The sequence below is a fragment of the Sebastes umbrosus genome, chromosome 6 (assembly GCF_015220745.1).
Source record: "Sebastes umbrosus isolate fSebUmb1 chromosome 6, fSebUmb1.pri, whole genome shotgun sequence".
Classification (NCBI taxonomy): Eukaryota; Metazoa; Chordata; class Actinopteri; order Perciformes; family Sebastidae; genus Sebastes; species Sebastes umbrosus.
In genome coordinates, this window is record NC_051274.1 from 6,390,299 (window position 1) to 6,525,311 (window position 135,013).

The following is a 135,013-nucleotide window of genomic DNA, read 5'->3' on the forward strand; positions in this document are numbered from 1 at the left end:
ATTTCAGAATAATCATATAACGTTATTGGTTTCCAATACAGATGCATTAATGTTAGAGCTGTCAATCGATTCAAATATTTAATCGCAATTAATTGCATGATTGTCTATAGTTAATCACAATTAATCGCAAATGAATCACACATTTCTTCATCTGTTCAAAGTGTACCTTAAAGGGAAATTTGTCAAGTATTTAATATACTCTTATCAACGTGGGAGTGTGAAAATATGCAAATCTTGCAGCCGGTAAAGGTGGGACTAATTTAAACCATAAAACAGTAATATGGTGCCTTCAAATGGGGTCGTGTTTACCGTGTTCACGAGAAGAGTCCATATGAATGCCCCCCCCTCTTGTGGTATTCACGACCTTGTAAGTGGAATGTGTTTTTGTTTGTAATTTAATATGTCTGAGGAAAATGTTGATATTTCCAACTGCCCCATCTTTTTCCTTTGTCATTATGCCTTTGCATTTCCTGCATTATGTTACCCACTTGCTATCTTGCTAAATTGTTAGCCTCTGTGGCTTCTAGACGCCAACAGTAATGTTAATACTGTTGCTCAGCAGCGGTGTTCTCACAACGTTACCACAACCACAGACGTCTCTTTCCCAATGTATCTATGGGAAAAAGTATTTTTGGGCCCAATGGCATCACGTGGCGGACACGGAAGTTGTAGTACCGCCGTTTGGCCACTACGGAAATTAGGATTAACGACCGGTGCTCTTCTTGGGGGCTTGGTTTTCAGGCTTTAGAAAATTTAGCCCGTGAATGGGTGACTTTGGCCAATCACAGGTCATTTGGAACGTTCCTATTGAGCATGGGCGGTGCTTGGTATCTCCTCAACTGATCTCAACATGGCTGCTGCGTCACAAACTTTCTCATTTTACAGCTAACAGACACTACAAGATGTTTCTGAAAACATTTTATGCGAGAAATAGGCATTACAGTAACATAATATTGATTCATATTTGATCAGCGCTGCCTGGTTTGACCGTTTTATCGGAGTTCGCGAGCTATTGACAGCCGGCTCTCATAGACGGCAGCTGGACGGCAGACTCCAGATCAGTTCTGATTGGTTGTTTTCCTCTGGTCTGTGAAATTTTTTTCAGATCACCTTTCTCATGCACTACTGTCAGGATATAGTGGGCTCATTTTTATAAAAATAACTTTTTTTAATCATATTTCTACCCACTGCTGCTTTAAAGACAACACTTATTTACATGTTTACATACTTATTTACAACACTTATTTATTGACACATTTTTTCCTTCTCGGGTGCGACTGGTTTTGGGGACTTTATTTTGAAGGCGACACCATGACATTTCCTGTCCCACCCTGTCTGACTCCGTGCATCTTGTCTCAGCTGTCCGCGCTGCGCTGCTCTCCTGTCTGTCTGTCCTGAGCTGAGCGCTGGCTGCGGTCAAACAACAGAGAGAGAGAGACAGCCTCCGGTTCTTCTGATGGGAACACACACAGATACAGCCTCCTACAGACACTTTACAGAGTTTGTTTCTCCTCTCAGAGCTGGTTACCTCCTCAGAGTTTCTCCAGGTTTTTGAGGGAAAACCAGCAGTATCGTGAAGTAACAAGCTGGACCACATCAGATACTTTGTGCTCGTTAGCGCGGATGCGAGGCTCTGTTTCAATCACCACCATGGACGGCTGATTCACACACTCCACTGACCTCACAGGTGAGTTCAAGAGCATTTATTAAAATGGGAAAAAATAAAATAAAAATAAGATTTTCGGTCACAGCATCAGTTTTGCTTGTTAAAGACAAGACCCTAATATTGACTGGCTCAGCTTGACACTTGCTAGTGTGATGCTTGGTGTTACATTCAAAAGGCACGTTGCAATTAATATCAAAGTATTGTATTAGTCTGACATGGAGGGTGAGCTCTGCTTTTAGGTGGGTGCAGAAAATCTGAAAAAGCTTTTTATTGAAGCTTTATTACACCCCAAAACAAAGCACACACCCGACTAGACTGCTCACTACAATAGATAATACAGTAGCTTGGACTGTGAGCACAGGGCTTCAGGTCAGACACACACTATGCTCACACTCTTTTGTCAGCTGATGTAGGAATGTGTGTGAGCCAAATGTCAAATGCCTTATTCACCTGCTAGCATTCTGCTGGACAAACACAGCTGTTTATTGCTTCATTTATAAAAAAAAACAACAAAAAAAAAACCAGAAATGATATGCTTTGACAATGTTCATTGAACTTGATAAGAGTTCAGTTGCTTTTAGATGAGTGATTACTTGCTGGAATTCCTGTCATTGATTGGTGATGGACAATGATGAAGTTGAACATCGTAGCCAGTATAGCGATGCACTGATACTGGATCGGATATCGGGCCGATACGGACTCAAATAAGCTGGATCGGATGTCGGTGACAATGGGGCCGATCCAGCCAACTCAATTTTAAAGTTTTTTTTACCAAGTTGCTGGTGTAAAATGCATCATTTTAAAGGGACTGTTTGTAACTTCTTCCACGTATAAATCAATCCGGGTCGGTGTCCATTGCGCGCTCGCGTGTGGCTACGCTGTTCAGACTCAAACTCCAACACAAACTACACAGAAGCACCAAAACAACAAAGTTATATGTAGTGAAGCCCGTCTTGCAAAACAGTGTTGGCCGCGGCCGGAGGACGCGGGGGAGACCGTAGCTTTGGTCTCCAGGGCCGGAGTCTCTACTGTACTCTGCTCCTCTGCTCCTCTGCCTGCCTGCTTGCATTCACTCACACAGCGCTTGTTCTCGCTCGCTCAGCTCACCCTCCGGTCGCGGTCTGGAGGCTGAGGCAGGAAAAGCCAACACTGGGATCAGCACTGATTCATGGAGAGACCTTCGTCTGGTCAGCTAACATTACTGCCAAGCAGCTGAAATATAGAGTGATATTGTGGTTTTAGCTGACGTGTGTCGCCTCACTGTTTTGACGGATGCTCGCTCACATTCAGGTAGCGCATGCACACGGGCGAGGGCGAGCAACAGGACGCTGACTTTTGTTGACTTAACGGACACAGGTGTCGCTGTTACAACCAATTTCTGATTCTTACAAACAGTCCCTTTAATAATAAAAAACAATTATATAAATGCATATCTATTTATTTATTGATCACGTTTTGTTTTACAAGGATGGGAAAGCAATGTTTAAGTCAAGCCTGATGTTGCCTTACACATAACAGAATGATTCCAGTCACCTCCACACAGTGAGGCGTACAGCTTGTTCATTTATCACTGATATCGAATCGGCACTCGGTATCGGCCGATACCCAAAGCCCACGTATCTCTATCGGTATCGGGACTGAAAAAGTTGCATCCCTAGTAGCCAGGCCAGCCTCACCCATAGACCTAGCAGAGAACAGTTGAAATGCTTCTGTCACAGAGGGAGTATGCGTTCAGAGACGGGCATGTGCTACGATTTCAGCTGTTCAGAGACTAGGTGAGGTTTTGACTTTCAGAGGTTCCCCCTCAAGTCTATGTGTTGCACCTCATCAGACTGCTGAATCTGAAGTCACAAAGCTCTTCAGTGTGGGAGGTGTTCATGATTTTGCTGAAATGGCTAAAATAGGAAGATTGAGTTTATATCGGCAGCTGGTCGTGCCCCCTCTTCTATAACAGCTGCTGGATTTTATTTTGGAAAAGAGAAGCAGCTTAGAAATCGATCAAAATCAAAGCCTCTCCAAAAAAATGTGCTGTGGACATATTTTAAGAGGGCCAAATGTTTAATTTCATATACAACCTTATCTTTGTAAAGATTCTTGTGGTTGTATAGTCATTAGCCAAGCCTTCCACCTCAATCTCCTCTCTGGTTTTGCTCGGGGTCCCAGCATCCAGACATTTTTGAATGGCTGGCCATCTGCTTTCTGAGGGGTCTGTTCCAGAAGCACGATATCACATTACCCACACTTGACTGTGGGGGGATGAATGAAAGTGTGCGTGGTTATGGCATTATCAGAGACTGTGGTGTGTAGAGAAGTTTGATTGTCCACAGACTTCAGTCCTATTTGTCATTAAAAAAACACAACTGAATACATAAATAAATAATATTTTTGGTTAAACAATTAAAATGGAATGTAAAAAAAACAAAACAAACATAAAGCTTTATAGTTTTTTAATCATCCATATAGAGTGCTCCAGGTATGACATATTTGTGTAGGCTAACCAGGAAGTTAGCATCGCCCTGGGTTCCCTCGACAAAAAGCCAATGGGATTTTTCCATTGGGTTTTGGATTATTGCAGAAAATAAGCTCTGTGGAAAACATACGTTTATGATACTTACACGTTTTATTCAGCAAGATAATCTTCACAAATGAACAATGCTTCTATGATTTTTGAAGCGTAAATGCAATTGCCAGAAGTAAAAAGCTAACGTTAGGCTATAAACAAACTACACCACGTTCGCATGAGCGCGAGTATACGCGAGAATGTAACGACGGATGAGTCGGCACGATGACGTTTAGTATTCTCATTTAGCCACTTGTTAGCAACCGCCTTTTTAAGACTCATAAAGGCTTCAAAATTCACAAGTATTTAGTGACGTATTTAATGTAGTAGAACAAAACATTAACATCTCATCAGTTAGCTAAAGTATTTTAGCTAGGAAGCTAAGGTCAACCAAGTTAGCTAGCTAACGGCGCTTGGAAGTTTACAGACACAGCTTCTAGCTTCATGACATTATCTCGTCTCTGGTCTTTATCAAGGGCCACAATGGAAAATACGTCTTGGACTTAATTGTGTTATCCTTGACATTTTTTTTATGTGTGTGATATTTTTTTTTGTCTCCTTTTTCATAATGTCAAAGAAACTGAACGAAAACGTTCTAAGTAAGGTTAGCCAGCTAACTTTGTTAGCATTACTTGCCGGCTAAAATGCTTTTGCTCCTGTTACAAGAGTTTATACAGTGATGCTACCGTGACAGACTGTGTCAAATATGGACGTAGTCTCCGTGACGTCACCTATTGTTTTCGGAAGAGCTGTTGTGAAGCTCAAACTGGGTGGCTCTGGCTTTCTCCATCTTGGCAGTGACGTCGAAGCCCAACTCCTGGCTAATCCAAAAATGGGCAAAAAGGTGGATTGTTGGTGGAGCTGAGGCGGGCTCACGTAACGCACCTGGTACTGCACCCACCTGTGACTCAAAACCGCCACACCCTCAATTATGCCTAACTTTAAGCCTTATTATAATTTATACGGGTGAGTTATATACAAACTCACCCCCCGTACAGTACGGGGAAATTAGTTATAGAGACCAAAACCGTTTTTTTGTACCAGACTGTAAACATGTTTATTTTTGCTGTGACGTTGGGCATGTTAACATGGGGGTCTATGGGGATTAACTCGCATTTGGAGCCAGCCTCAAGTGGCCATTCAAAGAACTGCAGTTTTTGGCACTTCCGCGTTGGCTTCATTTCTCAGCACCGGAGGTTCTGAGACACACTCACACACACACACCTCTCGGACCAATCACTGCTCTGGACATACATCGGCACACTCATCTCATTATCACAAGCATTCAGAAAATGTAATAATGTGGTTAGGAAAATAAAATGAGCTGATGAAAGACTATGATGAATGAATTCAATTTGAATTCATTTTAAAAATACATTTTGATTTATTTTACCAAATGATTGAAGGTTAAAGGAAAAGTATAAAGCTTTATTTTTTTTTACACTCTCCATATAATCATGTAACTAACAGTATTATCTGTTGATGTCATTACTATATCTGACTTGTCTTTTACTACATCAGTCGGTTTCGGGGCTCCATATAACCAGAGATTGTCTGCCTCAAAATCCAACACAAATATTTCAGGACTGTTGCCATTTCTGCATGCAGCGCTTTTGAAAATCAAACTGTGTGGGTGATTATTCTCATTAGGTGGCATGCAGGAAGTGGTTAGGTTTACTATCCGGACCTCAAACCTCTCAGACACACACACACACACACACACACACACACACGCACACACACACACACACACACACACAGAGGGTGAATGGGTCGAAGGCCACTTCAGCTGCAGCTGGTCATTGAAAAGCGACGCTCTGCAGCTGAAACGACTATTTCCCAGCCCTGTCTACGAATCATAAAAGTAAGACTGCTGGGCACGTATGCGCACAAGGACAGGGTGTTATGATTCATAGGTGTCAAGTGTCGGGCACGCTGCAGGTTAAGTAGTTTGCCTTTCAACAGCGTGAGAATGGGAAACGAGTGGGAACGTTGGGATAATGGGAGAAGAGTGTTAAATGCTTTTTGAAAAATCTGACGCAAGTGAACCCCTCCTCAGCTTTCTCATCTCTTCATCTCAGGTGTCACATACTGCAGTAGGATGCTAGATGTATTTTTGGCACTTTTGTCGTACAGGCATGTCGTCAGCTGGCTGGTGCATTGTCAGAATGATGGGATACGATGACCTGCTGAGTTTCCGATGAGCTCTTGTCTTGTCAATGAATGACTATGTTGGTGACTTGTCGGATGAGTCCGGTATGATTTCATTGTAATTATTAGCTTAACCCCCTACAACCAGCAGGAAGGCATCTTGAAAGAAATCATGGAGTGCAGAGACTAAAGAGCCATGTTGATCTTAGGTGTGTAAATGTTCAAGAGAGAGAATGTGCATGCCAGATTTTGATGATAGAAGTATTTTGGGCGTTCCCCATATCGGTCACTGCAACAGCTGGTGGTCCCTCATGGTGCATTCTTTTGTGTGTGTGTGTGTGTGTGTGTGTGTGTGGGCTGAGTTTATGCTGTAATGGGGTGTGGGACTGGAGATTCTGCAGAGAACACTTGCTGGGGCACCACTAAAGCCACAGGCATCCCTGAGAAGATAAGGATAATGAACGGCATTGTGCGAATCCGAAATGCTTCACAAATGGCTAACCCTGGTTCAGACATGCCTGCTATCTGCTGAGTAGATTGGATCCCAGCTTAATAAATATTTCTTTTCATTAGCAGCATGCTTCTATCCACTGTAATTAAATAGAAACCCCCTCCATCCTCTCATCCTACTGTACAGACACAGAGGTACAGGATGAGTGGACCTTTGACATGAGAATCATACACACATGTATCATGACACATCTCACTCATGAGACCAGATGCATATCTTTGGATCCACAAAGTAGTTCCTGATAGTTAACAGTTGCTTGATGTGTTTAAAGGTACTAAGGTCACTTGGGGGTATGTAGTTCAAGTTTATTTAAGATAAGCTTCGTTGACCAGCGACTCACGTGACTCACAGAGCTGACGATACTAAACGAATCGCGTGGCTACTGAGTCACATGACTCACGGGACTCATGATACCAACGAGTCATGTGACTAAAGACTGACGTGACAAAATGAGTCAATGTTGCTTTTAGTTTCACACGGGACGTTAAACACCGGTCTCCTAGTTGAAAGTCTTGTGTTTGTTTGACCCATCCAACAGCCCATCAACGGACTCTCGCGCTATCAATGCTACGTCACTTTAATAACGCCGTGGGTGTGTTTTACATTCTCTCACATACTGTTGCTAAAGGGTGCCTCCGTGCGTCAGTTTCCAATGCGGAGGGGCGCTTACGTGGTGTTTGACGAGTTGGGAGCGAGAACGGGTTTGCTGCCCAGCCTATAGACAAAACCTTACACCCCCAGCTGCCTCAGGCCCTGTCCACTATAGAATCAGAATGTATACAGTAGCTGTTCCTTTTGTGTAATCAGGGTAAGTCATTGCAACACCTAAGATAACTGGAATGGAATCTTGGTCTTGTTAATGTGGAAGCTGCAATATTTCATGTTCAATGTTATGTTTCATAATGACTGACAAGTTCCAAGCAGATTTTACACTGAAAGTTCAGTGAAGTGATGCCGCTGCTTTGGGAACTGAAACACTTGAGTGCACTACACTGAACTGGTTATTAACATATCAACTAGTCATTCAGGTTTTTTTTGGGACAGATTCAGACTGCGGATTTTTGCTTGATGACAGTCATAACTTCGACTACAAAGGGAGTAAACAAAATGATCACTGATGACCTTGCATTGGCTGACTGATTGGTGAACCTGTACGTGCTAACCAAATGACCAACCATTTGTTAATTTGAATAGGAGTTCCCATCCTGTCTACATTTGAGCCCTTACTGCCTAGGCCGCATACATATTACATATGTGGGCCCAGTTGCCTATAGCCAGAAACATAAACCCTCTTTCCCCCCCTGACACCCAGCCACAGGCCCCCTGGACAGTTGCCTTTTGACCCAGTAGAGCTATGCTAGTGATCCGACTGACTCACAGGTGGAGCATTCCCTTTCTTGAAGAAATGCCTCCGCATTTGTCTGTTGGGGTTTCTGGTGTGGGCTGCGGCTTTGGTGGTACAGGCAACTGTCACGAATGCCCCGAAAGTAACACCCCCCACTGACGTGTGATTTGTTTCATTGTTAGTTTTCAAGACCAGCCTTGAAATAATTACTCCTGCTAACAAGGACCGAGAATCTCCAGTGGATGTCAATGGATGATCAATAATCATTTGCACACTTGTCAAGATAACATTCTAGGAATCGATTGATCAAAACAAACCCAACTCAACTGCTTTACTTCGCTGTCGATCGAGTTAATGGATTTGGGATTTACTTGTTTATACACACAGAAAGCAGGTCCAGAGGCTACTGCTAAGTCAGCTTTTTCTTCTCTTATTGTCTGCAGGGGCTCATCCTGAGGTTTATCAGCAGGGAAGGGGATTTTGATGGTGTCAGATTAGATCCTGATAGACAGGATGGGTTAAATCCCCTTAGGCTACTCAAGAGAGAGGGTTCTATCTGTCCGGAACTCTTGATTAGCCCATTAATTATCTGCAAAACCATGTTGTCTGCATTTACTTTGTCAGTGTTAAACAGTCACTGATATTAATGTTGTTTCGTGACCCATGACTATTGGAAGGATTCTACAGTAAAAAAAAATGTTTTTTCTATTTTTACTATTTGACATTGTCGCTGTGAATTACACTATCCACTTTCATTTCTTCTTGTGCTGCATATTTGCTGATGATGTAACCTCGAAGATATTAGTTGTAGCTCTACTACTTCCAGTGTAGGACATTACTTTCATTCTATCAGCCTACTATATTGAATTGATCTACTCGGCTTCTTTCTCACTTCTTTAAAGTTACTTATATATTAAAAGGACTCTTGTATTGTTTACACTGTGGAATCAGCTGCACTCAGTACTTCAGATTTTTATGTTGTGATGTTAGTTGAAGTAAAATCCTCTTAAGTCTCCCCCTGATTAATGAAAAGCTAAGGGGAAAGTAATAAGGTTGAAGATTAAACCATAATACCTCCAGGGCGAGTCTGCCGGCCACCCAGTATGAAGTCCACTCACTGTCTAGGGCGGATAACGCTGGCTACTGGTTAATTTAAAAGCATTACATGCAAACCAATGTCTAGGTACTTTTTGTTATGCCAAAATCAATTTATTTATTATATATATATATATATATATATATAATTTTTATTTGAATTTATTTAAGATAATACTGTTATCTGCATTTGTCCACCATCAAACCGTAGGATGCAAGAACCGACATAAAAAAAACACATCTCAATGAACAAACATGCAAGGTTTTACGAGGCGGCAACCTTCAGTTCTGAAAAGTAACGCCAATGCAAAGTACTTCTCACTTGATTTATTACATCAGTAAACATTGTAAACAGGAGTTTATGGTTTCAATCGCTAGTTTCAAGTCTTCTTAAATGCTGCATGATGTTTCATTTAGTAAATTATGGTCCCTTGTAGAGTCAAATAGACCTTAAAGCAGGGGAAGCTTTAGGGCGTGGCTACCTTGTGATTGACAGGTTGCCACCACGGTGTTGTCCGGTCTGGGTGTTGTTCGTCTTTTCGTTTTAGTACTTTAAACCGTTTCACAATGTGGTTTCAGTTCATGAATGTTAATTGTAACATTTTGGTTGCCAAAGAAATGTCATATTTAGCCCTCGGTTGTACTTAGCTTCACCCTCTCGTGTCACTTCTGGTTCCAAAAAAACAAGATCATGATGGCCAAAAACCAAGATGGCGATAGCCAAAGTGATGAACTCGAGGCTTCAAAACTGTAGTCCACAAATCAATGGGTGATGTAACGGTGACTTCGTCCACTTCTTACAGTCCATGCCATCAACAGAGTACCAATGATACTCCTCTGATGCACTGATATCTATTTAAAGTGCATGACTTTAGTTCTCAACTTATAGTCACTGTGGACTCTCCGGCTCCCCGTTCCCTCAAAGGACAGTATTGTGAAGACTGCTTGCTATTGTTCAACGGCCTAAATTCACAGATCAAAGATCACCATAGTTTAACTTGACACAAAGCCTTTAGTGCAGATTTACGTTGCCTCTGCAAACGAATCCACTAATCGTGACAATTTTGATGCAAAATGTTGCCGTCTAATGCTGATGTGATCACCAGGCCGTTGACATAGTTCAGGATGAGCTTATGACCCAGAGTGGTTTTGTTAGAGTATGTAAGTTACAGATTTGTCACTACATGACTGGCTGGCAGTGATAATTGACTACTTGTCAGCACACACCTATTGACTGTCATACTCACCACTTGGGTTTCAAGTTTCTAATGATTACTGCAGAAAACCTGCAGTGTAGGACTTAAACCATGAAGCCATACTTGTTATCCTTTCAGTGCCCCCTTTTCTCAATAGAGTCTATTGAAAGTAATTGGCTCTATTTCTGCTTTTTCTTATGAATAGAAACATCTGTGTACTAGGGCTGTCCTCCACCAAAGGAATTCTTTGTCGACTGAAGCTGGGCATGCACTGTACGATTTTAGAAATGTTGTTGTGTAATTCCTACTGTACGAGTAGATTGTTTTTCGATGTAAAGCCAAAGCTCACGATTTATGTGCTCACACTGTATGGTTGACTAATTGACTAAGGCTATGTTTATAAAGCCATCTACCGAGGCCTGCGCCACGAGCATGCACAGAGGCGTTTATGCTCAGCGCGTTGTTCGTTGCAGAATGCTCCGAAACGCCAGGGGGCATAGAAACAAAATAGTCTGTGGATAAGCAAGAAGTCAACGAAAATTTCTGGAAGAACGTTCCGTAAATAAAACTATGTACAAAAGAGTAGCTTTCTCTGCTTTATTCTTTGGGAAGTCTGGCGCCTGAAGCCTGATGTGTATAAACTATAACCATTTTACATAGGGTCAGTGTGGGTGCGTAATTACAAAAATTCAGAGGTGCACGTCCAAGCGCCGCAACAACTTGCGGAGCCTTCGCGCACGTCTCGAAAGCCGTGATGACGTAATTTTATGGCCCGCGCACCTCGCACCGGCTTCTCTACGGCGACCATAAACCCACCTTAAAGCTGAATATTTTTATAAACGGTCACTATATCGTGACAGTAGTACATGAAACAGGTAACCTAAAAAAAATCATGTGCCTCTGTGTCCTCCAGTGCTCCTAACAGCATCTGCAAGATTTCACAGACCGGAGGAAAACAAGCAGTCAGAGCTAATCTGAGGTCTGCTGTCTATCTGCTGTCTATGAGAGCCGGCTGTCAATCACTCGCGAACTCCAACCAAACGGTCAAACTAGGCAGCGCTGATCAAATATGAATCAATATTATGTTACGTTAATGCCTATTTCTCGCCTCAAATGTTTTCAGAATTATCTTGTAGTGTACTGTTTAGCTGTAAAATGAGAAAGTTTGTGACCCGGCAGCCATTGTAAAATCTGTTGAAGGAAGGCCAAGTACCCGGTCACATGACCGGAGCAAAGCCAATAGGAACGCTCTCTCTCTGAAATGACCTTTGATTGGTCAAAGTCTCCCGTCGTAGATTTTTTAAAGCCTGTAAACAGAGCCATGAGGAGGTGCAGAAGTCTAGTTTTCTCTCAGAACACTTGAATTACAATATGCTGAAAGGTTATTATGGAATTTTTGCCCGATGATGCCAAAAATCTACTGCCTACTGACACTTTAAGAGGGGTCAGCCATATACTGTGTACCATACATGCATATGGTTGCCAATGCTTTTTTTTATATGCAGTAGAAGTTAGTGTGAGCTGCAATGATTTTGAGAATGAGAGCTATAGAATCAATCACAGCTAATCAATAAACAGTCACCCTTTCTTAACCATATAAAATTATGTAATTGGAAAAGTCCTCACTGTCTTCCTAATACACTGTGTTGAGTTGCACTATACATGTTGGCATTCCACTTACTGCTAAACAGTCGATCAACGGGAAATGCTGAACTCATTCTATGTGAGATTTATCCGGAAGGTTGGTATTGAACCTGAAAAGTGGCTTTAAATTACCCTGCTCTCCGGCTCACGGAAATTGACGTATAGATGCTTTTCTGCCAAACTATTCCAAGCCTTTTTTGAGTGGCTGCTCACTCGCTGTTTTTATTAGATGAGAGGAGAGGGATACTGTTCTGTGCTGAACGGTATAATTTAGTAAAGGACCTTGGCCCGTAGGCAGAGTGCAGCAGATAAAACCATGATTCTGTGTGTGTTTGCCCCAGCTGCAGCTAGAAAGAGGAGGAAATCATTTAGATGGTTTGTTTTGACCGGTTTGACCACGGCAGTCGAAAAGTCTGCCTCATTTCTGTGATCCAGTTGGCAGCGAGCCACAATAAAAAACATGCGTGCTTGTTAAAGCCAAGATTATTGACATGAGTAACCTAGAACCCCTGTGGAAATTGTTTTCTATGCTGGATTTGACTGAACTGTTCCTGGAATTGATTAGTGACAACATTTTTGCGTCTAATGCTGGTTCACCAATCCTTTTTTTGAAACACTAAACAACAGCAATGGGCTGGCTCACTCTACAAGTACAAAGACTTATTAATTTGCACAGGAAACCAATACAGTTAACTTTACCCTCTTTTTTAAGATGAAAACAACTGTAACTGAACTATCCGAGAAACTGCCACGCAAAGGTATCCGAGCGAACCAGCCCGCTTTTCCACCAGTTTGTAGCGGAAACATTGTAATCAGGGATGCGTCATCAACGGATGGCGTTGCACAATGCGCAAAGGAAGTAAACGGCAGTAGCAAGATGGTGGAGAGCAGTGATTACCTGCGAGCTTTTGTTCTGTCATTACAGATATTTGTTTGTACCAGCTATTAGTTAGAACACTGCACGCGCTTTTTCCCGACAATTTCTCACTTGGCTTCTCCATTGTTACCTTCCTCCATCGTCTCTTTCTAACCTGTAGAATATGCTATGCCCACTGATGTCGTTACGGTTCATACTTCATGTCAAGGAAAACCTGCTATTTCTTGGTTCCAGCTGGGAGACAACCTATCGGGTTCCGAATTTAATTTTGGTCGAAATAGAGTGCTCCAGGGATGACGTATTTTTTTAGGCGAACAAGGAAGTTAGCATCGCTCTGGGTTCCCTCGACAAAAAGCCAAAGAGATTTTTCCATCGGGTTTTGGATTATTGCAGTAAATAAGCTCAGTGGCAAACACATGTTTATGATACTTACATGTTCTGTTCAGCAAGATGATCTCCACAAATGAACACCACTTTTATGATTTTTAAAGCGTGAATGCAATCGCCAGAAGTAAAAAAATAAAAAAAGTCTCATTCCTGTAGTAATATATGCTCCGAACGGTTCAAAATTAGTTGCACAAATCGAAACAGAACCCATTCCATGTTGGTGGAAAAGGGGTATCAGTGGGTGATTTAGACTAGGGCTGTCCTCGATCAAAGAAATTCTTAGTCGACTAACACTAATATGATTTTGACGACTAACCGATTCGTTGATTGAATCGACAGATCTCTAAAATTACGTCTCTCCTCAAGTAATCACACAAAGCACCACTTTAAATCTTGTGTTTACCAGAGATGTGCTCATACATTTCTTGGAAATAAGTCATTCAGCATGAAAAAAGCATTAGAAAATGACTAATCGACTGAAGAAATCTTAAGTCGACTAAAACCAGAATGGTCGACTAATCAACTAAGAGGGGGTAGCTTTAGTTTGGATGTTAATGCATTGGTACTGATCAACAGCTCCGTCACCTTCTAATGAAATATAAATTAGGTTCAGCAGAAATATTATTTCCTGTTTAAAGAAAAGTAGGACATTAATGTTCAGTGCTTTGTTTAGATTTTCCGGATGTAACAGAAGGAGAGGTCCAGCAGTCTGGGGGGGGAGGCTAACCAAACAGAGTACAGTGTGTCTGGGTGTAGAAGGGGAGTATAGATTTTCACAGTGGTTACAGCACAGCTGACCACACAGTGAGGGAACAGGAGGAAATGACACAAACACAGTAACCAGATCTTTATAGTCCTCCTGAATGTGCGACAGTTTGACATTTCTGTGTTCTGACGTCGGTCGAAACGACTCATTCCGTCTGTATGATTTTGACGATATACTTTGTCCCATTCCATCTTCACGTGTTTCAGCATTACTTCAACCGCTGCAGCAGAATAACACAGATTAGACAATGTATGAAAGGAAATGCAACCGATTTCAGGAACCTTCTGGAACGATAACGTTACGTTAACTAAGAGGAGTCAAAACTCTGCAACAGCTCAAATCATGTTACTGATGTTAACCTTAACTATACTTACTCCTCTTTATCTCCTACGGGTATTAAGGCCGCAGTGAGATCTCTCCATCACATTTTGTCCGTGGCAACATGCTGCGTTTCTCCCCGTGACAGGAGCATCTTGTCCAGCAGCTCCTCCAACTTTAAGACGCACCAGCTAGCAGGGCCGGTTCTAGCTTTTTTGGGGGCCCATATACAAAATCTTATTTGTTTGACCAAATGTTACTTTTCACCATACATTTTTTTTTATTATTAATTTAGCTGCATTGTTAACATCAAAATAAAATCAGGGGCTTTAAAGACGGCTGCTAGTGAGAGAAATTTACTAGAAACTACAGTACTGAACTCTGACCTCATAAGTTGCCATGCCAATATATATACATAAAATCATAAAATCTTAAAAAAGATATTGTCGAACCACGATGATGACACGGTGAAAAGTTAAGTTAAGATATTCTACTTATTGATTTTTTTTTTATTTCTGTTGATTTTAGGATATTAATATATACAAAATTCCAAATGCATCCAGATTACATTGAGAATATTACATCAAAGTGTTTTTTCCCCCAGTGGAGAAAAATGAAAAGTTCCACATTTTGGGAAATACTCTCACTTTCTGGCTGAGAGTTAGATACCACGCTCATACAGTATCTGTATGCTAAATACAAAGCCACAACCTGCAACCCTTTAGCTTAGCTTAGCTTAGCTTAGTTTAGCATGGCGTACAGACTGGAAAACATGGGAAACAGCTTGCCTGGCTCTGTCCAAAGGTAACAAATCCCCTCACGAGCACCTCTGAAGCTCACTAATTGGTTGGGATGCTAATTTAGAATTTTTTTTCTAACCGATAACCGACCCTTATTAACTGATTATTAATCGTTAACCGACAAGATTAGCGCGTCGCATGCAGCGGTGCTATTTTTAGTGCCTAACAAGTCGCCAAGCTGCAACGAAAAGCCAGGTAAAGTCCATCATTTATCACCAGCTGCAGTGTATGAGCACAACAGACAACTGAGTCCCCAGTTCACCCGTCAGGGAGAGTTACTGTAACAGCCATGACGCTTCATGATTGTCCCAGTAAGTCTCCACCGCATTATTTAGTTTAGCTGCAAGGTTGCCAGAGATTGTCTGTCAGCGTGGCGTAACGTTAGCGAGTGTACAACAGACCGTGTGTGTGTGGCGGCGGTGAGTGTGGGGAGTCGGTGGCATTATAGCTGTGACCGTAGCAGTGCAGTGTGTGTACAGTTTATTTGTCAGTGAATAAATGCTACAACTCCTCCAAGCCAACTCCCTGTATCTCGCAACACCGGCTCAGACTCTCTTAAGATCTGCTGTTAAGGTGGACCAGCTATTCTCCTTTAAGTGTCTTTTAACCATTTAACTGATAGCATTAATCGGTTAAAATTCGTAATGTCGGTTAACGGTCAAACGGTTAATTATTAACATCCCTACCAATTACACTAACGTGATATTGCTCTTTGTTGGTATGGAGATTTTGTTCCCTTTGGACGGAGCCATGCAGTTTCTCCCAGGTTCGTTGCCGTAGAGACATTTATTTTTACTGAACTTGACTACACAGTGGCATTGGTTTCATTGGACAGATGGCAGCTGCTCACTGTGCGTCCATCTCCAGGTGGCAACCCCTTCCCCACCCCCACCCACCCCCCCAACCGGCCGTTGTTCTGTGTTTAAACAAAATGATACCTCCCACCAGGTCCAGCCCACAAGCTATAGCATCGTGCTTATTATTGTAACATCATGCTCTCACATGAAAGTGGGTGAATGCAATATGAGAAACAGACCAGAAGTTGTTGTTATTGTGTGTGTGTGTGTGTGTGTGTGTGTGTGTGTGTGTGTGTGTGTGCTCCAGGCCGTCAGTGGTGTCCATTAGTTGAACAGTAGTCGGATCAAGTCTGCTTGTCCAGCTGCTGATTCACCCCCTACCAGGCTCACACACACACACACACACTTTTGCACCGGCTTTCATTCCTGATCCTAAACAAACATTAACTTTAACCCTTGACTAACCTAAAAAAAATCTTTTGAGAATCACTTTACAAAAATGTCATTACTTTGAATGTCTGGTTTTCGCATAGCAGTTTATCCTATACCTCATAGGGTCTGAAATTAGCAGCCGCCACCCGCCAAATGCGGGTAAATTGTTGGCGGTGACAGGTGAAATCGTCAGGCCATCGGCCACTTTGGCAGCAGTGGGGATGGGAAAAGAGAATTGTTTTCCTGTTAAAAACGGGTTCTTACATGTCCAGTTCCTTGGAATCTCACACCTCTGTGACTATCGATTCTTCCGTATTGATGCTTTCCAACAGTCACACATGCACAATGACGCAAAGGCAAGCTGTATCATGTACTGCTACTGAACCTGAAGGACGCACCTTATTTTGTCCCTGATAATGCTACACTGAGAACAACAAAACCTGTGTTGAAATCAGCAGGAGGAGAGTTAGTAACGTTACCTTTAAGCAGCCGGTGGGCAGCACAGTCCTGCTTGGATAAATAACGGAGATTACGAACGTTAACGGAGGTATTTTTTTACGAGGCGTTTGAGGGCGAAGGTAAGTTACAACGTTGTCACGATGTGTTCAAATGTAATCTCGTAAAAATTAAGTTTTTGGCGAGAAACTCAAATAGATCCAGTTGTTTGAAGGTTTTCACAGCAATATAAAATAGATATTAGAGAGAGAATTATGACCTGTTTAACTTCCTAACACTAGCTCTGAGCAACTTGCTTTTAATCAAAGCAAATATTTAAATAATCATAATCATTTGAATTGTGTGTTTTTATGCAAACAACCACGATAGATGACAGTAGCAAAGTACAGTACCGTGTACAGTACCATCCCACCCCCGAAAAATAGGGCTCTCCCGGAAGCCACGGTGTAATTCCATCACTGTAATTCACCATGTATGTAATGTTTTTTATGTAAAATATATCGAACATTGAATGACAACAGATATAAAATGTAATTCCTTCATTTAGCACAGAGATTTGTGTGAGCGGCAGACAAAAAAAAAATGTGGCAGGCAGTGAGGAAAGTTCATTTCAGACCCTGCCCTCCACACACACACCCAACGTGGCCTTCAGTCTTTGTGTCCCATCTAAATGGGATCTTCCTCTCCCCCCTCGTCTTACAGAGGCATGTCTGGATACTTTAGGCCATGTCCGTCTGCCTCTCTCTCTCTCCTCCCTCTGTCCCTCCCTCCTGTCATTCTTCACGTCTTTTCTCTTTCCGGGGTCCACAGTTTGACCCCAGTTGCCCTTGACACATACATTTCTATAGCTTCGGCCAATCAATAAAGACTCGTGTGGCCCGGTGTCAGATGTTGCGGTCCACTAATTGAAACCAACAACAACCCACGGTGAGCGACAATGACCATTTTTTTTTTTTTTGCGTGCATGTGTGCGTCGGATTGATGAATGAGGAGGATGGAGGATCTGCCACATTCACATGGTGATCACCCGCTCATTCAGCTATTGTTGAGACCTCGGTTTTTGCAAGATTAGCGAGAAAAATTGTGCCGCAATCATGTCAGCAAGATGAATGTGGGTTGAGAATTATGGATCGAAAAAAAAAAAAGTAATGGCATCTTACTTAAAGGACATCCATTACTACTGAAGATATAAATATTTAAAAACAGGTCATAAATATATCGTCATTTAAAAAAAAAAAAAAAAAGGTTAAATAATTTCTTAAAACACTAGGGCTCTGTAGATTTTACATATGTGCTTTAGATGTATTGAGGAATGGTTTGCGGTTGTCAGATAACCCTGTTTATGAATTTTCTTTCTTCCTTTTTTAAGATTTAGCTGAGAACCATATAGGGCTTATAGCAGCATATAAAAGTATAATGTAATTTAATTCAAATAACCATAAAGCTGCTCAAAGTCCATAATAATAAACGCAAATAAATTTTAACGCCTCTAATTTCTTTAACACATTAATGCAAACGATCTTACGGAGGTTGTAGTGTAGCTCAATTTTAAAGCTAGAGTGAAGATCCTGCTAAGATATTAAACTACAAAAACCTAAGGAATCCATCGGTACCAACCTCGTCATACTAGCTCGTCGCGAAGGAGGTTAAATAACGGTCCAAACTTGGGCTACATTTTGGCGAGGAAAAACTGTCATGGCCATTTTCAAAGGGGTCTCTTGACCTCTGACCTCAAGATATGTGAATGAAAATGGGTTCTATGGGTACCCACGAGTCTCCCCTTTACAGACATGCCCACTTTATGATAATCACATGCAGTTTTATTCAAGTCATAGTCAAGTCAGCACACTGACACACTGACAGCTGTTGTTGCCTGTTGGGCTGCAGTTTGCCATGAAATGCAGTACCTGTGAGGGATTCTGGACAATATTTGTCATTGTTTGGTGTTGTTAATTGATTTCCAATGATAAATATATACATACATTTGCATAAAGCAAGCATATTTACCCACTCCCATGTTGATAAGAGTATTAAATACTTGGCAAATTTCCATTTAAGGTACATTTTGAACAGACAAAAATTGCGCGATTAATTTGCGATTAATCGCAATTAACTATGGACAATCATGCGATTAATTGCAACTAAATATTTTAATCGATTGACAGCTCTAATCTACGTAGGGAGCGGGTCCTCCCTCCGCGGTGCCGGCTGCCATGTTCCTACTGAAGCCCAGAACGGACAAACCTCTGGCCGAAGTCGATAACGTTACTCGCTCTGGAGTTAACCCCCTGTCAACCTCACTGCTAGATGCCTTCCAGATGTTACACACTGGTCCTTTAAATGACGCGATGTGCTTTAATCATTCATGAATGCACGAAGCACTCGAATAAGTGATATAAGAGAAGTCTTTCATTAAAAGGACCAACACGTGTTGGTTGCGCTGCATTAGCCAGCTGCACTTGTAAACGAGTCTATTGACAAAAGAGGATTCAAATTTGGGGCGATAAAGAAGAAGCTCTTAGCCTTTTAGCTTTTTCTCTGTGTGACCAAGCAGGTGACAACAGCACGGTGCATCTGTTGCTGGAGTGTGGAGTAGAAACGATTTACCCGGACAGTAACGTCTGTTAGGGTGTCTTCAGCATCAAGACTTTAAAGTGTGCAAACCTCATACACACTTTAATTTTGATGTTGAATGAGAATATTGTCGGCTTGGTTGTGTTGAGCAAATAAAAAAAAAAAGGGGTGGAGGTGGGGGGCGGGGGGCGGCTGCTTTCAAAGCTACTGTAATTAATCCCAAGCATCAGTCAGACTATTCTCATTAATAATGCATTTCAAGCAGCAGGCCTGACATGGGGAGTGGATTCAAGTCTTTATTCAAAGATTCAGCAACAATGCCAGGCAACCCCTCAAAGCCAATCTGCTTTTTTCCCAAAAGCCAGCAATCAAAAAACCCAAAACATGTTTCACCATGTTGAGGGTTTGAAACAATAAGAACAGAGGTAAATCTATTACAGTGCATAATCTGTCTTCATTACAACGTATAAACAAATCAAATTAAAAGGAAATGCCGTGATGAAGAATTCTTGAAAGGTAAAGCTATTCCCTGATCCTGTTATTACCCATTCCAGTACCCAATTGTGCAATGCACTGAAGAACCACTTCCTGGTCCAATTTGCAGGCCTGACTTGCTGTCTTTTCTGTATTGGTACTCTCACACATAGGTTTACTCAGGTTCTTTTTAAGGTCTTTTTTTGTAGATCAGATTCAAATACATGCCACTGAAAATAGGCAGAGCTCTAAACTAACTTTTTTCAGCGTCCTTCCAGAACCGTCTCGAAATGAATGTGGACTGTCCCAAACTTAAAATCTTTTTTTTTCTACATTATCAATAGTTAATCATCAAGTGGTTTATTTTTTTTCATGAATTTATTATTTATCCAAGACTTATTTTAAAAAGTAATTTTATTGTTTGTTTGTTTTTTATCTATAATTTGCATGTTTGTTTTGATTTTGTAAATTTTGTATAAAATAATTTATAAAGTAATAACGGTGTGCTGCACAAAACATGCAGTCATTTTCATCGCCGTTCATTCTAATGTAAGGGGTATTTTTCTTTCAACTCTCGTCCCAAAATTAATTTTCATCCTCCCCGATTGTATTTTTTTTCAGCCCCCGAGATGTCCTTAAGCTCAAGCACTGAACGCGAGATTATGTTTTGTGATACTGTATCAATTCTCAAATACACATTTGATTTATAATTAAAGGTTTACATGCAAAGACTAACTCAATCAACACTATTTCATTTGCGTCCTCTCAGTGTATGTGCCCTTTTAAAGTAGTGCCATGATGTTGGATGTTACAGGGACTGTGATAAATGTAAAAGCAGATCCCACTGTACTGATTGCATAAAGAATAATAATAATAATAATAATATATTGGATTTATATAGCGCTTTATATTAATCTCAAAGAAGTACATTTTATTTTACTCTGATTTTATGCATGTGGCGGTGTGTTCTTTATACTATGACAGTTTTCCTAAAATTAGATTTAAAATATTGCAATATATTGAATCGTAACCCCTGTATCATGATACGTATCGTATCGCCAGATTCTTGACAATACACGGCCCTAACTGAAAGTGGTATGAACATCCTTGTACACTGATGAATAGTCAGCTTTACAGCAGGTTAAAGTTACAGTGGGTAGAAATGGAGCAAATATGATTGAAAAAAGTTATTTTTTATAAAACAGTCACTATTTCCTGACAGTAGTGCATGGGACAGGTAATGTGAAAAATATCATGTGACTCTGTGCTACGGGGTCCTAATGTCCTAATGTCCTAATGTCCTAATGTCCTAATGGCATATGCAAGATTTCACAGATATCAAAATTAAAAGTAGTGGTTCTACAGAAAATCGCCCCCTGTGACTGAAATATTATAATATATTACATTAAATTGTTAATACAAATGCATCAGTGTGTGAGCAGAATTTAACGCAAGTTTGTTTAACGGCACTAATTTCGCAAGTTCTACAGCTAGAGTGAAGATACTATCATATCATATGAAACTAGAAAAACATGTTATACTAGCTTGTTGCGAAGGAGGTTAAATAACGCTCTAAACTTATGCTAAATTTCGGCGAGGCATGTCCATTTTCAAAGGGGTCCCTTGACCTCTGACCTCAAGATATGTGAAATGTAAATGGGTTCTACGGGTACCCACGAGTCTCCCCTTTACAGACATGCCCACTTTATGATAATCACATGCAGTTTTGGGGCAAGTCATAGTCAAGTCAGCACACTGACACACTGACAGCTGTTGTTGTCTGTTGGGCTGCAGTTTGCCATGTTATGATTTGAGCATATTTTTTTTATGATAAATGCAGTACCTGTGAGGGTTTCTGGACAATACATGTCATTGTTTTGTGTTAATTGTTATAAATACATTTGCATAAAGCAGCATATTTATTACATGTTGATAAGAGTATTGAATACTTGATGAATCTCCCTTTAAGGTACATTTTGAACAGATGAAACATGTGCGACAGCCCCAGTAGTAATATTTTTTTTAGTGAAATATTGGAGATATTACAATTTACCAAAGTAGACACTTTTTTAGCAGTAGACACCAGTGTGTCTTGATTCACTGTCTACAGTCTCTACAAAGAAGCTATAACAAACGAGCATGATATAAAAAAAACATCTAAAATCGGTGGTTTAAATAATGACATTTCCCTTTAAAGATGTCAGCATGTCACTGTGAGAGCACTGGTGTGTGTGTACCTAAGAATTATGTTCCAGTCCGTGTGGATCGGTTTTGAGATTCTGTTTGTCTTTCGCTGGTCTGAGCACAGCCAAAACCATGTGGGCAGGCAGCAGGGTCTCTGCAGAGCTTTGATCGGGATGTTTGCTTCCACAGCGGCCCTCTCTCAGCTTCAGATACAGTCAACTGAATCGGGCCTTTTATACACTCGTCTGTTTTCGGGGTGGTTCGTTGTTTCTCTTTGGTCAATTTGATGTTTTTTTTCTGTCCATTTCTTGTTTTTTCTCTTGTTCGACTTTGCTTCCCCTCTCGCTTTTTCTTTCTCATTATCACACACACACACACACACAGACAAACACGCACACACACACACACACACACACACACACACACACACACACACACACACACACACACTCCTTTGTATTTCTTGCCCCCTCAGTCTCTTGTTTTTTTTACCCACCTCTCCCTTGGTTAAACCCTCGAGTTTGATCAATCATTGATGATCCCAGGTGTCCTGAGACCTCTGGGGAAATCCTGATTGGCTACCTCCCAACACCCACCCCACCCCACACACACACACACACACATACCTTCTGCATCCCCCTCACAGCCCCTCCTTGCCTTTCAAGATCAGAGTTAAACCTTACTCGTTGCCCTCTCCCCAATCTCTCTCTCTCTCTCTCTCTCTCTCTCTCTCTCTTTCGTTGTTTCTTATCTCGCCCTTGCCTCTCTCTCCCCACTGGACATAGGAGAGCCGGCTTCAATTAAAGAAGCAGTTGGGGTTCCCTAAGCCATTAGCCATATTAGTGTTGGGTCCGTGCCCGTGCCCCTTCTCGAACAAAGACCTCTCAATGCTTTGTGGAGCCGTTTGGTTGGCGTTTGTCTAGATTTACTCATTTATAGCCACACACCCTCTTGAAGACGCAGTCGGCGGTGGCAGCGTGGCCGTCTCGTAACGTAGCACGTCGTATGCGATTGATTTAGGGTGTTTCACATCTAGAACTTTTTAAACGGACCAAACTCAGCCCTCTTAAAGTGGACCAAAAAGGAGGACTCAGTTCTGTTTCTGGTCCACTTCAGCTCTGATGGACCCTCAGTCTTCTCTCTGTGTTCACTATAGTTCCTTCCTTCATCACTGCTGGTCAATGCTTTCCCCCTTCAATGACATTTTCAATGCCGGCACAGGCGCTTCCACACAGAATACTGTCCAGTGCGTCGTAAAAGGGGCATGTGTCTCTTATGTCAGCGGATTCCCCGCCTTTTCTCATTTTATCGCGGGGGGTACTTTTGACGTAGTTTTTTTCTTTGGCACTGCAGTGTGGTCCTAATGAAGCCCCTCGCTTTCATATGAACTGTAAACTGGAGGATAACCTCAGCGTTTCTGTGCGTTGTAGACAGGTCCCGTTTGATGTGTTCTTCGTTCCTAGTTTGACCGTTTGGTCGGAGATCGCGAGTGTTTGACAGCCGGCTTTCATAGATGGCAGATGAACAGCAGACCTCAGATCAGCTCTGACTGCTTGTTTTCCTCCGGTCTGTGAAATCTTGCAGATGCCGTTAGGAGCACCGGAGGACACAGAAGCACATGATTGTTTTCAGATTACCTGTCTCATGCACTACCGTCAGAATATAGCGACCGTTTTATAAAAATAACCTTTTTTTAATCATATTTGCTCCAATCTCTCCTACTTCAGCTTTAATGTAACTTGACCCCCAGGTGGATTTTACCACAGTGAATATTACTACAGCTGATGCCCACATCACACCGACATGACATTGTTGCTTTATTGATTGAAAGAAAAAAGATGACAACTGAATGAAAAGAGCAAGTCCATGTGATTAATGACATCTAGAATCCTCCCTGCCTCCCTGAGGGTTTTATCGCATGCTTAACCTTTGGCAATGATTCCTTTGTCCCCAGATCACAATCGCACACCTCAGACCTTCAACACAGCCAGGCTCCACTCATCAGTCATCTTTGATTTTCTGCCAGAGATTCAGATACTGGGGTAATGTCTGCGACTAGGGATACTAGGTGTGTGTGTGTGTGTGTGTGTGTGTGTGTGTGTGTGTGTGTGTGTGTGTGTGTGTTCATTGCGCGTATGTCCGACTCTCACATGCGTGTTTCCTGAGCAAGATGGAGAGAGCACAGTCTATTAAGCATTTGACAATTGAAGACCTCCCACTCTAAAAGACCTGCTCAGATTGTCCTCTCTCCAAATCCCAGGAAGCTAAGGGGTGGTGGTTGTGGTGGTGGCAGGGGGGGGGACAAAGGCGTGTCTCCGGGGGGCGTCCATTTTCTTTCTAATGAAGCTGTCCGTCACACGGCTTGTTGACAGAAGGCCAGGATATATCACTCCCACCTGCCACTCCAAAACCACCGGTTTGGGAGCTAAACGAGCCGAGGTCATTTTGAATCTCAAAAAACAGAAAGCGGAAATAGGAATTGATCAAAATATTATCATTGGAGCATTTTGTCGTCTTCATTCAGCCTCCGCGGTACTTGTACTGTTTCACTGGTCACTCACCAGTGGGGTATTTTCCACAGGAGTGCAACTCCATCCCGCGACAAGCTTCATACTGAGCAGTCATACTTTGAATTGTTGCACTTCAATAGATTTCCAGTAATGTTTTACAAAATCTGTGGTTACCTTAGAGTGTATTTTATTTAGGGCTGTCAATCGATTAATATATTTAAACACGATTAATCGCATGATTGTCCACAGCGATTAATCGCAAATTTATTTAATTAATTTTTTTTCCATTCAAAATGTACCTTAAAGGAAGATTTGTCAAGTAATTAATACTCTTATCAACATGGGAGTGGGTAAATATGCTGCTTTATGCAAATGTATTTATGACAATTAACACAAAACAATGACATTTATTGTCCAGAAACCCTCACAGGTACTGCATTTAGCATAAAAAGAATATGCTCAAATCATAACATGGCAAACTGCAGCCCAACAGGCAACAACAGCTGTCAGTGTGTCAGTGTGCTGACTTGACTATGTCTTGCCCCAAACTGCATTTGCTTATCATAAAGTGGGCATGTCTGTAAAGGGGAGACTCGTGGGTACCCATAGAACCCATTTTCATTCACATATCTTGAGGTCAGAGGTCAAGGGACCCCTTTTGAAAATGGCCATGCCAGTTTTTCCTCACCAAAACTTTAGCGAAAGTTGGGAGCATTATTTAGCCTCTTTCCCGACAAGCTAGTATGACGTGGTTGGTACCAATGGATTCCTCAGGTTTTTTAAATTTGATATGATGTCATGATCTTCACTCTACTTTTAAAATTGAACCCGCTACGACCTAAAGTTGTGTTAATGCATTAAACAAATTAGTGGCGCTCAATCTAATTTGCGTTAAAGCGTTATTATCGCATTAAATTTGACAGCCCTCATTTTATTTAATTCAATTTGTAAAAAGTCTGACTGAGTCATGTTTTGTCAAGTGTGTCGGCAAGACGACCAGCAAACAACTTTTAACATGCTTATTTTCTGAATGGAGTTTGGATCGATCAGGGCTACGCCATGCTAACATTGTGGCTGCTCCATCAACACTCAAAAAAATAATGTCATCTAAATTAGGCATAAATATGGCAGTATTTATTTAATATTTATTTTAATCATTCATTCTCTACAATCTCCTTTTGCAGTCAGGTCGCTGTACAGATATGAGATACTGCCACAGAGCTCTCGGTGCCCAGAGATTGCAATTTTTCCTCCATTTCTGATTCAACAACGTCGTGACGTCAGTGACATCCGTGACGTCGGGAGAATCTCAATGCTGATTTTCTAAATGCGGTATTCCACTCCACTTGTGAGCAAATGCACCTTATAATTCCTTCATCAACGGTTTCTCTCTACCTATATAGCTGTTCCCAGCTGGCCCGTGTTAACGTCCATGAAAGCATTATCATTTTTAAAGCTGTTTAAACCAGCCCTTTCTACCTTATGTAAGGACCACACTGGGACCAGGAAGTACCCGCCAGTAGCTACCCAATGAGCCCGTAGGACTGTAGAGTGCGATCCGGAATGAAATGTGAATTAGGAACGCCTGTCACTGGTCCCTTTTAAGGGATTCAGTGGGATTATGTCTGCATGGGTGCCCTGGCTGCAGATGAAACACGTCTGGGATGAAAGTAGGCAGTCTTTGCATGCATGCACACCGAGTTGACCGGCCACGCCAATGAGGTATTTAGGCCAAGCGTTGTTGTATTGTTTTTCTTGGGGGTTTAACAGTCAGGTAGCCCCCAACAACCAAGGATTAGATAACAAATGCTGCGAGGTGCTTTTAGAACATGTCTCGGGCAACAGAGAGATACTAAATCAATAGCACGGTCTTGATTTTGAAAGAGTCACCATCATGTTTTATATTAATCCTGAGAGAAATGTTATTAGAGCGTTTATTCAAGGCTGGCCCACATACACAAAAGACCTTAAAGGTTGCAGACGCCCACACTGATATTTGATTTTTCACCAGACAGACAGAGAACAGTCAGTGTGTTAGTAGAACTGACCCTACAACAACTCTTTCATCAGGCTGCCAATAGGGTAGCAAGTTCAGGTCAGCACTCCCAACTGACTGCAGACACCGATGGACACTACTTCAATATGCTTGAAGCTAATAAGTAGGGACGGGTACCAAAGCCCCGGGGGAACACATTTTTTCAAGACCGTAGTATTGATAAGCCCTGACGTTAACAGTTCTGCTGTCGGTATTAGAGAAATTAAGAAAATTATTTTTTTATTTACAGTATTTAGGCGAGATAAATGTTATCTTGCACCTTTGATCTCACAAACTCTGTTTCTAATTTGTGATAAGATTAAAACATTCGTCAGTGATGCATTTTCATTTTCCAATCCAGAGGAGAGATCTCTCTCTCAGCTGGTCGTCTGTGTGCGTCTCTCTCCCACTCACACACACACACACAGACACCGAGCACCTCCAGTGTATTTTGGCTTTTCTATGATATTTCATATTTATTTGAGTCATTTCCTGTCTAAGTTGATTAGCCACACCGTTTGCCAACTTTTTTTTTGGATAGATAACTTAATTTTGTGCTCAAAGTTTAAAATCGAAGGTTGTTGCTAAACTGGGAGTATGATGTATAACTATAGTAGCAGGTCAGACGTCATCCCCTAAACTTGCGCAGGTGCACTCATGCTCGTTTGTGTCTGAGCAGCAAACTGATAAACCTGTTTATCTGTCAGTTTGTCTTTCTAGTTAGTTAGCTAGTTAGCTGTAGTTAGCTGGCCCAACTTGTTGCATTAGCTAACTGAAGGTTTTCATTTTATCTACATTTTCCTCCACCTTAGTGTAGTGTGTTTATTTTCACTGTGGCATTTGTGTGTGTGGTGAACGGGTGAAATCAGTGCAGTAGATTACACAAAATCCCCAAAACAGAATCAACAAAACATACTGACTGTCTCTCTCACTCGCTCTCTTCTTTATTGTCTCCTCCTGCTGGAGATACATTAATGGAAAGCAGCTGATACCGGAGGTTTGCGGGCCTCGAACAGGTCCGAACGACGGGGAGCACAACTTTCAGCCCGAAAGAAAACAAGAGAAAAGTCCCGTTAGAGAAATAAACGAATCACAGTGCAGCCCGGTGCGGTGTCGATGCTGGGAGCTGAGGCGAGAGCGGCCGGTGCTGGTGGACGGTGCACCTCCAAAACATCCCAAAACTGTATTTCAAACGGCGGATCACGGCAACATGTCTATCCATCCTCCGGTGCGCTGTGGCCGGCTTGCGGCGGTGCGGCTCCTGGGTGCAGCAGTAGCCAGAGGACAGCCAGAGACGGTGAAGAAGAGAGCGAGTGAGAGAGAGTCGGTGTGTTGCGCTAATTCTTGTCTCATCTGTGGTCTGATGAACAGTAAATTCATCTAAACATGGGGTGAAAAACGATGCAATATGGTTGTCATGGTAATGAATTACATCTGACTATTATGGTGCCTTCAAATGGGGTCGTGTTTACCGTGTTCACGAGTTGAGCCCATAAGAACCATATTGTGATATTCACAACCTCGTAAGTGGAAAGTTTCTGAAAGCTCCGAGGTCACGACTTGTGACGTGTTTGTTGACGTTGTCAGAAAGGGCGGAGGCCATGGAAGTTAAGTTTTCAGTGCATAATAAGTTAATATATTGTAATTTTTCGTAATTTTATAATATGTCTAAGGAAAATGTTGATATTCCCAACGGCCTCATCTTTTTCCTCTGTCATTATACCTTTGCATTTCCTGCAGGATGTTACCCGCTTGCTAGCTTGCTCAATTGTTAGTCTCTGTGGCTTCTAGACACCAACAGTAACGTTAAGATTGGCGTTGCTTAGCAGGGTGTTCTCATGACTTAACCACTTGAAAGGCAAGCATATCGTGTACACGACTTCCCGTGTTGTAAACACAAGCTCACAAGTTTCATTTGAAGGCACCACATATCACACTCCCGTTCTCTGTTTGAGAAAGAACCAAATAACAAGAAGTAAAGCTGGCTGGAGGGAAGGCTTTAAAGAGTTACACGGTCAGGTCTAACCCTCTAGAGTGTATTTTCCTAGTTAAGGAATGATGTAATGATATAATTCTGCAGCGCTTATCACTACCAGGCGTGCAGGGACAACAGCCGCAAAGAATCCCTGACTAAACATTTAGAAAATGCATGGCATCCAGATAGGCGCCTGAGATACCAGGCACAGTGGACAGAGGGAGAGGGGAGGGGGAGGAGGAAGGAGAGACGGGCGAGAGGATTTGTTGAGAAGGGTGAGACAGAAGGGGGACGCAGAACGGGCCTCCACTTAGCGTGTTATGAGTCAAAGGTTCGCCAGGGGTCATGAGCTGCGAGCTCATTCATGAATAAAACAAATCATGTTCTCAGATTCTTGTTCCAAACTCAAACACCCAGCAATAAGTTCTCCTGGGAATACACAGGGTTTATCTTTGAGGCTTATTCTGGGCTTTTGAGAAAGCATACTGCATGTTTCATAACCATGAAAGTTATTAAACTGGAGGTTGGGCAGAGAGCAGACCAGATTTTCTACCCCTCAGCCCAGGAATATTAGCAACGATACTCTGGCTGGAGTCTGTCAGTGTCTACTGTCTAACTCAATAATAGAGCAGAAAATCAGGCTTGATGTTTCGCACAGCTCTCAGAATCATAAAATATGCTCACTCCCGAGAAAAAAAAAAAAAAAAAGAAGCATTTGTGACAAGTAACAAGGGACAGAGGAGCGCACAAGTGTTGTTAGACCACAGACAGTGTGACAAGCTGATTAAAATGCCCACAGACCGGGAGAGCTAGACCTCCACTCTCTATTCACTCGACCCAGGCACGTCGTCACGACAACGAAGGACGACAAAGGGCTTTCTTCGGCTATTGAGTGCTGTGAAAGAAGAGGCGGCCGTGTGTGTGTGTGTGTGTGTCTATGTGTGTGTGTGTGTGACTTGGAGGGGAGATGTGGCTGTACAAGCCGTAGGTGGTAATGTATGCTGACCATCCACAAACACATGAATACGCATGCACGTCCCACTGCCACCTCCTTAGCATTCTGCCACACAATGACCATACCAGCGTCCTCGATGACGTGATGCTTCAGCCCGAGCATATGGCCAGGCCCCTCCGAACTAGCCACAGACAAGCTATTTAAGCTGGCTTTGTCTTTTTTTTGTAGACAGAATGCACAGGCCTTTGTCTGTTCAGTTTGCCCGCTTGAGATTATTTTCTCCTTACTATGGTAATAGCTCTGGAAACAAACAGGATACATTCAGTGTATTTGATAGTGGCTTTAAACTTCAATCACTGATGAGTATAATCAAAATTTGTTTCTTTTACATTAGAAGTAAACAGCTCAGATCAGTAGAAGTCCTGGTATATTTGACATTTTATGTGGAATATGTTTATTCGCCTTCCTGCCCAGAGTTAGGCTGGATGGGAAGATCAAAACCCCTCTCATATCTTTCCATTAAATATGAAGCTATAGCCAGCAGCCACTTGGATTAGCGTGGCTCAGTAAGCAAACATAAGCAACTGTACTTCCAGATGTTTTGTACAAGTTCAAGTTTAAGTTTATGATTTTTATTATGTTTTTTGCTTCGTCATCCACTCTTCGTCTTTTTCTGACGTTGTCATTCAGTGTGGCCGTCTGGCTGACTCTCCTACGGGTGTCCAGAGAGCTGAGGTCTGTAATTGTGGCAGGATTTGTTGGCTGCTGCCTGCGCTGCTGCTGCAGCTCCAACCCTGTCAACAGGGGCTCTTTCTAAGGATCTGACCACCGGCCACTTAACACGCTCCGTCTTACACACACACACACAAAAGATAATGAAAGCACACAACCAGCACTATATTCAAATATGCATTTTTAGATTTATAACAGACATGCTTATTAAGTGGCCATATTTTATTGCACTCCAGGGCCGCTTGGGTCCCACAGACGTTTGCCTGTCCCCGGTTAAAAAGTTAAATCAGGCCTCAGCTGCTATTGTCAATCATTCTCATTCTCTCTCTCTTCCTCGCTCTCCCTCTCATGGAGTCGGTCTACCGCCTGCCTCTTCCTGACTGCTCTTTCATCCTCGGGCCTGTTGAATGTTGAACTGAAGAATTACGGCAAGCATCAGTTCCAGTTTCGTCATATATTTCCATGACATCAGTAGTCTCCTCTCTCTCTCTCCCTCTTAGTCAAGGTCAGAAGGTCAAAGGCCTTGTTGTCAGATGCTCAGAGCTACTCTCGTCCTATTTTTTAACTCCATATAAAGTTAAGAATGTAAATATTAATTTCCACATTGCATTATAATACAGAGGGATTATCAATCTATAGTCAAGTCAGGTCTATTTATATATATTCCAGTATCACAAATTAATTATAATAAAGATTTCAAAATTAGCAGGATGTGAATATATGAAGTCCCAAAGTGTTCAATATTAAAAACCAGGGCTGTCAATCGATTAAAATAGTTAATCGTGGTTAATCGCAAATTAATCTCACATGTTTTTATCTTAAAGTGAGATTTGTCAAGTATTTAATACTCTTATCAACATGGGAGTGGACAAATATGCTTGCTTTATGCAAATACATGTATATATGTATTATTGGAAATCAATTAACAACACAAAACAATGACAAATATTGTCCAGAAACCCTCACAGGTACTGCATTTAGCATAAAAAATATGATCAAATCAGAACATGGTAAACTCAAGCCCAATAGTGTGTCAGTGTGCTGACTTGACTATGTCTTGCCCTAAACTGCATGTGATTATCATAAAGTGGGCATGTCTGTAAAGGGGAGACTCGTGGGTACCCATAGAACCCATTTACATTCACACATCTTGTAGGCGTAAGTTCGGAGCGTTATTTATCCTCCTTGCCTACATGCTAGTGTGAAGTGGTTGGTACCAATGGATTCTTTAGGTTTTTTAGTTTCATAAGATGCCAGTATCTTCACTCCAGCTTTAAAATCTAGCCCGCTACAACCTAAAAATCGCAATTTGCGTTAATGCATTATTATCGAGTTAACTTTGACAGCCCTACTAAAAACAATAAATTACATTATGAAATGAATATGATAAATGTATAAAATAAAATACTTAAAAGAACCAATAAATTGCTAAATAATTTTATAAAATAAAACTCAACTGATCGTTATGAAATGTTATTGCATCATTCTGGTTCATGTTTCTTGAGGTCATGTTATTTCGAAGGTTCCATTTCATCACGGCATTTTGCCTTATGGCACTTCTGACCCGTTTAATTATTTAATGCTGGGGCAGCATAAAACTTCAAGTTAAAAGTACATTATTTACTTTTTCCACATTGGCATATTGATGAAGTTGTCATGATATCCTGAATAGGGCTGTAAGAAAATATCAATACACATGAGTATTGCTATATTATGTTGTGCGACACTATCGATTCTCCAAAACACAGTCTTAAAAATCCGACGGACACACCAGCTCATTTTTTTAAAAATGAGCTGGTGTGTATTGAATGATGATCGTGTGTAAAGAATAGACATCTTGAAAGTCCATTGGTCTTACAGTTGATCTCAGGTCGTGTGTCATGCTGTACCAAGCAGCTCGGCTTAACACCTGCTTTTCCCAGGGAGAGCTTTACTGTCTCCAGGGTGAAAAGATCCTGTCATAAAACGGGCTGAGCGCGTGTGCGTGCGTGTGTGTGTGCACACATGAAAAAGTGTGTTGTGTTATGCTGATGTGTGTGTAGACTCTCTTTCCAAGGGAAGTGGCTTTTATCCTGTGTCCGTTCAGTGCAGCCTCTTGCTCGAGGAGCTGTGAAAGGGACACTATTCCCTCCAGCGGCAGACAGAGAGCCCCTTCAGCACACCGGAGGGACGGAGAGAGAGACACCCTCTGTGTCTGCATGTGAACTGAGGGGAGAGAGACGGCCATTGACCCCAGAGAAGGCGACGGAAGTGGAAAGGGGCCAAGCATGTGTACATCTGCCTCTCATAATATTAGCGCTTTCACCGATCTAACTATCTAAATATATAGAGGGACAGGGTTTTTCCCTGGCTCCAAATGAGGTGGAGGTGATACCATCATCCTGACCTCGGACCCTCTAGGGGGGTCCAGGGGCTTTCCCCCCACCAGAAGAACATTTTGTACATTTTAAAGTTAATGCATCAATCTGGTGTACTTTAAAAGCAAAATTAAGAGAATCGATCGATGTGCAGATTCAGATTCTTAATACTAAATAATAATCAACTAATAAACTGTGGTGTATTATTAAGTAATATATCATTATTAAACATATAAAGTAATTAAAATGAGCATGTTTCCCAGCTGCAACATTAAAGTGATGAACACATTAATGCATCAATAATTATAATACAATAATACACCATAATATATATTCTTGTGAAATGGGCCATTCTGCGTAATGACTAGAGGCTATTTTTTAATTTTGGTACTTTAAGTATATATTTGATGCTAATACTTTTGTACTTCAGTAACATTTTGAATGTAGGACATTTACTTGTAGCAGAGTATTTTGACACTGTGGTATTACTTTTACTTAAGTAACAGATCTGAGAACATCTTCCATCACTGTGCTCTAGTAAACAATTTAATCATGAACTCGTTGGTTGTCACAGCCACAAAGCATCATGGTAGACGAGACGGGGCCTGTGTTTCAAGACGGGCTGGTTGCCAACATCGCCACAGACCCCTGACACACCGAGGACTGTTCCTCCCTGCAGGGAGAGAGGGGACAGCGAGCCGTCACTCAACGGCGAGCCACTTTCATCCCCCGGGCCTTTCCGAGCTAAACTAGATGTGCAGACTGTTACGGTGATTTTGAATTCACCTACAATGAAACTGTAGTGAAATTGAAATTGATTCACCTTTTTTTTTTTTTACAATTTTGAAATGTATTTTTTAATGCCAGAATCAATATATTTGCTTCATTTGAGTCTATGCGGAGGAAGAAGGTAGTTGCCCCTTTTATTTGTATTTGTAGTCTGAGTAACGTGACGTCATATCTGTTCCGTATCTTTCAACCAAAACAAACCGGCCGGCCGCCACTAGCCAAAATGAAAAAGTAAAAAACGGTGGAGGGTCTGCGTGGATATGACCTGCACCCTCACATTTTAAATCCAAAGTCGTAATCAATACACATCGGGTTGAGTATGGAAACACTTTGGGTTTCACACATTGCCAGGAAAAGCAGAGCTAGACATCACGGCTAAAGCTGCATGCTAACTCTGTCATGGACAGGAAACGTTATCGTATTGCGGAAACGTGCGGTCAAGCCGGCCGTCACTCTCATCTCCGTGGTCAAATCAGCCAATGCCACAACTATAGAGCACCCATATACTGAACCCCGATGGAGCTGACACGTGCAGTATACATGTGTGACTACGTTCGGCATTCAAAATAAGGTGTTAACAAAGGGAACTGTATATACAAAATACATATATTGAAATAAGATTTGTTGATTATATTCACCAGAAGTATAAAACATTACATGTCCATTATAAATTAAAAATAAAATACCACTATTTCGTGAGGGAAATGTCTTTATTCTTTGATTTTTGGGTTGCTGGGAAAAAATGTAATAAATAATTCCTGACAATGACTGATATATTTGACTTCAGGACATCTCTGACTACATACATGCTGAAAATCAAACAATCTTACTGTATCAATTTGGATCTTTTCCAAAATAAAAGTCCCTAAAAGTGTATGATTCAACTTTATCCCATGGTCAAGTGTTAAAAAAGGTTAACACAACTCGCAATATTGAATCTCAATACTTGTAGAATCGCAATACACATCTAATCGCCACCCAAGTATCGAGATAGTATCGAATCGGGAGATAGGTGTATCGTCCCAGCCCTACTATCAACAGTCTCCTCTAGCATTGGAAACTTGTAGGAAAAAACAAAGCAAACGCCTCAATTTGTTTTGTAGAGGCACCAAGAATGGCATTTTCAGTCTTTTCAAAAACATTGTTGTCAACTTAACAGTCTCATAAAAGTCGCCCGAACACATATAGCACACCGACTCTTTCCTCTCCCTACTTTTAAATCAATCGCAATCGTTTACTGGCAAACGTTTGTGCCTGTTCTGTATCATCCTGCCTGCGTGTGGTCATTGCTGATCTCAAACAGACACTCTGCTACTCTCTCTACTGTCCTCTCTGTTTGGGATCCACAGATGCCAGCGTTGCAGAGTCGGGGGCCCGGGGCGAGACCCGGCCGACCCACCAGAACATAACAATGCAAAGCAGTGCTCCATGGCTCCGGGCCCAATGTCCCCCTCACTGTCCCTGTGCTGCTGACCCCACATATTGTATGGGTCTTAGGCGTTCAGTGGGCTGTCACGGCTCATTAGGAGCTTTAGAAATGAAGTTGCACAGCAGACTCTCTCTGTGATTAATAAACATGGACAGAGAGGGAAAGCGAGACAGATAGGAATGGTTAGGGCAAAAGTTCATTGAAGAGACCACATTCTGAGAAGTTTATAGAGTCTATAAATATACACGCACACACACATATCAACTTTTCTACTACTGTTGATTGGGATGGGTATGTCACCTTAGAGCGGTCGCGGTGAAGGAATTTCCCCAGCGGTAACAATGATTGGCTTAACGACATCGCTCAGCGGTATTATTATTTTTTGAAAATTGATTTATCCTGATTTAAGTGCTATATAAATAAGATTTATTGTTAGGCTATTATTAGGTATATTGTTGCTTTTTAAATGACAAAGATGACAGTTTTAAAACTAATTAAATACTTTGTTTTTTTCTGTTATATGCAGAAAACAGAGAGACATTGAGGAGCAGCGTTTTTTTCAGCTGAGACGCTTTGGTTGCGTCCGGCTGCTATGATACGGAATATCTGCTGAAGTAAAAAAATGTCGGCACAAGTTAAGAGTACTTGCTCTAGATGAAGGGAAGGCTGAAGCAGGTAGCGGAGAGTGAATGTGTATTAATTTCTCCTCCGTTGTCTCCTCCACGGGGTCACAGCCGTCAGGACCTAATGATTTAATAAGGGCTGTTCAAGTGTTCGTACTGGGAAGTTGATTGACCTCAAAAAAATGATCCGCTGAGTTACTGACGTCTCTTTCCCAATGTAAGTCTATGGGAAAAAGTATTTTTGGGCCCAATGGCATCACGTGACAGACACGGAAGTTCTAGTACCCCCCCGTTTGGCCACCACGGAAATTGACATCAACGACCGGCGCTCTTCCGGCGCTTGGATGTGACGGTTGGTCTTTGAGGTATTTGCCCCGTCCCAGAGTTGAACATTTTTCAACTCCCTGCGACCAAAAAAAGAAAACACCATATGTGCAGCGCTCAGCGCAGAATAGATGCTCAGTGCCTCGTCACGCTGCTGGCGTTTGTAATCCGCAAAGAATGGAAAACAAAACGGGGTCCGTGTTTCAAAGACGGGTCGGATGGGTTGCCTACATCACCGCAGACACCTGATGCATTAAGGACAGCCTGCTCAGTTGAGAGTGGCGAACAGGGGGGCCCTTCCCTCCTCGCAGGGAGAGAGGGCACAGCGAGCACTTATAGATCCATGACACCGGGAAGCGGTGAGGTCCGGGTGAGGGGTGCTGTAAAGCTCACGACCCCCAAGGGGATCGGAGTTTAAAGGAGTAAAAATATTTTTGGCTCATTGTGGCGGGTCGCATTTGACCACATTTGACTATGTTAATGTGGCCAAAATCATTAGTGAAACTTATGCAAATGGATTTTCTGATTGCCAGATAGTCTATAAGAAAAGAAAATGAAAGAAAAAAGGAAAAAATAGCCGAAACTTCGTATTGAAAATCCAATTTGAATGAAAAAATCCAGATTTGGGTCCAACCCTAGAAATCACACATATGTTTATATGTTTTCTTGCATGTGAATATTTGCTCCATAGTTGCTTTGTGACCACCAGTGCCCCTCCCCAGTTCAGTTGACAGTCTAATGGTCTACTAGAGGTTGTTTATAGGTTGGTGGACTGTGCCCCCTGGCCCAACATGCTGCATACCAGACACAACTGATGAACTCTGGAGATTGTTGGTGAACAGCATGAGAGAAACCGCCCCTCTGCTTCTCTAAAGGGTGGCGCTGGTATTTTATTATACTACCAAACACTTCCAAAGTGGGAGTAAATGTGGATGTTTCACAACATCAGGAGACTGACTGTGGCAAAGGCCAGATGTAGCGAGTGAAGATGAACCTCTTGGATCCACACTCTTATAAGAAGAAACAACTTGTTATTAGCTTAAAAGCCTTAAAAGTATGTTTGTTGATTTATGCCACTAAAAAATCCCCAAACTGTTTTCAAGAGTCACTAAATGGATGATTATAGAAAGAGCTATCTAAGTAGAAGAGTGGTCATTTAGTTGATAAATTAAGTGAAAATGTTGCAAAGCCTTAATAGGTCTCGGATATCGAAAAATAAATAACTTCCCCTCTTGGCTTTTATACATTAACCACAGCTGTATTTCCTCTGTTCTTCCCCTCCATCTCCACTTTTTCCCGTACTACAGTCATCAAGTCTGATCTCATGGTAGTTCATAGGAAGCCATCATAGCTGTTTGGTAAGAGGAAGTTCCCATGGCGATGGGGTCGCCGCATGCTATAAATATGTCGGTCGCGGCATGTTGGTAGGTCAAAGAGTAGGCGAGGACGCCTGCTCAGAGTAGCAGTGAGAATATGTCTAGAATTGTTCCCAGGCTCTCTGTTACAGAGGCTGGAAGAGGAAGAAAATATCCAGAGAAAAAAGTTATAAGTCTAGGTACAGCTCACGACAAGTCCTGAATTAAGGGTGATGTGCTTTAAAGAGTGTACAATATAATATATCTCATTCCATCCAGCTGTAAAACAGAAATAAGCAACATATTTGTAGTTGTTGTCAGTGGCTTGATGGGCCTATTTTGTGTCAAAAAATAACTAATTCTAATCTAGCACACTGACTTCAGACATTTTAAGGCAAGACTTTTCAAAAAAGGAATAATCCATTCTTCCTCTTACAAATGATATTTTTAATTCCTAAGTAATATCCCTCCTCATTGTAATACACTCAGGAGATTTCCTACAACAGCCTAACTTGGTCTGGTATGACCAAGTAGCTTATGGAAACTAATGCTAAACTAATGCTTTCTTTCCCCGAAAAGGGAGCGCAGCCTCAGCGATGACGTGATGCTGGTCTGGTCTATAGCTTGGAGCCATAAAGCCACTCTATTAGATCTTTTTTAGGGGAACGAATCGAGCTCAGCGTTTTTGGATTTATTGTTGGTGCAACCAACTACACAGCAACTCTTCGGCATAGCGTTATTACTATTACCGGTTTGTTTAAAGTAGAAGTTTGGAGACGACTTTGGAGACATCTTCTCTTTACTCCGTTACCGTCTTTAGGGGACACAGGATTGTTTTCCCCAAAAAAGAGGGCTGGATGACGTATTGCCGGTCCGATGTATGCTATTTAGTGGTAACAACACCACATTAACCGTCTTAGTTTAGCATGTTAACAGTTTGCAAATAAGCACTAAACACAAAGTACAGCTGAGGCTGATGGGGAATGTCATTAGACTGTAGTACTGTACTGTTAGTACTGTATTGGACAAATGAAAACGTGAAGTTGATGACTGTGCTAAAGATTATAAGGAATCACCCAAGTTGTAACAATTCACCCTGAGGAGTGTTAGACCGACCGTTGAAGAGCCACACCGGTAACGTGGCTAAAGAGAACTTATATCTGACAGCTCTGGAGATTTGGGCTCAATAAAACATGAGGCACACTGAGTTGGTTTGTTTTATATATATATTTCATAAGGACTATTCCTCCCCTGCGTCAAACGAGGATGTGTTTTCAAGCCCTGTTTAACAGACTGTAACGGCCACTCCTCTTGACACTCACTCACTCACTCACGCACAAGCACACGCACGACTCAAATCCTCTGACAGTGGGCGTGGAGGTTATTACTTATTATACTTCTTATTCTGCTCATGAATAAGTAAAGAGGAGGACTGAGACACACTCACCCACTTACCAGACACATACTAAGACACATGCACCTGCTCCTGGATGGCCCCCGGTCATGTACACACGCCCAAATACACACCCTTCCACACTCACACACACACACACACAGCGATTCCCTGGTCTCCTCCCTTTCAACACCCCTCGTCTTTGTCCTGATTGCAGCCCCAGGGGGTCGACAGTTAGGTGAGATGGCACCGCGTGTCTAATGTCTTAGCAATCTAGTCACACTGCAAGGTAATGGTGCACAATATTGCATTTTTTTCTTAATATCACAGTCTTATATATACACATAGCTTTCTCTCTTTCTCTGTCATTATGAGTGTTGTTTGGGCATAAATAATACCTACTTGCCAGGGCTCAATTTTAATTAATATCCTGCGTATCTCATTGTGTATAGAGCTTCAGTTTAAAGCTTGCTTCATACACTATGGTGTACACAAGTTATTTATTTTTCCAAGTGACCTTTCTCAGTGAGGTCAGTGAAAGGTCTGAGGAAACTGTTCAATAATTGAAGGCTTTTTTTTTTCTCTTAATGCGAAGGCTCTCAGTGTCCGCAAACCACTCTTCTCAGAGGCGTCCAGTGATGGATGTGGAAATGGTGAAATGAGTTGTTTTCAATGCTCCGGCTGTAAGGGAGTAAGGGATACTGTTGCTGTTGTTTTGATTGCGACACTCCACATGTTGATAATGTTCTAAACGCTAATCGTACACTAGGTGTTGTGAAATTGTGATGAATAATGTGACATTCATTTTGAATATTGCCTCTGTCTATCTCTGAGTCACGTCTCTCTCTCTCTCTCTCTCTCTCTCTCTCTCTCTCTCTCTCTGCTTTGTATGCAGATTAGTAATCATCAGTGTTGCTAACATTCCCAGACAGAGGAGGAAAGGAATGGGATATGAAAGTCTTCAGCTTAACAAAGAACATAAATGGTGAGATGTTATTTCCAAAAGATTTTTTGAACCTTGAAAACTGTATTTAAAGAATATGGCTGGCAATGTTCGACTAAAATATTTAATCGCGATTAATCGCATGATTGTCCGTAGTTAATCACAATTAATCACAAATTAATCACACATTTTTATGTGTTCAAAATGTACCTTAAAGGGAGATTTGTCAAATATGTAATACTCTTATCAACATGGGAGTGAGCAAATAACCCCGTTTTTTTTTTATTATTTGAAATCAATTAACAACACAAAACAATGACAAATATTCCTATACCTTAATATAAATTAAGATTAAACATAATAATTAACTTTGGTCTTTGTTATTTGATAATGGCTAATAAATGAAACAAATTGTAAGTTTAAAAAGGAGAGAGAGAGAGAGAGAGAGAGAGAGAGAGAGAGGATTTCCTTCTAAGGACAAAAAAAAATCTTGAATATATGTTTCCATTTTTTTTTTTCCTCGTTAAACGACTAGTTCATTTCCTAAAATAGCAGGGCACTGTTGTTTTAAGCAGACACTACTCAAACAGGAGTAAATAGTGCGTTTATACCACAGTGTGTGTTCATGGTAATGATGGAACATGTCAGCCAGAGCAACAGTGAAAAAAAAGAACATTTTCTCACAAGCTTAAATTCTTAAGAGGTTCTCCCCACATCTTAACATTTCTCTCAGCCTAAACCTAAGCTCTCTAAAACTCTTAAACTTGCACTTACTCAGCAATATGGAAGCAGCTTTTAGCCTTCTCGAATGTTGATGTTTAACCTCAAACATCTGCTAGTGCCGGCCTCTCTAACCCTGCTCTGTTTCTTTCCCTCAGAATATTTGCCATGCTACATGGGGCTCTGAACTCCACCCTGCTCTTACTCCTCGTCCCCGTCATCTTCGCCGCAGCCCATGGTCGCTCCTACGCTCGTTTTTCCCGCAATGACACTGAATTCCAGCACCTGGTGCTCCACCCAGACCCCTCTGTGGGGACGGTGTACGTGGGGGCCAGGGACCACCTCTTCCAGTTGAACGGATCAGATGGACTCCGGCTGGAGCAAGAGGAGAAGACCGGCCCCGTGAGCGACAGCAAAGACTGCCTTCCTCCGGTCACTGAGCTCAACTGTCCCCAGGCCAGGAGAACCAGCAACCACAACAAACTGCTTCTGGTGGATCCGACGGCGTTGGAGTTGATCACCTGCGGCAGCATCCACCAGGGCACCTGCCAGAAACGCAACCTCACGTCGATCAAGGAGGTTCTCTTCTCCACCGAGAGGCCCGTGGATACGCAGTATGTCGCGGCCAACGACCCGTCGGTGTCAACCGTGGGGCTGGTGGTGGGGCTCCGTGGCGGGGAAAGGACGGTGATGTATGTGGGAAGGGGCTATACCGCCAGCCACCCGCCCATCTCCACCCGCCACCTTTCATCACCGCCCGTCTTTTCCTACGAGGAGACGGCCAAGCTGGCTGTGGCCGGGCGCCTGTCGGAATACGACCACCACTTTGTGATGGCGTTCACGCGGCGCACGTATGTGTACTTCTTGTTTTACCGCCGTGACATCAAGTCTGCATCGAGGGAGTACCGGACCTACGCTGCCAGAGTGTGCTTGGACGACACCTCCTACTATTCCTACGTGGAAGTTCCTCTTGTCTGCCGATCCCCTTCCTCTTCCTCCAGGACTTACAACCTGCTCCAGGCTGCCCAGGTACTTTCTCCCTAAATATTACAAACAGGAGACCTTCCAAATACTTGTAGGGAGCAAAAATTAAAAAAAATATAGTTTAATTTTTTGCTCTAAGAAATGGACTCACATCAAGATTACACTGATGCTGGCTGGGTTTAACTTTCCCGAGTTTTTTTTCCCCCCGCGCCTTTGTTGCAACAGGTGGGACAAGGTGCAGGCCGGGAAGGCGAGGATCTGCTGGGAGTCTTCTCAACCCGCGTCGGCTCCACAAACAACACTCCCTTGGATGCCTCGGCTCTGTGCGTTTACCCGCTGGACGAGCTCGACGGACACATCGACTCCACCCGTGACCTCTGCTACACCCAGGACGGCCGGGTGGAGGGAAGAGGAGATGTGGCATACATAGAGTACGAGGTCAAGTCCAGCTGTGCCAACCTGCCCAAGGTAAGGATGCAGCAGATGAAGGAAGGGGGGTTAAATGTTTAACCTGGTGTTGAAGCTGACCTTTTTCTCTGACAGAAGAAGATACAATATTTTTGGAGCAATGGGCCTTTTAAAGCAATGATTTTGTCAATAACATGCTCATATGAGACTCTTATGCCCTGGCCACACAGGGAACGTCAGAACCTGATGTTTTTTATTTCGGTGTCCACGATAACAGGTTCAAGCAGCCACACAGAAATGTGTGAAAATTATCGTTTGACAGTATATTGACATCATACCAGCAACATTACTACAGTTTAGATGTCTACAAATCTGTAGAATATGTCACAGACATGAAAAAAGGAAAGATTCATTTTAAAATCAACACTTCCTGCTTTCATTTCAAAATAAAAGCCATAAAGCTTTTTTTTTTCTGTGGACAGAATTCCTTCATTTGTTAACATGAGGCTTTTATTCTGAAATATTTGCAGGACAGTGTTGTAGAACATGCAGTGACTTGCACGGCTCCATGAATGAATATAGTACAGGGTTTTAATTGTGGATTATTACTATTATTTACAAATTACCACATGCTTCTTAACCTTTTATCGTGTAAAAGTAGATATAATTGCCATTTATAATGAATTGAAATGGCCATTATGAAAGGCAAACTATGTCGAAAGAAAGGGCTGGCAGCAGCAGCAGCAGCAGCAGAAACGCTGCCAGTGTGGACAACCCCGCATGGGACACACATCAGTTCAGCCGCCACGTGCTGCTGACGTTCCCTGTGTGGCCCGGGCCTTACACTACAGTTTATTTTTGGTCCCGTTTGCAGAATTGCTTTTTAGCATAATTTTTTTGTGCTTGTTACTACACGGATAATGGCCATAAAGTAGGGCATCCTCATGGATTATTTTCTGCTGTCTTCACGTACCTTCAGTATATCATCTCAATTGGTTTCAGTGGTCGCAGAAAGACTAAACAGAAGGTACAACACGGTAACGAGGGATGACTGGATTGCCGAGATTAAGCTCAGTAACGGGAAGAAGGAAGGCATTGTAATGAGGCCCTCGCTGAAAAGCCCAAAGCTCCCAGATGCCCCAGGAGTAGCTTTGCCCAGCTGCAGCCCTCCAGTGACCCCCTCTGCTGCCCTTCAGCCGCTCAGGTCCTGCCAGCCCTCAGAACCATTTAATAGGAACGCTAGGGATCAATAAACCAAGCTAACCCTGAATCAGCTGTGCTGCTGCTTAATGAGCTCTGACAAGGAAGGAGTTTTTTTGAAATCCACTGACATAGAAGACAGAGAGTAAGAGAGAGAGAGAGAGAGAAGGGGGGCGGGGGGTGGTAGAAACATGGGAATAGAAAGACTAGCATACAGAGCGACAGGCAGAAGGAATAAAAGAATCTAGAGGAAGAAAAGGGATGATTGAATGAAGAGAGGATGTATTAGATCACAGTTCCCCTCGCAACAACGATAACCCATCTTGTTTTTTTTAATAAACAAACTCAGAGTAGACTAAAAAAAGATTCTACTTCCTCTTTCAGGGCCAATTACGTGAAGCCAGAGCTCGGAGACTTACCAGAAAGCAGGATTTAGAGTGGTTACTTTGCGAAACCAAAAGAGCGAGTTGGCTGTGTGTCCGTACGAGTCTGCTTTAATCTGTGGTGCAATCCTCTTACGGTGAATTAAGAGGATTCAAAGGCTCTGAGGCAAGAGTAGGAAAGAATGGAAGACTAATTGAAAAGACGTGAACACGAACTTGTTCGCCTGAAGCTTTAAATATTAACAACAAAAGCAATCCGGATGCGTTCGGTTCAGATAGATGCATAAAAATCAATAAATAACTCTTGATGAAACTTTCTGTCATGTGTTTGTGTAGAATACCCTCAAGGCATATCCCTGCGGCTCCGACCACACCCCGAGTCCGATGGCGAGCCGGGCACCGCTGGAAGCTAAAGCGGCGTGGCACACCTCGGCCGCCCGTCTCACTGCTGTGGCTGTCAGTGTCAGAGAGGGACACAGCATCGCCTTCCTCGGAGACTCCAAAGGGACTCTGCACAAGGTAGCTCATCCCGTGTCATACTTGGATTTTTGTGCCAGTTTCTTTGGGCTCTTAAAGCCTGCCCCAGCATGCACTAGGTGGGAGGCAGGGAGACGCCCTGGACACATCAGAGGGATAACAAAGATCTGTGTGTCATCAAAATATTTAGCTAATTTCTTATTAACCCCTTAACCTAAGAGTGAAGATACAGGTATCAACTAGAAAAACTTATGGAATTCATTGTTACTGTACCAACCACGTCACGCTAGCTTATCAGGAAGAACGCTAAATAACGCTATGAAATTAGGCTAACTTTTGGCGAGGAAAAACTGGCATTGCGATTTTCAAAGGGGTTCCTTGACCTCTTACCTCAAGATATGTGAATGAAAATGGGTTCTCTGGGTACCCAGGAGTCCCTTCTCTACAGACACGCCCACTTTATGATAATCCCATGCAATTTTGGGCAAAACTCGTGCAGTTGTTGACAGTACATGTCTTACAAATGTGTTATTTTCTCTTATTCTAAAATGCTGTATTTGAACATTTCTGCATACTGGGGTCCCTAAACAGTCTTGGAATTGCATAAATTTGATATCTCTGAAAAGCTGTGACTCTTGTGGATCAAATGACCCCAATTGCATTCATGTGTGATGATGTTAATGCCCATAGTAGCCAATTTATTTTAGTGAGACTGTATAAAATGACCTGTGGTGACCTCTAGGATAATCACAGCCTTATGAAACTTTACAGCCACAAACTAGAGACCTAGAGCATTCAGAGGATGGATGGCTATCCTAGGTAGATTGAAAATAAGGGGGTTTCTGAGCAGTTTCCAGAACAGAAGTGCTCGCCATCCAATCGCCGGAAAATGCAATTCTTGCAGAAATCTTACAAATGTCAAAACATTTTGATACCAAATCACAGCATGGCTTTTTCTATGGTGTTCCTCAAGGTCTTGGTGACTTAAAGTGGTATTTTGGAGGGATTATTGATATTTTTTTTTTATCAATTCTTGAGTGGTAAAAATTGGTTAAATTTAGCACCAAATCTGTGTATCAAATGGTATCAACCCAAAAAATGCTGCAACAACTTATGAGACATAATAAAGCACGGGAATGACCATCACACACTTATATTATAATGTTCTAAGCCCTTATACACTTGCACAATTTATTTGAATTAATTGAGAATGAATGTTAAGGGGTTAACGCAGTTTCCACTTTTTTTCCATTCAAGACAATCACACCAGTAGAGTTTACTTAATACTGTGAACCGTACAGCTCTGCCCACTGCCTAACCCTTCTAAGGGATGTCTATGGATTCAATTTCGAGCAAAGCAAACACACCTCCCTCTACATAAAACATTTGCAACCAATTTCATGGGAAGTCTGTGCCAGTTCCCATACACTTCTACATCGCTACGCAACTAGCAGCCTGGAAGATTCCACTCATTCCAGCACTCACAGTTTTCATACACAGACTAGCATACCACCGTGATCCCATCCCTAATGCATTTGCTTTTTGTTCTGTGGAGTGCAGAATGTGGTTATTGGAGACATTTATTTGAGCAAATGTTTTAAGGCAGTTTTTGGAAGACAAAATATTTTTTTATTCGCTTTGTTTATCAAGGTGTGGCTTTCTACAGTATTGTCCAAAAGCTGCTGTGTGTCACCACAGCAACATCTGCACAAATCTGATAGTCACATGTAGGATGACTGTAGAGACAACTCTGCTGCGAGGTATTCGAGGAGCTAGTTATCGTGTAGTAGGTCTGTTTTGCTGTGTGAGTGTGTGTTTGATGTGTGTGTGAAAGAAAGGGAGGGAGACATAGAGTCAGACATGGTGCTTTTAGGTAGCAGATCAAAGCGGCACTCCATGTAGCCATCTGAAGTAAGCTATTGTAACAGGATTATCGTATCACAGCAGGACAAATTCCACAGCATCCAGATACAGGACTCTGTGTGTGTGTGTGTGTTTGTGTGGGTGTGTGGGTGTGTGTGATGGCCCATTTTAAACTTCATATCAGTGTATTTGGTTTAACTTGGGACAAAATTTGTGTCTCCAACTTGATTTCAGTGCAGTTGGTGCTGAATTTAACAATTTCTTACCACTCGAGAATTGATAAAAATTATCAATAATCCCTCCAAAATACCACATTAAGACACCAAGACCTTGAGGAACACCATAGAAAAAGCCATGCTGTGATTTGGTATCAAAATGTTTTGACATTTGTAAGATTTCTGCAAGAATTGCATTTTCCGGCGATTGGATGACGAGTGCTTCTGTTCTGGAAACTGCTCAGAAACTCCCTTATTGTCAATATACCTAGGAAAGCCATCCATCCTCTGAATGCTCTAGGTCTCTAGTTTGTGGCTGTAAAGTTTCATGAGGCTGTGATTATCCTAGAGGTCACCACAGGTCATTTTTTACAGTGAGGTCAAGTTTAAAAAAAAAATGGTCTCAATACAATGAAATGTCTACTATGGGGACTAACATCATCACACATGATTACAGTTGGGCTCATTAGATCCACAAGAGTCTCGGCTTTACAGTGATACCCAATTTATGCAATTCCAAGACTGTTTAGGGACCCCAGTATGCAGAAATATTCAGATATACCATTTTTAAATAGGGGAAAATAAAACATTTGTACTGCTACCAAAAACTGCATAGGATTGCTATAAAGTGGGCATGTCTGTAAATGGGAGACTCATAGGTACCCATAGAACCAGAGTCTGAAATTAGCACCTGTCACCCACCAAATGCGGGTAAATTCTTGGCAGTTGCGGGTAAAATCGTCAGGCTGTACGCAACTTTGGCAGACAGGGAAAATGCTAGTGATGGGAATAGAGAACCGGTTCCCATTAAGAACGGGTTCTTACTTGTCCAATTCCTTGGCATCCCATGCTTCTGTGACTATTGATTGCTCTGTATAGTTGCTTTCCAACAGTTACGCATGCACAATGACGCATATGCATGCTGTATTATGTTTCAGCTTGTTTGACCGGAGACTGGGCGGAGAGAAAAAAGGCATGCCACTACTAAACATGAGGGGACACACCCTGTTTGTTTACCTGATAATGCGACACTGTGAGCAACAAATCTGTGTTGAAATCTGCAGGTGGAGAGTTAGTAACGTTAACTGTTAGCAGCCGGTGGGCAGCACAGTCCTGCTTGGTCAAATAATGGAGTTACCAACATTAATGGAGGTGCCATTCGGTTATTATTATGAGGCGTTCACACGCTGCTCGGGGAAAAAAACTATTGGGCGAAGGTAAATTACAACGTTATCATGATGTGTTCAAATGTAATATTGTAAAATAAAGATTATGGCGGGAAACCTCAGTAAATCCAGTTTTTTAAAAGAGATGTTTTCACGGCAGTATAAAATAGATATTAGAGGGAATTATGACGTGTTTAACTTCTTTTAAATCAAAGCAAATATTTAAATAATCATAATCATTTGAATGTTTTTATGCAAACAATCACTATAAATGACAATAACAAAGTACAGTACAGTACTGTTTAGAGTACCCTCACTGCCCCGAAAAATAGGGCTTCCCCGGAAGCTACAGTGTAATTCGAATTTAATGTAATTCACCATGTATATAATGTTTTTAATGTAAAATATATCGAACATTGAATGACATCAGATCTAAAATGTTTTTCCTTCATTTAGTGCAGAGATTTCAAAAGTGGCAGATAAAATTTCTGAGCGGCAGACATAAAAGAAATACTTGTCTGCCACAGTGGCAGGCAGTGATAAAAGTTCATTTCAGACCCTGCATAGAACCCATTTTCATTCACATATCTTGGGGTTAGAGGTCAGAGGTCAAGGGACCCATTTGAAAATCGCCAGTTTTCAAATGCCAGTTTTTCCTTTCCAAAATCTTGCGTAAATTCGTAGTGTTATTTAGCCTTCTTCCCGACAAACTAGCATGACATAGTTGGTACCAGTGGATTCTTTAGGTTTTCTAGTTTCATATGATGCCAGTATCTTCACCTGAAAACTTGAAAACTGAGCCCGCTGTGTTCTCTGAAAGACAGAATAGTGGCCGCGCCCAAGTTTTAAGGCGTTAATCTCAGATACACTTCTTGCACAGACATTGCATCTTCAATACGGCGTCGCATACTCTACAAAATCTGACATGCAAAACGACAAACTGCATTAATTTTTTTCAAGTCACCAAGCATTACAGAGCTACTTCCCCATGCCATTATGTGTTGAGTGCATCCTCTTAATGGGACAACTGATTCTCCGTCCTGTTCGCAGTGATCAAGTGAGAGCCTTTTGGAAAGAGGCATGAAAACCTCTGCTAATCCCATTAGCATGAGGTAACATGAGAGTCTGAAGGCCTGGGAATCACTTAAGCCAGAGGTGTCTTCCTGTGCTTCATATTAGATTTGACTGTGCCGTAATCACATTCATGGCCACTTCTGCTGCGATCCTGCACAAGTGTGATTTGATTTGCGTTGGAGTTGTAAGCTGAAGAAGATATTCCTTTCGCGTTATTTCCTTTTTTGTCAGCTCCTCATTTTAGTCCTGCAGTGTGAGGAATTTACCAATTTCCTTCCTAGTGAAATGTGTTATATATTCATATATATTCATATACATATATTAGGGCTGTCAATCGATTAAATATTTAATCGCATGATTGTCCATAGTTAATTTGCGATTAATCGCAAATTAATCATATGTTTTTTATCTGTTCAAAATGTACCTTAAAGGGAGATCCGTCAAGTATTTAATACACTTTTCAACATGGCAGTAGGCAAATATGCTTGATTTATGCAAATGTATGTATATATTTATTAAATATTGTCTAGAAACTCTCACAGGTACTGCATTTAGCATTAAAAAATATGCTCAAATCATAACATGGCAAACTGCAGCCCAACAGGCAACAACAACAGCTGTCAGTGTGTCAGTGTGCTGACTTGACTATGACTTGCCCCAAACTGCATGTGATTATCATAAAGTGGGCATGTCTGTAAAGGGGAGACTCGTGGGTACCCATAGAACCCATTTACATTCACATATCTTGAGGTCAGAGGTCAAGGGACCCCTTTGAAAATGGCCATGCCAGTTTTTCCTTGCCAAAATTTTGCATAAGTTTGGAGCGTTATTTAACTTCCTTTGCGCCAAGCTAGTATGACGTGGTTGGTACCGAGGGCTTCCTTAGGTTTTCTAGTTTCATATGATGCCAGTATCAGTAAAACTGAGCCTGCTACGTTAAATAAATTAGTGGTGTTAAAACGAATTTGCGTTAACACGTTATTATCACGTTAACTTTGACAGCCATATATATACATACAGTATATATATACATATGTACACCACATTTTCTCAAGTGTCTGTTGTTTTTCTTGTGCACTTCTTCAGGTATATCTGGGCCAAGATGGCCAGGTGGAGGTATATGCGAACATGACGATCCAACCCAACTCACCCATCAACAGTGACCTTTTATTGGACCAGAAAGGAGCACACATCTACATCATGACCAAAACTACTGTAAGTATGAAGACATAGTAACACTGTTTTGGACAGTTAGAGGTGGTAAATGTAACTTTCTGTCTGGTTTATGGAGTCCAGCAGATTATGTTAGCAAGTAAGCATTCATAGGTTTCCACAAATCTTTGAACTAGTCAACAGATGTACAAGAACCGTACCCCTTCTTGGCGCGTCTGTCCACTGAACCCACTCACCCAGATGTCTCCATACACGAGACTGAACATGGCTCGTCATTCATCGGCGGACAATTTATCGTTTGTCAGAGTGTTTTTCAGGCTTTGATACTTCCTCAAGCTGTGTCCCTCTCACAGAAAAATAGGATAAAAGAATAAGAGGCAAAGAACATAAGAGAAAACAGAGAGGCCAGCTGGCTGGCGAGGTCAAAGGTCACTAACCCCGCTGTGATGGGTACAACAGTCGGCAGGAGGTGTAAGGTCAGACATAACAATGGTATTGATCAGAGAAAGTGGCCTCCATTGTGTTGGCACACTCCCTACAGAGTGTCTGTGTGGGTAGCCATAGATGCTGATGGATATGGGAAACTGTTTGTCTATACATTGAATGGCTTGTCTCACTTCTGGACCGCTGAATGCCTCAATCTGAATGTAGAGCTTTAGGGCTCAAGTTATATTTAAAATGCATTCATCTAAAACAAACTAATTATGATTACAAGCACTGCAATTGCCATTAAGGTAGTGTGTCATAAGCAGATTGAACTTTAGTTTGTTGAAGTCAGAAATATTGTAATCAGAAAATAAAATAAAGAGTCAAAAGGCAAGATGGTGTGAAACCAACTGTCCTATTGCACTCATTACTAAATCAAAGAGAGAAAAACATATACACAGTATAATCGCAACTTAATTGCACATTCTTTATCTGTTCAAAATGTAGTACTTAATACTCTTATCAACATGGGAGTGGGTAAATAAGCTTGCTTTATGCAAATGTATGTATATATTTAGTATTGTAAGTCAAAACAAACAAAAATACTAATTATTTTTATTTAAAAATATTATTTTATTTTTTATTATTTTTAGATTACAAATACTGCAATTGTCATAAAGCTTGTGTGTCATAAGCAGATTGAAGTTTAGTTTCTCAGACTCCGAAATATTTTAATCAATTCTACAAGTGTGGGAAAAGCCAATGAACCAATGTTTCAGCGTTTCAGACAGAGGGTAAATACAGGTATATTTAAACAGACCTTACGAGGAAAATAAAGGTTTTTTTTAACATTATAGCATGTAAACATGTTCTAGTAGAAACACAAAATACAAGTATGGATCTGAAAATTAGCATGATATGGGACCTTTAAAAAAGTCATAATGTTAGCATTATATTACTTGCCTGTAGCTATCCAGGTAAGCTAGTTAGCCCATTAGCTACCTTGAAAGCAACTGTCATAAACAAATGATTCAGTCATTTATATTGTTATGTCATCAATTATGTTTTTGCAAAAAATAAAAACAAAAACATAAAACATGGAGGATAGTCTTGAAACAATTAAGTGCTCTTTAGGATTTGGCAAGCGGTCATAATAGAGCAATGATTATTCTGCTTACTCGGTCGGTATGTAGGTCTATAACATTGCAGCTGGCAATAAAATGAAATCCAAGGCACTCTGGTGTAGTTAAACATCCTTTATAAGGTCTCTCGTGCCTTAATGAAGGACTCACATTTCTTTGAATTGCTTACCACAGTTATTGACCTGTAGACACACTGATTGTGTGTGCTGAGCAATAACAGCTTTATTCTTATTCATGCTGGGAAATTTGGCCAGAGAGTTTCTGAAATTAAAACAGCAGCTCTTTTGTGATTTATTATTTTTCATTTATTTCATTAGTCTATTATACAGAGGAGACCATGAAGGTGAAACAGAAGATCGCGACTAGTACCTCACATGTGAATTTGTCTTTGAGCACTCCCTTATCTGTGTGTGTTTTCAGGTAGAGAAGCGTCCGGTGGCAGAATGTGGAGACCACCTGGACTGTCAGTCCTGTCTGTCTGCCAAAGACCCCTATTGTGGCTGGTGTGTCCTGGAGGGACGGTGAGTCAGTGTACATATAATATAGTGGGGCTACTGCGAATGCTCTGTTGCATCCCTCCTTGTCAGTGTTGCCAGATCTCGTGAAAGAAACAAGCAACCAGGTCCATCGAAACAAGCCCAAAAGAAGCAACTCTCCACCCCAAAAAAAGCCTAAAACAAGCAACCTTACCCACCTACCACAGTATGACAGAGAGAGGCGGACACTTGATCACTTCATATATATGCAAGAATTTATTTGGGATTGGACGCATTTAATTTCATTCCTGCATTGCATTGCATTTTTGCATCCATTTTTAGCTTGTAACTTTTCATTTTTCTTGTTAACTAAACTTAAAGTTGAACTTTTAATTTTTGCATTTCGTTTCATTTTTGTATTTTTGCAAAGACTGTGAATCCAATGACAGCAAGCCTCATTGAAGAGAAAGATGCTGCGTTTCTGTTTTTCCAGTGCTAGCATGTTGAACCAGATTGGCATGATGTGCTCGTATGTCACACTTACAAAAATGGCAAAATGCCCCTCGAATCATCCCCAACTTGAGGGTGAATCCAATCTCTATGTCCACTCTCTTTTTCACAGTCTTTGTTGTACTTTTTGCCATATTGTGCCAACTTAGTACCTAGCATTGTTAGCTCAATCAACCCCGCGAAGATTTGTCTCACAACAACAACAACACTCTGAGTGATGGTGGCAGTTACGGGGGGTTGTGTGCGGATCTTGCAACAGGACAAACTAGACTAACTTTAGAAGCCCCAAAAATGTAATTAGCAGACTTGGCAACTCTGCTTCCTGTCTGCTTCCTCTTTCCTTGTCTCTCTCATCCCTCTGTGTTATTTCAGGTGTGGTCAGCGCTGGGAGTGCCAGCGAGGGTCTGTGCAAGGCCAGTGGCTATGGAGTTTCAACCAGATGCAGCAGTGCCTCAGTATCCAGCGCCTGAGCCTCTACAACATCAGCCGTGGGGAGAGGACTGATGTAATGCAGGGGGGAAGAGTGGGGAACAGATACACAATAATAGTCTACTGTGTGCCAGTTGTAGTCTTTCTTAACTCTCTCTGTCTCACACATTATCAGTTTCTGCTCACAACATTTCCTTTTCCATCCTTTTTTATTGATGTCCCTTTCCCTTTCTGTCTCCCTCCCTCAGATCACAGTGTCAGTAGAGGGCCTCCCAAGCCTAGGAAAAGGAGAGGCCTACTCTTGCTTCTTCCAGGACACAGAAGCTCCTGCCTCACTCACTAACACCGGTGTGATATGCTCCACTCCTGATGCCAGCAGTCTGCCCCCCATTGGCCATGGAGATGGTGAGTAGTTTTTGTATTAGGTCAACAATTGTACCCAATGAGTCAACTTTTTATACAAAACCTATGATGTCACGATTCTCCAAATGAGTGGATGATTCGATTTGAAAAAATGTTTCCCAGCACTGACGGCTATGCCATTGTTAGACTATGGAGTGTTGATTTGTAAAGATCAACAGATCATTGGTTTTAATGCCTTGACAACTGTCATTTTACATTTTCAAATTCTTCTTTAAAAAGATTTTCCATGGTATCAAGTGTGATATTACTACCATATATTTTTCGGAATGTACCACACTAAGGCCATATGGTGAGTCACCATTGGCAGAAGGGTACTTTACGATAACAGCTTAAGTTCCTGCTCCTGCAAAAAGCCACCTGAGGCCTGTACTACGAGGCGAGTTCAACATACCCAGGGTATCTTCTTGTTATCTGGCTGAACTAACCCTAACAAGTGGGATCCCGCTAAGTGGTCCTACGAAGGCGGTTATCAACTGGGTAAATCAAACCCAGGGTTTCTCAATATGGCTATGAGCCAGTCACATGAAAGGGCCGGTGTTTGCAGCATGTGACCAATCACAAACATGGACAAGTCTACTGTCAGCAGAGCGGCATATTTTGCAAACAACAAGAAAATATTAGACAAATGCGAAGAAATTTAACACATAATCCAGACTAAAAATAACACAGTTGAAGCTGCCAAATGCAGGAAGGGCAGCTGGCAAAAGAAAGAATTGCCGATGTGTGAAATGCGTAAATTAACAGACTTATTCATTTAACTGAACACTCAAAAGTCAGATAGATACGTCTAGATGGGACTTTGATATATAAATAGCTTTCAAAATAAAATGGATAAACAGATTACAGTAGTTTATATTATGATATTGATAATGCCCAACCTCGGGCACCGCACTCTGTGGCGATCGCAGCTCAAATTGCGCTGTGTCGCGAGCATAGACTGCTCTCTTCCACCGGGAAACAACAGTTGGTGTAACTATATCATCGTCCGGGTGGAAACAGTAGGGATTATACACACTGTTCAGTTCCAGAAACAGGCTAAGATAACGAAAAGGAACATTTTTTTTTACAAATTTGCCAGAAATTGGGAGAAATATGGGAGAAATGTGACCCCGGGAGGAAATCGGGAGGGTTGGCAAGTATGTACCAGTAAGCTACGCTGTGTCACCTTTGAAGTGTTGTTGGTTTTTTTCTTCATCAGCGCGCAAATAGGCGGGGGTTGGAGAGAAAAAACTAAATACAGGGTCGAAATCAAGAGCTCATTTCGATTGATTTTGGAATAAAAATCATGACACTCTTGGGTGCAGCGAGGACTATCATTTTTTCAAATCTTTATTGCAAGTCAGAAATGTGAAATTTACAAAACTACCAAAGCAGCACTATGATGCTTATGAGAATGACATTTGAAGTTGACATATACTGGCAACTGGTTGTTGTTTTGATGCAGAGTTTGTGATGGTGACCCTCTCACTGCGTTTCACAAACGTGACGGTAGCAGAGACAGAATTCACCTTCTACAACTGCAGTTTGGTCCAGCAGCTCTCTGGACGCAGGCCGTGAGTACACACACACACACACGCACACACACGGGACGCGCCAATACTGACTCAAATAGCATCGGATATCGGTGGCCGATCTATTCAATTCAATTTTATGTTTATATACTTTATATATTATAAATGTAAGGTATAAAGTTTATATACTTTATACATTATACACTGGAATTTGAATTCTTGTTTAAGTTTTGACCAATTCGTTGCTGCATTAAAAAGGTTTACATAGAAATGTAATTTCTGTTAATTTTGGAGATTTTTTACCAAGTTGCTGTAACAATTAAATAAATTCATATCTGTATATTTATTGGTTTTACAAAGTTAGGAGAGCAATGATTAAGTCGAGCTTGATGTTGTCTTACATATGAAAGAATGATCCCGGTCACTTCCACATAGTGAGGCGTACAGCTTATTAATTAAAGACTGGCATCGGATCAGTACTCGGTATCGGCCGATACTCAAAGCCCAGGTATCGCTATCGGTATCGAGACTGAAAAAGTCGGATCGGTGCACTTCTAGTAGTTCAGCATGTTTTAATACCAAGTGGAACTACTGAGCAAGATGCCGTGCAACAGCAAAGTATAGTTAATACAGTCTACAGTCAGGATGTGTGAGAATGAGTTTGTAGGAGTTGCCATAAGGGCATTTTTATTGCCACTAATTTTAATCATGTTTTTCTTTTGTTGTTCTGCTTGTACCCCTGCTGCGTGCTCTACTAGATGCCAAGGGTGTGTTAGCAGTCGCTGGGGGTGTAACTGGTGTATCCACCAGCATGTCTGTACACACAAACACACCTGCAGCCAAGGAGTCACCATCTACAACCAAAATGTGAGTCATCATTTAGTCTGGAAAAGGAAGGCTTTTGATTGTACTGAGAGATGTTCCAGAGAGGCGTTGATTCAACTCTGTGGTCACTTTGGAGGTTTGTGGTGCCGTTGATTATTATATTGAGAGATATTTTTTATATTTTGTCCACCTCATTTACATCAATGAGTACTTATTGTTAGAATTAGGGCTGTCAAAGTTAACGCGATAGTAACACGTTAACGCAAATTCGTTTTAATGCCACTAATTTCTTTAACGCATTAACGCATTTCGATCTTTCGATGGTTGTGGCAGGCTCAGTTTTCAGTTTCTGGACAGTATGTGTCATTGTTTTGTGTTTTTAATTTATTTCCAATAATAAATATGTACATACATTTGCATAAAGCAGCATATTTACCCACTCCCATGTTGAACTTAGTGTTACATACTTGACAAAACTCCCTTTAAGGTACTTTTTGAACAGATAAAAAATGTGCGATTAACTTGCGATTAATCGCGATTAACTATTTTAATCGATTGACAGCCCTAATTAGAATATAGCCTAATAGAGTATAACCCTATACAAATCAACAGCACCACAAACTCCAAAATAACCACAAAGTTGAGTCAACACCTCTCTGAAACTGTTTCAACAAAAATGAATCCTCCTTCATGAAGGTAGGATTTGTTGCAGGACAGTTGTATTAGACTGTATTAGTTTTAGTTAGGTGTACCCAATAATCTTACAACTGAGTGCATACTGTAAATATCTGAAAAACACTGTGTGGAATGTAATTTAAAGGCACTAGGTTTGTTTTGCTGGTCATATATCATACTGCATTGTGTAACATGCTGCACGTTAGTCTGTTGTGCATGTCTGTTTGATTTGTTTGGTGTAGTTTTCTGTTTGCATTTTTTATTGCCGTTTTACCATGAATCTTTATTATTTTTCTCATAAGTTGCTTCTTAGGCCCCGTCTACACGTACACAGATATTTTAATTAAAAACGATTACTTTCCCCTCTGTTAAAAAATAAATAAATCTGTCCACATGGCCTTCGTTTAACAAAATATCTCCATCAACATTAGAACGGAAAAACAACTCCAAACGCTCACCCTTACTTGTCACCATAAGTGAGATCACAAGTTAAGGGTCCAGGAATTTTTTTAGCACCCTTCTCACTCCCTTTTTTTCAGCTTCATTACAGTCAATTGGATAACAGTTACTGTTAGTGGGGGAGGGCTGGGATTCCTGGTCGAACTACATGACTCATCACTCTGCTGTCCTCAACTGTCTCTTTACATGCATAAATGACCAAAAGGAGCTCATTCAGGTTTATGTCCACAGCCCTTCTGAGTGCTCCAAACCTCCCCTTTAATCGCCCAAAAGCACATTCCATCACCATTCGGCCTCGACATGTTTAATGTGTTCCCTGCTTTGGCCTCCTGTGACTGGAACATTTTTCAAATGTAAAGTAGTAATTAGTTCGACCAGTGCTAACAAAACGTAATAAAGCTGTTAGTCTGCCATCTTTGTTATTTTTTCTGGGCATGCTCATTACACAAAGCAACAATGTGGGCATGCACAAAATGAGGAGAGGACGTCATCGTTTCCAAAACGCTCCGTTTTACACGTCCACACAGATACAAAGTCACCAGAGTTTTTCAAATTTTGCACTAGGAATGTGAGGGTGACGAAAATTCCCCACCGGTTGATAAACTTGTGACAACAACGGTATAACTGATTACACCGGACATTTTACAAGAAAATATGATGGTCAATATGTGTAGCACGGTTACTTTGATCTGACCTGTGTGTCTGGCCTCTCCGATAGAGCTTTTGTAGCGGTGCCGCAGGGGTCTACCTGGCTTTGCTGCGCCGCGTACACCGGCAGTGATCGCTCCGTCCTCCCCGTGGCGATTACCTCATTAACGTTACGGTTCTCTTATAGCATTGGTTTTAAATCTGAAATATTGCCAAATAGGCACGTTTGCTTTTTCGCTTCGACTCCAAATCCTTCGCCATCTCTCGGTCTGTCAACTCCCTTTCGTCCCGTGTGTGAAATGAGTGTAAATATGACACCTGCTACTCTGAGCTGAGACTTGGTATGGAGCAGATGCATTCACTGTCAGTTTGAAGCGTCCGTCGTCCAACTATCTATTGATAACATGCCGCTGATACGCCAAAATAAACTAAATTGGTTTTATTTCTGTAAAAAAAAAGCGAAACAAAGGTGGGGACGGTGGGGACGTAATGTAACCTATTTGTGCCCGACCACCGTGTGACACCGGTAACAACGACTACCGCAACAAGCCTAGAAGGCGTTTTTAAAACATATCCGTATTTGTGACCCAAAACTCCGTTTGCTCGGGACGAGAGGCCAAAACGTAGAGGAAAATATCCGTTTTACAAATATCTGTACACGTGTAGACAGGGCCTAAATGTATTTGCATACCCTTCTGTTTTATCCTAATTTTGTCTTCCCCCTGCTTTTTTCTCGTCCTCCCCTTCCCTCGCTTGTTCACTTGTGCTACTCCATCGTCAAGTTCAAACCGCCAACACCCACCATCCCACCACCCACCAGAAATTTGACCCCTTTACTTCCCACTGTCCGGGCTGCTACAACAACAGCAACAACAACAACAACAACCACAACAACAACAACAACAACACAGCCACCACCCACAGAGACACCTACCCCCACCACAGCAGCTGTCCCTTCAACTCCCACCACAGTGACACCACCCACCACCCCTAATGCTGAACCCATATCTCCCCTTACCCTGGCCACAACTTCCCCCTTTGTCAGACTCTTCAGCCAGGCCACTACCATACACAGCGACGTCACCACCACAAGCGGGTCCCTCCCTGATGTGGAGGGGACGACGGAGGGAAACGGTGGCCCTGTAAGAGGTTTCTCAGAGGATGAAGAGACTGAAACCTTGAATATCACTGTCGAAACTCCCCACACTACATTACCCAGCAGCACTAGTGGCAAAGTAGACCCCGAACTGATATTTTTAGAGCCATCTGGTGAAGTGGTGGGCTCTTCCTCTGATGTAAGCTCAACCACCTCCAGCGAAGTGTCCCTTTTAATAGACATCCCTATCGGTGACAATACAGAGTCCATTCCTCTGGCCGGCTCTGCAGAGAATGACTCACATCCATTGTTCAGTGAGTGGGAGACGCCAGGGGGAGAGACCGACGTGGACTCTGGCGCCAGCGAAAAGCCGTTCCTCTACACACAATCACCCGAAACAGTTATTGACCCCAACTCTGTATCTGCAGCAAACTACCAATCAGATTCTTCGACTGACTCTTATTTTCCGGTGAGTGCAGAAGCCACGTGTGCAGCTATAGTCTATAAATCGTACTGTTGCTCCAGTCGCCACGAGAAACCGCTTAAAGGAAAAGTTGTGGGAAATACTATTTTTTGCTTTCTTGCCGAAAGTTAGATGAGAAGAATGATACCACTCTCATATAGACGGGTTTCTTATATACACACATTACTGGGTGTGTGCGCATTCAGAGTCCGACCACCAAATACCGTTAGCATAATATGTATTAGTATGAAATTTGTTTATTATTATCGACTGTTATAAAATGGGTAGCATTAGATCAGACATTAAAGTGTGATTTGACTCAGGGGACCAGGGTCTGTTTGGTTGATACTCCCATCGCAGTTCAAGTTACGTGAGCCCCTCCCGATGGCCGCCGCAAGACACTTTTTCCTTAGCCATTCCTCAACAGGTATAACGTTAATATAAAACTGGAGACTTGGATTTTGGTCTTGTTATCCGTACAACCAGTCACACAGCAGCTCTTTGTATGTCGGGCAGGTGAACATTAACATCAGACCCCTGACGGCTCTCTTATAAATAGAGTGTTGCTGGCTGCTAGCTAACGTTATCGGTTAGCCCTCTGTCAGAAACGTAAGGCCAAAAGTCAATACAGTATTGCTGATATGTCCAATTACAATTTAAACGAACGTTAGCTAACATTAGCTTTCACGACCGCTTGTTGTTGTGACCGCTGAGGATGAGTGGACTACTCCGGTAGACTACCAGACGTCTTTCCTTCAAAATGTAACGTTACAGCATACCAGAGTGAGCTTTCCCCCGCCGTTACAGCAATTTAGAGCCGTAACTAAGTCTTGCGTCACTAGTTTTAAGGCATAGCCGCTAAATATATATAAATATTTCCTTATACTGTGGGTCGATCATCCTGTTGACTGAAAGCAGGGGGGGAAAACAGCTAGCCTGACAGATATAAGTGTGGTTTATTTTATTTTCCTTTAAAAAATACTGCTTAATTAACCCAGGGACATCTAAGCTTTAATCTGCAGTGAACATAAAACTACTTGGTCCACATTCTACAGCAATGCAAACCATGGGAAATACTGAATACTACACTCTCCTGTCAACAAGAAAGACAAATGACTGACGCAAAATCAGTCTTCTCAGATGTAAGGACGGAACTGAGAAATTCAAGGCACTTAACCTGACAGGTCTTATTGACTTGTCGACCCTCCCCATACCATTTCTGTTCATCTCACCCAATGATAGATGCATTTTCACAGGTTGCTACCCCTGATCATGACATTTTCAAGTCAACTCCCTCCTTGTAATTCATTGCTGTGATGTGTTTTCGTGTTGGTGGTCACTTAGTTATTGTTTTTATTTAAGTTTCATGTATATTTGCAGTTCCTTTGTTTTCATAATCTCCCATTTCTCACTTTATGCTAGACTAGGTATATGATCGGATAGCTACTCCCACGTTGGATATATTCATTTTTTTATAGGATTCTTCGGACTTTTCTTTAAAATAAACCAAAGATGACTTTAGTTGGATCGTTTTTGTGGACAGTCTTCCAGGTAAATCTAGGTTTGGTGGACAACCCCATCCATACTTTTTGCGTCCCATCCGCTAACATGGAAGGGATGGGAATTAGGATCTATACTGCAGCCAGCCACCAGGGGGCGATCAGAATGTTTTGGCTTCACTTTTGGGGAGCTGTCATGTCGTCCATCTTTATATACAGTCTATGGTTCACGCTAAGTCCCTGTCAAAGCAAATAGCAACAGTTCAGTGAAACTCTTTTGATGTTGTTGCATGACAACACCCGCATGTCCAAAAAAATATTTGTTAAGATCGAGGCAGAAGAAGTTGCGTGACCTGCATGGAGCCATGATCTGAACGTCTTGGGTATGAACTGGAACATGAGCCAGGCATAACCCTAATGCCACTTATTCAAACATCTAATGGAAGTCTGTCTCCGACAAGATAACTTGTCAACTAATGCCCATGATTATACTGGATAATGGACACCTGTTCTGAGATCCTTTTGAGTAGGATATATATATATATATATATATATAGGTTTATAAAGCATAGCTGCATTTTCTTTTCCCTTTATGTATAGATATGTCTCATTATAATGGTTCATAATGTGTCATCAGGAATGTCCGTGTGTGGAGAAAGTTCAGGATTCCTCTCTTCTCCCTGTCAATGTGGAGAGGAAAGTCACTCTGGTGGGACAACACCTAAACCTGTTTCAGGTAACGTAACCATCCATAGGTCCAACAGCCCTTTGTCTTAGTAGGGCAAGACTACATTCTAGCTGTATTCATGCAGGTTATTCATATGATCTTGAAAAAAATATCCTTTGTATAGCTTCAGCTAAAAGGTTTATTTGTTGTTATCAATAAGTAAGTCTTAAAGTCTCTTCACCAGCAGTGAGTACGAGAGCAGCTTTGCAAACCCCCGCGTTGACGTACGCTCCAGGAGTCAATGCGGCGTCTATGTATATATGTCTATGACTGTGAAAGTAGGATGAAAATCAGTTTGTACCACTTACTGTGCCCCAAAACTTTGAAATGTGTGTGTCTGTGCACATAAACGTATGTGTTGTGTTCATTTAGGATGACAATTTGGACTACGAGTGTGTGTTGGACATTGAGAATCAGTCAGTGGTGGTGGATGCCTCCGTGGAGCCAGATGCCACACAACAATCAATCTTCTTTATCACCTGTCAACCTCACCAGGTCAGAACATCTCTCAGTACAGTGATTCATCTCAGTATGTTGTCGTGTTTAGTCGACACTCTTCAAGTCTGGAAATAATGGTGTCTGGAAACTTCCAGATTGTTGAAAGTATTTCTCGACAACATTAGATACATGACAAAATAATCAACAATTACAGTAGGGCTGTCACAATATCAGATTTTCACTGCACGATTATCATGGCCAAAAAGGATTCACGATAACGATATTAACGCGTTATCCATAGAAAATTAAAAAATTATAATAATTTTATTTTGCGTTTTGTCTCTTTTTTGACAAATAAATTACGCTAAAAATACAAGTGTAGAAGGTGGAGAGAGAGTCGGTAACCATAATATACAGTATATAGAATATATATATAGAATGTGCCTTGTGCATTGCACATTCTACTTCAATATATGTAAAGGATAATGTACAGCGAGCCGGTCATTGTTGTGAAATAAACCCCGACAGGGGTCTTGCATCATCCTGAAGGCGTTTATTTTACAAAGTGACCCACAAGTTGTACATTATCCCGCTTAATACACGGCTACTTACTTAAGAAATCAATAATTTGACACAAAAACAGTCCGCTAGAGTCCGACATCAGAACTGCGCCCATAGCAACGGTCTGTTATACATAGCAACGGTCTGCTATAAAGAAATAACAGACCATAGAATGCCGTTATGGACCAATCAGAATCGAGTATTCAACAGAGCCGTGTAATAAATAAAGTTATTTACACAATATCATATGTGTATTATTAACATGATGTCAATATTTATCTATTTTTTTTTTTAAATATCACGGTTATCGTTAATACCGGTATAGTGCGACACCCCTAAATCACAGTGAGAAAAACAAGGACAAAAATGTAATGTGAAACAACTAGGGCTGTCAAAATGAATGCGATAATAACACGTTAACGCAAATTGTTTTTAACGCCACTGATTTCTTTAAGGCATTAACGCAACTTCCGAATTTTCAGGTCGTAACGGGCTCAGTTATAAAGCTAGAGTGAAGATACTGGCATCATATGAAACTACAAAAACCTAAGGAATCCATTGGTACCAACCAGCTTGTTGCGAAGGAGGCTAAATAACACTCCAAACTTATGCTACATTTTGGCGAGGAAAAACCAGCATGGCCATTTTCAAAGGGGTCCCTTGACCTCTGACCTCCAGATATGTGAATCATTGTAATAAGTTGATTGAGAAAACAGGTTTTCAGGCCTCAGAAAAACAGGCTTCTATCACAAATTGGTCCAATGCTAATCACCTAGATCTTCTTCCATTTATTTCAAACAGTGTGATCACATCCATCACTCCCAGTGTGACACCATCTTTCATGAGCTGCCTAGTTTGAGTCACCATTGTGAAGCGGCAATACAAGAATTTGCTTTTACAAACTGCCGATTGACAACTTATTTGTCTGTCTCAATCTGACGGCGTAAACCCCACCCATCGTAATGACAGTAAATCACCATAAATCAACAAAAAGAAAGGTCATAACCAACACCAATAAAGCAGCGGCATGCTGCATTAAAAAAGATCAATAAACTGCCGTCTCTTGATCGTGTACGCCTGTGTTTCCATGAGTGTGTTTCATTAGCTCTCACAGTCAGATAATTTGACACATGCTGTAACTGCTCTGCACATGGATGTGCATAACATCAACTCATATACCATATCACAAATAGTGCTGGATTGACTCTTAATTGCCGTTCTTGTTTCAGTATGCCTATTCTGCCTTGATGGAGGAATACCCGGCCATGATCAACGTGAGAAGAAAAAACAACTTCCTCATCGACAGCGCTGAGGATCTGTATGGTGGGTGTTTTTGCTAGTGTGTCTCTCTATGTGAGACCGTGTGTGCGTGAAAGAGAGAAGTTAGAGAAGTATTTTTGTGTGAGAGATGTGAGGCTGATCTGATTACATACTGTAGTAGGGCTGGGACGAGTCACCTATCTCCCGATTTGATACTATCACTATACTTTGGTGCCGATTTGATGTGTATTGCGATTTTTGATCAACTTTTTTAACACTAGACCATGGGCAAAAGTTGAATCAAACACTTTTACTTTGAAAAATATCTAAATATATACAGTAAGAATGTTTGATTTTCAGCATGTATGTAGTCAGAGATGTCCTGAAGTCAAATATATCAGTCATTGTCAGGAAATATTTATTAAATTTTTTTTCCAGCAACTCAAAAATCAAAGAAAAAAGACATTTCCCTCACAAATTAGTGGTATTTTATTTTTTAATTTATAAGGGACATGTAATGTTTTATACTTCTCGTTTATATAATCCAATCAATCTTATTTCCATATTTTGTATATACAGTTCCTTTAGTTAACACCTTATTTTGAAAACCGGACGTAGTCAACACATCCTTCCTCTAACTTGTCCAAGTCCGTCTGTAGCTCTCCCGTCTGCTCCGTTCTCTTTATACGTCCATGGTCAGCTCCATCGGGGCCGTTTGAATGCATTTAACATAAATGTCAGTATATTGGTGCTCTACAGTTGTAGCGTCGACCCATTTGACCACGGAGATGCGAGTGACTGCCGGCTTGACCGCACGTTACCGCGATATGATAACGTTTCCTGTCCATGACAGAGTTAGCAAGCAGCTTTTGCCGTGATGTCTAGCCCTGATTTTCCTGTCAGTGTGTGAAACCCAAAGTGTTTCCATCCTTTACTGGATGTGTAGTGTTGGATTTAAAATGTGATGTGTCATATCCGCCGTTTTCTACTTTTTCATTTCGGCTCGCGGCGGCCGCCTGGTTTGTTTTGGTTGAAGGATACGGAACGGATACGGAACGGATACAAAGTCACGTTACTCAGACTACACCAAAAAAAAGTGGTAACTTCCTTTTAACTCCACATATACTCAAATTAAGCAAATATATCGGTTCTGGAATTAAAAAATCTATTTCAAAATAAATAAAAAAATTGCGATACATTGGTGATTTTTTTTTTCCCACCCCTATAGATACTGGTACATATTGTATTGTTGTTTGACATATAATGATGTAATTTCCTCACAGACTCTTCCCCTTCTTTCCCTTGTTTCAGTGACCCTGTTCAATTGTTCAGTGGGGCGGTCCGACTGCAGCCGGTGTCGTACTGCCGAGCCCAAGTACGGCTGTGTTTGGTGTGGTGGTGCTGCTAGCTCTCGCTGTGTGTACCAGGACTCCTGCACCGAGGAGATCAAACACACCTGTCCCGCACCCGTCATTCACTTCGTAAGAATTATTTACCTTCCTTCTGAACACAAGCAGCAATAAGACACTCAGGATATTTTTTGCTTTGAGAGGGAGATCAGCCTCTTAAAGACGGTAATATCGGCCGGGATCGCCGGCGATCCCACGAGTCTCAGAGGGTTAAACACTTTTTTAATTTTATTTATAAATTATCAAAGGGCCGGATCCAGCCCATCCATCTGTCCATTGTCTGTAACCGATTTAAACAATTGAACAGGCCTGCCCCAGGCCAATCATACCATAAATCCATCATACATTGTATTCAACCATGAGCTGACTGAATCATTACATCCCTACTGGACACCCATTTTTATGTCACGCTGTCATGGTATCTGAGGCATTATGTCAGAACAATATTTCATACTTGTGCTCCTCCTGTGTTTCAGCTGGACCCAGTGTCCGGTCCCGTAGAGGGAGGGACAGTCGTGACTATTTCAGGCTCTAACCTCGGCCAGAGAGCTGAAGACATTCAGAACTCGGTCACAGTAGCCGGGGTCCCCTGCAGCGTCATCCACAGTAGATATGAAGTCTCCTCAAGGCAAGTTGTCGGTCCACCTGAACATAAACTGATGGTAAAGTTTCTCCACCTTTTTTTTTTTTTTTTTTAACTCTGACAGTCTTTACTTTGTAGGATTGTGTGTGAGACGACAAGCAGTGGAGAAGAGAAGAGCGGCCAGGCCTCGGTCAAAGTGAGGGGAGGAGGACTCGGACTGTCTGCTCAGATCTTCAGCTTCCAGGTAAACGCCTCAACCAGTCGGTATGTTTACGTGCACAGAAAAAAACAACAGGTTACTCCTTCATTTCTTAATGCAAATTTGCAAAACTGCTGCAGATCTGTAGTCACCGTTTTCCCCTAACCCTCAACCTTGATTTGGAAGCTTTTCTTAGTGAGAGCATAGCTTGTCCTCACAGCGTGAATATTTAACTTTTCTTTTTTTCTTCATTTTTAAACTTAGTAGAAACTAAGTAGTCTTCAAACCCCAACCGACGCTGACTCAAGGGATCACTTGAGGACATTTGTCAAACTTCATGCAGCTCCCTCTGCCACAGAAGGCTTGCTTATTTAACTCTCATGCTACCAACTGGGGTACCCGCAGACTCCAGAGGTATACTTTCTGTCATATCTCAGAGGTGCTTTAATCTATCATTCCAATTTTTCATGACTCATTGTTTTCTCTTTCTGTTTTGATTAGTGCTTTTTGAATAATCATTTTAAATACCGATGTACTGGCGTCCTAGGGGATTCTAGTTTATTCTTGGGGACCCCAGTCGGTGGTCCTTGCACGTTAAACATGTTGGTAGAATGCGTGCTTGTAAATCCAGCGAACATCCACAGAAACTCCTGCTACACTCTTTTTCAGCAAGCCTGCCTCGTTCTTGGCAGGATTGTATAATTATGCTGAAGCAAGCTAACAAGCATTTTAAAAAAACAAAGAACATCTCTGGGGCATTTTCACACCCAGTTCACAAGCAAGCGGTTACTTTGAATCCTTGCATGTCCCCCCCCCCCTGAGTTTGGCTCAGTTACACATATGAGAACACAGTAATCGTTCTTGGGTGTGGACCAAAACAGATGCACCGAGAACCTCGCTGAGGGGGGGTAGGGGGGGGTCCCTTGGTATTTTTTCTAAACTAATCCTGAAATGCCTCATTCGGTAAATGTGATACGACCGCGATCGAAGACAGGAAGCATCAAGAATGATTGGTTGTTACAGTCCACAAATGTATAGCTGTTTAATGTCCGTGTTTGTTTATCCAAGAAAAACACTTCTGACCAGTCCAGGAAACGACAGCTCCCGCAGGGCTTACGTTAATTAGACTTCACTTGAAATTGTGCCGTGTGAAATGTAAGTGAACCACAGCATCGCAATAAAGAAACAGCATGTCTCCTTATTTATATTACAGCGTAAGGTTTGACAACAGCCTTAATTAATTAACCCAAGTGACATCCAAATTAATTGTTATACTAGCTGGCTGCGAAGCATCCTTCTAGTGTTTCCCAGAATGCCCCGGTGTCTCTTTTATCTTCCCAATAAATCACCCGCTCACTATCGGATTATTGATTACACTTTTTTTTTTCTCTCTCTCTCTCTCTCTCTCGTGCATCTTTACATCTCATCCTATCTTCTTTCTTCTTCTCCTCCTTATCTCTCTGTCACCAGGATCCCGTACTTAGCAGCATCTTCCCCCAAAGAGGGCCCAAAGCAGGGGGCTCCTCTCTCACCATCAGAGGCCGGAGACTGAGGACAGGACACTTGAGTGAAGTCAGCGTCGTAATCGGAGGAGAGCCGTGTGTGGTAATGTAAGTGTCTCTAATCGATCGTGAATTAAGATTATGTGAGTTTTAACATTAAAGGCTCTATTCCAATCTGGCTCCTACACCCTCCCACTCCGTGGTGGAGTGAACTCCGTTTGTAGTCACACTCGCAGCTCAATGAAGAGCGCCCTTCTTTAAGGTGGAGGGTATAAATATAGCGGCGAGCTTCAGGGACGAACTTCCCCCCTCTCCGACAAGGAAATAAATATCAGAAACAGAAATACTTTATTGATCCCCGGGGGGAAATTGAGTTCTAGAAGAGAAATAAACATAGAGAAATTATAAGAAAATATAAATAAGAAATATGGATGACAACAGTGCAAATGATAATGTTGAAAAATAGGATCTATCATTAAGTGTGTAAAAATATAAATTTATAAAATATAAAAAATAGTATAAACTAGAATGGCACTCGGAGAGCGCAGACCTCCGCCAACGCATGACTTTAAAAACAGATCACAGTTCACAGCTGGCGGTACCGTGAGGTGGTCGGCTTATTATTAACACGGTGTGTTTCCGTGTAATGTATCGGCGGATGCCTCTGTCACTCAGCAGCCTTGTTATGTCTGTATAACGTTACACTACGTTGTCTGTCATCCCGTCATCTACCGCTTAGTTCTTTCTCACTGCGGACGGCCAGCAGCTCCCGCACACACATCCACACCATGGATGTATTAAGATCCACACACATATCTCTCTGCTCGAAGAAGGCGGGGCCAAGCGTCATCAACGCGTCATCAGTCACACTGGGCATGTGTTATACCCTGTGGTCTTAATGCACAGGCTGATCGGAATTCTTAAAGAAATTCCTGAATCCGGATCATGATCCGGATCGCCACCAAAATCGAATGGATTGTTCATTGTGCCACACCCCACCCCTCCAAAAGAATTCATTCAAATCCATCACAGACTTTGGAGTAATCCTGCTAACGGACAAACAAACAAACAAACAAACAAACAAACAAACCAACGCCGGTGAAAACATAATTTCCTTCCAGGCCTTTGGCCTTGGTGGAGGTCATAAATAAGAATATTAGTGAAAATGTACAGTATAAATTAAAGCAGTGTTAGTGCCAGATTGCACTGTTGAATTATGCACTACATTATTGTACTGTTAAGTTAGTATTGCACAGCTGAAGATATAATAAACTATTGTTATTATTATTATTATATATATATGTTGTATATGTATTAACATTCTTTACAATCAAATGAGCACATCAACTGTTTTCTAGACTAGACAAGACTATATTTCATCCTAAATACAATGTATTTACTTTAACTTGTTAACATCTGTATGACAATAAAGTACAATAAATTAAATGTCTGCCTTTTTTGAGCAGTTTACGAGTAAATGTTTGTACCGGTAGTCGCACGGCACAAAACGGCGTTGCACGTCGTCAGTAAGGGGAGGTGGTTGACGGCATTGATGCTGGCTCACCGGTGGAGGGTTTCATAACCAACTTCCACTCCCTGATAATTGGTTTGGGATGGCATTTAATATGTTGGACCCTCCACGCGAACGCACAAACGGAGTGGAAGTGGGTAGGGAGAGGGTGTAGGGGCCGGATTGGATTTGGGAGTTAATCTGCGTTACCTCAGAGTTATAAAAGCAAACTCTCTCTTTGTGTATAAACAGACTGATTTATATTTTGAATAAAATAAGTACAAAGTGGGAGGAAATGTAAAAATAAAAAAAATGTGTCCCTCTGTTCAGGCCAAACATCCAGGAGGATGAGATCAGCTGTCTGACCAGAGGCAGTAACAGAACAGGAGAACATGGCATCACTGTGCGGTTTGGTGGCACGGAGCGCCACCTTCAGGGTCTGGTCTATCATTACACCCCCAACCCCAACATCTCAATGGCTGCTCCGTCCAAAAGCTTTCTCAGGTGATTATCAGCCTCAATACAGCTCTCTTGAGACATTCAAATATTTCTATTTTATAATTTATCCATGCACATAATATACATTATATAGACATGTGGACAAAATTGTTGGTACCCTTCCGTTAAAGAAAGAAAAACCCACAATGGTCACTGAAATAACTTGAAACTGACAAAAGTAATAATAAATAAAAATTTACTGAAAATTAACTAATGAAAATCAGATATTGCTTTTGAAATGTGCTGCCCAGTGTCAGAAAGCTTGGTCTCAGTCGCAGGTCATGGGTCCTCCAACAGGATAATGACCCAAAACACATCTAAAAACACCCAAGAATGGCTAAGAACAAAACATTGGACTATTCTGAAGTGGCCTTCTATGAGCCCTGATCTAAATCCTATTGAACATCTGTGGAAGGAGCTGAAACATGCAGTCTGGAGAAGGCACCCTTCAAACCTGAGATAGCTGGAGCAGTTTGCTCAAGAGGAGTGGGCCAAAATACCTGTCAACAGGTGCAGAAGTCTCATTGAGAGTTACAGAAATCGCTCGATTGAAGTGATTGCCTCGAAAGGTTGTGCAACAAAATATTAAGTTAAGGGTACCATCATTTTTGTCCAGGCCAGTTTCATTAGTTTGTTTTTTAAAATGATTCTGTTGAACCACAATTCAAAAACAATATCTGATTTTCATTAGATCATTTTCAGTAAATGTTTATTTATTATTACTTTTGTCAGTTTCAAGTTATTTCAGTGACCATTGTGGGTTTTTCTTTCTTTAACGGAAGGGTACCAACAATTTTGTCCACGTCTGTAACTGCTATGGTGATGATATTCTTTGAGAGCAATACAATTCCAGCTCTCTCTTAAGCTTGTGACCTGGATACAGTTAAAAGTTAAGTTTAAACCGAGACATTAGGCTGAAATCTATCTTATAATGTCTATCCTGATCATTCCTTCATCTAGAGCAGGGGGTCGGCAACTTATTTGAAATTAAGTGCCATTTTTACATTTTCCTGTTAATCAGATCAGTGTGCCATATCAACAATAAGGTTGATATTAAAGCTGCAGTAGGCAGATTGGAGCAACTATGATTTAAAAAAAAGTTATTTTTATAAAACGGGTCACTATATCCTGTCAGTAGTGCATGAGACAGGTAATCTGAAAAAAAAAAATGATGTGCCTCTGTGTCCTCCGTTGCTCCTAACGACATCTGAAAGATTTCACAGACCGGAGGAAAACAACCAATCAGAGCCGAGCTGGAGCCTTGCCGTCTCTGAGCAGCTGTCAATCACTCACAGAGTCCGATCAAATGCTCAAACTAGGCAGCGCTGATCAAATATGAATTAATATTGTTTTACTGGGATGCCTATTTCTCATATAAAATGTTTTTAGAAACATCTTGTAGTGTACTGTTTAGCTGTAAAATGAGAGAATTTGTGACCCGGCAGCCATGTTGAGATCAGTCGATGGAATATCAAGCACAGCCCACCACACGGAGCAAACGTTCTCATTTTTCAGCTAAACAGTACACTAACATATGTTTCTAAAAACATTTTAAATGAGAAACGGGTATTACAGTAACAGAATATTGATTCATATTTCATCAGCGCTGCCTAGTTTGAGCGTTTGATAAGAGTTTGCGAGTGATTGACAGCTGCCTCCGCTGCTCGAACAGCCAATAGGAACGCTCTCTCTCTCTGAAATGACCTGTGATTGGCCAAAGTCTCCCGTCACGGGATAGATTTTCTAAAGCCTGTAAACAGAGCCATGAGGAGGTGCAGAAGTCTAGTTATCTCTCAGAACACTTGAATTACAATATGCTGAAAGGTTATTATGGGAATTTTGCCCAATGATGCCAAAAATATTCTGCCTACTGCTGATTTAAAGTTTTAGAAAACATCTAATGGGGACAAAACATTTGCTATTGATCCTGGATCTGCTGATATTTTTGTCGCAAATGGCCACACACCGGAACGGTATGGGCAATGTCGACCACGAATGTTTCAATAAGTGTCTCCTCTTCAACCAGTTCAGCAGCAGAAAATACTTTTTACTCTTTTGTGCTCCATTACTTTCCAGTCAGAACTCAAGACAGCCTGGCATCAGACCATCTCCATCAGATGAAATGCTGCTGTGCACAATTACATCTGCAATTATATCTGTAGTCTTAGTAAATACCCCTGATGGTCATTTGTGACAGGCTTAGTAAATATGCCCTTTAATCTTAACATAAAATATAATTAATAAATAAATCTACTTTCGCCTGCAGTGGAGGCCGAATCATCAGAGTTTCTGGTCAGAACCTGGATGTGGTCCAGGAGCCGAAGATGAGGGTCACCCTCAGTCCTCCTGATACCCTCCCTCCCAGGAGGAGAAGGAGGAGCACCAAAGGGAGGAACGAAGGAAGCCTGAACAGAGAACAGGATCGTCGGGGTCCGCTGAAGAGGTGGAGGAGGATCGTCCCAGAGGCCGAATGCCCCGAGGGTACACTCTGTCACGTCAAACAGGTGTGCTTCATACAGAAAGAGAAATGTACTCATCTTCTAATTATGTGCATAGTTATGTTTTTTTTTATTTCCTTTACGAACTAACATTTCATTGTTCATGTTACTCCCCCTTCCAGTACGAGTCTCGCTGCACAGTGAACGGCTCCTCCCTCATCTTGTGTCCCACTCCGGCGGTGGGTCCGGAGGCCAGGAGGGCCAGGGTCAAAGTTAATTTCCTGTTGGACAGTCTCCATTTTGACTTCAGCACCGTGGGGAATGAAGCCTTCAGCTACGAGCCCAACCCGCAGCTCTACCTCCTGCAGAACGACCCCAGCAAACCGTACCACCACAAACCTGGCAGCATCATCTCTGTCGAGGTGGGCGCCTACATCCTGCGGTGAAACCGACTTCACTTCTTCTTTCTACTCCAAACTGTGTTTAAGAAATAGTCCCAGATCAGTCCCTTCAGAACAGCTTTGAAAACAAACTAATTTGCAGTTACAGTGTTATAATTATCAACACTGCAATCCCCTACAGAAATAGTAAATATTGCATTTAACTGTCTGAGACCCACAATAGATCCATTTTTGTCTTTTTTAGGGGGGTACAGGGGGTCTTTAAGAGGAGATAGCAGGTCAGCAGTAGATGTCACATAGAAGTGGTGTACATCATCTGAAAGCTGGGAACCTGACGATTAATTTGAGATGCAGCTCAGCACTGTGTGTCAAGTTCTTCTAGTCATTATTCAGAAATAAACATGACAAACATAAACATTAATTAATCAATTAATTATTTTAAATACATTTTGAAAGTGTATAAGGGCTTAGAACATGATGAAAGAAGTATATGATGCCTGTTCCCATGTTCTATTATATATAATAAGTTCTTGCAGCAATTTTTGGGTTGATACTATCACAGATTTGGTGCTAAATTTTACCATTTTTTACCACTTGAGAATTGATAAAAATGATCAATAATCTCTCCAAAATACCACATTAAGACACCAAGACCTTGCGGAACACCATATAAAAAGCCATGCTGTAATTTGATGTCCAAAACTTTTAACATTTGGAGATTTCTGCAAGAATTGCATTTTTCGGTGATTAGATGGCGAGCACTTCTGTTGTGTAAACTACTCAGAAACCCCCTTATTGTCAATCTAGCTAGGGAAGCCACCCATCCTCCGAATGCTCTAGGTCTCTAGTTTGTGTTTATAAAATTTCATGGGGCTGTGATTATCCTAGAGGTCACCATGGGTCATTTTATACAGTGAGGTCAAATCTCCAAAAAAATATAATATAATAGTAATTCCAAAACTGTTTATAGACCCCAGTATGCAGAAATATTCATATACATCATTTTTAGATATTTTAAGATGGATGATTATTATAAAGTTAACATATCTGTAAAGGGGAGACTCGTGGGTACCCATAGAACCCATTTTCATTCACATATCTTGAGGTCAGAGGTCAAGGGACCCCTTTGAAAATGTAGCCCAACTTTTGAGCCTTATTTAGCTTCCTTGCTGACTAGCTATTATGACACGGTTGGTACCAATGGATTCCTTAGGTATTTCTAGTTTCATATGATATCTGTAGCTATAGCTCTTAAACTGAACCTGCTACAGCCTCTGAAAGAGTAAAGTTAAATCGCCGCGATCCCATGGGTCTCAGAGGGTTAACTCATTTTGTGTGTTTCCCCTCTAGGGAGAGAACCTGGATCTAGCCATCTACAAGCACGAGGTGGAGGCTCGGATAGGGGCGGGGGTGTGTTCGGTGAAGACCCTGACCCACAACCACTTGTACTGTGAACCCCCAGCTCAGCAGCCCTCAGTCCCAGCCAGCAAGAAACAGGATGGCATGGACAGTCTGCCTGAGTTCACAGTGAGTTAATGTTAATCTGGAACCTGGAACTCAAGTTGTACATTTACTACATTCACTATGACCCTACTACGGAAGCCCTGAAAGGCAAGCGAGAATTTATTTTTTTCTGGTGATGCATTTTCTAAGTCTGATCTAAATTGTTTTCTCTCCTGTGTTTATGACTGAAGAACAGTTGAAAAAGAGATGAAGATGGTGAGATGAAGCTTCATGAAGCACTGAAGCTCTCCAGCAAATTGTACCGCAAAAGAGTTCATTTTGAGGCTTCATGTGCACACCAAACCACCTATTGGTCAAAGAGTGTAAAACAGGCAGATATATTCCAGATATGTGGCAGTGGTTTATACGGGCAGAGGGCAGTGAAACTTGTGTAACTATACCTGTTCTGAAGTCATAAACACAGGAGAGAAAATAATTTAGATCATATTTAGAAAATGGATCACCAGAAAAAAAAAAAAAATCTTGCTTGCCTTTCAGGGCTTCCGTATCGTACTACAGCCCGGGAGTTATTTAGGTTTTTTTTTACATTCGAAGCTTCTATGAAGGTTTCCAAATGAAGCTTAGAATGTCTGTCGTCATATTTTATCACCCGGGAAATAAAACATGAAATGTGAAAAACAGATTTTTGTGTTACTGTGGTTATATAAATGTAATTTAAGGTGCTCCTAGATTGCTGCTCAACACCACCATTAATACAGGTTCGTGCCTCCCTTTGTGTGCTGCAAGAGGGAGAGTAAACAGTTTTGTGAAAATTATGTTTTTGAAAGGCTAAATGCCAACAAATGTGGATTGAAGCAGAATATATTGTTAGATAAAAATGTGAATTTTGTAAAACATATTGAATCAATGTTGGACTTTAAAACGCTCTAGAGTTATTGGAAATGTTTGGATCACACGAGTCGGAAACAAGCCTAGGCAGCCATCACTGGAATGTAATTCTACAGATAGTATAATACTAATAATATTAGTGTAGTCTAATCTTTATCTGCAACTGTGCAGAAATACTGGGTTTAAATAGAATGAATAAACATGGCGTTCGAGTGTTGATTTAGAATTTCAACGTTATGAATGAAGCTTCGAAGCTTCAAACTGTTGGGTACAGCCCTAGAATTTGGTTGGTTTAAGCGGGTGGAGATGAGAAGAAGGATTTAGGAGCAAATCAGTGTAGAGGAACAACAGTGCATGATTTCATGCCAGCCGTTGCGTAGTGTTTAACTCAAATCTTTGACTTGTTCTCCTTTTTTATCGTGTAAAAAGTCTGTAATTGTTCTTTCCAGGTGAAAATGGGGAATCTAAACTTCTCTCTGGGCAGAGTGCAGTACGACAGCCAGGCCCAGTCTACATTTCCTCTGGAGGCTCAGGTGGGGGTCGGGGTGGGAGCTTCCATCGTGGCTCTCATTGTACTCATCATAGTCCTCATATACAGGTAAACACAGACAGCACACGGATATTTCACTTCAGTTCAACTGACTTTACCGTGACTTTAGTCTTAGTCTTAAAACGAAAATGCATTTCATCATAGTTTTCATTTTAAAATGAACACATGATTAGATTTTCAGTCACACATGCTGCTGTTCTTCTTCTGTGCTTCTCTGCTGCTTTATTTCTTTACCTAAACGTTTTTTCTGCATCGTTGTTGTTTGTCAGGAGGAAAAGCAAACAGGCCATGAGGGACTACAAGAAGGTGCAGATCCAGCTGGAGAACCTGGAGACCAGTGTGAGAGATCGCTGTAAGAAGGAGTTCACAGGTACGATCCAAAGCTTCTGCTACTTACTTTTAGAAAATCTGCTCCACATTTGTCCCAATATAAGGAAGAAACACAAACTGAGGCTTTCATTCCTTTCCCCCTCTTTCAGACCTGATGACAGAGATGATGGACATGTCCAGTGATTTGGTGGGTTCGGGGATTCCCTTCCTGGATTACCGGGCGTATGCCGAGCGCATTTTCTTCCCCGGCCACCAGGAGTCGCCACTGAGACGAGATCTGGATGTCCCCGAGAGTCGAAGGCAGACTGTGGAGCAAGGGCTGAATCAGCTGTCCAATCTGCTCAACAGTAAACTCTTTCTCACCAAGGTCAGCCAGCAGTTTGTTTTTTTCTTCCAGCCACTTTTACTTCCTGTTTTTTTGGTCAACATTCTTTCTCAAAAAGAGAACGGGGGTGTGGTTAATAGTCAGACATAATCATTACCATGGCAACCAGATTGTAATGTTTTTCAACCCAGTTTAGATGAAACCAGCTTAGATGAATTCACCGTTCATCAGACCACAAATGAGACAAGAATTAGCGCAACACACCGACTCTCTCTCACTCGCTGTCTTCTTTTACCGTCTCCTCCTGGCGAGGCGGCCGTCTGGCTGCTGCTGCTGCACCGAGGAGCCGCACCGCCGCACGCCGGCCACAGCGCACCGGAGGACGGATAGACATGTTGCAGATGCCCGCCATTTGAAATGTAGTTTCTCGCTCTCGCCTCAGCTCCCAGAACCGACACCGCACCGGGCTGCACTGTGATCGGTTTATTTCTCTAACGGGACTTTTCTCTTGTTTTCTTTCGAGCTGAAAGTTGTTCTCTCCCCGTCGTTCGGACCTGTTAGAGGCCCGCAAACCTCCGGTATCAGCTGCTTTCCGCTAATTTTATCTCCAGCAGGAGACGGTAAAGAAGAGCGAGAGTGAGAGAGTCAGTCAGTGTGTTGTGTTAATATTGCCGGTGGGATTCTGTTTAATTCACTGCATTGATTTCCCTCGTTCACCGCACACACAAATGCCATGGTGAAAATAAACACACTAAACTAAGGTGGAGGAAACTAAAAAAACAAATGAAAACTCTCAGTTAGCTAATGCAACAAGTTGGGCTAGCTAACTACAGCTAACTAGCTAACTAACTACAAAGACAAACTGACAGACGGATAAACAGCTCAGACTCAAACGAGCATGAGCTTGGAAGATGACGTATGACCTGCAGCTTGTGTCATATTCTCATTTTAGCAATTACCTTCATTTTTTTTTTACTTTCAGCACAAAATTAAGTTCATCTCAAAAAATTGGCAGACAGTGTGGTTAATCAACTTGGTCAGGAAATTACTCAAATAAATATGAAATATCATAGAAAAGCCAAAATACACTGGAGGGGGGCTTTAAATAAAGATTCTCAGAATCTGGGACAATTCATTATTCACCCTCACTCATACAGTTGAGTTCAGGTTTTTTTTGTGTAGAAACACAAATATTTCCAGAACACCATCTTTCCCAATAACCTGCTTTCACAGGTAGACAAGGCAGTTTTTCCTCACATCTTCTTATCATCCCTGTCGTCTGTGTAGTTTATTCACACTCTGGAGGTGCAGCGGACGTTCTCCCCGAGGGACCGGGCCTACGTGGCGTCTCTGCTGACTGTAGCGCTGCACGGTAAACTGGAGTACTTCACAGACATCCTGAAGACGCTGCTGAACGACCTAGTGGAACAGTATGTGGCCAAGAACCCCAAGCTGATGCTCCGGAGGTGAGGGTGAAGTCAGTTGGTCAGTTAATCGAGGTGTCTTTACCCCTCAGATATTTTCTTCATCCATAAATTGTTTGCTGACTTTTTTCCTTTTCCAGAACGGAGTCAGTGGTTGAGAAGCTTTTGACGAACTGGATGTCCATCTGTCTGTTTACCTTTCTGAGGGTATGTATTACACTAGTATTTTACACCTGGCCACCTGACCTAAGTACATTTACTCAAGTACTTTACTAGAGTATTTCCATTTTATGCTACTTTATACTTATACTCCACTACATCTCAGAGATGAATATTGTACTTTGTAATCCACTACCTGACAGCTTTAGTTACTTTACAGATTCAGATTATTAAAACAAAATATAATCAACTAATAAATGATGATGTGTTATTATTAGGGATGCACAAATCCAACTTTTTCAGTCCCGATACCGATGCGGCTTGATGTAAACATTCCTTTACTAACTTTGTTAAGCAAATTGTAACAAATAAATACATAAGTATAATTTATTGAATTGTTATTTATAATTAAAATAATAAATCATACACCAGCAACTTGGTAAAAAAAGGAAATACAATTCAAGTGTAAACCTTTTTTTTTTAGTGCAGTAACAAATTTGTCAAAACTTAAACGGGAATTCAAATTCCAGTACATAATGTATAAAGTATTTAAACATAGAATTGAATTGAATAGATCGGCCCCATTGTCACCGATACCCGATCCAGCTATTTGAGACAGTATTGGCCCGATATCTGATTTGGTATCAGTAGCGGTGCATCCCTGATTATTAAAGTTAACGTGATAATAACCCGTTAATGCAAATTTGTTTTAACGCCACTAATTTCTTTAACGCATAAACGCAACTCGCATCGTTAGGTTGTAGCGGGCTCAGTTTTAAAGCTAGAGTGAAGATGCTGGCATCATATGAAACTAAAAAAAGTCAGGAATCCATTGGTACCAATCATCTCATACTATATACTATATTTTTCGCGAAGTAGGATAAATACATTGTGGCAAGGAATAACTGGCATGGCCATTTTCACAGGGGTCCCTTGACCTCTGACCTGAAGATATGTGAATGTAAATGGGTTCTCTGGGTACCCATGAGTCTCCCCTTTACAGACATGCCCTCTTTATGATAATCACATGCAGTTTGGGGCAAGTCATAGTCAAGTCAGTACACTGACATACTGACAGCTGTTGTTGCCTGTTGGGCTGCAGTTTACCATGTTATGATCTGAGCATATTCTTTTATGCTAAATGCAGTACCTGTGAGGGTTTCTGGACAATATTTGTCATTGTTTGGTGTTGTTAATTGATTTCCAATAATAAATATGTACATACATTTGCATAAAGCAAGCAATTAACTATGTACTATTGTTTCTATTTCTTACTAAATCATATAATGTTGCTGCAATTTTTCCACAAGAATCAATAATGTAAATATTTTACAATACACAAATGACACATCTGTTCAGTTAGAAAACACTCATCACAAAAACTCTCCAGTACAAATGAAATTCAGTTCCTCATTACGCAGGGTGGCTGCTCAGAAGTAAAGGAGAGCACTTGTCGAGGTCACTCACTGAACGACTCTTAAATGAAATTGTGTAACGGCAGGACATTGTTGACCTTCCGTCTTTCTGCTCGGCCAGGAATCAGCAGGGGAGTCGTTCTATATGCTGTTCCGAGCAATAAAGCACCAGGTGGACAAGGGACCTGTGGACGCCGTGACGGGGAAAGCCAAGTACACGCTGAATGACAACAGACTGCTGCGAGAGGACGTGGAGTACCGCACGCTGGTCAGAACACACACAGATACAATATAAAGTATTTTAAAGTAGGCGAGATTAAAGCAAATATGATTTTAAAAAGTTGTTTTTATAAAACGGTTGCTATATCCTGACAGTAGTACATGAGACAGGTGACCTGGAAAAAATTAAAGCCTGAAAACAGAGCCATGAGGCGGTGCAAAAATCTAGTTTTCTCTCAGAACACTTGAATTACAATATGCTGAAAGGTTATTATGGAATTTTTGCCCAATGATGCCAAAAATATTCTGCCTACTGAAGCTTTAAGATGGACAAGTTTAACTCAAACCACTATGGACAACAGCACACACTTGAACACTTCCCCACCTCCTGAAAGTCTGCTTAGCAATATTACAATATTTCCACCAAATAATCAGCCCATCCTGTTCACCTGTCCAGACCCTAAATGTTGTGATGCCAGCTACAGCCGCCGGAGGAGGCACTACTACCCAGACGGTACCTGCCAAAGTCCTGGACTGTGACACCATCACCCAAGTGAAGGAGAAACTTGTGGAACAAACCTGGAAGGGAACCTCCTTTTCCCAGAGGCCACACATAGACTCGTTACACCTCGGTAAGTCTGGTTCATTTTACAACACCACGCTTCTCTTTAGTATCTGACTGCAGTAATAAGTAGGCTGTCGATCACAATAACTATCAGGCTAGTTTTCATTTTATTTATTTATTTATCTATTTATGTAGTTTTTTATTTGAAAAAGGGACATTGCATATTAATCAACATTAAAACAAATGTAAATGTATCAGAGTTAGGCTAGTTTTCATCAGCAGCCCCTTTGCCAGATGTTGTTAGGCATCCTGGAATAATACAAATAATACAATATGTGCAATAGTTAAGAACATACTACATTGGTAGAAAAGCATATACAATACAGTTAAACAGCATGAGCGGTACGGTGCGAGTAGCCTACAGTAATCAGTGCCTACATTGTTGGTTCTCAATAAGCCATTTCTTGACATTACACTTAAAAGAATACTAAGATGGAGACACTCTAATTGATTGTGGTACTAAATTCCATTGGTGTGATGCTCTGAACGAAAAGACGGCCTGGCTAAATGCAGTTTTCCTCAGTGGGATTGTGGACTCCGCTTGACCTCTGAAGGTCTGCTGTGGTATCTGGCACCAAGCCGCCAGTAGCCGATCCTTTAAGTCCTGTGAGTTGCGAGGTGGGGCCTCCGTGGATCGGACTTGTTTGTCCAGCACATCCCACAGACGCTCGATTGGATTGAGATCTGGAGAATTTGGAGGCCGAGTCAACACCTCCAACTCGTCGCCGTCCACATGATGTAAAAGAAAACGTGATTCATCAGACCAGGCCACCTTCTTCCATTGCTCCGTGGTCCAGTTCTGATGCTCACGTGCTCATTGTAGGCGCTTTTGGCGGTGGACACATGTCAGCACGGGCACCCTGAACGATCTGCGGCTACGCATCTCCATACGCAACAAACTGCGATGCACTGTGTGTTCTGACACCTTTCTATTGGAACCAGCATTAACTTTTTCAGCAACAGTATCTCTTCTATTGGATCGGACAACACGGGCCAGCCTTCACTCCCAACGTGCATCAATGAGCCTCGGGTCTGACCATGAAATTTGCCAAACTGAACTTTACTTTATTACAGATCCTTTTTATGTTAGTTTTGAAGCCGAGGTTTTAATCTATGTGTACTCCTAAATATTTGTATTCGGAGACAATTTATAGTCTCTCTCTTGAGATGAGAATATCTTGAGTGTGAATGTTCAACATTTCTACAGTGTTAGGCAGCTATGAAGGCCACACAGCAAATATTTATTCTACACAAATCACTTATAAAACTGCAGACAATCCATTTGTTGATATTATAAAGTAGGATTATAGTATTCAAACGCAAAACAGGGAAATCTTTTGATCAAAGAATTACCAGGAAGCCTTTCCATGTGCACCCGGATTACCAGAAGAGATGAAAACTTCCTATTTTTAGAGCAACACACATTTGACATATATGTCTATGTTGTAGTATTCTTGAGAAGGCAGTAGCATAATGTTACATGAATATTTGTTTCCTTCCAGAGTGGCGTGCAGGTGTTGCAGGTCACCTGATCCTGTCAGATGAGGACCTGACATCGGTAGTACAAGGCTTATGGAAGCGTCTTAATACACTGCAACACTACAAGGTAACGGAAAATCACGCAAATACTAACATACATACTCACACACATCAACCATTCAGGATTGTTTCGGGCAGGAAGTGTGAAAGTTGTTGATGTAACTTTGCAATGCAGGTTCCCGACGGAGCGACGGTTGCCCTCGTCCCCAGGAACACCAAAAATCACCTCCACGACAGCCACGATTACATGCCTGGAGAAAGTGAGTCTCGTGCACATTTTTTGTGGATTGTACACACACTTGTTTTACACAAATACATTACAGTGGAAATAGTAAAAAAAGCAGCACAAGCGTGCATGCAGAACGGCGCCCCTTTTGCCGGTGCTCCTCGCTCTCTCACTCTGTAGCAGCGTGGAGGGAGACTGTCGGTTTGCATGTGAGCCGCAGAGCCGGTTGAGGATCGGAAAAAGTTTCACTGTGGGGGCATTACGTTTCCCCGTGCACATTCTTTTTGATGACTTTCCTTTTCCCATCTCGATATCAATGTGCATCCGGCCGGAAATCAGACGATCCGCAAGGCAAAGTATCGAGGGAGTCAAGTAAAAAACTAAATTTAATTAGTCTAACATAGTTTGAAATGTTTTCCATATGTTCCCAAAATGAACACTGTAGGTGGACTACTTGATTACTACAAGCAAATTATTTAAACAGCATTTGTATAGGAATGATTCTGTCCCAAGCTTTTTGATCCATGTAAGCGGTTGATCACTGTAACCATGATCACTATAAGCAGTTTCCACTGTATTCGGATATGAACAGATATGAAAAGGAACTTCTAGTAGCCAAAGTGGTATGACAGCTAGGTTCACCCTTAGTAACTTTTCACTAGTTAAGGGTCAAGAAATTTGGTGACCACCCCACTCACTCTGCTGTCCTCAACGGTCTCTGTACATGCATAAATGACAAAGGGGCGGTCATTCAGGTTTATGTCCACCGCCCTTCCGAGAGCTCCAAACCTCACCTTTAATCGCCCAAAAGCACATTCAATCGGCCTCGACGTGTTTAATATGTTCCCTGCTTTGGCCTCCTGTGACTGGAACATTTTTCAAGTAGTAATTAGTTTGAGCAGTGCTAACAAAACGTAATAAGGCCGGTAGTCCGCCATGTTTGTTATTGTTTCAACAATGTGGGCATGCGTGAAATGAGGAGAGGACGTCATCGTTTCCCAAACGCTCCGTTTTACACGTCCACAAAAATACAAAGTAACCGGAGTTTTTCAAAATCTGCACCTTAGAAGGTCTGTTTGAAGAAAGGCCAAAAGGTAGAGGAAAATATCCGTTTTTAAAAATATGTGTATATGTGTAGATAGGGCCTCAGACTTCCGTTTTCTTTTTCCTTTTTTATTGAGGGTGGGATTCAAATACAAATCAGGCTTTATGATTATGTGATGAATTTCAGTACAGGGATAAAATTTATGTTATTTAGTATATATTGTGAGCAGCTAAACTTCTACATATACGTACTGTATGAGGAGTAGGAGCACTAGAAAACAATTTAACGCAGAAAAGTAATCTGTCTAGGCGTTTTTTAACAACTTCACCTGAACACACACTCATATCCACGAGTCCTTTATGTGTGCATGGGCAGTTGTATCCAGATGTAACGACAGTATAAGTGAATGTTGGTCTTCATGCAGCCATGTGTTAGCTGAACAGCTGAACAGAATGTAAATAACCAGGAGAGGTCACTGTTTGACTGTGTATGCATACAGTTATGTTGCACTGGGTAGGATGAAGTTGGAAGCTGAGAGCAATAAAGGTAGTTGTAAAACAGCAGAGAAATAGGCAGTACTATAGAATACAGCTGTATTCGGTTGGACCATCGTGTGCTGCACAGAAAATATACTCATTCCACTCATTCGTCCCCTCCTACCAGAGACCCCCATGCTGGATGACGGGGAGGAGGGAGGAGTGAGGCTTTGGCATCTGGTGAAAGCCAACGAGGAGTCGGAGCTGCCCAAACACAGGAGAGGTAGTCTGAGGGAGAGGGGCGGCGAGAGGGCCAAGGCTATCCCCGAGATCTACCTGACACGGCTGCTCTCCATGAAGGTAAAACAGTCAAATCAAGGTGGTGCTCACTCACACTCATTCATATTTGTTTTTGCATGGCCAAATTTCTGACAAAAGACAAGTGTGAAGAAGCACCAGGTATGATAGGTGAAGCTGAACGTACAAAGGTGAGGAGCTAGGCAGACTAGCAAATTAAACCCGCTGTAACGGGCTCAGTTTTAAAGCTAGAGGGAAAATAGCGGTATCATATGAAACTAGACGACCTGGAGTCGGGGTGGATGAAGGGCCCAATTTGTAAAGTCCGTCCCCACTCTCCATAATTCCTAATGGCTGGCCTGCGTCGCACACACAGAAGCAGAGACCGTAATGTCACAGCCACACACACAACATGCACATTGCGCACACAGTACAGCCACACACATACATCATGTCGTCGGTGTGGAAGTTCTTCAGCGCGAGTAAATAAGACGTAAATCTTGCAAAAGTGGGATATACTGCAATCCATTTTTTAGCTGGATTTCATTTGTTCAGTATTTTTATTTTGAGATTTGTTTGAGGTACAGAGAGAGAAGGTCCTGTAAGTTTTTTCTCCCGATTCGACTGTTATCAGGCCATTAAATAGGCGCTGTCAGTCGCTATAAGCACCATAGATGTGGGTCAGTAGGGGCCTACTACGCCTACTACGTTGGAAAAGTGAAAGTGAAAATTAAAGGTTACACGTTCTCATGTTGTAAAACTGAATGAAACGTCACGTTTTGAACACAAGCAAAAAGACTTCGTTAGGTTTAGGCAACAAAACTACAACTTCTTTAAGTTAAGGTAAATAAACACTTAGGTTTATGCAATGAAACTACAATTCTTTTAGGTTTAGGCAACAAAACTACAACTTCTTTAGCTTTAGACAACAAAAAAACACTTGATTAAGTCTAGGGAAAAACATCATGTTTTGGGTTAAAATAACTACGAACACAAAGACAACTACACGTTGTTGGTTTCACACGGGATGCTAACTCTGGTTTCCTGGGTGAAAACTCTGTGTTTTGTGTCCAATCCATTGTCCCTGACCTCCACCCTACATAGAGTTTCACAATGTCTATACTACAGCGCCTGGCTTCCACTTCTGCTCCTGTCATATTTACTACGATTGCTAGAGGTTGCTGTTGTGTCCTTTTATACCTTCTTTCGGTAATCTACTACGTGAATAGACAGTAAAACCTACTAGTGGGTGTAGTAGGCCCCTACTGACCCACATCTATGGGGCTTGTAGTGACTGACTACGCCTATTTAATAGCCTGACAACAGTCTAGTTGGCTGAGGTTTTTTTTCTTTTGAGAAAATGTACGTTATTTAATATTCACAATGTTTTATTATGAACATACAATTGAATTTGAATTTGTACATGAAAGTAAAGTTACAGAAATTAATGTGTATGCTGTCAATTATAGTTCTTAGAAAGATAGAAAAAGCGGGATCAGCAGGTCAGACTTTTAAAAAATCTGAATCAGCCAAGAAAATTTCAATCGGTGTGTCTCTAGAATGAAGACATTGGATTCAGGTGTGTGTGTGTGTCTGAATGTATTAATGAGTTGCACTTGTACAGTATGTTTATATGTAGAGGGGAAAGGAAAAAAGGCCAGTAGTAGCAAAGTAATAATCACAATTACAGCAAATGGCTAAAATGACAATAATAAGAATTCTGTAAATCAATAGATAACCCAACGTGAGTGTGAATGTGTGAATGCACGTGTGCAGATTATGTGTATAAATCTGGTTTATTTATCCGTTTCATTTCCTCTGCTCCGTCTCAGGGCACACTGCAGAAGTTTGTGGATGATTTATTCACTGCGATCCTCAGCACCAGTCGTCCCGTACCTCTGGCTGTCAAATACTTTTTCGACCTGTTGGATGAGCAGGCTCTGCTGCACAACATCACAGACCCTGAGACCATCCACATCTGGAAAACCAACAGGTAACTGGCCAGCAGCAGCTCGCTAAAGGTTTGGGTGTTAGGAGGCAGGGCTGGCAGCCAGCACTGGTCACAGGCCAACTTCTGGTGGGCCGACATATGAGAGATATTATAAACACGCTTCACGGGGAATATCATCCAAAGGTTTAAGAACATCTTGTGTCAGTAAAGCCTACCCACACAGAACATGTGGACAACAGCTGATCACATGGTTTTACACCTGATGTTGAGATACATTTGAAATACCAGAGCTTTACTAGTACTTTTTGTGCATTACTTAACAATATCAAAGATATCTCTTAAGTGGTTCCTCCTTTTCATACTTTCGTAGTTTGGTTCATTTTGTTAAGAAAACTATGAAATAGGGCTGTCCATCAATTAAAATATTTAACCATGATTAATCGAATGATTGTCCATAATTAATTGTAATTAATCACATGTTTTTTTATCTGTTCAAAATGCACCTTAAAGGGAGATTTGTCAAGTATTTAATACTCTTATCAACATGGGAGTGGGCAAATATGCTGCTTTATGCAAATGTATGTAAATATTTGTTATTGGAAATCAATTAACAACACAAAACAATGACAAATATTGTCCAGAAACCCTCACAGGTACTGCATTTAGTATAAAGAAATATGCTCAAATCATAACATGGCAAACTGCAGCCCAACAGGCAACAACAGCTGTCAGTGTGTCAGTGTGCTGACTTCACTATGACTTGCCCCAAACTGCATGTGATTATTATAAAGTGGGCATGCTGTAAAGGGGAGACTCGTGGGTACCAATCGAACCCATTTTCAAAATCTTTATCTTTTGAATTCATGCTAAAAGCACATATCTACTATCATAAAATGTTGTGGTTAACCTGCTTTGTTTGGCCCCATAAACAACCCCCACCAGAGTCAGTGTTAAAACATCATCAAAAGAACTCTCTGGTGTTTGCCAAAGTAATCTGAACAAAAGGTTCATCGAAGCGTCTCTTTTTTTTTTCTCTCTGACATATGAATATGCTGTCTTGATATACATCATAATCCATCAGTGGATCACTGTTTTACATACATTCTTGTCTCGCCAAACAGTTTACCGCTGCGGTTCTGGATCAATATCCTTAAGAACCCACAGTTCATCTTTGACGTGCAGACCTCAGACCACGTGGACGCCGTGCTGTCCGTCATCGCCCAGACCTTCATGGATTCCTGCACCATCGCCGACCACAAACTGGGACGGGTGAGCTTAATCACTTTAAGGCACTGCCAGTGTTATGAACATAATATATAATGGCTGTGCTATTAAATAAACAAATCCAAAAACTCTATACTAGCACAATAGGGTGAGATGATAACGACATTTATATCACATCTCTACACGTGCATGGAAAACCAAATAATATACTGTAAATCATCTCATAATGGTCAAGCTGTGCGGTTTTCAGCTGTGCATCAGCCCGGCGTAACGTTATCGAGTGTCCGACAAACCGTGCGTGGATGTCCTACGTTCACAGCTGTAGTCAAGTCAATTTTATTTGTATAGCCCAAAATCACAAATCACACATTTGCCTCGGGGGCTTTACAATCTGTACAGGATACGACACCCTCTCATCGGATAAGGAAAAACTTAACCAAAGAAAACCCTTTTTAACAAGGAAAAAAATGGAAGACACCTCAGGAAGAGCAACAGAGGAGGGATCCCCATTCCAGGATGGACAGACGTGCAATAGATGTCGTGTGTATAAAGTAATAGCGTAATGAAAATACAACATAGACAATCCATATGACAAAAAATGATACATATAATGTGAACATATGTGAGAAGGTGGATCCAGGAGGATGTCAAGCAGCTTCCCGGCGTCGCCAAACAGATAGAGCTAGAGCAACACAACCTCCTCTCCACGCCAACCAAATAGAGCCAGAGCAACACAACCTCATCTCCACGCCAGATAGATAGAGCCAGAGCAACACAACCTCCTCTCCACGCCAGATAGATAGAGCCAGAGCAACACAACCTCCTCTCTACACCAAACAGATAGAGCCAGAGCAACACGACCTCCTCTCCACCATGGAACCTAGAGAGAGGAGCTGTAGCTGTAGCATTGCTGGTGGCATCATGTTCACCGTTGTCACACACATACGGTCTGTCAGCGCGGCGTAACGTTAGCGAGTGTCCGAGAGACCGTGTGTGGCGGCGGTGAGTGTAGGGTTGTCGGTGGTTTTTTAGCTGTGAACGTAGCAGCAGCAGTACGTGTACAGTTTATTTGTCGGTGAATAAATGCTACAGCTCCTCCAAGCCAACTTCCAGCCAAGGTGGACCAGCTATTCTCCTTTAAGTGACAAGCCGCTCCTCTGAGTTCTGCTCAGCTTTTTAGCTATTTTTTAACATAATAATAACTGTTTAATCGATAGCATTAATCGGTTAAAATTCTTAATGTCGGTTCATTATTAACATCCCTAACCAGAAGCATAGTTAAATCAACAAAGCTTTATATTTTACCTGTTTTATGTGATATTCAGGTCACGCTTCTCCATCTGTCTTTCTTTGCACAGGACTCTCCCATCAACAAGTTGCTGTACGCCAGAGACATCCCGCGCTACAAACAGATGGTGGAGCGGTAAGAATATGGCAGCAAGTTGCCCCACTGACCCCAGGCATAAAATAACATTCTGGAGGAGAGAGGGAGGGAGGGAAGGAAGGAAGGAGAGAGAGAGGCCTAGGACAATCTGTCAGTGCCAGACAGAGGGTAGACTAAGCCTGCGAGGCTTCCATGCATGGATGGTCTGAGAGCAGACTGCTACACTTACTACTGTCTGCTGCGCATTAAACCCTGCAGGTTACACTGGTGATGTATTAAAGCTTCGCTTAGCAGGGTTTTTATGTAACAAATATGCCTGGTTTATAAGACTTATTAGTCTTATCTCTTCATGTTTTTACCCATTGATATGCTATAGATCTCTCCCATTTCCCCATATCAAAATAAACAGCATAAACGGTTGCACATCTTTTAGGGGTGGTAAATAATTATTAGGGCTGTTGAAGTTAATGCGCCAATAACGTGTTAACACAAATTTGTTTTTACGCCACTAATTTCTTTAACACATTAACGCAACTTGCGATTTTTAGGTGGTAGCGGGCTCAGTTTTAAAGCTAGAGTGGATATACCGGCATCATATGAAACTAGAAAAACCTAAGGAATCCAGAGCACAGCCAATAGGAACGCTCTCTCTCTTTTAAATGACCTCTGATTGGCCAAAGTCTCCCGTCTGGGGCTAGATTTTCTAAAGCCTGAAAACAGAGCCATGAGGAGGTGCAGAAGTTCTCTCAGAACACTTGAATTACAATATGCTGAAAGGTTATTATGGATTTTTTTGCCCAATGATGCCAAAAACATTCGGCCTACTGTAGGTTTAATGTCCAAAACCACATTATTTTTCTCATACTGTCCGTCTGAGTATACCTGTGCCCCTTTCTCTGTCTTTAAGCCCCCCTCCAGAAAAAATCAAAGCCTGCTGTGATTGGCTTGTGAAAAAAATGTAGTGCACCTTTTCAAAGAAAGCTGTTGGCGCTATATTCTAATGAGCCTATATTTGACATTCAAAACTGCCTACTATACTAGCAGTACGTACTAATTTGGCCAAAATGCACTATGCAAACAAATGCAAAATTTATAGTTCGCAAAAAATACCTGCATGGCTTATTGGCAATTTTACGAAAATGTATGGCAAAGTGAAAATGTACAAAGTACAATAGTAGAAAGGAATAGAAAGAGTACCTGCTATTACGTTGTTTTCATTTCACCAATAACTACATGCAGTTCTTTCCTTCTTTTCTATATAACTCTATACTCTACACTCTCTCTCCAGGTATTACGCAGACATCCGTCAGACCATCTCCGCCAGTGACCAGGAGATGAACTCAGCTCTAGCAGAACTCTCTCGTGTATGTTACCCACTCTTTGTTTTCCCGTTTTGCAAGAATAACTTTTTTTTTTTTTTAAGGCAAGGTTGAACACGTAAATCATTTCAGGTCCTGGAAGTTTTCCATCTGGGTGGTTGCCGAACAAGCTAGATGTGGAGTTTGAAATTATATATGAATGGCAACCGATGCAGTTTTTAACAGCCGGACAGTTTCCTCACCTCTCTATTTTTACTCTCACAATACAGAATTACGCTGCCGAGGTCAACTGCCTGGTGGCTTTACATGAGCTGTACAAGTACATCAACAAATACTATGATCAAGTGAGTATAACGAAAAGTACAAAAACACGACCGTTGGGTTCAGATTTATCTTGACTGAATCTCTGTACGTTGAATATTAATTTGTATAATGTAAGTGATAGTTACCATTAGGCTTGAGTTTGCAATGTTATCATTAAAGCATATGTTTTATTCTATATGCAGTACCTGTGAGGGTTTCTGAACACTATTTGTCATTGTTTTGTGTTGTTAATTGACTTCCAATAATAAATATATATATATATATATATTTGCATAAAGCAGCATATTTGCCCACTCCCACGTTGATAAGAGTATTAAATACTTGATACATTTTTTTTAAGGTACATTTTGAACAGATACAAAAAGTGTGATTCATTTGCGATTAATCATGGACAATCATGTTATTAATGGTGATTAAATATTTTAATGTATAGTAATTACACAATATTTACATGCAAATCTAAATAAGTGAAATTGTAATGATTTCCATATTCCGTCAGATTATCACGGCCCTGGAAGAGGACCCCACAGCCCAGAAGATGCAGCTCGGTTACAGGCTCCAACAGATTGCAGCTGCTGTAGAAAACAAAGTCACAGACCTATGACCCAAAGGACGGGATGGATTTTTCTTTTAACCTTGAAGAGAGGACAACGACGGGAGAAGGTTCTGTCTCCTGGAGGAAAAAAAAAAGCTGAAGTATGGCAAAGGATCATTGTGGCACATACTGTGATTTCGCTGTCATTTTTGACCGATTTTTAGCGAAGGGAGAAATTATCTCAAGAGGATCACTGACGCTGGCCATGTTTCCTGAAATTTCCTAGCTTTGGAGTAAAGTGGCACTGCTCTGAGGGTGGGAAAAAAGAAGAAAATGTGAAATGAAGTACATTAAAAACAAAGGAAATTCCTCTGAACTTTGACATCTCTCGTAAGGAATTGCCAAGTTGCATTCACAATAAAGGGAGACACAACACGAAAAGAGATCTCTCTGTTTTTTTGTCCGACTCTACGCGGACTTGGAAGGGTTTTTCTTGACAAACTGCACTGAACATTCCTGCAAGTTTACAGCGATACTTCTTAGTCCTCTGCAGAGGAACAGATGCTGTATGTGGTGTGCTGGATGAAGAAACCGTGGACGAGGAGGAAAAGGGAAAAAAAAGGAGGACTTTAATAATGTCTGTGGAATTTTGTACCGCGCTATGTCAAAGTCTTACATAAAGGATAAAACACATAATGACAAAGTGCTGGAGAGGCCTGAGCGACCACTTATTCGAAGGACGTTTTCATTCTGCTTTTAGCTTCCTTAAATCATTCTACCAAGTCTTACTCTATGACTTTTAATTAGCTGTTACTGGACGGTTTGTTGTTCTGTTTAAACGGTTTCCCAGGATTACATTTTTTTTAAGCTTCACATCGCCATTTTACTGCAATTTCTAGATGCTGCCTCGTAGTTTGAACTGAAAACCAGTGTTTTTGTAAAAGTGTTGATTTTATTTTGTCGAGGACGTAGTACGTGAATATTCTCAACCTGCTTTCTTCTCATGATGACCTACTGCTTATTGTGAATGCTCCTTTTCTTAGGCACAAATGTTGATATCAAATTTTGTAAACAATTGTATTTCTATGTATTACCCAAGACAATTTGGCAGAGGTACTTCTAGCTAACTCATTAACTGATCCGTCCTTAAGAAAATCATGAAAGTAAAACCTTTAACAACATGTAGATAAAATCCATAACAGCACTACTGTAATCTGTACTAATTTTCAATGAAAAAAAAAAAGATCTTAACACGTATGAAAGACCAAGCCTGACTTATCGGAAATAAATGCACAGAGGAATTGAGAAATATTTATGTTTTACTTCCACTTCAGTATTTATTTCCCTTCCCCATTTTCCATTTGTGTAATATTCTTCCACAGGATGTTTTTTGTACGTGTATGATTGACAGTATTTTTTTTTCCGTAAGTACGTTGTCATAAAAGCAGTCCTATTCATGGATTGTAAATCTGAAGTTGAATGTGTAAATAAATTATGTGGAATTAGATTACTACATATTTATAAGGTTACTTCTCAAATATGTGCATTTCATACATGTATTTAAATTGTCCAATTCATGTTTTATTCATTTTTGTTTTATTTAAGTCAGATTCGATCTTCCATATTTCTAAGATGTTTTGGCTATTGTCTATACATTATGTTCTGTTTTTGGATTATCCACGCAGCCGGTACCCAAATGCTTTGTTATCCCTTCCCCCATTTGAATACACAAAAGTCACATTTTGCAATTGAAATTTAGTCTCCAGAGTTTGCGTGTTCTCCCCGTGTTAGCGTGGGTTTACTCCGGTGCTCAGGTTTCCTCCCACAGTCCAAAGACATGCAGGATAGGTTACTTGTTGACTCTAAATGTCCCGTAGGTGTGAATGTGAGTGTGAATGGTTGTCTGTCTCTATGTGTCAGCCCTGTGATAGTCTGGCGACCTATCCAGGGTGTACCCCGCCTTCGCCCCCCTCCCGCCCCCCAAGCGATTACAGATAATGGATTGATGGCAATTTAGTCTCCATAACTACTACTAAGACCCTCCAATATTATGGGTTTTTTCATGCTGAAGGAAATCAAGGAAACTGCCTCCTCCACTGGATGGTTGTTAGAGCAGGATTGACGCCAGTTCTTCACACAAAACATTACACGCCAACAGAGCGGCTGTGCGCCACTTTTAAGCTTTAATTAGCATTTAAGTTTTTGGTGTCAAAGTGGATGCCAGATTTGAACAGTGTTACGGCGGAGCGAAGCTGCACTTCTTTATCTTTAAAAAAAAATCTTCCCTTTCTCTCAAGACTTAAATCAGAAAATATAATTATTAAACAAAGGTGCCGGTGTTCCCCGTTGCTCTGTGATGCCACATGTGAAAGTCTTTTACTAGTTTTTTTTTTCAATTTAATTTATTTTTTATTTATTTTATTGCATATGTTGTTGGTTATTATTTTTGGACATATGAAATAGTAGTGGTTATGCCCCTCGAAATCAGATGCTACATCATGTGTTGTTGTTTTTTTTACTTTGTGGTGTTTATATTTACCCTCAAGACAGTAGTGAGGAGTTACTACAATTCAAAATCAGATTCACATCAGCATCAACAGTTTCAATCTCTCCTTTTATATTTTGCATAAATTTTAGAAGCAGTAGCGAATTATGATTTTTAATGTTGCAAGTGATTATTTTGTACATTCAGAAAAAAACATTCTTTGCACATTAGTGTTTCTTGTGGCTTACTAGCGTATGCAAAGCTCAGCTCTGATGTTTTACCATTTCCATGTAGATACATACTGCTCTTAAGTAATCCTGACTCTAGTGTTCTCTTACTAATTGATAGGATGAACCTAACAACAACTTAATGTGATGCAATAAAGTGGTACCGATGTTAATGAATGTCTAAATTTGTTTTGCTATTACTTCATACAGTGGGAAGTGTTGATAGTAGCATGTCTTTTTTTGTTAGTCCACTGTTGGTCAAGTTCAGAGAAAATTTTTAATCCTTTGAATCAACACATTATCAGTGTTACACTCAATAATCCAAAGGGGCACGTGTGGCAGTGAGAGGCCGTACGAGCCATAATTCATTCTGACTCTCTCACACACATACATTCTCCTTTCACATACATATATTTTCACTCGCACATTAACTTATTTTCATGCTCATTTTTAGATATATTCACTCACTCCTTCAAACATTTTACTCTCATATTCATATATTTTCTAACTAACACATTCATACGTTTCACTCTCACATTCATACATTTTTAACCAACACATGTTTCACTCATATTTATATATTTTTAACAAACACATTCATACGTTTCACTCTCACATTCATATGTTTTTAACCAACACATTCATATATTTCACTCTCATATTTATATATATTTAACTAACACATTCATACGTTTCACTCTCATATTCAAACATTTTTAACCAACCCATATGTTTCACTCTCATATTTATATATTTTTAACTAACACATTCATACGTTTCACTCTCATATTCATATATTTAATTCACACATTCATACATCAAATGCATTTAATATTATAAATAATATGTACTGTATATGTAAGAAAAAAATGTATGTGTGTATGTATGTAAGAAGAAAATGTATGTATGTATGTAAGTAGAAAATACATGCATGTAAGAGAAGAATTTATGGAAGGCAGGTCATTTATCGCGCTGGGATTGTCTGAGAAGCTCGAGCAGGGTCACGATCAGCATGGAAGGGGGAATAGAAACGTGAGTACTGCAGCAAGCCGTTGGGGTATTTAGAAATATTTTATCCCCTCACATCCTTGTCCTCGTCCCTCGAGTGGCAGAGGGCAGGCTCAGCTGCACCCAATACTCCTCACAGCATGGTGTAAAGTGAGATGAGAGCACTTTTCAGACCAAAGGCCTGTACTACAACACAGGATTTGGGGTTAGCGCGGTAACTTCAGTGCCTTGGTGTGCAGATCGTATCTTAATATTACACAAATATGAAGAAGTTAAAGTTATAATTCAGGCTAAAAGCAACACAGTTTAAACTGACTGGCTGTACGCTGTGGGTGCTTACCGCTTTGAATAGGTTTTAATATATTTTTTTTTAATTTAATCTCAAGTCTGTTTCACACCACCGGAGTCCGGGACGCAGCTGGTAGAAGGCTGAAATAGTCATACACGCTACATCATTACCAAAGGGCATACGGAAGTGTAATTTATTCATCCCTTATGTTCTGAAAGCTTTTTATAATATCACTGTCCTATCTCGACGGCTATATCCGACTTTTGAGTATTACCTTAAATTAATAAGTCTGTTAATTTACGCATTCACATATTGGCAATTTTTCTTTTGCCAGTTGTCCTTCCTGCTTTTGGCAGCTTTAACTGTGTTACTTTTGTCTGTATTATGTGTTTAACTTCTTCGGATTAACGAGAAGATACCCTGGGTATGTTGAACTCGCTTCGTCGTACAGGCCTCTGATGTTCCTCGTCTACAAGCAGCATAATTCCTGTCCTATACTGTATATTGTGACAACCCTCTCCACCCTGTCTGCCTGTTACTTGTTTTTTTTTATGGCTGCTTTCTTTGCAGGTACTGGAGCTGGGCGTGGCAGAGGGCCATCAGCAAACTGGCCACGCCTGGGCTCATCAACAACACTAGCAACACCTGGGCACTGTGTGCCAGTGCTTTAAAACTCCTCTTGGAGCTCAGTTGCTGGTTCTCTCCTCCCTGAGAAACCCATTTGGTTTTTGGTTTATGTTTTTCCTCTCTGTTGCTGCATTTACACCCTTTTCCACTCATGGGCTGCAGTTGAAAAGTTTTTTTTTTTTGCTTAAGAAGGTTCCTAACTGATAGACTGGCGACCTTTTGGTTGCTGGTTAAATACATCTAGTGAGGAAGAGTCCATGCTCTCCACCTTCCTCTCCCAGCCACCCACCAAAAGGCACAAGATGGCATGTTGGCAGAAAGCAGGCTGAGAAGGAGGAAGCCAGAGATGCTGCTCTAATGGAACAGAATTAGAAGTTCCTTGGCCTTTTTGCAGAGCTAGTAAAAAAAAGAAACTAAAACAAATGAAGAGCTTTGCATATGGATCACAGATGTGGAGTCCTGTTGTGTTAATTGAAAGAAATCAAATGCACATTTCTTAAGTTAATGCATGAAGCATAGTATTGAGCAACACATTGCTCCGATCCACAAACTAAAGCTACCCACCTGTCAGAGCTGTGCCTGGACACTGCTCTCATCACTGCCTAACTCGCTGTACTGTGCAATCCTCTTCCTCCCACCTCTTACAAGAATACTAATAAATGTCAGGAGCCCCTCTTCCAGAACTGTCACCTCAAACACGTGAGATTTCTACTGTTCATACTAATTGTGTTATTAAAGCAGCTGTAGGCAGAATGTTTTTGGCATCATTGGGCAAAAACTCCATAATAACCTTACAGCATATTGTAATTCAAGTGTTCTGAGAGAAAACTAGACTTCTGCACCTCCTCTTGGCTCTGTTTCCAGACTTTAGAAAATGTAGACTGTGACGGGAGACTTTGGCCAATCACGGGTCATTTCAGAGAGAGAGAGCGTTCCTATTGGCTGTTCATCACAAACTTTCTCATTTTACAGCTAAACAGTACACTACAATAGGTTTTATGTGAGAAATAGGCATTACAGTAACAGAATATTGATTCATATGTGATCAGCGCCGCCTAGTTTGACCATTCGATCGGAGTTTGCAAGTGATTGACAGCTGCTCAGAGACAGCAAGGCTCCAGATCAGCTCTGATTGGTGGTTTTCTTCCGGTCTGGGAAATCTTGCAGATGCCGTTAGGAGCACCGGAGGACACAGAGGAACATGATATTTTTCAGGTTACCTGTCTCATGCACTACTGTCAGGATATATTGACTGTTTTATGAAAAATAACTTTTTTTTAAATCATATTTGCTCCAATCTGCCTACTCTAGCTTCAACTGTGATACACATGAGTAAAGGTAGAAGTACCCGAATCCAAAGTGACCGACCTACTCGTACAAGAGAAATACAATGACACATGAAAAAATGAGTCCAACAACACATGTAGGCTATTAATGCAGGCCATGTCCTATTTACTCAATACTTCCATTTACATCCAGACACTACATTTATTATTTAGACTAGTTTGCCTGAGTTTGAATAGTTGTAATACTTTTCCACTAATTTTACAGAGTGAATGAGTTGAGTGTTTCTTAGGCAGCCCATGGTCTTTGCATCTCACAGAATGATCCACTGTAATACATATGACAAACACTGTGTGAGAGAAAGGCAAGTTCTAGATTTATTAATGTGCAACAAAAAAAAAATGGGGATCCTCTTCCTTAGCCATCTCCAGGATGTGTCCAACAGTGATGCAGATGTTGTGGAGCACTGTACACACTGCAAAGACCTTCGGAGCAAAGGTGTGATCCACTTCCAGGGCTTTGAAGAAGATCCCTCACCACTTTGCCTTCATAATGCCAAAGGTCCTCTCTATAGTGGATCAGGCTCTGGCATGGTGAGCGTTGAAGCCCACCTCTACTCTTCTCCTCACTGGTTCCCGGCATGGGGTAATGAGGGTGACTGGTGCAGTCAGACATAGGTATCCCCCCACGATGAAGTAACCAGCTGGCGGGTAACAGCCCCTGACGAACATGGACTATTTCTTACCACCCTGGTGTTGTGGACTGATCCAGGGTAACCAACAACTGTGTCCAGGTATTTGCCAGTGCCATCACAGATTGCCTGAAGCTGGACAGAGTGGAAGAGTTTCCTGTTCAGGTAGTCTTGAGCATGGGGACCATGGGGGAGCCTTGAAGTGGCACGAGCCATCCATCATTGGCTCCCACACAGTGGCTGAAGTCTGGGCTGTTGGCAAGATGTTGGAAGCCATGGCCAATTTCAGCACACTGTGCCAGTGTGGGGAAGTGGACCACTTTGTCTAGGACGGACGGGATTGAATCGCACATTCAATGTACAATGTCAAACACAGTCGTCTTTGGCGCATCGAGTACCAGGGAGACAACAGACCATGTGCCAGCCAGTAGACCACCAGGAGGATCTCCATATGCTGCACCCAGCCAGGGGTCTTCTCCCTCCTGAGAAGGATTATCAGTGCTTCAATAGATGGCCTACACAGGCGGTAGTCAAAATGCATGTCTTTTGATGCATCTAAATAGATCTGAACAAGAGGGACATTGGTGTTGGGGTTGGCATATATTTTGCTCCTCTCCTGTAAATTACAAAATAAAGTGTAAATACATTATTAATGATAATAATAGTAATAACTTTTTTTTGTAGAGCACTTTTCAAGCCTAAAGTGCTTTCCAAGGAAATTCACATCATTGACAGCAGAATAGAATGAAACATAAATAATTAAATTAAAAAAATAGAATAGGTGTAACGCTTTCTGCACCTTTTCATAAAGGTAGCACCCTGTGTTCGTCAAACTTAATTCCCAGGTTGGCTTTAGTTAAACCCTTATTCCTGTTGTTGCTTTATTTTAATAACCCATAATTATTTCCTCCCTATTTCTTATATGTGACTGCACTGTGGTTATGTTTATACCTAATAAAAATCACAGAACAACTATGTCCCCAACAATTTACTCAATTTATTAACTAAAGGGGAATGATATCAAAAATATGTAAAATAAAAAAGGTTCACAATACTCTCAATAATAGTATACCAAGAAAATAGTACTTTGACCTTTGACAGAGATAAACAAGTCAGTATAAACCCAAATTAATCTTCTATGTTCCTTTAACCTTCTGGGGTCACTAGCATATATGTCACCCTTTAATGTACTTGGTCTAGCCAAAAATACCATAAAACAACACCAAAGGATATGCAATGAACTCTTATGGTTTCTTTTACTTCACCAAAAATAACCTGGTGGGCCCACACACACACACACACACACAAACACACTCACAAACAGAAGCCGGCAAACAGAAAAGGACTATTAGTGAAGACAACCCCCCGTTGCAGGCCTGGCCGATGCTTGGGAACGTGGTGGCCAAAAAACAGTTGAGACCGTTTCGCTCTAACCGGCCAAAACAATAAGAGCTGAGTACTCACGGTAGCGTAGCAGAGTTTGTATCACAGAGTCTTAATGTTGCACCTCCAAGCCTGGTGCAAAAAGCTAGAAAGGCTGATAGCTGACCGTGGCAGTCCGACGGGCGAAATCTTCTTCCTCCCTCGCTGCCAGAGGAGCTACCAGGCTTTATCCAGGTCACCTGGAGCGCTATCTGGGCAGTCCAGAGTGTCCTTCGGCAGTAGTTAGCTTGACTAGTTAGCTGGAAAGGCTAACAGCGCGATATCAGCTACAGCGTAGATAGTCACTTAACTACTCGCAATGTATACATTCAGCTTTTCACTGGCTTGCAGTCCTATGCTCTAGTTTCTACAGCACTATAACTTGCAAACACACTTTACACCGTAAATCTCTAATTACTACGTCTCTCAGACATCTTTTTCGTTCCATTTGCTTCTCTCCAACTCCTCCATTGCGCCGCTCCCTCACTTCTCTCGCTCGACCACCCGCTCCTCGCTGGTCCCGCCCCACAGCCAATCACAACCAGGTAAAGTGACATGACACATAAACAACCAATTACATGTAATAAAATTAAACAACATAGGTTGTACTCAAAGTAAACCACATGCTCACCAAGTACACTGCAACCAACCTATTTAAAGTGACACAACATACTGTATGTGTATATTGAACTGAACATGTAAATATTAACCAAAACATATTTATTCTGAGCAGAACCACCAGGAAACTGGTAGTAGACCAGGAAACCAGCCACAATGGCACTCAGGGGCAGAACAAATGCCCTGGGGCTACATAGACAAATAAAGAAACAAGCATATACTGTACATATTCATACAATTGCATATGCACATACATACGCATACACAGTACGTCAGCACACAAGCATACAAAAGACACAAATTCAGCCATTTGGAAAAGCCATTTAACAAAAGTGAGTTTTAAGACTGGATTTAAAAGTGGTGACAGAGTCAGCTGATCTGATGCTCAGTGGAAGACTGTTCCAGATGTGGGGAGCCAGTGCTGCAAAGGTTCGATCACCCTTTGTTTTTAACCTGGTCTTTGGAACAGTTAAAAGACCCAGACTGGCAGACCTGAGGGGCCTGTTCGGACAGTACCGTGTGAGGAGCTCAGTTATATACTCCGGTGCCAGGACATTCAGAGATTTACATGTGATTAAAATCACTTTAAAATTAATTCTAAGAGAGACTGGGAGCCAATGTAGAGGCCAGAATTGGTGTAATGTGAGAGAATCGCTTAGTTTTTGTCAGTAGTCTAGCTGCAGAGTTCCGAACAATTTGGAGCTGCTCCGTTGCTTGATTGTTTAAGCAGGTATACAAAGAATTACAATATAGAGACGGGATGATGTGAGAACATGTATCATTTTTCTTCGTGTTACTGAAAGACAAAACTGTTCTAATTTTAGAGATATTTTTCAGTTGATAAAAGCACGACTGGACTACTTTCTTTATATGTTGCTCCAGGCTCAAGTTACTATCCAGGACAACACCCAGATTGTTTGTGGCTGACTTTACGTTGGGAGTAAAGGGGGCCAAGGAGAGGCTGAATTTGATTTGAGACATGGTCTGGGCCAATGATGAGTATTTCAGTTTTGTCAGAGTTAAGTTTTCTGACATCTAACCTGTTATGTCTTGTAGGCAGCTATGTAGGGATGCTAATTAATTGTTGTCAAGTTTTAAATGACAGGTAGAGCTGTGTATCATCTGCGTAGCTATGGAAGATGTTGTGACGACGGATTATGTGTCCTAGGGGCAAAATGTAAAGGGTAAAAAAGAACAGATCCCAGGATTGATCCTTGAGGAATACCATGATTGGTCTGTGCAGTTTTAGAGTTAAACTCCCCAACTGAAACAAAAATATTTCTGTTTGATAAATAAGAGGAAAACCAGTCTAGAAAGACAGTTTGGCAGGGCTGATTGACTCTATTGAGTATTTAAACAGTTTTGAGGATATAATATTAGGGGTCTTGAAGAAGTGCTACAATTTTCCTAAAATCCTGCAGTGATACTGGTCAAAAACAATCCAGCACAACCAAGGAGGGGCAAATGAGGTCAACTGCAGAGGTGAAAGGAGTGATATTAGCCCTAATCTGATCAATCTTTTCTACGAAGAAGGTAAGGATTTTGTCACAGTCGACTGAGGAAGAAACATCTGCAATAGGAGGAGGAGAATTTACAAGCCGATTGATGGTATTAAACAGGATTCTGGGGTTAGGTTGGTTGGTAGAGATTAGCTGTGAGAAATACTGGTCCCTGGCTACCTTTATCTTACAGTTGCATGATGTCAGTAGGTCTCTGAGCAGCAAGTAATGAACCTGTAGTTTACTGGAGTTCCACCTGCGTTCAGCTTTTCTACACGTTCTTTTAAGGCCCCGGACGTCCTCATTCATCCATCGGGCTAATTTGGTGGTGGTTTTATGTTTGATTATTAAAGGAGCAACTATGTCAAGGGTTGTGTTGTTTTTTCCTGTCTTTTAATTTTTTATCCTAATGCATTAGTGTTGTGTAAGGCAAGCGCATGGGAGAAGTTCACCTTCAAGGCATTCTGCCAGAAAGGGTTTATTTTAACCCAAATCATGATCTTAACCTAAAACCCAACCAAGTAGGGTTGTTGTCTGATCTTAATGAGATTTCTGGCAGAAAGCCCTGAAGGTGAACTTCTCCCATGAGCACATAGGAACACATTTGATATGCAGGAACAATTTCATTTATGCTTTGATGGCGTGTTAAATTTAAGCATGCTCTGTGATCTATGTTTACCCATATCAGCATCCTCTTACCATTTGTGCACACAACGCTATGAGCCTCCGCAGTCGTACCCTCCTCCTGTGAATGACTACTTCTGATACTCCCCAGCTGTACTTTTATAGGCCACTAATTGAAATTGGCTCATCAGGATATACACTACTCAGCTGGGTAAATGGGTTATTGGCTATTTATTGAGTGCGGGAGTGTTGGGATCTTGATTATCTGATATCACATCCACAGCCTGTATCAACCATAACAACTTCAAAGCACAATCAAGTCAATATTTCAAGGTGTTAATGTGAGGGTAGGCAGTATGTTTTTGGCATCATTGGGCACAAATTCCATAATAACCTTTCAGCATATTGTAATTCAAGTGTTCTGAGAGAAAACTAGACTTCTGTACCTCCTCAGGGCTCTGTTTTCAGGCTTTAAAAAATCTTGCCTGTGACGGGAGACTTTGACCAATCACAGGTCATTTCAGAGAGAGAGCGTTCCTATTGGCTGTGCTCCGGCTGGTGGGCGGTGCTTGGTATTTCCTCAACTGGTCTCATCATGGCTGCCGGGTCACAAACTTTCTCATTTTACAGCTAAACAGTGCACTGCAAGATGTTTCTGAAAACATTTGAGGAGAGAAATGGGCATTACAGTAACAGAATATTGATTCATATTTGATCAGCGCTGCCTAGTTTGACCGTTTGATCGGAGTTCACGAGTGATTGACAGCCAGCTTTCATAGACGGCAGCTGGACGGCAGACTCCAGATCAGCTCTGAGTGGACTGGTTTTTCCTCCGGTCTGTGTAATCTTGCAGATCCTGTTAGGAGCACCTGAGGAAACCAGAGGACACCAGAGGACACTACTTTAATGAGCCAGACTGGGAACTCCATATTTGTGCATCCTCTCTCTCAGTGGCCAATAAAGTATGAACACCTGTCACACAGAGCTGGTAATGCTAAACCATGCATGGAGTGAATCAATTCAAATCCCATGTCAACTTTTGTGCAAAGACAACAGTTAAAAGTATCGTACGTGTCAGAAGTCTATCTTTACCGATAGTCTTCTGACACTTCTGATACTTTTAACTGTTGTCTTAAATGTCAGAAGACTGTCGGTAAAACCAGCTAAAGATTCATCTGCCATCCAACGTGTGAATGTCAGGTGACAACTGTGTGTTTGTTTTTCTTGTGGCTGGAGGGTGATGAAACCCCTATTCTGGCAACCCTTGAACGTGTTTAATGTGTGTCAGTGTGTGCGTGTGTGTATGTTCAAGCGCTAAAGTGGGATCAGTGTGTGTGTGTGTCTTAAATTAGCAGCAGCTTCATAGCAAATGAATGCAGGTCGCGTTTCACTCTAGACAGTGGAGGTGTGGGGAGGGGGGGGTTAGGTAGGCCAAACTGAAGGTGAGGTACTCTCCATGATTCCTGATTTACGGCACCTGCTACCAGTCCCCATTTTCTGTTTATTTTGTTTACCTTGTTTGCAATAAACCATATTTTGCTAATCACAGGTGCTGTTTAACTCATCTACTGTATGTTGCTTTCCCTGAGTCAGGGTTGTGACAGTGTGTTTGTGTTGGCATGTATATGGAAATGTGTAGGCTACACGTGTGTGAACTTGGGTTATGTATCCTGAAGTGTGTCTGAGGCTGTTCTCTAATGTTGCTCTTCGAACAACACTAATGATTTATTTGTGGTTTGAGGAACTTATAAATACAATAACAACAAGATGAATCAACCAGCCGCCGTGGGTTTCATTTTAGTGTTTATGATAAATGTCTGGTTATATGGTGAAATATGAATTTAGTGTGATGTTTCAGAGGGAAAACTGGAACAAAGATATGTTGTAATGCAAACCTCTTATCACCCGATATTTATCCCCTACTAACCCAGTGATCTAGATCCATGCAGGTGCTGTTTGGATGTCTCTCAGCGCGTGCACAGACACACACACACACACACACACACTTCCTGCTCCTGTGGGAAGTGTCTTATTACAGCTCTCTGAAAATGTAAAATAGTTACAGCCAGCACAGGTTTTTCAGTTTAAGACTGGACAAACATTAAACAGTAATAGCTGAACGCAGGAGGATTGACAAAAAAAAAAAACTGCACACTCTAATGCATTACAATAGCAAATATTACTGTGTTGAAGCTTTTAGCATTTAGCTCTTTTGGGAACTTTGTATCATCGAGGTTGTCCAGTGCAAATGTAGGCCTACCACCACTTAAAGGTAGGGTCGACAATGTTGGAAAGCTAGCATCATTTGAAAGTATCATCGCCTCAGGAGCTCCATCTAAACCCCCCCCCCCCCCCCTCAAACACACACACATGCTCGAGCACCGCCGCATCATAACTACTTCACAGACACAGAGCGGAGAGAGGACCTCAACTCAACAACGCTACCTCGTGACAAGTACGTTTTCTCTATCATTCTCCAGTAAACGTGCGCTGGCGACGATCTTTGAGTTCAGGCTGGCGCACGCCAAGGGTAGTGTACCGGCAGGGACGCATCTGATTGGTTCTTTCCAAATGGACCCCGAGGCAGTGATTGGTAGACGTTTTTACAGGATTACAGCACTTACAGATGATGGCTTTTTTCCAGTCCTTTTTCAGAGCTCATCAGTAATGGATCGCTGTCGGGGTGAAAAGACCATTTCAACCAATATAACAAATAGTGAATACTGGAGAACATTGTCAACCCTGCCTTTTAATGTAGTCACACCAGCTCATCATGTCATTGTTTGTCTCACAAAGTTGTTGTCTCACAAAGATTTGTTCAAAATGTTGCTACTTGGCTTCCCCCTGACACCAAAAAGGGAGATCAGATAACCGCCGGCCCCGCTAGCCCCCACTCTAGCATGAAGTTTATTTTGAAGTTTTACTGGTTGTTTTTAAAAGATTAGTTTGACATTTTTTGGAATAAAGCCTTTTTCTTGCCAATTGTTAGATGAGAAAATCAATACCACTCATGTCTCTGTGCCAGTGATTCTCAAAGTGGGATCCAGGGACCCCCAGGGGTCCATGGCAGTCTGTCAGGGGGTCTGCAAAATAATTTGCTATAAATTGTGCTGTATCATTTAAAAAGTTCATATCTACAGATTGGGACCATTTGCACCAATAAAACAAGCATATTGTGTCTATTACTAACACCCATGTTAGCTTTGGGCCGATAGAAACTCTGATATATTTGTGACACATTACATCAATCTGTCTGAAGTAATATAGGCTTAATTACTATGATGTGTTTTGCAACACTGTCATGATAACCTGTGTTATGATTTTTCAGAGCTTTCTGACAATTATTTGATTAAGGAGCAATATGTTCATTGTTTTAAAGTTGAAGCCCTCACTGAAAGTCAGCATTAAACTGGTCATTTTAAATGTCTGGATTCAATAGGACATTGGTATTAACATGATTCAAATTGAAAAATGGTTCTGTTTATCATTATCAAACAGGTCTAAAATATTTATGTTAAAAAGTTTTGCAACAGATACAGCCTCTAGCCTCAAACAGAGATGAGGAGCAGGCTTCTTTCTAACTCCACCCCCCGCAGATTTTTTCATTTTCAAACCTGTAGTCTTCAGACACAACCGACGCAGATTCAAATGACATCACTTGAGGTAATTTATCGGATTTTTCGCACAGCTCCCTCTGGAGCCGCAAAAGGCTTTATTCAACTTTTTTTCCACATATGCAGCAGTACTCTGCAACACCTGTAAACAGATTGTAATGTGTAAAATCTTTGAACAGATGATGATCTTCCCACCTAACTTTCGGCAAGAACGTGAATAGGCACATTTCCTGAAATATCTAACAATTTCAACTGACATAAAGCTATTGGCTGTTCTGGCTGAAACACAAAGGGGACTGAGTCCCGTTGTTATTGTGGCCATTAGATTAAAGAATGACCTCCCTAATATACGAGTGCCCGCCAAAATTCTCAATGGCCATTTTTATTATTTTATTTTTGGACCAGCAGAACTACCTGTTGCAGTATATTATAATGCACATGTGCCTTTTAAACGGGTCTTCAAAATGATTCAGCAGTTTGATCAACTTGTTTTTAAACTTGTTTTGTCAGTTTTTTTAATCATAATGCTGAGTTTGGGATACATTTTTTTTTTTTTTTTTAAATTCAAACCATGTTGGTACAATGCCAGTACACCACTTCAGCCACAGTGTGCTCTATAGTCCGAATTGTTAAGAGGCCCACATAAGGACCTGTGATAACGTGTCATCTGACTATGAACAGTTATTCACGTGAGGTCGAGAGGCCCTCAGTGTCTGAGAGGTGGAGGCCAAGTGTTCTCACATTTAAGTCCCTTCACACCCCACACATACACATAACACTCATCTCACCTCTCATTTCTCTCCCTTTCAACACCATCAGTTCTCTCTCTCGCTCTCTCCGTGCTTTATTATCCAGCATCCATGGAGTCTTGTGCTATGTCAGAGAGGGAGTGTTAACAGTGTGGTGTTGACAACAGAGGGCAGGGAATCAGGCTTTGGGATGTGGAAAGTTTTCTGAAGATGTGCACGCACACACACATACACACATCAGTGATGAAGGCTGGAACTAGTGGAAGTATATTTAGAAAGATTACACCACGTCTTTTCACAGGATGCCACTTCCAAAGAAACCTTCTTTGATAGTTTGTCAAAGTTAGTTAAATATAGGGGTGTTGTGGGTACAGCACATATGCTATTATTTAGCAGCAAAGTGGTTTATATTATAATTTAGTTAACACACACATTCACAACTGTAATCTATCCAGCCCAGTCACCAGGAAAAAATTATGATGTTGAACATTTCTGAAAACCACGGATACGTTGAATGTAGACGTTTTTGCATTTGGTCAGAGCAAGTGACGCAGTATAGGGAGCGGCAGTTATTGAAAGTTATGTATTATGAAAGTTACGTGGTATAATAACGAGCATAACAAGTGAGGAAGTCCACTGATGTCAGGGAGAGGTGGTGGATGAGTCAACATTGATTTTACACTTGATGCATATTGTTGTTACGCTTGTTACATAAGGTTACATAAGAAAGTCAGCTAAGGGTGATAAGTATTTATGCTAGTTACGTAGGTACGTTGTTCCTCTACATTGTTCCTCTACGTTGTTCCGCTGCATTGTTCCTCTGTGTTGTTCCTCTACATTGTTCCACTGCGTTGTTCCGTTATTTTGTTCCGTTATCTTGTTCCGTTACCTTGTTCCATTACATTGTTTCCTTTACACAAAATAACCTCCTCAGCTGACCTTCGTTCTCATGACTTCATTGGGATACTTTATATGTTGTTGGAGGACGGGGATCCCATTCTCCAGCCAGGTTTAGCAATCTGTGATCCCTGTATGACCCAAAGGTTAAACTCCCCTTGAGACGGGGGGAAAAAATCAGCAGCTGTCTCTCTCTCTCTCACTCGTCCCTTGGTGTTTGGCCTCACGCTACAATTCTCTCATGGTAAAGCCCCTCTGATCTCTGTTATGGCTTTCCCACAGTAGCGGACAGAGAGAAGTCAAGGCATAGAGATACAGAGAGGGACAAACAGGCAGACCAGGACAGAGTGACGGACTTAAGTGACACAGTGAAGCAGGTAGAGGCAGTGGATTTGGAGGCTGCTGGGGGATTTCCATGTTTAGACCCTGCTGACTACTGCTGGCGTTCCCAGCCTCCTTAGAGATCTACCGGACCCCCCTCCCCCCCCCCACACCCCTCAACCCCACCCCCCAGCAGCTCGACTGTGGTGCAACAAGTGGTGCAACATTAAAGGTGTTGCAGTTTCATTTGCTATTGCTACTGTATCTGTCTCTCTTCTCGCTTTATGACAAAGATTTGACCTCTGCAGGCTTCAGATATCCACCACTTACTAACTGAAGCTACCAGCTCTCTTTGATTGCTCCGCTGGCTGCTGTGTTTGAACCACACCATGCACAGGAGTCCCCCCTCTGTGAATATGGCTGCTCAGCAGAATCCTACGTAAGTATGGGACTTCTTTTATCTGGGATACTGTAGAAATTATTCTCATTGCACTCGACACTGGAAGCAAATGGGTAATTTAACTCTAGAAAGCTTTGTGTTTTAAACCTGAAATACACAAAATGCAGCACAAATGTTCTTAGCTGTAAACAAGATTTTCAGTATGTTTCACTTTTGGGTGGAAAACAGCTTTGCGTAGATGCATTTTCATTTTCATATTTTTAGGCCAACTTGAATTCTTGTTTGATTTCATCAAAATGCAGCTCGGCTCATAAACGTTGTTTTCCACGGCCACAGCAATGCAGTTTGGAGCAGTTAAGTTTGGCCATGCACAAATAAAGCATACCGGCATTATTTTAGACATCACAGAGGTGAACTTAAAGCTACAGTTACTTACAGTAACTTTAATTAAGTTAATAATAAACTCTGCCTCCTTTTTAGAGCTTCTAATGGTATTTCTACCACACCCTGAAGAAAGACAATTAATCTGAGCCGAGGAGTCTCTGACGGAGATGTCAATCACTGCTCGCGAAGAACGTGAAAACCGATCAGACTGTCAAACTAGGCGGCGCTGATCAACTATGAATCAAGATTATGTTGCTGCATTACCTATAGAGTGCTGATGCAGGGATGATGTATTTTTGGAGGCCAACCCGGAAGTTTGCATCTGAGCTATTGATATTTCCTCAACTGATCTCGACTTGGCGGCCGGGTCACAAACTTTCTCATTTTACAACTAAACAGTACACTACAAGACGTCTCTGACAACATTTTACGTGAGAAATAGATATTACAGTAACAGAATATTGATTCATATTTGATCAGCCCTGCCTAATTTGACCGTTTGAACACCGGAGGACACCGAGGCACATGATTTTTTTTCAGATTACCTGTCTCATGCATACGACGGAGTATTAGGGCCACAATGAGGGAAAAAAATCTGAGATTTCGAGAATATAGTCATAATATTACGAGGAAAAAAAACGTAATTTAATGACAATAAAGTCATACTATGTCAAGAAAAAAAAGTTGTAATATTACGAGAATAAAGTCATAACTTCACGAGAAAAAAACATTTCCTCCTCCACAAAAGAGGCAATTTCCCCCGGGTCTGTGTGGTTCTTTCTTCAGAATAAACACAGTTTAATACACAATCTTTTCAAGGTCTTGATACTGATAATAATGTGGTGCTGATGTGCCAAAAGATGAAGTATTTTGTTATTTGTGAAACCAAAACTAAAATATAACTTCACAAGATGCTCCACGTTCCTCATTTTCACACATGCTGCTCTATTTCCCCTCTAAAATAACATGTAAATTTACTAATTTATAATATTAAGACTTTATTCTCATAATACTACGACTTTTTTCTCTTAAACTTCTGACTTTATTCTTGTAATATTACGACTTTATTCTCGAAATCTCAGATGTATTTTTTTTCCACAATGTGGCCCTAATACTCCGTCGTACATGCACTACTGTCAGGATATAGTGACAGTTTTATAAAAAAAATAATTATATTTGCTCCGATTCTACCTACCGCTGTTTTAATATTACACATTTTACAGGAAAAAAGAAAATCATCAATCATCATCATCGTTTGAAAAAAATTCAAATCCTGCACATTCCACTATGTTCGGTAAATCTAAGAACAAGGGTGCCATATCTCACATCAAACTCTACTGTATGTCTGGCAAGCCACCCAGAAATCTGACCCATGTTCGGTATTCTCAGACATGACGTGACCCAACCGCCACTACGGTAGATAGCCAAAGCAGCTGGGATGCAGAGTTATCAGGTTGTGTGAACATTCTGCAAAATGATTTTCAGTTGAGTCAGAAATAGTGCAACTTCCGATGCTGCTTGTCCACTCTTAGAACCAGGCAGTGGGACAAGTTTCCATGGCAAGAGCAGTCCATGTGAAACTCTAAAATTAGTTCAACTCTCCCGGCTGCCCCCAGCAACTCAACACTGACACACACATGCACGTACTGTATGCAGAGGATGCACAGTGAGATTATAGAATCAAGTTTTTATGTGACATGTGTGTGTGTGTAGTTGTAGGTCGTCTGATAACTTTGAGGCCCTGGGATGCCACGAGCAGCTGGATTCGAAGGACAGCCGGAACTCCGAGAACCCCGGAGAATACTGTTACGGTACATCAGAGCCTCTTAACTCACTCCATCATCTGCCGATGTACTCATTCACCGCCGCCAATGTCACCACACTTTTATCCTAGGCCTCTCCGTCCCCTAAGAGCAGCCCTTGCTAGGCATAGAGCTAAATAATTTGTTCATCAACAATGCAGAAACTGTTGTATCAGCAGGCTCAGGCAGGAAATGGCTGGAAACCTCTATGCGGTTTTCATCTATACGAGAACAGGTTGCTGTTAAATTTCTACGCCAATTTATTTTCTTTCTTGATCAAGTTGTTACTACAGTTTATTGCTTCAAATAAGACAAGACTGTCCAGATGTGTCTGAAAATAATTGGATAAATTTGGATTGGTTTGAAGTAGGTCTGTCAAAGTTAACGCGATAATAACGCGTTCACGCAAATTCGTTTTAACGCCGGCAATTTCTTTAACGCATTAACACAACTTGCGATTTTTAGGTGTTAGCGGGCTCAGTTTTAAAGCTAACGTGAAGATACTGGTATCATATGAAACTGGAAAAAACCTAATGAATCCATTGGTATCAGCCCTTGTCGCCAAAGAGGCTAAATAACGCTCCAAAGTTACACTAAATTATAGCAAGGAAAAACTAGCATGGTCTTTTTCAAAGGGGTCCCTTGACCACTGACCTCAAGATATGTGAATGACAATGGATCTGTGAGTACCCACAAGTCTCCCATTTACAGACATGCACACTTTATGATAATCACATGCAGTTTGGGGCAAGTCATAGTCAAGTCAGCACACTGACACACTGACAGTCTACCCGCTAAAGGGGAGTTTTAGCATTTGTGCGTGCGTTTACACACTATGTATTTACTTGAATTACTTTGACATTTATATGAATACTAATGGGGGATCTCTTGTTGGGCCTCTAAATTATAGAGGACAGTCTAGACCTGCTCTATAAGCAAAGCGTCTTGAGATAACTTCTGTTATGATTTGACACTATATCAAAATAAATGGAATTATATGGTGGACTGACCATGATTGCCATCCCTAGAGCCACGGCGCTAGCATGGCTGAAAAATCACATGACATTGAACGTATTGATGGTCATTTTTTGCCATCGGTGATTAAAGAATTGCAACCAAGATGTATTGAGCGGGACATTTTATGGTCTACAAATACAGTCTTAATTGCTTCCTTTGTGACCTGTAAGTCCTTCTCACGGCCCAGTCAACCTTTTATTCCTCTCTTATTATATATCACTTTGACCTGAAGTCTTTTTGAACCTGCCATTCTGACCTCTTTCCCTTCCTGCCAGCTGTGCAGCTCTCTGAGTGTACCTCTTAACAGCAGATAAACTGCTGAGCATGTGTTTCCACATATACCTGACACAGTAATAAATCACACACCACCATATATCATGTTCACTTTTAATCCAAATAGAGATTCCAAGATCTCTGACAATGTCCGAGACCTTTGTGTCATGCTGGCTGAAAGAGAACTGCTTATGCATCATAATGTTTCAGTGCCCGCAGGGGAGATATGAATGTATTACTCACTGCGGACATGTTATAGCTGAGAGGAAGTTGTAATGCCAGAAATAGCTGTAATGCCACATTTTAGTCCTCTCTCTCTAAACACCGGATGGAAAGTGTATACTGTATGATGAAAAGGTTTCACATTTCAGTCGTGGGCTATTATAGACAGTTAAATAATAGATGACTTTGTCCTTTCTTAGGTGGGTACCACCCTGTCCAGATAGGTGACACCTTCAACAGAAGATACCAGGTGGTTTCTAAGCTCGGCTGGGGATATTATTCAACTGTCTGGCTGTGTCTGGACCTCAGGTAGGTTTCATTAGGGACTGTACAAAAATTGAGGTGGGGAGGTGAATCTTTTATTTCACTTTGTTAAAAAGCAAGACCCTTGGTAGTATTAGCATTTTCTTTGGACACTCCTCTTGATGAAGAAAAGTAATCTGATTTGAATGTTATTATATTAATGGTATATTCACAATAACCAATGTGTATATTCGAATTGGAATTAGCAATCGATTGCAAACATCACAAAACTATGAACATTTCAGCCATTCTCTATTTTTGAATAATGAAATGGCAGAGCTTGAATTAATGACCAAGCGCTCTTTGTTTGCTCCATTTACGGTTTTGTTTTTCAAAAGTCTTGGTTCTCATTCGTCCACATTGCCTATATAACTATATGTTTCTCAAAGTTGGGAACACATGTCTACATTTATGAGTTGGTTATTATATGACCTGACACCACATTCACTAGATTCGGATTAAAAAAGACAATCTTTGGCACAAAATCACCTACAGAGTTCAACTCTTTGCTTATATTCTGCATATTTTACATACTTTTATATGTTTTTTGTAACCTCCTTGGCACCCACAATGGACTGGTTTAATTCTTAAGGTGTTTTGTTTTGATCCACACTTGTTTTGAGCACTGTTGCGATCTCTTTACCTCACTGATCCTAAACACTGGACCTTTAAAGGGAGATTCGTCAAGTATTTATAACTCTTATCAACATGGGAGTTGGCAAATATGCTTGCTTATTGAAAATCAATTAACAACACAAAACAATGACAAATATTGTCCAGAAACCCTCAAAGGTATGGCATTTAGTAAAAAACAAAATGCTCTGACTTGCCCCAAACTGCATGTGATTATCATACAGTGGGCATGTCTGTAAATGGAGACTCGTGGGTACCTATAGAACCCATTTTCATTCACATATCTTGAGGTCAGAGGTCAAGGGACCTCTGTGAAAATGAAGTTTGGAGCATTATTTAACCATACCAATCGACAAGCTAGTATGACATACCAATGGATTCCTCAGGTTTTCTAGTTTCATATGATAGGAGTATCTTCACTAGCTTTAAAACTGAGCAACCTCAGAAAGATTGATTCTATTAATGCGTTATTATAGCATCCAAGCAGATCTGATGTGTGTTGGCAGGCTATGTCGACGCGTTGCAGTGAAGGTGCTGAAGAGCGGAGATAGCTTCACCCAGGCAGGACAAGATGAACTCGCTCTCCTACGATGCGTCAGTAAACCGTTATTGGTGTTTCTCCTCTCTAACATGTCTTACTCTGTCTGTCAAATGTTATTTCTCTTGATTTTTGTCTTTGGTTAATTCTAAATTGTAATGCATTCTCACATCCCCTTGTCAACCATCTCCCTTTCCACCTCCTTTCTGTCTACATTAGCTATTTATAAAAATGCTTTCCCTCTTTATTTGTCTCCCTGTCCTTTTTTTTGTCAGCCTTCTTACTCTCACCGCTCCCCCTTCCTCTTCTCTCTTTAATCAGGCTAGCGGTCCTACGAGCCGTCATCCCTCCAGTCAAAGGATCGTTCAGCTGCTGGATGAGTTCAAGCTGGCCGGGGTCAATGGGGTCCGTATCCTTTTTACAGACTATAATATCTTGGGCACGCGTTCTAAACCTGACACCGAGGACTGGAAAGCTCTCACGTGTGGAGGTTTATGCTTGTGTGTCTAAAAGATATATATATGTAGTATATATATACATACAGTAAATACTGTATATATTTCAAATGGTCGGACGTCAATATTAACTATATGATGAATACATCTCATACATGATTTACTTCTGCAAACTCTAACAGAGTGTTGTTTTCAGAGATGTAACAGTAGATAGCATTATGTTGGCTCACTGAAGACAGTATTGCATTGCATCATACAGTGAATACTGCTATAGCCAACAGCTTGCAGACATGTAACTGACCTTAATGCCTGGTGGTTAGACATGTGTCTGGTGCTGGAGCTGTTGGGGCCTGACCTGAGAGGCTGGCAGCTGTGTTTTGGGAATCCTGGACTGACGCCGCATTCGGCCAAACAAATACTTACTCAGGTAAAGAACCGTGGAGACCGAAGGTATTAAGATCATGCAAACACATATCTTCATTTAAAGCAGCAGTGGGTAGAAATGGAGCAAATATGATTTTAAAAAAGTTGGTTTTATAAAAACGGTCGCTATATCCTGACAGTAGTGCATGAGACAGGTAATTTGACCGTGAGGAAAACAATCAATCAGAGCCGAGCTGGAGTCTTGCCGTCTATGAGCAGCTGTCAATCGATCGCGAAACTCTGATCAAACGGTCAAACTAGGCAGCGCTGATCAAATACGAATCAATATTCTGTTACTGTAATGCCTATTTCTCTCCTCAAATGTTTTCAGAATCATCTTGTAGTGTACTGTTTAGCTGTAAAATGAGAAAGTTTGCGACCCTGCAGCCATGTTGAGATCAGTTGAGGAAATACCAAGCACCGTCCACCAGCCAGAGCACACTTTCTCATTTTACAGCTAAACAGTACACTACAAGATGTTTCTGAAAACATTTTATGCGATATAGGCTTCAGAGTTTGACCGTTTGATCGGAGTTTGCGAGTGATTGACAGCTGCCTCTGTTGAATTAACAGCCAATAGGAGCGCTCTCTCTTTGAAATGACCTGTGATTGGCCAAAGTCTCTAGATTTGTTAAAGCCCGAAATCAGGGCTATGAGTAGGTACAGAAGTTTAGTTTTTTCAATATGCTATATAAATATGCTGAAAGGTTATTATGGAATTTTTGCCCAATGATGCCAAAAGCATTCTGCCTTCTGCCACTTTAAATGGAACAATTTGGTGCACTTTAGATGCCGTTTGTAGACTCAAATTAATATCTATGCCCAGTTTAGCAACAATTGTCTCCCCTTGAGGTTTATTAATAAAAAGTTCAATATTTTGGGAAACACGCTTATTTTCTCTTTTGCCAAAACGTTCAGTGTTTCCCACATTGTGGATTTTGCACAACTGGAAACCAAAGGCAGCCGATAAATATGTGATTAGACTGCACAATTATTCTGTTTTTCTTTTGTTTGTTTTCTCTCTAGGTTCTGCAGGGCCTGGACTACCTTCACACTCAGTGTAAGATCATCCACACAGACATCAAGCCTGAGAACATCCTGCTGTGTCTGGAGGAGCAGTCGCACAAAGTACCAGCAGGGGGCAGCAGCTCCTCCTCTCTACTGGCTGGGAGAGAGGCCAAGTCCACAGGCACAGTATTTTTTACAGCTACAGATGCTGGAGATTGTTTAAGAGTGGAGTCTCAAAGCTGGACAGTTTACAGCTGAGCTGTCTGAGCGGCCGTGCAGGGTTCATCACATGTGTGTACAGAGCAGATGTACTTGGAGCCAACTTGTGTGCTAATGTCCGGCTTTTAATATACAGTTGTTCTGTACACCCGTAAGGCCTACAGTATATTGTAAATGTTAAGGACTTTTTCATATTGATGTCTAAAAAATACATATATTATTATCTAGGGGTGTAACGATTCATTTACTGCCCAGCCATGTTTTGTTGCCTAAACCTAAGCAAGTGTATTTGTTAAAGTCACAACGTTAAGCATGTGATTACTGCGTCCGAAAAGTGACGCAAAGGGGTCTAACAAAGCGTCATGACGAGTTGGGATGAGAATGTATTGCTTTGACATGTAATCAAGCAAATGCATCCTAACCAAAATATCAGACATGGACAGTTAGAATTCTTTATATAAATGTGTTTCTTGGAATGAATAAGATATTAATACATGGTTTCTTGTTGTTTCTTTCAGAGAGGGATCAGGTGAACCCATACAGTTTAAAGGAAATCAGAGTGAAGATTGCTGACCTGGGCAGCTCCTGCTGGGTCGTGAGTAGTTAATCTATACTTTACATACAGACATTATAATGTTGGACATATTACATTAGCCGAGTGCTTATATTGCTTTAAATTTCTTGACCTACAAGAAGGCTCCATCTTTACAAGACATTTGGTCTCATATGGTCTCAAAGCTGCTGAAAACTTGATTTCAAAGTATGTCTCTGGAAATAAAACATAAGCAACAATTCAAGTTTAAAAGTTTACAATTTTTTTAGTATAGAGTATTTATTGACTATAACCAATACTTTTCAAGTAGCAATGTATCAGATGACAATGTAAAAACAATTGACATGTGAAAGGGTTCGGTCATAGTGATGAATCTACAGAGGTTCTCTCTCATAGCATTGTTTTCGGCTGCAGTAGTCAGCTGTTTTTCGTGAAAAGTTCTAAAAACCCACCCTACGCTACCTGCTTAGCAGCAAACAAACAAAGTTAGAGAGTAGCTGGTGAACATGTACTACTAGCTTGTCGCAAAGGAGGCTAAATAATGCTCCAAACTCACCCTAAATTTTTGGCGAGGAAATACTGGCATGACCATTTTCAAAGGGGTCTCTTGACCTCTGACCTCAAGATATGTGAATGTAAATGGGTTCTATGGGTACCCACGAGTCTCCCCTTTACAGACATGCCCACTTTATGATAATCACATGCAGTTTGGGGGCAAGTCATAGTCAAGTCAGCACACTGTTAATTGATTTCTAAAAATCAATATTTACATACATTTGCATAAAGCAGCATATTTGCCCACTCCCATATTGACAAGAGTGTTAAATATTTGACAAATCTCCCTTTAAGGTACATTTTGAACAGATAAAAAAATATGCAATTAATTTGCGATTAATCTGGATTAAATATGGAAAATCATGCGATTAATCACGTTTAATTATTTGAATCACTTGACAGCCCTAATAAATACACATATGCTCTAAAGGAAATAGTTGCTAAATATGGAAGCCAAAATCCCATTGTATTTATGCGTTTTATTGATGTATCCAAGGCCTTTGAACAGAATGAATCATTAAAAATTGTTCCTGAATTTGAAGATGAAGTACATACTTAGAAACACTAGCCTTCTGGTATTCCCTGCAGACACTGCAGGTTAAAATGGGACAATGTTGAATCAGCCCCGTTTCATGTAAACAATGGTGTTCGCCAAGGTGGAATTCTGTCTCCTATTTTGTTCAGTGTGTATATGGATGATACATCGAAACAATGGAATGGGTGTAACACAGGCCGTCTTGTTGGAAACTCTGTTATCAATCATCTTATGTATGCTGATGATGACCTGGTAATTCTCAGTCCATATAGTGCTCGGCTGCAGCCATTACTGAAGGTGTTCTCACATTAAAGCAAAGATTTAATGACCAAATACTGTGATGTCATGATAGTCAGAAGAGAGGATAATAAAGTAGTTTTTTCCCGGTGTTTCACTGGTACAATATTCCTTTCATGACATGCAAGGAAATAAAATAACCTGGCCATGTTCTCACTGATTATTTGAACGATGACAGAGATATCTATCGACAGTGCTGTAGACAATATGCTCAAGCAAATATGTTGCTTCATAAGTTTAGTATATGTTATGTCAATGTAAAATGTTTATTATTCACTATAACATTCTGCACACCTATGTATACACAGCTCATCTTTGGTGTATAGCTACAGGAAAAGTAGTATACGGAAGCTCATGGTGGCTTACAATGCTGCAATGTGGTTGTTGCTTCAGGTTCCTAGATGGCATCGTGCCAGTCAACTGTTTGTGTCCTCTGGTGTTCCTATATGTGACACACTTCTCAGACATCTGATGTACAATTTTGTGTGTCGCTTGGATGAGTCAGAGAACAGCATCAAAGAGATTTTAACCAAGAGCTGCACTCGGTTCTCATCCAGGCTCAGAAAACACTGGCAAAATAGCCTACATATGAATGTTTTTTTTAATTGAACGATGAATTGCTGTGGTTTTATCTTGTATATTTTCTTTTCTTTTATTACTATGGACCCTCCTGTGAGTCTGAAATAAACCCAAATTTGTTGCACATAACAACAGACTTAAAATGTTCTGTCTGTTATGTCTCTCTCTATTTCGTGGCCTGTAGTACAAACATTTCTGTGAGGAGATTCAGACCCGTCAGTATCGCTCGCTGGAGGTTTTACTGGGATCTGAGTACGGCCCGCCTGCTGACATCTGGAGTGTCGCCTGCATGGTGAGTGAAAACCAATACGATGTTTACAATGTGTGAACTATTCAAACCCAAGACTCCATGGTTTCTTTGGCGGCACCATTCCATAAAACAGAAATAAAAGTCTTGTGAATCATATCATACACATTCATTAGAATTTAGAATAAAGTGAATTAAATTTTTTTTTTTATTAAATCAACTTTCTTTAATGAATATAACTTGTCGGTCTCATCAACATGAATAATGTGGGGAAAAAGTAGTATACTTCAAGTTTATTTTATGAAGTAAAATTAAGTAAAGTTCAAGTATATTTTAAGTATACTTTATGTAGTAAGTATACTAATATCAATGTACTAGTAGTATACTTGTAAGTGTACTACTTCAATACTTATTGGGACTAAATTGGCCCACTTTTTAGTTTATAAAAGTATACTTTTAAGTGTACTTTAAGTGTAAGAAAAGTAAACATTGAGTACACAACTAGTTTACATCTGAGTTGTATTTTGTATTGCAACTATATTATCAAGTGAACTATACTACAAGTGAACTTATAGGTTTGCTGTTAGTTTACTAGTTATTATCAACTACTAACTACTTTATCTAACTTTTTAGTTTATGAAAGTACACTTTAAAGTATACTCTCAGTAAATTACAATTTTATTACTTTTTACTGCAAGTATACTTGACTTGATATTTTGTGATGAGATTTAAAAAAAAAAAAAAAACAGTTTTTCTCACACACTTCCATGGTGAACGGAAAATGCGAAAACGTAGAAAATTCTTGAAGATTTAAAGTAAATTAACATCAAAACATACGTTTGCATACTATCACACCCTCTAATGGCTACAAAAAGTAAGCATAAGCCAAGTATATTTAGACTTTTCTGTATACTTGTCAGTAGAAGCCAAGTATACTTAAGTTTTAAGTTTAAAAGAAGTATACTAATAGCACACTTGCATAAACTTCTTTTTGGTAAGGGGTATTACATTCTTTATTCCTGTGAGAGTGTTGTAAGTACAAAGTTCAACATGCTCATTTGGATTCATCCTCTGACAATTATTACGGTCTGTACAAAAGTATGTGCCAATACATGTAAAGTCAGTGGATCACCAAATTGTATGGCAATCCATCCAACTGTTGTTGAGATATTTCAGTCATGCCGCTAGCATAGCTAAAAAAAAACCCTGTAGCCTAGCCTTTATGATGCAGACATTAAAAAAACAAGGCTGGAGTCACCAATTAGTGTTGTTGATTTTGGTCCTCTTTATAGATGCTTCCTTGGCCACACATCTCACCATTTCATTTCCTCTTGCGTTCTCTCAGGCCTTTGAGTTGGTCACTGGAGACTCCCTGTTTGAACCCAAAGCTGGCGAGTCCATTTCCCTGGAGGAGGGTACGTTTAGTACAATGTGCTGACACCGGATTAAATGAGATTACACTGTGTGGCTGCATTGTAATGATGCAATGTATGCTAATGTGTACTGTAAATTTGTATATCTCATGCCTGCATGTGTGTGTGTGTGTGTATGTGTTCCCATCCACCTCAGACCATATAGCTCAGATCATGGAGCTGCTTGGTAAAATCCCACCAGTTGTTGCCTTGTCGGGTAAATTCTCTGCAGAATACTTCAGCCGCAGAGGTAAGTCTGCAACCACACTTCATGGTTGACGTTAGCTTCACTGATCAACGACTCACATGACTAGTGACTCACGGGATTGACGATACCGACGTGACTCAAGACTGACGCAACGTTACTTTTAGTTTCAGACGGGACCTTCGACCGACCGTCGAATAACACCGCGGGTGGGTTTACATTAGAGTGAGTTGAAAGCCTGGTTCATCACATACTGTTGCTAAAGGGTACCTCCATGCGTCGGTTTCCAATCCTAAGGGGCACTGACCAAACGGCGGTATTTGGCGGGTTGGGAGTGAGACAGGTTGTTCTCGTTGTCAGCCGTCATTTTGAGGGACAGGTTTTTAAAAATTCTGTCGTAATCTATTATTACCCGTCATTTAAATTTCCATTTATTTAATGACAATAATACACAGGCCAATTTAAAGGCAGAGTCTATAACTCTAATCCAATGCGCTTTTTGTTAAATTATACCAAATTAACGGGGGGGCTTTTATTGTGAAGAATGTAGGAAATTAAATGTGTTTATCACCGTTTTATAGCCCCATCTTCGACCACACACAGCCATGATTATACACACCCTCTAGCTAGCAGGTAGCTCTGTTGTAATGGAGACGTAAATCCCTGCTGTGTTAGGCTGACGCCAAGTCATGTATGGAAAAACCCTTCAAGACACTGGAACTTGGCTTGTGTCTTGAGGAGTTGTAGCATTTATTCACATTCACATTTATATTAGTTACGGCTGACTCCATCTCACCATCACTCTGTCACTCACACACACTCCCTCGTCAAAATGACGGACGGTCTTCAGATTTTTCCGTCACTGATAAAGAAAATTCAATCAATGATGGAAAATATTCAGTTAGCGCAACCTCTTGTGATAGTATGATTTTACTTTTATTGATATCTTCCTAGTAAATCATTTCATAATTGCTATTTGTGAGCACCCTTGTGTAATACTGGTTGCATGTCATTCAGGTGACCTGCGTCGTGTCGGTGCACTGAGGCTCTGGAGCCTCTATGACGTTCTGGTGGAGAAATACCACTTCCTGTTGGAGGAGGCCACTGGATTCTCAGACTTCCTTCTTTGCATGTTGGATTACCATCCGGAGAGGAGGGCCACGGCTGCACAGTGCCTCCACCACCCTTGGCTGTCCTCCTGATAACCTCCAACAGGCTTCGTCCCCATCTGCAGTCCTCACAGCCCGATGCTGTCAGCAGCTCGACCTGGCCGATTTCAGGACATACCAGCCACAACCTCAATATGTGAGATGTTAAAAAAAGCACAGGGCATATTTGAGTATTTTATACTAGCGGAATCCAAAGAGCTACTTAGAAGACTGTTTGTATTTCACTGACTTTGATTTGTGAATTCCTGTGGAATGTGGTGTTGTCATTATTCAACACCAGATAGAGGTGCCCCGTTACGCACTTTATGCTGCTATGGCTTTTGTTTTTTTACATAGATCTTCTCTAGTGTAGCTACTGTAAGTCTTTGACTGCCAGACATTATATGAGTCATATAAGTTGCAGAATATGATTCTGTATCATCTCTTGCTACACTGAGAGGCCTGACACTGCCACAATCTGACGCAAATTTTGAGTGCAGCTATTATTCAGTGTGATTGAATGTTAGTGATTAAAATGATTAAAAAAATGTATACATTTCATGATCTTTCATATTGTATGTACTTTAATGTTGCTTTTCTTTTTGAACAGTGTAATGAAATGTAAGTCACATTAAGTCAACTTTATTCATGTAGCCCAAAAACTACATTAACATCTGTACAATATACGAGACCCACAAGATTTGGATATGGAAAACCCCATAAAACCCTTTAATCATAACCACAAACTTATTAGGGACACACTGCTTTTTAAAGATTTATTTAAAGGTTATATGGAGTGCACCAGGGATGACTTATTTTTGTAGGCCAGGAAGTTAGAGACTCCATGGGTTCCCTCGACAAAAAAACAATGAGATTGTTCCATTGGGTTTTGGATTATTGCAGAAAATAAGCTCTGTGACAAACACGTTTTGTTCAGCAAGATAATTTTCACAAATGAACACCACTTTATGATTTTTGAAGTGTGAATGCAATCAACATAAGTAAAAAACGAACGTTAGTCTATAAACAAACTGCACCACGGTCGCATGAGCTTGAGTATACACAATGAGGCTGTAAAGGCGGACGAGTTGCCGTGACGACGTTTAGTAGTCTCATTTAGCCTCTTGTTAGCAGCCGCCTTTTTTAAGACACATAAAAGCTCCATAATTCATGAGTTGGGTATCTATTGATGTATTTTATATCGTAGAACAAAATGTTAAAATCTCTTCAGCTTGTGCTAACCTTATTTCAGGCTTCTACCCAAAAATCCATTAAAAAAAAAGCATTGACTTTCCAGACGAGGGAACCGGAAGTGCTTAAATGCTAACTCATTTCTGGGTTTTAGGACTCATTCCTGTAGCACTCTATTGAGAACATTTAGACAAATAATTAAAAACAAAATAATACATCCACAAAGCTTCTAGAAAGGTGCCGAATAAAAGTATTGCTATTGTTCAAAAAACTTTTAACGTGTTCAAAATGAATGTTTTATTTATCTTTGTGGAAGATGTCTAATGTTTGGTTCCTACTTCTAACAAGGCTTGTGAGCCAATAGTATAGCAACATTATTGTGTGGTATCTCTGTGTTGCCAGTGATCGAGTTGCCAGTTAGTGTGGGAAAAAATGGCAAATGGGTTGACACTGGTGTCTCCATCAGGCTGCAGAATACATGAATATTTACTATGGAAACAAGTGACAACTGACATTAAAATAAAATATCCTGCAACTTAGTGAAACACCCAACCATGTAAATATTAATGTAAATCAGCTTTTATTGTCACATATTGTATTGTACACAGCACAGCACACAGTGTAATTCAGTCTCTGCATTTAACCCATCCTGGTATATTAGGAGCAGTGGGCAGCTACTATATACAGCGGCCGAGGAGCAGTTTGGGGATCTGGTGCTTTGCTCAAGGGCATCTCTCCAGCTACCAGTCCACAGTCCGTACTTGATCCGTTTGGGGACTCGAACGGTTCCCAAGTCAAGTCCTTATGGACTGAGCTACTGCTGCCCCCCTTATAACCATCCTTTATAGATTGACTATTGTGCTATAAGCACCCTGAAATTGCTATTTGACTTTTTTTGTCTTTGTTAGTTTCATGACCACATTTATTTATCACATGCTACCTTTATTGTGGTTCAGCTTCCTCTAAATACTTCACATAACAGCAACTTTCTCAGGACCGTGATTTTGTCCTATTAGCCTATTATAACAGGCAGTCAGAGTTCAGACTATTGGTAACATTAGCTCCTTTATTACTGATACAGTTCATTTCCATTCCACTTTCATGCACCATACAGTACTGTATATGAAATATTCTCAAACACAACTACTTTACTACTGTATATTATATGTTGAATCTCTTCTGAAGCAAAGCCTTTGAGGTGTAAATTTCAGATCAGATAAAATTGATCATCATCAGACTAAATTCACCTGATAAGTATAAACTGTGACCACTATGTTTGTTATGCTACGCTGTATTTTTACCCATTTGAATTACTACCAAGAACACCACTCAGAAGACATAACTGCATATAACACTGTTAAGTGGAACAGACAAGGTTGAAATCAAATAATGGTGACTTGACCTTTAGCTGGAGACAATACCCCTCTTTCATTCTCCTTGTTTCCAGGAAGACCTTAAGCATCAAAGTATGATTTGACTTGTCCTTATTAAAAAATATTACAATAATCTCATCAAGGTTATGCTGTCCAGAACTAAAGTTGTTGCCTGTTGGGCTGCAGTTTACCATGTTATGATTTGAGCATATTTGTTATGCTAAATGCAGTACCTGTGAGGGTTTCTGGACAATATTTGTTATTGTTTTGTGTTGTTAATTGATTTCCAATAATAAAAATATTATTTGTATTTGAATAAAGCAAGCATAATTGCCCACTCTCATGTTGATAAGAGTATTAAATACTTGACAAATTACCCTTTAAGGTACATTTTGAACAGAAAAAGAATGTGCAATTAATTTGCGATTAATCATGGACAATCGTAATTAATCACAATTAAATATTTCAATCCATTGACAGCCCTATTAATTAGTAATTAGATAATAGTTAAGTTGATGATAAATTCCGGCATATCAACCGATCCAGCTGTAGGCTCGGCACTCCACCAGTGGGTTCTCTTTATAAACCACTGTGTAACCACATTGTGTCCTGATCTGACGACACTTCCTGGGCCAGGAAGTGGGCTTCATTGGCCTGTAAAGGACAGAGAAAAGACAATGATAGGAGAGGTTAGAATATGAGAACTATTCACAATGACAGAATTCCCATGAGCAAGGCTTTACATAATTGAAATCAATTAATATGACCTGAAGTGAATAACAACACTCACGCGAAGCAGTAGAAACCAAAGTCGTGACAGAAGCACTTGTCACAGCCTCTCTGGAAAGATTCTCCTGGTTTGTAGTGCTTGTCTCTATATGAACAGATGCCTGTGGAAGAAATAAGCACCACAATGACATATCCATCTCTTTTGGGTCCACATTTGTTTCCTTTCCAGTTCCAGGTATGACCCTGCTAGGTGAAAGCATTTATCCTTTACAGGAGGTTACCTCAAAACTTTGCAGATTCTATAAATGTCTGCCGTCGCGGCAAAATAAATAGAGCCCTGCTGCAAGAGGTCAGGCACATTAATGTCTAAATCTAGCATCCTCCCATTCCTGCAGGCTGCGGGTGCTATCCCCATGGGGGTTAGTCAGTCACCTTGCAGAGGGGGATCAATAGGAACACTCTGATCTGCTGTGAAGAGCCCCACGGGGCTGAATGCAAGGTCAGGGTATAGAGGACATGGTCTGCGGTCAGCCGGTTGGGGTTGGTTTAATGGCTAGAGGTAAGTCACAAGTGTTGAATTATGCTCCCCCGGGCGGAAAGTAGCAACGCCTAGGACTATGCTGTGGGCACACAAACAGGGAAACAGAAGTAGTTCTTACCTTTTTTGTGGTACAAGGAGGCTTCGGAGTATCCAGTGCTCAACAGGAGGATGAGGGACAAGCAGAAAGCAAACACCAGCGATAGAGAGCATCCATGAATGTTACTTATTGAATGTAACATCGTAAAAAAATATATATTATTTATTTAGTCTTCCAACCTGTTTTTGTAAAAACTAATCCTGACTTTCACTAGTTCAATTGTCAGTCCAGTAAAGTCCTTGTGATGGCATAGTAGACACTGGCTAATATTTATAGTCTCACATCACTACTGGGCAGAGAGAGAGAGAAAGAGAGAGAGAAAAAAGCATCTCCACATGTTTAGTTCCCTGGTTTCTTCCCAGCGTCCAACTTTTGTTTCGGAGCGAGGTGTGTATAAATAAATACTACCTTTGGCTCTCGCTCGGTGCGTAAGCCTGCGTGGGTGAGAGGATGGCCGGCGCGCCAACAGGATGGTCAATCGGTTCAGTGGTTCAGTGGTTTGACCAGCTTTTCGGGTTTCTCTTGACATCTTTTCTCAGTGTGTTTACCATCTCCACCACTCAATTTATCTTTAACATACACATTTCTCCTTTCCCCTCTTTCTATCACTCCCACCACCACCACCACCACCACCTCCCGATACAAAGATGCTGACTATTAAAGTTAAACCTATTTTTATGACTGCTGACATTGTCGAAAAACAACTCTTTGTGCTGACATTGTCCCTCGTGTGAAAGAAATTGGTTCAAGCCAAATGATCACAAAACTGCGTTCTAGAACATCGAAAATTCATGAAAAACATTGCAAACTTAATGTTACGTAATATTATTATTACTATTTTTCTCTTATTCCAATCAACTTTGGCTTTTCTATGATATTCAATTTAATTTATTTGAGTCATTTCCTGACTAAGTTGATCACACTATTTGCCCATTTTTTTAAAATTTTGTGCTCAAAGTTAAAAAAAAAAGAAGGTTGTTGTTAAAATGGGAATATGACATATGACTATAGTAGAAGCTGCAGGTCATTCGTCATCCTCCGAGCTTGCACAGGTCTGCAAGATTTCCCAGATCGGAGGAAAACAACCAGTCAGACCCGAGCTGGAGCCTTGCCGTCTCTGAGCAGCTGTCAATCACTCGCGAACTCTGATCAAACGGCCAAACTAGGCAGCACCGTAAGAAGACTTTCTCTCTCACTTTTTATTCTGCGTCACTAGCTCTGATATTCATGCAGATACAGCTACACTGCAGTCAGTGGATATTCAGACAGAGTAAGGAAATGACGAGAGTGTCATGGTTTGCACAGACATGTTCTGCTTTAAATTGTTTACATATGCTGCAGTACATATAGCATGAAGTAAAGACCGCAATATTACCAAGAAAATATGCCAAATATTTATTTTTTTTGCTGTATATACTTTGAAGAGTCTGACATCTGGAAAAAATGGCTCAAATATTTAAGGGCAAAGTCAGAAAGTTCCCAGTTTTGAGGGTCAAAATCATAGACCCATAGGGGAAAGCTGCTGTAGCTCTCTGGGTCTCTGTCACACACTCACACACACACACACAGAGAGGCAGATTTTGCTGCATGTGTGACTGACCGCATGCAGGACAGATTGTGGTCAGTCTGTTCTTTCCCGACAGCCTCTGGCCAGAAACCAGCCGACACACCATGCTCTGACAAAAGAGGAAACAAACAGGACATCAAGGGACTGGAAGGAACTTGTGGTGGCCGAGGGGCTCCAGATAGAAACCACCACTTCCTCCACGTCAACCCTTTAGTCACACAGGAACACTTTCACGGTGTTCGGCGGCGGCTCGTGGTTAGTGGTGGCTCACACAGCAAGTAGCTCCGTTTTTTTTTTTTTTGTTCTTTTTCAATTCAACCAGTACTGCTGGACACTTCTCCACGTCTGTATTGATTTTCCAGGTGGTCCGGTTTTCTACCATAAGGAAATGGAGATTCTAAGACTTGCCTGTAGGTTTGACCAGTAAACTAAGAATTACGTCCATATTGGAAGACAGTGCACTTCATGATTTATGTCTAGAGCCAACTTTCAGTATTATACTGTAGTGGAGGATGTGGAGGTCGGCGTGGTTGACTTTCACTCCGAAGACTGGAGTTTGTGTCCTATCACAGACAGATTAATGTCCTTTTCATTAAAGCTTCAGTAGGCAGTATATTTTTGGCATCATTGCGCAAAAATTCCATAATAACCTTTCAGCATATTGTAATTCAATTGTTCTGAGAGATAACTAGACTTCTGCACCTCCTTGTAGATCTGTTTTCAGGCTTTAAAAAATCTAACTTGGAGTTCCTTCACCAGATTTCACAATGGCGGCGGTGTCACAAACTTTCTCATTTTACAGTTAAACCGTGCACTACAAGATGATTCTGAAAACATTTGAAGCGAGAAATAGGCATTAACGTAACATAATATTGATTCATATTTGATCAGCGCTGCCTAGTTTGGCCGTTTGATCGAAGTTCGCGAGTGATTGACAGCTGCCTCCGTTGAATGAACAGCCAATAGGAACGCTCTCTCTCTAAAATTACCTGTGATTGGCCAAAGTCTCTCGTCACGGGCTAGATTTTTTTAAACCTGAAAACAGAGCCATGTGGAGGTGCAGAAGTCGAGTTTTCTCTCAGAACACTTGAATTACAATATTTTTTTTAACATTTTAACTTTAACTACAGTATAATCTTTCCTTAGCCTCAACCAGGTCTCTTAGTTCCTAACCCTAACCATACCTTAACCACCTTTATTTGCTATAACCACAATCTTTCTGTAACCATAATCATTCTGTAGTTGCCATGCACAGATATTGTAGAAAGGGAAAATAAAATAAATTGTTATTATGGATGAAATCCGTGGTTTTAAAGGAATCATCCAATATCAATCCTCTTGCCTGGGGATAGGGTGCTGGAATACACTTCAGACCTCTGTTGTCCTGCACATGATGAATGTGTACAGAAAATAGATTGCTGCAACATTTCGATCCTTTGGAACAAGCAACAAAATGCATTTCATACCAAAGCCCTATTCACACGGCACTAGTATTACAAAGGGACCTCACGCATACTGCTGCCCCTACAAATATGTACTATTGCTTGCAGTATGCATACAATTGGGACAAACTACTTCGTCATAACATTGTGCCTTGAACTTTGACCCTCTTGCTCATATATTCGTCGCAGTCCGTCAATGAGCCACCTTCAGGATGTCATCTGTTTGCGCTCTCTTGGCCGCTCAGTTGATGTGACGTATCTTCTTCTGCGCAGAGGATTGTGGGCAAGAATAGCCAGAAAAGCATGCTGGCTTGCATACTGCAAAATGCATCCTGGTATTTTTAGCATACTGTATTGGACATACGAATATTGGGACATACTAATTCTCTTTCTGGCATACTAAATAGTATGGTAGTATTGGCATTGGAACATGCACATTGTTTTTTTTTTGTTCCCAGATCCCATGAACCACTTATTATGGCAGATACATAGGCTGCATATTTACAGAGTGAAATTCTAAGTTAAATATCTTGGTAAATGGTAGACTGTCGCATCAGTGTGGTAGGTCAAACGCGAGCCAGGCTGACTGTGGTAGGCTGGCTGTAAACAAGTGAAGGATGTTTTGCCTCTGGAGTGTAACAGCGTGGTAGGTCGAGTGGGACTGAGGGCAGCAGAAAAGGACCACACAGGCTCCCAAACCACCGATGATCACCATGTTATGACAAGATGTGGATCCATAAGCTTTTCTATTGGCCTCATTTCCCACCTATATGTGAAATGACCACAACCTCTTAACAGGGTATTACATGGTGATGGTGGTGGCACATAATTTTAACACATTATGTGCCACCACCACAGAAACAATGCCAATGGAAAGTCAATTAGGATCCTTTGTCGTGGTGGACACACAAACATGGGACTTATAAACTCTGTGTATAGGGAGAAGGACAGGGTGGACCGATGGGTCAAACATGGGACTTACAAACTTGTAGGAGAAGGACAGGGTGGACAGTGAAGGAACTGGCCTTCTACCTCCAAGAGGTCAAGGCCTAGTTACGTGTTGGTTAATCTTGTGTGACAAAGAGAATTTCCAAACAGATGAGTTAAAGCATAATGATTCAATTTATTCCGAACAATCAATGTTGCATAAGTAAAATAAAAGAGTTTACAGATATCTGGATCCAATCAACGTGTCCCTGACAACATACAGTGCATGGGTCAGTTCGTGAAGTCTGAACCCCGAGCTATCCCTGATCCAGCCTATTCATGGTTTACACAATAGTAATATTCATGAGCTTATGACACGTGATATTTTTGCTGCATATCTTCTTCTTTGTTATCTCTTTCTGACTCCTTCCTCTTCTTGACCTTGCAAAAAGAACAGCACCTGCAAGTTCACCTACAGATAATGTTACATACAGATATATTTATTATAAGCATAGATAATGTTACGTACAGATGTATTAATTATAAGCATCATCCCACAACCTCTTCAGGGTCAACATCTTCACTATCCTCCGCCATTTCCAGGAGACCCTGTCTCTCAGTTTGGAACATGGCCATCTGATAAGAAGGAGGTGCATCCGGATGCTTTCGTTGCACAGCAGAAATAATCACACGCTCAGTGAGGTGGCGAATGCATGGAATACAGCAACAACCGCATAATACTAAGCATGCACACACAGCAAGGATTGAGGAGAATAGAGATACCACCATGGACTTCCATTTCCCAAAGGTACGGTCTAACCAGTCGTTAATGGGGCTGTTGATACCTGAGTCATCGTGCATGGATTCAGACAGCGTCCGGAGCCCCTCTAGCGCCTTAGTTACAGTCCCGTCCGGCGCTGTATTGTTAGGGATGAAAATACAACATGAGTCTTGGAACATTGAGCATACACCGCCTTTCTCTGCCAGCAGCATATCTAATGCCATTCTAATTTGGATCACCATCAGTGACGTAGGAGCCATTTGTTCAGCTAGTCCGGCAATTGCATCACGGGTTAGATTAGTCAAACGGAGAACATTATAGTGGATGTAGTTAATGCGGTCAACATTTTTGTTAGGAGTGATAGGGATCAGAGCACTTATTATAGGTATGTTTTCAAAACCTGCAGCTATTTGGTCAGCTAGTTTATATTCATTAGGGGAGCTACCTCACTACATCATTCTTTATAATCTTGGTTTAGCCTTCCCCCCCTTGTAGCCCACACCTTCCACCCTGCTTCTGAGTGAAAGCATTGTCTATTGTTAAAAAGAGTTACTTGTGATTAGCTAGTTTTAGCAGAGTGCAGAGGCGAGGATGATAAGTAATGTATCTAAACTAGTACAGTCTGTGCTTTCCCAGGTTATTCAGATTTATCTGAGTACACAAATTCTACACAAGGGTCATGGTATTTTCTCTCACATTCCCTCCTTTTATCATGAATAACTAAAATGGTAACTGAAAACACGAAAATACATGATGAATTGCATTAAGATAGTAATATGAAATGAAAATATTAAACATATATGATATATATAATATTAAAACATTATAGCTGAAAACATTTAAAATACATGACAAATCACATTAAGAAAGTTTGTACAGAAGAACGAGGACAAGAGAGGTAAACACAAATGCTACAGCAAACGCTATTAGCAGTTTGCCGTACTGCATGATGCTTCTAGTTTGTTTTCCTGCGCGCAACTGAAAAACTTTTATCTGGGTGGTCCTATTTTATACTGGTTTGGGAAAGGAAGTGAAACTTCTCTCTGGTGGATTCTCCCCACCCCTGGTTCCTCTTTTTATCTATTTTAGCATTTATTCTAAGCAACAAGTTTTAATACAATGTGATATATAATGTTTTTCAAAAACCACCTAGATGAGTCCACCTAAACAACCATGTTAGCCTGATTTAACTGTAAATACAGGCAAGACCTTGTAACCTTCTTTCCCTTATGTGTATCTCATCACAGTCACAGTTTATACAGTATATGAAAAATAAAAAATTATACGTGACCCTCTTTTCACGTAGCCTGGGCTCCTTGTGGGGCTGCCTCCTCTGCTTCAGGTCCTGTCCTGCTGCTGGAGCACTGTGTTAGGTGCCACCAGTTGAGTCCTTTTCCTGCAAGCTGCACAGCTGTTGCAGTTCTGGCTAGAACCTTGTGTGGGCCTGTCCAACGTGGCTCCGACCACTTCCTCTTTAACACCTTCAACCAAAGGTGTTCCGGGGGTCCAGGATCAGGTCCTGGAACGTCCTCTGTGACAGGGGTGACAGGTTTGTCACCTGTATAGGAGAGAGCTGACACAAGAGCATTAACCTTCAAATAGTATGGTCTGTAACCGAGGTCAGGAAGGGGAGAGGGGTTTTGGGACGGCCCTGGGAAAGGTCGGCCACACGTAAGCTCAAATGGTGTGAGTCCTGTTGTCTTGAATACCCAGTCAGCCCTAAGAATGATAACATCTATTTTACTGTCTGTGGTTTCGGATGGTGGAGTATTGAGTCACGATGAGCTGGAGACATTGCGGTGCCCTTTGGTGACACCATTCTACCTAGGAACGAAACTTGTGTGCGGCAACACTGAAGTTTTTCCTTTGAGACTTTGTAACCGTAGTTATGTAACCTCAATAACAATGCATGAGTTAGTGACAGGCATACCTCAGCCGAGGGTGCGGCCACTAACAAGTCATCTACATATTGTACAATACAACACCCCTCAGGGAGTTCAAGGCCGGCTAAGTGAGTTCTCAAGGTTTTGTTAAAAATAGAGGGGGAGAGTATAAACCCCTGTGGTAACACATTATATGTCAGCCTTTGGCCTTCATATGTAAATGAGAAAATGTCCTGTAAATGATCTGCTAAGGGCAGGCAAAAGAAGGCGTTAGCCAAATCTATACATGTGAAAGATGTATGGGCTGGGGTGAGCTTTGAGAGAGCAGAGTGGGGGTTCGGTACTGGTGTAACAGGAGTCAAAACCAGCTCATTGATGGCTCTTAAATCATGAGCCATTCTGTATGAGCCGGAGGGTTTGATTACTGGCAAAATGGGAGTGTTCCACTGAGAGTAAGATTTTCTTAATACTCCCGCCTTTATCAGTCCTTCAATCGTAGGGGAGATACCCTGGGCTGCCTCCACTTTATGCTTATACTGAGGTCTCCAGATAGGGCAGTAAGTCTTCATCTCGAAAGTTACCGGTTCCATGCTGCACCTGCCAACATCAAAGGGGCCCGTAGACCACAGTGAGGAAGGGAGAGCTGCCAACATGGAAGTGGCTCCTTCACCATCTAACATCTCCCTACCGTGGTGGCGTGTTAGTAACTCATGTTTGCAAATACCTGACACTGCATTGAAAAAGGAGAGTCTATATATGTTAGAGGATGGTGAGAGTGAAACCCCCAAAAGGGAAGTGGGAACCCAGTCTGTCAGAGCGGCTGCTGCTTTAACCATGGGGCCTAAGTCTTTAGCCTGATGTTTTGGAGCTATGGCTAGGGACACATGGGGAACAGCTTCTTCTGACATGCGATACCATTGTTCTTGTGCTGGGGTTAGTTTTACTGCGGCTGCTACTCCTGCTGGTGCTATATAAACATCTCTTACTCCTATCCCCCAGGTTGTATCTAACAGGTTCTGTTGGAACTCATCTTGATACGTAAGATCATTATTTCTGTCATAATTCAGAGTGCAGTGGGGAGGATCGGGAACAGGGAGGTAAGGGTGTAGAGCCCTAATCCATGGTTGCCACATGTTGTAAAAGTCAATCAGAGGGTTTCTGTCGGCTAGCAGGGCCCAATATATGTCTGCACAGGGTGGTGGGGCATCAGGTGAGGTATCAGGACTCAACATGCACATGCGATCAGCACTGGAGGGGGAGGAGCACACCATTTCTTCTCCTCCGGGGAAACTCACTATCGCAGCTTCTGGTGAACAATGTACAGAAGCCCCCAGTGCTGCCAAAACATCTCTTCCCAGGAGATCACGTGGACAATCAGGTGCATACAAAAAGGGGTGCTCCATCACCTGTCTCCCAAGCCGGACAGGAAGGGGAACAGTAAAAGGCAGTCTTTGTTCAGTGCCGGAAAATCCCAAAACGGAAACATAGTGAGAGGAAAGGGAACACATAGGTTCAGCTAAGGTGGAGTAACGTGCTCCCGTATCCACCATGAACCATCTTCGTTTTCCGTTCACTGTCAACTGGAGACAGGGCTCTGCCAGCCCCTGCCCCTCCATCTCCGTCGGGCACCCCTATGGGAACATTCCTGGTGTATATGGACCAGGTGGAGGTCCCTGCGCAGAGTACCCGCTGTATGCCTGCATTGGAGCTAGCTGTTGGTTTGGTGGAGTCTTTATTGTTGGCTGATATGACTGCTGTGGAGGCCCTCTCATCTGCTGTTGTTGTTTCTGAGGACAGTCACGTGCCCAGTGATCCGGGCTTTCGCAGATGAAACAACTGCCTCCTCTTGGTTGGGCATAGCCCCTCCCCCTGCCTCCTCCTCCTCTCCCTCTGCCTCTATTCCGGCCTCCATGATAAGGGGGCTGCTGATATGGGGCAGCTTGGTAAGGAACATGATACTGGGGTTGATACATAGCCTGTGGCGGGCCTTGCAGTGGATAAGGGTTCTGTGGCGGGGCTGGAGCTGGTGTTACAATTTGAGCCATCTGGGTATCTTTCTCTTTCCCTCCCTTTTTCTTATCTGTCGCACGAGTCCGTGCATCTGCCAACTGTAATTTAGTCAACTGAGCTACCATCTCTTTTAATGACTCATTTTCCTCTTCTAGTTCCAAAGTACCATCTAACACTTGAAACAATGGTGCCATAACTTCGTTTGTATAATCACTGTCCTGTGGGGTTGGTACCGGACTAGGAGTAGGAGGAGGATAAGGAGGGGGGTTGGGATGTGGGCCAGGTGGGTACTGATGATGGAGGGACATGTAATGTGGCGGCTGGCTAGTATGTGGGTTTGGTGGTGGGGGTGCGCTAGGACTGGGTGAGGGTTTCACTAGTGGTTTTGCTTCAGCGGTTTTTGCGTGGGTGGCTTTCGTCTGGCTGCCTAAGGCTGATAGTGCAGCCATCTGTATCACATTATATTTTACCAATTTACTTGCCAACTCGTCTTCTTTCTTCCTCAATTTCCTCCTTACAAACATATGTCCCTTTTCTTTGTCTTGTCCTGCTTGCAGCAGCTTTCTATGAACCACCTGTATTAATGCTCTCATCACTGGCATGAATTTGGCTTCACTTCCCGTGGCTGGAAAATGCCCTTCCTTCACTGTCATGTTATACCACTCATCTAGGTCTTGAGTCTCTTTATTTCTAGTCTTGGGATCAAATGTACAGATTACATTGGTCCTGACTTTAGTCCATTGCTGTCCAAATGATAAACGGGGAGGCCCACAGCCACCCCGTTCCTCACAGTCTTTGTCAAATTCTCCGTCCATTCTGTCCAGTACTATTTCACACAGGTTTATTCAGTTTATGACAGTAACTAGATTCAGAGTAAATGGGTCGCTATGCCCCTCGCTGTGATCCTACCAACATATGCTTCTACTGGACACTTTGATGTTCCAGGGATGTTGGCCCAGTATCAACAGTAAGTTTTAATTTTCCTCTGAATACTAGTTATTAATGTACACTCATACAGGCGCTCCAAGCTCTATTTTTACTAAACTCTAACGTCCCAGACGTTACTAAAAACTAGCGCTCCAAGCGCACTACTCTAGCGCTCCAAGCGCAGCGTTCCAAACGCTTTAACAGAAAGTCTTTACTTTTGCAACATTTATCACTACAAAGGAGATTCAGCACAACAAGAGAGATAATTTAGAGTAAGCCAATATGCAGAGTTCGATACAACAGGTTCTGCTTACCTTTAAGATTTCAGGGATCCCTTTCTCTCTCTCGCCGGTCTGTCCGTCCTTTGGACACGCTTCTCAATGCCGAAGATTACGTCGGGGTCACCAAATGAAGGAACTGGCCTTCTACCTCCAAGAGGTCAAGGCCCAGTTACGTGTTGGTTAATCTTGTGTGACAAAGAGAATTTCCAAACAGATGAGTTAAAGCATAATGATTCAATTTATTCCGAACAATCAATGTTGCATAAGTAAAATAAAAGAGTTTACAGATATCTGGATCCAATCAACGTGTCCCTGACAACATACAGTGCATGGGTCAGTTCATGAAGTCTGAACCCCGAGCTATCCCTGATCCAGCCTTTTCATGGTTTACACAATAGTAATATTCATGAGCTTATGACACGTGATATTTTTGCTGCATATCTTCTTCTTTGTTATCTCTTTCTGACTCCTTCCTCTTCTTGACCTTGCAAAAAGAACAGCACCTGCCTCCTCCCTTTCCTCGCAATCACTCCATTCACAACAAATCCAACAGTCAGGTTATTGCAGGTCATTGTAAGCACTTTTGTACATAATAAATCAAACATGGGACTTATAAACTCTGTGTATAGGGAGAAGGACAGGGCGGACCGATGGGTCAAACATGGGACTTACAAACTCGTAGGGAGAAGGACATGGTGGACAGATGGGTCTAACAGGGGACTTATAAGCTCTGTGTAGGGAGAAGGATGGGGTGGGCAGATGGGTCAAACATGGGACTTACAAACTCGTAGGGAGAAGGACAGGGTGGACAGATGGGTCAAACATTGGACTTTTGCCCAGGAAACTGGTGTTTGTGATTGTTATTGAGTTATTTTCAGTTACGTAGGTAGCCTACGTAATTGAAAATAACTCAATGTTGAATGTTGTTCAATGTTGTAAGAAGTTTCGTAACAAATGTAGTTATTTTAACCCAAACCATGACCTTTTCTTTCCTTAACCTAACCTAGGCGTTTTGTTGCCTAAATCTAATGAAGTAGTTTTGTTGCTCAAACCTAATGTTAAATTGTTTCCCATAGTGGCGGCACACAATTTTAACACATTATGTGTTACCACTAAGTAATGTGCTGTTAAGAAGCTGGATCATTTCATGCATTTCTGTGAGATCATGTAGGTTTTTAGCAACATCAATGCAAAAAAGGCAATATAATTTCATCATGCCCATATGCAGTTCTTAACAGCTCCATTTGGACGGAATTTATGAATCCCATTGTCCCTGCCAGCATTGGCATTGTCAGTCCGTCCACTGCTTTGATCCAGACAGATGATGAATCCTACTGACTTTAGGGATCTCCTTACTTTTTCTCCACCTCCTCCCTCAATGAATTGTAATACAATAACGTTGGTGAACATCAGGTCAAAGTTTTGATTTGTCCAATATGATCAAATACCTGCAAAACTAACGACATTCCCATCAGCCTCAGCTGTACTTTGTATTTAGTGCTAATTAGCAAATGTTAGCATTCTAACATACTAAACTAAGAAGGTGAACATGGGAAACATTGTACCCCCTAAACATATAAGGTTATTGTACTAGTGGGACCCGGAGGGATGTCAGTTGAGTAGGTGGTTCTTAATGTGGCCAAGGATACATTTGCATACACACTACTAAAAGAATGTGGCCATATGTGGCCCAGACCACCACCGAATGTGGTCTGAGCAATCGGATTTCAATGCGTCTTGAGTGCGTTCACAAATGTACTTGGAGCTGTCCACTTGTGATCCGATCACATCCGAACAGCTTTTTGCTGCGTCGAGGAAAGCCCTACTTCGGCGCTGCATGGTGTGATGTGTGGCGAGCGCAGCTCAAACCGTGTTGTGTTGGTCGCAAGCGTATATCTATGGTCACAAGCAGCTCTCTCTTCTGCCGGGAAACGACATTGGGTGTAGCTCTATTGTCGTCCGAGTGGAAACAGTAGAGCTTATACACGCTGTACATTGCCAGAGACTGGTTGAGATAACAAAAACGAAAAAAGGTGTGAAAATCTGGAGAATTGTGACCCCGGAAGGAAACCGGGATAGGGCAATGAAAAAGTCGCACGGGTAAATCGGGAGGGTTGGCAAGTATGCGCTAGTCTCCTAAATGGGCGGTGCAGTAGTGAAACCCATGTGATACAGATACAGGAAACTGACTAGGAGTGTGCCATCTCCTTTCTCAAATGTCTCTTGTAGCAGTTCATACAATATACCTTGGTGTGCCTAATATCCTTTACAATGTATACCGAAACTATAAACTGTATCATTCGTCTGTAGCATGTAGTGCTTTAAGTGTAACTGGTTTGTCTCCCAGGTGAAGAATTAACTTGCTTAAATGTCAGTTCCAAACCTAAATGACAGCAAAACATTTGAGGTTTCTATAAGTAGAACTTTATCCTTTAGTGGAGCATGCCCCAGCCTTGTGGTATCTTAAGTCTCATCCTGCTTCACAGTTCCAAATGGATACATCACAGAACTCAATAAATAACACCGCTGGGTGACCGGTGTGGTAGAAGCTAAAAGCA

At 41.4% G+C, this 135,013-nt stretch overlaps 2 protein-coding genes and 1 long non-coding RNA gene across 7 annotated transcripts; 2 read left to right on the plus strand and 1 right to left on the minus strand.

The window, feature by feature from the left end:
• Nucleotides 1-1,324: 1,324 nt before the first annotated feature.
• On the plus strand, nucleotides 1,325-89,287 carry plxnb1a (plexin b1a). Of its 5 annotated transcripts, XM_037772860.1 has the most exons (40): nucleotides 1,325-1,687; nucleotides 24,188-24,275; nucleotides 39,606-39,695; nucleotides 40,532-41,402; nucleotides 41,583-41,825; nucleotides 43,685-43,867; nucleotides 49,230-49,358; nucleotides 51,305-51,405; nucleotides 52,243-52,375; nucleotides 52,548-52,704; nucleotides 54,167-54,275; nucleotides 54,992-55,100; nucleotides 57,623-58,405; nucleotides 60,536-60,634; nucleotides 60,998-61,120; nucleotides 62,854-62,947; nucleotides 64,196-64,365; nucleotides 64,770-64,921; nucleotides 65,015-65,120; nucleotides 66,546-66,685; nucleotides 68,418-68,591; nucleotides 70,852-71,089; nucleotides 71,206-71,445; nucleotides 72,775-72,951; nucleotides 74,226-74,374; nucleotides 74,596-74,696; nucleotides 74,806-75,023; nucleotides 76,269-76,447; nucleotides 76,546-76,612; nucleotides 78,101-78,247; nucleotides 78,656-78,830; nucleotides 80,326-80,429; nucleotides 80,538-80,622; nucleotides 82,297-82,469; nucleotides 84,239-84,399; nucleotides 85,479-85,626; nucleotides 86,940-87,004; nucleotides 88,254-88,329; nucleotides 88,554-88,628; nucleotides 89,108-89,287. In XM_037772860.1, the coding sequence occupies exons 4-40, from the start codon at nucleotides 40,542-40,544 to the stop codon at nucleotides 89,210-89,212; spliced, it is 6,549 nt and encodes a 2,182-aa protein (XP_037628788.1). In that variant the 5' UTR covers nucleotides 1,325-1,687; nucleotides 24,188-24,275; nucleotides 39,606-39,695; nucleotides 40,532-40,541; the 3' UTR covers nucleotides 89,213-89,287. The 5 variants fall into 5 exon arrangements, with proteins under 5 accessions (XP_037628788.1, XP_037628792.1, XP_037628791.1 ...); XM_037772864.1 differs by lacking the exon at nucleotides 57,623-58,405; XM_037772863.1 differs by lacking the exon at nucleotides 39,606-39,695.
• Nucleotides 21,816-27,595, minus strand: LOC119489888. The gene is made up of 3 exons (XR_005207274.1): nucleotides 27,434-27,595; nucleotides 22,151-22,153; nucleotides 21,816-21,829 (listed from the first exon to the last, which is right to left on the minus strand). It is a non-coding gene; the product is annotated as an uncharacterized LOC119489888 (long non-coding RNA).
• Nucleotides 89,288-105,432: 16,145 nt separating the features above from the next.
• si:ch211-220i18.4 (SRSF protein kinase 3) lies at nucleotides 105,433-119,541 on the plus strand. The gene is made up of 12 exons (XM_037771522.1): nucleotides 105,433-105,937; nucleotides 107,996-108,093; nucleotides 109,797-109,905; nucleotides 111,039-111,126; nucleotides 111,392-111,479; nucleotides 111,846-111,952; nucleotides 112,975-113,137; nucleotides 113,694-113,770; nucleotides 115,879-115,986; nucleotides 117,287-117,356; nucleotides 117,511-117,603; nucleotides 118,576-119,541. Exons 1-12 carry the CDS (start codon nucleotides 105,888-105,890, stop codon nucleotides 118,758-118,760), a joined length of 1,236 nt encoding a protein of 411 aa, XP_037627450.1. The 5' UTR covers nucleotides 105,433-105,887; the 3' UTR covers nucleotides 118,761-119,541.
• Nucleotides 119,542-135,013: the final 15,472 nt, after the last annotated feature.

Bases quoted from the DNA above. Each gene is read 5' to 3' on its own strand.
- plxnb1a (XM_037772860.1), top strand. From the start codon at position 40,542: ATGCTACATGGGGCTCTGAACTCCACCCTGCTCTTACTCCTCGTCCCC. The intron at 80,623-82,296 runs GTGAGTCTCGTG...CCCTCCTACCAG, and splicing joins CGATTACATGCCTGGAGAAA to AGACCCCCATGCTGGATGAC. The intron at 87,005-88,253 runs GTAAGAATATGG...CTCTCTCTCCAG, and splicing joins TACAAACAGATGGTGGAGCG to GTATTACGCAGACATCCGTC.
- si:ch211-220i18.4 (XM_037771522.1), top strand. From the start codon at position 105,888: ATGCACAGGAGTCCCCCCTCTGTGAATATGGCTGCTCAGCAGAATCCT. The intron at 111,953-112,974 runs GTAAAGAACCGT...TTTTCTCTCTAG, and splicing joins CCAAACAAATACTTACTCAG to GTTCTGCAGGGCCTGGACTA. The intron at 113,138-113,693 runs GCACAGTATTTT...TGTTTCTTTCAG, and splicing joins GAGAGAGGCCAAGTCCACAG to AGAGGGATCAGGTGAACCCA.